At 44.7% G+C, this 140,738-nt stretch overlaps 11 protein-coding genes, 1 long non-coding RNA gene and 2 other non-coding genes across 25 annotated transcripts; 9 read left to right on the top strand and 5 right to left on the bottom strand.

Annotated features, from left to right (window-relative positions):
- Positions 1-1,040: 1,040 nt before the first annotated feature.
- On the top strand, positions 1,041-5,383 carry LOC120815005 (beta-1,3-galactosyltransferase 1). Its single transcript, XM_040170101.2, has 3 exons — positions 1,041-1,198; positions 1,350-1,426; positions 2,689-5,383. The coding sequence occupies exons 2-3, from the start codon at positions 1,392-1,394 to the stop codon at positions 3,878-3,880; spliced, it is 1,227 nt and encodes a 408-aa protein (XP_040026035.2). The 5' UTR covers positions 1,041-1,198; positions 1,350-1,391; the 3' UTR covers positions 3,881-5,383.
- Positions 5,384-9,118: 3,735 nt separating this feature from the next.
- Positions 9,119-12,356, bottom strand: LOC120815006 (interleukin-17C-like). 2 transcript variants are annotated; one of them, XM_040170103.2, is made up of 3 exons: positions 12,186-12,356; positions 11,848-12,098; positions 9,119-10,019 (listed from the first exon to the last, which is right to left on the bottom strand). In XM_040170103.2, the coding sequence occupies exons 1-3, from the start codon at positions 12,210-12,212 to the stop codon at positions 9,773-9,775; spliced, it is 525 nt and encodes a 174-aa protein (XP_040026037.2). In that variant the 5' UTR covers positions 12,213-12,356; the 3' UTR covers positions 9,119-9,772. The 2 variants fall into 2 exon arrangements, with proteins under 2 accessions (XP_040026037.2, XP_040026036.2); XM_040170102.2 differs by having other exon boundaries at positions 11,848-12,356.
- A 31,746-nt stretch (positions 12,357-44,102) lies between these two features.
- nqo1 (NAD(P)H dehydrogenase, quinone 1) lies at positions 44,103-50,640 on the top strand. Of its 3 annotated transcripts, none has more exons than XM_078086009.1 (6): positions 44,103-44,292; positions 47,810-47,977; positions 48,309-48,439; positions 48,903-49,016; positions 49,554-49,655; positions 50,247-50,640. In XM_078086009.1, the coding sequence occupies exons 1-6, from the start codon at positions 44,289-44,291 to the stop codon at positions 50,586-50,588; spliced, it is 861 nt and encodes a 286-aa protein (XP_077942135.1). In that variant the 5' UTR covers positions 44,103-44,288; the 3' UTR covers positions 50,589-50,640. The 3 variants fall into 3 exon arrangements, with proteins under 3 accessions (XP_077942135.1, XP_077942134.1, XP_077942136.1); XM_078086008.1 differs by having other exon boundaries at positions 44,152-44,292; positions 47,810-47,982; positions 48,314-48,439; XM_078086010.1 differs by having other exon boundaries at positions 44,287-44,389.
- A 113-nt stretch (positions 50,641-50,753) lies between these two features.
- On the top strand, positions 50,754-54,267 carry LOC120809404 (gamma-aminobutyric acid receptor-associated protein-like 2). The gene is made up of 4 exons (XM_040163186.2): positions 50,754-51,328; positions 52,308-52,363; positions 52,558-52,730; positions 53,713-54,267. Exons 1-4 carry the CDS (start codon positions 51,295-51,297, stop codon positions 53,801-53,803), a joined length of 354 nt encoding a protein of 117 aa, XP_040019120.1. The 5' UTR covers positions 50,754-51,294; the 3' UTR covers positions 53,804-54,267.
- A 6,555-nt stretch (positions 54,268-60,822) lies between these two features.
- Positions 60,823-71,531, bottom strand: kcng4b (potassium voltage-gated channel, subfamily G, member 4b). Of its 3 annotated transcripts, XR_013451633.1 has the most exons (4): positions 68,630-68,893; positions 66,046-66,879; positions 61,447-62,633; positions 60,823-61,400 (listed from the first exon to the last, which is right to left on the bottom strand). XR_013451633.1 is itself a non-coding variant. In XM_040162805.2 (3 exons), the coding sequence occupies exons 2-3, from the start codon at positions 66,802-66,804 to the stop codon at positions 61,800-61,802; spliced, it is 1,593 nt and encodes a 530-aa protein (XP_040018739.1). In that variant the 5' UTR covers positions 66,805-66,879; positions 71,349-71,531; the 3' UTR covers positions 60,823-61,799. The 3 variants fall into 3 exon arrangements, 2 of the variants coding, with proteins under 2 accessions (XP_040018739.1, XP_040018730.1); XM_040162805.2 differs by lacking the exon at positions 68,630-68,893 and adding an exon at positions 71,349-71,531 and having other exon boundaries at positions 60,823-62,633; XM_040162796.2 differs by having other exon boundaries at positions 60,823-62,633; positions 68,630-68,950.
- Positions 71,532-75,525: 3,994 nt separating this feature from the next.
- On the top strand, positions 75,526-77,907 carry rpl12 (ribosomal protein L12). 2 transcript variants are annotated; one of them, XM_040163106.2, is made up of 6 exons: positions 75,526-75,792; positions 76,624-76,697; positions 77,045-77,143; positions 77,228-77,309; positions 77,400-77,486; positions 77,755-77,907. In XM_040163106.2, exons 1-6 carry the CDS (start codon positions 75,756-75,758, stop codon positions 77,871-77,873), a joined length of 498 nt encoding a protein of 165 aa, XP_040019040.1. In that variant the 5' UTR covers positions 75,526-75,755; the 3' UTR covers positions 77,874-77,907. The 2 variants fall into 2 exon arrangements, with proteins under 2 accessions (XP_040019040.1, XP_040019049.1); XM_040163115.2 differs by having other exon boundaries at positions 75,632-75,897.
- Positions 76,751-76,877, top strand: LOC120813896 (small nucleolar RNA SNORA65). Its single transcript, XR_005711103.1, has one exon. It is a non-coding gene; the product is annotated as a small nucleolar RNA SNORA65 (small nucleolar RNA).
- Positions 77,529-77,657, top strand: LOC120813886 (small nucleolar RNA SNORA65). The gene has a single exon (XR_005711092.1). It is a non-coding gene; the product is annotated as a small nucleolar RNA SNORA65 (small nucleolar RNA).
- Positions 77,908-78,277: 370 nt separating the features above from the next.
- pole3 (polymerase (DNA directed), epsilon 3 (p17 subunit)) lies at positions 78,278-81,235 on the bottom strand. The gene is made up of 4 exons (XM_040163142.2): positions 80,672-81,235; positions 79,814-79,899; positions 79,505-79,623; positions 78,278-79,185 (listed from the first exon to the last, which is right to left on the bottom strand). Exons 1-4 carry the CDS (start codon positions 80,735-80,737, stop codon positions 78,986-78,988), a joined length of 471 nt encoding a protein of 156 aa, XP_040019076.1. The 5' UTR covers positions 80,738-81,235; the 3' UTR covers positions 78,278-78,985.
- A 4,166-nt stretch (positions 81,236-85,401) lies between these two features.
- On the top strand, positions 85,402-97,752 carry kmt5b (lysine methyltransferase 5B). The gene is made up of 15 exons (XM_078086001.1): positions 85,402-87,457; positions 87,542-87,689; positions 87,823-87,988; positions 88,070-88,179; positions 88,681-88,847; positions 89,627-89,646; positions 89,968-90,104; positions 90,191-90,390; positions 90,566-92,011; positions 95,760-95,870; positions 96,102-96,368; positions 96,450-96,925; positions 97,046-97,186; positions 97,272-97,382; positions 97,526-97,752. Exons 1-15 carry the CDS (start codon positions 87,184-87,186, stop codon positions 97,634-97,636), a joined length of 3,885 nt encoding a protein of 1,294 aa, XP_077942127.1. The 5' UTR covers positions 85,402-87,183; the 3' UTR covers positions 97,637-97,752.
- Positions 97,753-98,642: 890 nt separating this feature from the next.
- On the top strand, positions 98,643-112,570 carry LOC120809312 (CD82 antigen). Its single transcript, XM_040163023.2, has 9 exons — positions 98,643-98,828; positions 105,827-105,899; positions 106,147-106,219; positions 109,856-109,977; positions 110,277-110,351; positions 111,022-111,120; positions 111,322-111,486; positions 111,576-111,659; positions 111,743-112,570. Exons 2-9 carry the CDS (start codon positions 105,837-105,839, stop codon positions 111,815-111,817), a joined length of 756 nt encoding a protein of 251 aa, XP_040018957.2. The 5' UTR covers positions 98,643-98,828; positions 105,827-105,836; the 3' UTR covers positions 111,818-112,570.
- LOC144385372 (uncharacterized) lies at positions 106,230-107,906 on the top strand. The gene is made up of 2 exons (XR_013451632.1): positions 106,230-106,581; positions 106,628-107,906. It is a non-coding gene; the product is annotated as an uncharacterized LOC144385372 (long non-coding RNA).
- A 1,265-nt stretch (positions 112,571-113,835) lies between the features above and the next one.
- cpeb1b (cytoplasmic polyadenylation element binding protein 1b) lies at positions 113,836-122,295 on the bottom strand. 6 transcript variants are annotated; one of them, XM_078085997.1, is made up of 12 exons: positions 122,100-122,295; positions 121,799-121,919; positions 120,133-120,360; positions 119,003-119,232; positions 118,635-118,887; positions 117,288-117,401; positions 117,079-117,183; positions 116,617-116,753; positions 115,991-116,189; positions 115,822-115,916; positions 115,652-115,732; positions 113,836-115,295 (listed from the first exon to the last, which is right to left on the bottom strand). In XM_078085997.1, exons 1-12 carry the CDS (start codon positions 122,112-122,114, stop codon positions 115,185-115,187), a joined length of 1,689 nt encoding a protein of 562 aa, XP_077942123.1. In that variant the 5' UTR covers positions 122,115-122,295; the 3' UTR covers positions 113,836-115,184. The 6 variants fall into 6 exon arrangements, with proteins under 6 accessions (XP_077942123.1, XP_077942124.1, XP_077942120.1 ...); XM_078085998.1 differs by having other exon boundaries at positions 117,094-117,183; XM_078085994.1 differs by having other exon boundaries at positions 121,715-121,919; positions 122,100-122,258.
- Positions 122,296-126,122: 3,827 nt separating this feature from the next.
- On the bottom strand, positions 126,123-134,958 carry LOC120809294 (RNA-binding protein, mRNA-processing factor 2a). Its single transcript, XM_040162999.2, has 8 exons — positions 134,162-134,958; positions 132,742-132,819; positions 131,193-131,231; positions 130,970-131,032; positions 129,598-129,748; positions 128,570-128,718; positions 127,316-127,390; positions 126,123-127,100 (listed from the first exon to the last, which is right to left on the bottom strand). Exons 1-7 carry the CDS (start codon positions 134,414-134,416, stop codon positions 127,325-127,327), a joined length of 801 nt encoding a protein of 266 aa, XP_040018933.2. The 5' UTR covers positions 134,417-134,958; the 3' UTR covers positions 126,123-127,100; positions 127,316-127,324.
- Positions 134,959-140,738: the final 5,780 nt, after the last annotated feature.

The following is a 140,738-nucleotide window of genomic DNA, read 5'->3' as shown; positions in this document are numbered from 1 at the left end:
ATGACGGCCTGTGTCATAACAGGGAATGCATAGATATAAAATAAGAAAATGTCAGTGTGTTGTCAAATATATATATATATTTGTATGGCACACAGAAAGAAAAGTACCCGCAAACATGAAGCAAGGAGCCGGCAACATCTCATCCGGCAGAGAAATGAGATGTAGTTGTGTCTGATCTCAGCCGCTCTTCAGCCAAATTCTGAATTGCGCCTCTTGATGGAATTGTCAGCCAATGGAATGGAGGCAGACCAGCAGAACCAGTAGGTTCAAACCGCAGTAGGGAGGTAACCCCGGGGTTCGTAACAGGAGACGATTCGAACCAATCTCAATGTGGAGAACTGGTTTCTGTCTTTCTCCAGGGCGGCAACAAAAAGTGTCCGATTTTCAACCAATCACCAAGCACGGCAGCGTTTTCCTCGGCGGCCGAGCTTCACGTCTCGCGTTTCATCACATCTAGATACATCTGGATTTTCCAGTTATTGAAAGTAAGGTGTTAGAAGAGAGGCAGGCTAGCCGTTCCCCTCCACTCTTGATGCTAAGCTAGGCTAAGAGGAAATACGGTGAAAAGTACAATATATACTGGTTTACCCCCGAGATGTTGTACAATATTTACCTCCGACGTGAAGTGGATGAGAAGATGCAGAAAGTGGAGATACTTAACTGAGCACAAGTATCTCTTTTTTGTACTTGAATGCAGTACTTGAAGAGATGTACTCTTACTTATTTAATAATTCCTCATCACCAATGAGGGTGTGTCCAAAACCTACACGGCAACACACCAACCAAATATAGGGTTCATTAATAAATAATAGTAATAGATCCTGGAATACACCTGAATCAGTACAGACACACACACAGACACACAGACGCACACACAGACACACAGACACACAACCAGGTGTCAGAGGAGCTGTTCCTTAAACCCTCTGGAGCTTTCCCGCCTGCGCGTCCGCCTTAAAGGTAAAACAACACAGGCAAAACCGAGGGGGGGGGGGGAGGGGCCGGAGGTGTGGCTGGCTTGAGAAAACAAAGGCGTGGTCACAGGTGGAGGGGAAAAGGTTCACAGCGTCACAGTGCCTCGGTTACTCCAACCGCCCGGGAGCCTGGTTGACAGCGGCAGGGAGCACAGCCGCCATAAAGATGGCCGGATCGGGGGGAAATAACCGGAGGGTGTGCGCTTTGAAGTTTGTCCCGACAGGTAACCTGCGCGTGTGTGTGTGTGTCCGTGTGTGTCCGTGTGTGTGTGTGTGTGTCACTTCAGTGGCGACGCAACGCCTCAAAGTGCTGTCATGCATTTTTCAGTGAAACTTTGGCCTCTGCTTTAGTTCCTTTTTTTTATGTTTAACAAGCTTAAGAAAAAGGACGCGGATCGGCTGCCGGGGAGTTTCAACATGCTGGAGAGCGGCTCCGCTCCGCTGGGACGCAGGTACGTCATTTTATCAGTGGATAACGCTTGTGTGAGGGATCCAGAGTATGATTAAGTATTTATTACTAACTAGAATTTAGGAAAACCATGAATAAATAAATCATCAACCCAATCACCTCAGAGGAGCAGGTAGCTCTGAGAAATGCACCTCAGAGATCTCTGAGGTGGGACGTTGGCAGGAACGGACCCGTAAACCAATGTGACCGTACGCATCACGTTGTCACAGGCGGGAGGAAAGACAACAAATGGATCGATGAAAGAAGACGTGTAAACACGCATTGCCGCCGTGGAACAGTTGAAGTCACAGGTTTAACTAAGAGAGGTGTGGTGGAAGACTTTGCACAGACAATCGTTAAGTAAGAAACCAAAGCTCTGAGTCAAGTATGTCTTTTCTCCGTTTATTTCCTTGCAAGGGAAAGAGGGTCACAACAGCTACGTGGTCAGTAGACTGTCAAGAACCTCCTTTTCTTCCCAACACATCGAGGCAGTTCTAAGTTTAGATATCGGTGGCGTCAACAGAAACCGTTGACCATCTTGTTGAGTCTCTACAGCCAGGGTACTGGGAACATCTTATCCATGTGAGACACGTCAGTTCTTTGGCCGTGTCCTCGCTCTCCCAACATGCTTAAACAAAGGTGGTCATAGACATAACAAACACTTAGTTCAATCTCTACAGCTATGACGCCGGTATAATAATGTATTTTTTATATAGGTTCATATTTTTATTATAGATCTTTTTGCTATCCTTCTATTTTAACTTTAATGAAACACAAGAATTTTTTCTACAAAGTAGCATCTTCACACTGTAGAGGTGAAGGAAGTACTCAGAGCTTTCATCTAAGTAGTAATACTGCAGTAGTAGAAGTACTCCAACCTTTTACTGAAGGAGAAGTAACAATTCTGCAGAAGTGGAAGAAGACTGTTGGGTCCACATCTTCTGGATCCACCGTGGTCCTGGATCCAGCTTCTGGGCATCAGGACAGGTCTGATTGGACCAGAGGAGGAGTCCCTCATGTTCCATCCTTAATTGACGGATGTCTCCCGTCCCATCTGCCTGGGGAACGGCTGTTGTTGCTGTTGTTTACCAAGTTAAACGCACTGCTGGAATGTCCCGCTGTGTTAGTTTAGCTCACTTCTGCGTTGTTTGGTTTCTAATAAACTGCAAATCAAAGGATAAAGAATTATCCCTCGATCAACTGTTGTGGCACAAAAAGTACAATAGCGTGTGTGTGTTTGTGTCACCGTCTCCTCTCTGCTCGCAGCCAGAAGGCCGTGGATGCTGGGAAACTGCAGGAAGGCAGAATGTGGTATCGCTTCTCACGCCGCCAGTTCCTCTTCCTCATCCTGGTGTTGACTGTGGTTTACTTCCTCTACAACACCAACATTAAGGAATCGGCGGGGTGGTTCTCATCTAATAGTCAGAGACAAAGCGCCGTCTCCACCAACACCAGTGGTTCCGGCGCCGGAGGGCCTGGATCTGAACACGGCGGGTTTGCGACAGCGTTTAGCCTGGCCGCCAGTCCTCCAAATAGGACGTCGCCAGTGGCGACGGACGCGGCGACTCAGCGGACGACTCCAAGTGAAGCCGAGAAGGCGACGGCACCTCCGTACAGGTCTCCGAGCCCCTACCTGGTGGAATACCCCTCCGAGTATCACTTCGTCGTCAATGAGCCGGAGGCGTGTGAGCGGCAAAAGGCTTTCCTGGTTCTGGTGGTTCCCGTGGCGCCCGGGAATCGGGCCCACCGCGACATCATCCGCAACACCTGGGGCGGCGAGGGCGCGGCGTCTGGCCGGGCCGTGGCGCTGTTGTTCCTGACGGGGCTTCCCGGCGGGGAAGGGGCGGCGCAGGTCCAGGAGCAGCTCCTGCTGGAGAGCCGCCAGTACCACGACCTGATCCAAAGCGACTTCCTGGACTGCTACAAGAACCTCACCATCAAGACCATGGTGATGATGGAGTGGCTGGATTCGCACTGCTCCGGCGCCTCGTACGCCATGAAGATCGACTCTGACATGTTTCTGAACGTGCCAAAGCTCGTGGAGATGTTGCTGGACGCCCCGAAGACGAACTACATGACGGGCCTCGTGGAGCGGGGAGCCGCGGTCCTGAGGGACCGGACCTCTAAGTGGTTCCTCCCCGAGGAGATTTACCCTTGGAATTATTACCCTAGTTACGCTTTGGGCCTGGGCTACGTTTTGTCCCTTGACCTCCCCAAGAAGCTGGTGGAGGCCTCCAGACACGTTGATGCCGTGTACATCGAGGACGTTTTTTTGGGGTTGTGCATGAAGCACTTGGGGATCCAAGTCACCGACCCCCCGAGCCAGAACTACTTCCACGTGTTTCCTCGGGACTACAGTCGCTGTGCTTATTCGCAGCTGATCGCCACCACGACGAATTCGGACGTTGACCGTGTGAGCATTTGGAAAGACTTCAAAAGACCGGGTCCGTACTGCTGACCGCGGAAATAACGTAGAGAAGCACAACACGTATTACTGATCTACATATAAATCTACTTCTATTGAATAGTTCATTCGATTTCTTTGCTGTTTCTGTCAATAATAACTATTTTAACGGAGACGTGTTTCTCTAAATATAGCTTGCATATGAACGATGACAGACCTCTACGCTTTAACAAGGTATCCTAAAATGTGACACAATGTCTCAAAATAATGAGTAAAAATACTTAGATGCTTTCTCGATACCTTTGGCACACAGCTTGTATTGAACGGCGTGGCGGAGTCCTCTCACACCTGAAACACCACCTCCCCAGCATACTATTAAATGACCCAACAGAACAGAGTGCAGCTAACAAAGGATGAGGAACCCGTTATCGCTTTGTCTAATATGGTGTTCAATCCCCGGGTGTCACGGTCATAATGCTTTTGGCGCCGCTCGTCAGCCAGTCATTCTCTATTGAACAGTGCGGACTTTGAATCAAGGAATCATTTCATCAACACTGTGGGGACGAAGGCGAAATCTGAGCAGACGTCTGTAGCTGAAGCTGAAGGTCAATCTGTGGAGGAAAGAAACGTTTCCTTCTACAAGAGTGCAGAGCAGAAGAACTCAAATCGAACAAACAAGCCCTTGAATAAAGATAAGCTCCGTGTTCACTGCAGATAAAAGGGTTGAGAAGCGTGAGCGACGCCCCCCCTCTCGCCCTGCAGGGTTAATCAGCGCAAAGCCAAGTGGAAATCTCAAAGAGAAAAGGCCTTGAAAGGTTGTGAGGAATAATCCCACCTGATAAATGGCCGGGGTGGGTGGGGAAAACCTCCATCTTCTCATGCGTGGATGGCGCCCACTGACGCCCCCGTGTTTGCACCTTCTACAAACGCTGGACTCACAACAGGAGAGCGCATCCATGCGGGCAGGCGTTCCTTTTCCTTTATATCATGGGTCGTGCCCCCCCCCCCATATACAGCATGAACCGTTTGTTAAGGGAAACGCGCCGGGACCCTTGAGTGCCCGCTCGCTCCGTAATGTCCGGCCCCCCGTCGGCCCGTAGCGTCCAGCGGACCCCACGCAATGTCTAAACCGTGGTCACACCCTCGGGCGGAGGCGTGTTGAGACGCGCCCCGACGCCGGAGGAAGGAGTTCTTCAGTCTGCTGCCGGTGTGCAGCAACAACACATTTACACGTCTGAATGTGAGCGGACGCATTAGTCTCAGATACTAGTTTTTTTTTAGTGCAATGATCCGTTTCAAGCTATTTTTCTCCCATGAAACGTTTCAGACTGCAGTGAAAGGGAAGCATCAAAATACATGTTCAGGGGTTTGTTGATTGCATCTGTGGACTTCTCCTCAATTCACTGGAAATAACCATGAAATAAGGACTTATTTGCATGTTCAAACATACATATCACATGTTCATGTCTACTCTTTAATGCAATAAATGCTGCTCTTAATGTAGTGGTGAAGTTTCATGTTGTTACTCTTTAATTCAATAAATACTTATCAACCGTCTTTGCCTCTTTGTGGCCTTTGACACTATTTTCTCATTTAGTATTTGTATGAAAGGTTTTGACTCCTTTATCAATAAATGAATCTGATTGTAGCAGTATGGAAACAGGATCGTCCTGCTACAGTTACCTGCTTGCCGACCACTAGGGCGGCGCTACTATATAAAGGCTGCCCCCCTTCTCGCGCCCCACTGATGCATCATTTCCCGGTCAGGTGTCCGTGCCCCTTTTTGCTCTTGGTTCCTCTCAACCGGTGGTAAGTGTTCTCCCTCTCCGTGTTCGACCCAACGATATTCTGTAGCTAATGTTATTGTGGTCACCGGTAGACGTCTTCCTGCCGTGTGGCTCTTTCTCTCCCTGTGCACGTTTGACCTGGGAAACAGGTACATGACTTTAAAACTAGCTTCCAAAAACCTTTGACATGTAGCTTGGCAATGCTAACCCTATGTCCACTGACAGGGATCATCATCAGCTGGCCGAAAGCCACAGGAGGTGATCGATGTGACAGCACTCCGTTGATTGGGGCCTCTGGTGCTTAGTCTGCTGCTCCATGTAACCTCGTCTGTAACTGTCTGTAACTGTCTGTAACTGTCTGCCCTGTTAAAAGCTGTTAAGTGCAGTTCGGTCTCCGCCGCGACGTACCTAGCAGGTCTATTGCCGGCACCAGACTTGGACCCGTGTAGTTAATCCTTTAGTTTGTATTTCTTTTGGTTTGTTTCACTTATTTTCTTTTTGTTTGGATTACGTGAATTGTTTGATTAGGATGATTTTTATGTGAATTATTTTCTTTTTCTGTTTTGTGTTGTAAATATTTGGTTTAATCCTCTTGTAACCTTCTTTTTTTTGTCATCCTTCCTAGCGGCTGCAGGCTGGTGGGGGCGCCGGTGGTGTGGGTGGTGGTGGTGGTCTTCCTCGTGTGTCGTGTCCCATTGGATGTTTGTGCGATCACTGGGTGAACTCTGGTTTGGTTTTCTCGAAGTTTGTTCTATTCATTTTCCTTCCCCTTCACCGGCGCTTCTCACCATTCGGCCTTCGCGATTAGTTCCTTTTCTTATTTTGTGATGAATGTTAGATTTTACGGTAATGTATATTTATTGAATAAAAATGTTTTGTAAACTGGGAACCACGAGCCGTTGCCTATAGAGTGGAACGAACCTGTGTGCTTTAAAAGGTCTTGGGCCTGTCCCAAGTGGCGTTGCCGGTAGAATAGGAAACCATTGCGCCACATGATAAATCTCATTTCTGTCGTGTGGATGGATGCACATGACCACATATGCAAATATGCTCACTGGGAGCAAAACACTCGACTAGGTCTCGACTCTTTGCTGTCCTGCTCCTAAATGGTGGAACGAGCTCTTTGAAGACATCAGGACCACAGAGAGCCTTCACATCTTCCACCGCAAACTAAAGACACACCTCTTCAGACTCTACCTCGACTAAAGACTAACAAATTGTAGCACTTAAATTGTACTTGTAACGTCACTCATCTATAGCAAATTGTAAATTGGCTTATTTGAGGAAATTGCACTTTCTTGTTTCTTGTTCTCCTGAGTTTGTACCCTATGGTTGAACGCACTTATTGTACGTCGCTTTGGATAAAAGCGTCAGATAAATGACATGTGATGTAAAAATATGAATGTTGTTCTGTGGACTCATCAGCTCACACGAACATAGTGCACAAAGAGGCAGCACTGTCTGGGTGAAATGCAGTTCAACGGGAACAACTTGTTCCCCATGTTATGGAGAAGTGTCCATGCATAGAACCACGCACTCGTATGCAAATCACCTTGCAAAAACATCCTGATATGAAGAACTTGCGAACAAGAGGAGGCGATTGGTTATCTTAATAACCAATCAAAAAGGCTCTTAAAGACTAAATAATACACTATAATACACGCACTTTGTATTAAGCGCCTTTTTTCATGTTGTTAAACTGCTTGAAAATAGCTCCGTGCACGTTACACTGCAGGACAGAACACGCTTGTTGCAGATAAACTTTGTCATGTTGCTTTGAGTAAAGTCTCCAGTCTCGTCCTTGTTTTGCTCGTACGACAATAGCGTTTGTTGGATTTTAGAAATAAACTGACGACTCGGTTCAGAAATTAGTAAAATGCATTTATTACATTACAGGTCATTTAGCCGACGCTTTTATCCAAAGCGACTTACACCAACTTTCACACCTTTACGGATCGATATAAATACCTGCAGGAAGCGTTCGCTGGCGGAGGCAGCAGACGGGCGCTCTGGGGGTCAAAGGGCACTGGGGGCCTGTTGGTTGCAAAAACCAGCGGCTCCTCGGCTGTTCTTTTTACCACAACACCCTTTATTTTATTAAATACATTTGATTGTAACCTTTAGATCCACGATGTCGTTTGTCCGTCCGGCGTTTCTTCATGTTGAACAGTTTGGGGAGTTTGGGGAGAGAAGGATGCGTGATGAGGTGGAGCCAGGTAGGAAGGGGAGGATTCTCCTAATAAATCTAACTGTTTCAGACACATTAGGTTTGCTTATTGTTGTGTGAAGAAACGCCGGACGGACAGAGGTCATCGCTGATCAAACGGTTAAATCAAATGTATTTAATAAAGGAGACGGTGTTGTGGTAGAAAGAACATCTCAGCTGAGGAGCCGCTGGTCTCAGCAGCCAACAGGCCCCAGGTCAGTCCTTTGACCGTCCCTAGTGCCCGTCTGTCGCCTCCACCAGCGAACTCCAGAACAATGGTTCCTACAGGTATTTATAACAATGCTTAAAGGTGTGAAAGTCAGTGTCCACACCTCTGGGAGTCTTCTGGTGAGTTCAATGTAACTCAGATTTCAAACGGCCCTTAGTCAATATCAGTGGTTGTGCAAGTATTACATGCATGAGTCACTACAATATGACGAATGGCCTCCCTGACGGAGGAATGGGGAATTGCTAATAAGGTGACATGTACGGTCACTGATGTGGTTTCCTGTGTGAGGGAGGAGCCGAAGCTTCCGCACCATATCTGCGTTGCGCACACACACACACACACACTGAATGTGATAGTGAAGAAGCACTTGACCTGCAGCATCCGGGCACCTGCAGCGGCGTTGGAAATGGGAGAGCAGACCTCATCGGGCCACTCCGGGAGATGCTGTACATTATACGGTGAAAACAATGCGCAGAGGACATCCACCAGGCTTCCACCTCTCATGATGTCACGGGAGGAGATCTATTATTTCACATTTCAGATCGATTATTCCTATGAGAACACTTAGTAGCGTGATCTGTGGTTTCCAAACCGTGGCATCACTTGGACACCAGCGTCACGGAGGACTCAAAATGCAACGGCAGATGCCACTGTGGAGGTCCAGCGCTGCCTTACAGAGCCAAATATGAGCGGGCTGGAAAACCCTCTGGAGTACTGGGAGAGGCAAAAAGGACCGTATGTAGTCTTCCTTTTAGCATTCTTGTGCACGCCAGCGTCTTCCGTACCCTGTGAAACTGTTTTCAAAGGAGGTCGTGTCAAAAAAAAAGGAATCGTTTGAAACCAAAAACTGTTGAGACTGTTATTTCTAAATAAACATGAGTAAAATGTCCCCTGTCCTGTACACCATTGTCCAAGTTTACACTTACTCTGTCCCGTCTGTCCTAGTTCCACAAGCACTGTCCTCGGCCTGCTTAGGCTCATGCCCTTTTCCCAAAGTGACAGCGTAACATTACTACACAACCATATCATGATCATAATATCATATCATAATAACGTTTACACACACAGAATACAATCCAAAAATATTTTATTATGCACGCATGTGATCATTTATGTACAGAAATGATTTGGTTATACATTTCTGTAACTCAGTCAGTCCCCACGGCCATAACAGACACACAAAGTCACTGTGATGACACGCGTGGCCAGTAGGGGGTTTCGTGAGCACACAAAGCTTCCTCGCACCAATTGGCTACTAACTACTAACTAGCAAACTACCGTTTGCTAACGCTAACTAGCTTAGCAAAAAGGACAGTGTTTCCAAAATTAAAAAATACAGTTATCTACAAATAAAAGACAAAAGGATGAATAGTCAAACACCAAATGTATTAGTCACGTGTTTATGTGACTCTCAGTATTGCTGAAATCACCTGCGTGACATATTATTTTACCTAAAATGTTATTTTACATTACATGTCATTTTTTTTTTTTTCTTATTTGGATGCAAATGAGTACAAAAAGACGGTTGGTGCCACCGACCAAGCGGCAGCATTTGCCGTTTGTTGTGAGAGTGAGTTGTACACTTATTAAAGCAGTGTTTTACTGAGTACATGTACTTTAGATCCTAAGAAACAAACAAACATAGAACTGTAATAAATAAATAACTAATGCCACCTTCATCACATAGAAACTACACAGCGCCTTCTTCCGCCTGGCGTCTTCAGCTACGTCGATCTCTTGGCGTACTTGGGCGCGGCGCAGGTGCAGCCCACGGGGACCTTGATCCAATCCCTGCTGACCATGAACCTGGCGTGGTCCCGCGGGCACGGCGTCTTCCTCATGACCATCAGCGGGGCGAACACGGGCACAGAGTTGTAGCGCATGTCCTCCCGCTGGTTGATGATGCAGCCGTCGCAGAGGCACTCGGCGACGGCGATCTTGTGAGGAATCCGGTCGTCCTCTGTGTTGATGCTGATGGGAGACGGGAGTCAGCTGGAAACGCACTTTAAAATGTGTCTATCGCTCTTTTTTAAAGACTTTATTCACGGTTCCTGGCTGCGTTGCGTGATTACTTTGAGGCATTTTATGTGATGTTTCAAGTCTTGTCAGCTGTGTTTTCTAGAAGCTGTAGATAACGAATCCCGCGTATCAATCCGTTGTGGTTCCTTAATTCATTGTCTTCGGTCTCATTACATTACAGGTCATTTAGCTGACGCTTCTCTCCAGAGCAACTTACATTACATTTTTAATCCATGGCTTTTATGCATTTCGCCCGGGGAGCAATTAGCGGTTAGGTGTCGTGCTCAGGGACACTTCGACGTGGGGCAGCCGGGTCACGTGGTGGTTCACTTATGTTCTGAAGCTTCTATCTCCTTCTGTGTGCGTCGTGTTTGTAGGGAGTACAGTAGTTCTGATAGCTGGGGGGGCGGGGCTTAGACAAGGGTCAATCATCTGCACGTGTCTGACTGAGATGGTGAGAGAATGAATGTTTTCTTTCTCCAATTCAACCAAATCAAGGTTTACAATTATATTAGGGCTGCAACTAACGATTATTTTGATAATCGATTAATCGGTCGTTTATTTCTTCGATTAATCGATAAATCGGATTTTTTTTAAACAGCATTAAAAAGCTTTAATTTCCAAACCTTTATTCTAAAACAGAACCTCAAATACGTCAGAACTAGTTCTCTATACTACACTCACAAACACACCCTCATGTTCACTTGAAGCATGTTCATTAAATTATTACCATCATTGTAGTGCAAGTTAAGTAAATGCATACAGCTACAAAACAACCAAGTGCTATGAGATGAATTTAATGGCATTTGTAAATAAATGCATTAGAGGCTTCTTAGTGGATTTAATGGATCACCGTGTGTCTCCCTTTACAGGCATAACATCAACTACCGTATAACCCACAGTATCTGCGCAAGCGCACTGGACTACCGTATATGACAGCGTTAAAAAGTACAACACACACAAATATATTTGTCAACAATAACCGATATGGGACAAAGCACAAAATATCAGACAACACATTGAAAAGTGAAAGGTCCAAAAGAGGCGAGTAAATAAAAACGTGTCTTAGTCCTGCTAACTGCTTTACTGAGTGAACAACATGACGCAACATGTCGGATTCTTGAGTGAACGTCTCTCCGCCATGTTGGGTCTTTTGAGGGGGTCGGGTTAGTATTCTATTCTTACAAGTTAACATTCATTTCTCGTTTAAAATGCATCATAACACGTTTATTCTACATGGTTTGACTTCACGAAGTGTGTTTACGGGGCGCAGGTCCCGTTCACTCTGTATCCGTAATTATGAACCAATCATATATAATATTTATTCTTACTGGTTCTACTTTTAGTTTATTTCAAAAACAACAAATATATGATATTTCAGTACTTTTACTTGAGTGTGATGCCACTTTTACCAAAATAACAGATAAGAGAACCTGCACTGCTAGTTCTACTGTTACTCCAATACAAATTTGAACAGAAAACTTTTACTTGAAACCGAAAAATACTTGTTTTACTTTCATTTCCCACTGGAGTACATGTTCTTGTAACAGTGCTGTTGACTTAAATTCATAAAACGGGGGTAGATTGAAATATGAGGCCTGCTGCATTCACGTTAATCGCATTGAGTTAAAAACCGCTCGGCTGGTAACGGTGAGCGCGTTTGGGCCCGTAGGTGCTGTCGGGTGCTGTCGGGTGGTGTCGGGTGCTCTCGGGTGGTGTCGGGTGCTGTCGGGTGCTGTCGGGTGGTGTCGGGTGCTGTCGGGTCCTCTCGGGTGCTCACCTGTACCGCCACGGGGCGAGGGAGCGGTCTCTCAGCTCTCCGCTCATTCCCGCGGCCGCCTGCGCGCACGTCTGCCGCGCGTCCTGCCGCGCGTCCTGCCGGTTACGCGTCATCGTCGGGCTGCCGTGCGTCCTCTGGAACCGGTCCACGGTGCGGTTCAGCCGCTCCAGGCTGATGCACCCGCGGGACCTCGTGGCGGCGGCAGCGGAGGAAGAAGCCGGCACGAAGCCGTTGAAGAGCAGCAGCGGGATCTGTGGAGAGAAGATAAAACACGCGTGAAGGTTCTCAGCTCGGCGTGACTTTAAAGCGCGCTCCCGCCGGCTCACGGGCACATTTACCATCTGCAGACCCACGAGGCGTGACATCTTGAGCCGTATGACAGAGCCGATCCATTGCTTGCGGTATATATGTGAAGATGTTCGTTTGGGGAAACCCGGATTTCAGTTGTTTTTGTTGAATCGTTGCTTCACAGAACGAGAAAAATAAATAAATCCGCCCTATGCGCGCAGGGCCAAACTTCAGTAAATGACATGTCACTCATTAACCTTACCAGTGATTGGCTGCACTGATTCTTAGACCCGCCTCTTTGGGACCGAGCGCCCCTGAGACACGCGGAGATGAGCAGGTGATTTACAAATATTACAGAGTGTATTCCATGATTCCAAAAACACAAACGCACAAATATGTATAAAATGTATTTTTAAGGAAAAGCTACTTCCACCTGGGCGTCACACGGCGCGGCACACAGCCTGCAGAGGACCACCACTGTGTCCCCAGAAGGCCGTGGTGTGAAAAACGTCCTGCTGAATGTGGGGAGATTGTTGGCACTTCAAGCCGTTAAATTAGTTGAGAGTCGCTAGTTCAACATAATTCTGCCTCCAAGACCATCGAATGTGTGTCATTTTTTGTTCAAAATAACATTAACAATTAGACAACAATGTACAAGTACAGACTCTCTAAAGTAATTATTCATTACTACTTATCGGCACGTACATTTCTAGCTGTATCATCCAAATGCATTTCACCAAAAGCTCCAAACAGCAAATGAAGTAAACAATATGAATCCCACATTATTCATAAAGCATCGTCTTTAACAATGATTATAATGATTCAAAAGTAATTAACATTCCTTTCCAGTTACAGACTGTAGTTAAACATGCTGACTCAAACAACTTGGATGTAAGGAATGCAAAATCCCCCAATTTGGCATCCTGTGGTTACACAGCTCAGTGCTCCTTTGGGCGCAGAACCGGGTGCAAACAATGCGCTCAGTGGACTTTTGACTCGGAGGCCGAGGCGGTAAAACACGCGTGACGTCACCCATCGTCTGTGCAGAGCGGACTCAAACGTGTCCTCCCCCTCGGAGCCGGGCGAATATGAAGACTCCGTAAGCTGTATTTAGACCAAGGTCGCGGGATTGCGGCTTGGCGGATGGTGGATTTCTTTGGGCAGAGCCAGTCAATCAGTTTCAGTAAACATCCCAGTATGACTCAATGCAAAAACAGGTATCAAACACGCTTTATTACTTTGCAGTTAAATATTTAACACTTAGCACAAGTCGCAGGCCAACTGGCCACACGGTGCGAACCTGCTAACCTAAGATGCCCCTACAATGAAAGCTGTTGGTGGTTTTCGTACCTTATGGATCCGCCAAATTATTCTGTCCGAGCCCGATGGAGTCAATGGCTCAACTGTTCATGCTAATTACACATTTTACGTGTTTGTGAATATCTGCCTGAGACCCGTCGGGTATCAATCCTCTAATGTGGAGCATTTCACTTTTACTTCGTTAGCAGCAGCTGCCTTGTTGGAGCTGACGTGACGGCACCGTGCTAGTTTAGCCCAGTACCAGCGGACCAGCGGCTCAAAGCTCCAAAGTGATACTAACTGGTGATAAGTGAATAGTAAATAGGTGGTCTCTGTTCCCTTTAATCTCAACCAATGTCAGCAGTCAACTACACGTGGTTCGTGTCAGGAAAACCATTTGGGTTCAGGTGAGACGCTGAGCTGTTCATTTGAGTTCTAAGGGACGTTAAGACGCTGTTACCCATGAGTGTTATTGTTCACACGGGGTACTTTCAGAATAAATCTTATACTTGCAGGTCGTAAAAGGGGGCTATAAATTGGGATGCCCAAGTTTATGCATTATATAATTAATGAATTATTACATTATTTTACATTATATTACCTACATATTAAACATTAATTTCAGAATAAACAAATGCATTTCATGTGCTTCTCATTAGGTTATTTTGTTAATCAAATGCATTTGGGAATCCAGTGCAGGTGTAGTGCAGGTTGAGGGAAGCGGGACCGTCGTCTTTCTCTTGGCATGTTGTTAACCAGCGTTGGCAATGACATTGAAGGGCGTTCGGGGAAGTTGTTAGACTGCACGGATTTGGTTCAACCAACCAGATTTGTAGAAGCTCAGTCGATGCCTTTGAGTCACAGGATTCTGATTCCGCTCCGATCACAGTGTCCAGTCGGCACCACCAGGAAGCTGCAGAGACATAAGGGGTCTCTTTGGCCAAGTGGAGGAGCTGATCTCGATGTCTGAGCGGGGTTCCAGTGCGTTGCACAGGTTGAGGTCCACCAGGTCGAAGCCCGTCCAGCACCTTTTTGGGTGAAAAGACGTCTATGGCCGACGTTGAAAAATACATTGCAAATTGGTTTAAAAGTGAGATTTTTTTCAAGAAGACATCTGTGTTTGGAGTTTTTTGTATCTGGGTTGGGGGGCGGCTACGCCCTGGATTTAGACACTTTCACACCGAGCGGCTCGGGTTCGTTAAGGCGCTTTCATGCCTCACGTTTGTATCACACCTCAGGCCGAAGGAGTTTACCGAGGGAAACAAACAACAACAAACAAACAGCTATAATGACATCGCACCACTTGTGTTTTTGTCTACATGTTCTTCCTGTTGAGTTTATGGTTTTATCTGATAATTATTTCATACACCACTTACTTATTTATTGTACTTTCTTTATCTGTACTGTTTATGTCGTACAAAAACCCTTATTTCACAACCACACCAGCAGTCAAAGTCTACCACCAAAAGGGTTCATCCTCTGGAGAACTCAAGTGGTGGTTCAACATTTCCAATAGTTATTGAAATGTTGCTGTCTGGACGACCAACAAACTGAACTATTGTGCTGCAATCCGCGATGTGACTTTGCTAATTTAAGTATCTCTTATTTCCCATCAGGAGGCCTTTCAGAGAAACACTGCACACCTGTACACTGTAACTGGGAAATGCCCAGTGACCTGCAGTCAGGGAAGGCAGGGCCACAATTTAAAAAAAGGTTTATTAAATCATTTCATTTAATTAACTTCGTTTTGTATTTTTACAGTTCAGTCTTATAATTATATATGTACAATATATGTGTTATTCCAATTGTTTAGACGTTACGATGACAACTTTAGACGCATAATCAAATACAAAATAAATGGCAGAATAAGCAGAGCTTTTACCGTCCGTTCATTGCAGACCAGCGAAAAAACCCAAACCCGTGTTTGGCACTTCGACCCTGTATCTGGTTCATGCATCCAACGCCCCAACGCCCCACACCTGAAGAGTCTATTTATAGCTGCATTAAAATTGGATCAATGACAGAACGGTTTGGCGTGTCGGTTTACAGTTTTATGTCCGCTGTGAGAAAAGTGTGAACACAGACCGAACAAAGGGGCAACAAACATAGAACACATAGTAGTAGAACACATAGTAGAAGAACACATAGTAGTGGACGACATAGTAGAAGAACACATAGTAGAAGAACACATAGTAGAGGAACACGTAGTAGAAGAACACATAGTAGTGGAACACATAGTAGAAGAACACATAGTAGTAGAACACATAGTAGTAGAACACATAGTAGAAGAACACATAGTAGTGGAACACATAGTAGAAGAACACATAGTAGTGGAACACATAGTAGAAGAACACATAGTAGTGGAACACATAGTAGAAGAACACATAGTAGAAGAACACATAGTAGTGGAACACATAGTAGTGGAAGACATAGTAGAAGAACACATAGTAGTGGAACACCTAGTAGAAGAACACATAGTAGTGGAACACATAGTAGAAGAACACATAGTAGTGGAACACATAGTAGAAGAACACATAGTAGTGGAACACATAGTAGAAGAACACATAGTAGAAGAACACATAGTAGAAGAACACATAGTAGTGGAACACATAGTAGTGGAACACATAGTAGAAGAACACATAGTAGAAGAGCACATAGTAGAAGAACACAGAGTAGAAGAACACATAGTAGAGGAACACCTAGTAGAAGAACACATAGTAGTGGAACACATAGTAGAAGAACACATAGTAGAGGAACACCTAGTAGAAGAACACATAGTAGTGGAACACATAGTAGAAGAACACATAGTAGAAGAACACAGAGTAGTGGAACACATAGTAGTGGAACACATAGTAGAAGAACACATAGTAGAAGAACACAGAGTAGAAGAACACATAGTAGAGGAACACCTAGTAGAAGAACACATAGTAGTGGAACACATAGTAGAAGAACACATAGTAGTGGAACACATAGTAGAAGAACACAGAGTAGAAGAACACATAGTAGAAGAACACATAGTAGTGGAACACATAGTAGTGGAACACATAGTAGAAGAACACATAGTAGAAGAACACAGAGTAGAAGAACACAGAATAGTGGAACACATAGTAGAAGAACACATAGTAGAAGAACACATAGTAGAGGAACACCTAGTAGAAGAACACATAGTAGTGGAACACATAGTAGAAGAACACATAGTAGTGGAACACATAGTAGAAGAACACATAGTAGAAGAACACAGAGTAGTGGAACACATAGTAGTGGAACACATAGTAGAAGAACACATAGTAGAAGAACACAGAGTAGAAGAACACATAGTAGAGGAACACCTAGTAGAAGAACACATAGTAGTGGAACACATAGTAGAAGAACACATAGTAGTGGAACACATAGTAGAAGAACACAGAGTAGAAGAACACAGAGTAGTGGAACACATAGTAGAAGAACACATAGTAGAAGAACACAGAGTAGAAGAACACATAGTAGAGGAACACCTAGTAGAAGAACACAGAATAGTGGAACACATAGTAGAAGAACACATCGTAGTAGAACACATAGTAGAAGAACACATAGTAGAAGAACACATAGTAGAAGAACACATAGTAGAAGAACACATAGTAGAAGAACACATAGTAGTAGAACACATAGTAGAAGAACACATAGTAGAGGAACACATAGTAGTGGAACACATAGTAGAAGAACACATAGTAGAAGAACACATAGTAGAAGAACACATAGTAGAGGAACACCTAGTAGAAGAACACATAGTAGAAGAACACATAGTAGTGGAACACATAGTAGAAGAACACATAGTAGAAGAACACATAGTAGTGGAACACATAGTAGAAGAACACATAGTAGTGGAACACATAGTAGAAGAACACATAGTAGAAGAACACATAGTAGAAGAACACATAGTAGAGGAACACCTAGTAGAAGAACACATAGTAGTGGAACACATAGTAGAAGAACACATAGTAGTAGAACACATAGTAGAAGAACACATAGTAGTGGAACACATAGTAGAAGAACACATAGTAGTGGAACACATAGTAGAAGAACACATAGTAGTGGAACACATAGTAGAAGAACACATAGTAGAGGAACACATAGTAGTGGAACACATAGTAGTGGAACACATAGTAGAAGAACACATAGTAGTGGAACACCTAGTAGAAGAACACATAGTAGTGGAACACATAGTAGAAGAACACATAGTAGTGGAACACATAGTAGAAGAACACAGAGTAGAAGAACACATAGTAGAGGAACACCTAGTAGAAGAACACATAGTAGTGGAACACATAGTAGAAGAACACATAGTAGTGGAACACATAGTAGAAGAACACAGAGTAGAAGAACACAGAGTAGTGGAACACATAGTAGAAGAACACATAGTAGAAGAACACAGAGTAGAAGAACACATAGTAGAGGAACACCTAGTAGAAGAACACAGAATAGTGGAACACATAGTAGAAGAACACATCGTAGTAGAACACATAGTAGAAGAACACATAGTAGAAGAACACATAGTAGAAGAACACATAGTAGAAGAACACATAGTAGAAGAACACATAGTAGAAGAACACATAGTAGTAGAACACATAGTAGAAGAACACATAGTAGAGGAACACATAGTAGTGGAACACATAGTAGAAGAACACATAGTAGAAGAACACATAGTAGAAGAACACATAGTAGAGGAACACCTAGTAGAAGAACACATAGTAGAAGAACACATAGTAGTGGAACACATAGTAGAAGAACACATAGTAGAAGAACACATAGTAGTGGAACACATAGTAGAAGAACACATAGTAGTGGAACACATAGTAGAAGAACACATAGTAGAGGAACACCTAGTAGAAGAACACATAGTAGTGGAACACATAGTAGAAGAACACATAGTAGTAGAACACATAGTAGAAGAACACATAGTAGTGGAACACATAGTAGAAGAACACATAGTAGTGGAACACATAGTAGAAGAACACATAGTAGTGGAACACATAGTAGAAGAACACATAGTAGAGGAACACATAGTAGTGGAACACATAGTAGAAGAACACATAGTAGTGGAACACATAGTAGAAGAACACATAGTAGAGGAACACATAGTAGTGGAACACATAGTAGTGGAACACATAGTAGAAGAACACATAGTAGTGGAACACCTAGTAGAAGAACACATAGTAGTGGAACACATAGTAGAAGAACACATAGTAGTGGAACACATAGTAGAAGAACACATAGTAGAAGAACACATAGTAGAAGAACACATAGTAGAAGAACACATAGTAGTGGAACACATAGTAGTGGAACACATAGTAGAAGAACACATAGTAGAAGAGCACATAGTAGAAGAACACAGAGTAGAAGAACACATAGTAGAGGAACACCTAGTAGAAGAACACATAGTAGTGGAACACATAGTAGAAGAACACATAGTAGAGGAACACCTAGTAGAAGAACACATAGTAGTGGAACACATAGTAGAAGAACACATAGTAGAAGAACACAGAGTAGTGGAACACATAGTAGTGGAACACATAGTAGAAGAACACATAGTAGAAGAACACAGAGTAGAAGAACACATAGTAGAGGAACACCTAGTAGAAGAACACATAGTAGTGGAACACATAGTAGAAGAACACATAGTAGTGGAACACATAGTAGAAGAACACAGAGTAGAAGAACACATAGTAGAAGAACACATAGTAGTGGAACACATAGTAGTGGAACACATAGTAGAAGAACACATAGTAGAAGAACACAGAGTAGAAGAACACAGAATAGTGGAACACATAGTAGAAGAACACATAGTAGAAGAACACATAGTAGAGGAACACCTAGTAGAAGAACACATAGTAGTGGAACACATAGTAGAAGAACACATAGTAGTGGAACACATAGTAGAAGAACACAGAGTAGAAGAACACAGAGTAGTGGAACACATAGTAGAAGAACACATAGTAGAAGAACACAGAGTAGAAGAACACATAGTAGAGGAACACCTAGTAGAAGAACACAGAATAGTGGAACACATAGTAGAAGAACACATCGTAGTAGAACACATAGTAGAAGAACACATAGTAGAAGAACACATAGTAGAAGAACACATAGTAGAGGAACACCTAGTAGAAGAACACATAGTAGAAGAACACATAGTAGTGGAACACATAGTAGAAGAACACATAGTAGAAGAACACATAGTAGTGGAACACATAGTAGAAGAACACATAGTAGTGGAACACATAGTAGAAGAACACATAGTAGAAGAACACATAGTAGAGGAACACCTAGTAGAAGAACACATAGTAGAAGAACACATAGTAGTGGAACACATAGTAGAAGAACACATAGTAGAAGAACACATAGTAGTGGAACACATAGTAGAAGAACACATAGTAGTGGAACACATAGTAGAAGAACACATAGTAGAAGAACACATAGTAGAAGAACACATAGTAGAGGAACACCTAGTAGAAGAACACATAGTAGTGGAACACATAGTAGAAGAACACATAGTAGTAGAACACATAGTAGAAGAACACATAGTAGTGGAACACATAGTAGAAGAACACATAGTAGTGGAACACATAGTAGAAGAACACATAGTAGTGGAACACATAGTAGAAGAACACATAGTAGAGGAACACATAGTAGTGGAACACATAGTAGTGGAACACATAGTAGAAGAACACATAGTAGTGGAACACCTAGTAGAAGAACACATAGTAGTGGAACACATAGTAGAAGAACACATAGTAGTGGAACACATAGTAGAAGAACACAGAGTAGAAGAACACATAGTAGAGGAACACCTAGTAGAAGAACACATAGTAGTGGAACACATAGTAGAAGAACACATAGTAGTGGAACACATAGTAGAAGAACACAGAGTAGAAGAACACAGAGTAGTGGAACACATAGTAGTAGAACACATAGTAGTAGAACACATAGTAGAAGAACACATAGTAGTGGACGACATAGTAGAAGAACACATAGTAGAAGAACACATAGTAGAGGAACACCTAGTAGAAGAACACATAGTAGTGGAACACATAGTAGAAGAACACATAGTAGTAGAACACATAGTAGTAGAACACATAGTAGAAGAACACATAGTAGTGGAACACATAGTAGAAGAACACATAGTAGTGGAACACATAGTAGAAGAACACATAGTAGTGGAACACATAGTAGAAGAACACATAGTAGAAGAACACATAGTAGTGGAACACATAGTAGTGGAACACATAGTAGAAGAACACATAGTAGTGGAACACCTAGTAGAAGAACACATAGTAGTGGAACACATAGTAGAAGAACACATAGTAGTGGAACACATAGTAGAAGAACACATAGTAGTGGAACACATAGTAGAAGAACACATAGTAGAAGAACACATAGTAGAAGAACACATAGTAGTGGAACACATAGTAGTGGAACACATAGTAGAAGAACACATAGTAGAAGAACACAGAGTAGAAGAACACAGAATAGTGGAACACATAGTAGAAGAACACATAGTAGAAGAACACATAGTAGAGGAACACCTAGTAGAAGAACACATAGTAGTGGAACACATAGTAGAAGAACACATAGTAGTGGAACACATAGTAGAAGAACACATAGTAGAAGAACACAGAGTAGTGGAACACATAGTAGTGGAACACATAGTAGAAGAACACATAGTAGAAGAACACAGAGTAGAAGAACACATAGTAGAGGAACACCTAGTAGAAGAACACATAGTAGTGGAACACATAGTAGAAGAACACATAGTAGTGGAACACATAGTAGAAGAACACAGAGTAGAAGAACACAGAGTAGTGGAACACATAGTAGAAGAACACATAGTAGAAGAACACAGAGTAGAAGAACACATAGTAGAGGAACACCTAGTAGAAGAACACAGAATAGTGGAACACATAGTAGAAGAACACATCGTAGTAGAACACATAGTAGAAGAACACATAGTAGAAGAACACATAGTAGTAGAACACATAGTAGAAGAACACATAGTAGAAGAACACATAGTAGAAGAACACATAGTAGTAGAACACATAGTAGAAGAACACATAGTAGAGGAACACATAGTAGTGGAACACATAGTAGAAGAACACATAGTAGAAGAACACATAGTAGAAGAACACATAGTAGAGGAACACCTAGTAGAAGAACACATAGTAGAAGAACACATAGTAGTGGAACACATAGTAGAAGAACACATAGTAGAAGAACACATAGTAGTGGAACACATAGTAGAAGAACACATAGTAGTGGAACACATAGTAGAAGAACACATAGTAGAAGAACACATAGTAGAAGAACACATAGTAGAGGAACACCTAGTAGAAGAACACATAGTAGAAGAACACATAGTAGAAGAACACATAGTAGTGGAACACATAGTAGTGGAACACATAGTAGAAGAACACATAGTAGAAGAGCACATAGTAGAAGAACACAGAGTAGAAGAACACATAGTAGAGGAACACCTAGTAGAAGAACACATAGTAGTGGAACACATAGTAGAAGAACACATAGTAGAGGAACACCTAGTAGAAGAACACATAGTAGTGGAACACATAGTAGAAGAACACATAGTAGAAGAACACAGAGTAGTGGAACACATAGTAGTGGAACACATAGTAGAAGAACACATAGTAGAAGAACACAGAGTAGAAGAACACATAGTAGAGGAACACCTAGTAGAAGAACACATAGTAGTGGAACACATAGTAGAAGAACACATAGTAGTGGAACACATAGTAGAAGAACACAGAGTAGAAGAACACATAGTAGAAGAACACATAGTAGTGGAACACATAGTAGTGGAACACATAGTAGAAGAACACATAGTAGAAGAACACAGAGTAGAAGAACACAGAATAGTGGAACACATAGTAGAAGAACACATAGTAGAAGAACACATAGTAGAGGAACACCTAGTAGAAGAACACATAGTAGTGGAACACATAGTAGAAGAACACATAGTAGTGGAACACATAGTAGAAGAACACAGAGTAGAAGAACACAGAGTAGTGGAACACATAGTAGAAGAACACATAGTAGAAGAACACAGAGTAGAAGAACACATAGTAGAGGAACACCTAGTAGAAGAACACAGAATAGTGGAACACATAGTAGAAGAACACATCGTAGTAGAACACATAGTAGAAGAACACATAGTAGAAGAACACATAGTAGTAGAACACATAGTAGAAGAACACATAGTAGAAGAACACATAGTAGAAGAACACATAGTAGAAGAACACATAGTAGTAGAACACATAGTAGAAGAACACATAGTAGAGGAACACATAGTAGTGGAACACATAGTAGAAGAACACATAGTAGAAGAACACATAGTAGAAGAACACATAGTAGAGGAACACCTAGTAGAAGAACACATAGTAGAAGAACACATAGTAGTGGAACACATAGTAGAAGAACACATAGTAGAAGAACACATAGTAGTGGAACACATAGTAGAAGAACACATAGTAGTGGAACACATAGTAGAAGAACACATAGTAGAAGAACACATAGTAGAAGAACACATAGTAGAGGAACACCTAGTAGAAGAACACATAGTAGTGGAACACATAGTAGAAGAACACATAGTAGTAGAACACATAGTAGAAGAACACATAGTAGTGGAACACATAGTAGAAGAACACATAGTAGTGGAACACATAGTAGAAGAACACATAGTAGTGGAACACATAGTAGAAGAACACATAGTAGAGGAACACATAGTAGTGGAACACATAGTAGTGGAACACATAGTAGAAGAACACATAGTAGTGGAACACCTAGTAGAAGAACACATAGTAGTGGAACACATAGTAGAAGAACACATAGTAGTGGAACACATAGTAGAAGAACACAGAGTAGAAGAACACATAGTAGAGGAACACCTAGTAGAAGAACACATAGTAGTGGAACACATAGTAGAAGAACACATAGTAGTGGAACACATAGTAGAAGAACACAGAGTAGAAGAACACAGAGTAGTGGAACACATAGTAGAAGAACACATAGTAGAAGAACACAGAGTAGAAGAACACATAGTAGAGGAACACCTAGTAGAAGAACACAGAATAGTGGAACACATAGTAGAAGAACACATCGTAGTAGAACACATAGTAGAAGAACACATAGTAGAAGAACACATAGTAGTAGAACACATAGTAGAAGAACACATAGTAGAAGAACACATAGTAGAAGAACACATAGTAGAAGAACACATAGTAGTAGAACACATAGTAGAAGAACACATAGTAGAGGAACACATAGTAGTGGAACACATAGTAGAAGAACACATAGTAGAAGAACACATAGTAGAAGAACACATAGTAGAGGAACACCTAGTAGAAGAACACATAGTAGAAGAACACATAGTAGTGGAACACATAGTAGAAGAACACATAGTAGAAGAACACATAGTAGTGGAACACATAGTAGAAGAACACATAGTAGTGGAACACATAGTAGAAGAACACATAGTAGAAGAACACATAGTAGAGGAACACCTAGTAGAAGAACACATAGTAGTGGAACACATAGTAGAAGAACACATAGTAGTAGAACACATAGTAGAAGAACACATAGTAGTGGAACACATAGTAGAAGAACACATAGTAGTGGAACACATAGTAGAAGAACACATAGTAGTGGAACACATAGTAGAAGAACACATAGTAGAGGAACACATAGTAGTGGAACACATAGTAGTGGAACACATAGTAGAAGAACACATAGTAGTGGAACACCTAGTAGAAGAACACATAGTAGTGGAACACATAGTAGAAGAACACATAGTAGTGGAACACATAGTAGAAGAACACATAGTAGAAGAACACATAGTAGAAGAACACATAGTAGAAGAACACATAGTAGTGGAACACATAGTAGTGGAACACATAGTAGAAGAACACATAGTAGAAGAGCACATAGTAGAAGAACACAGAGTAGAAGAACACATAGTAGAGGAACACCTAGTAGAAGAACACATAGTATTGGAACACATAGTAGAAGAACACATAGTAGAGGAACACCTAGTAGAAGAACACATAGTAGTGGAACACATAGTAGAAGAACACATAGTAGAAGAACACAGAGTAGTGGAACACATAGTAGTGGAACACATAGTAGAAGAACACATAGTAGAAGAACACAGAGTAGAAGAACACATAGTAGAGGAACACCTAGTAGAAGAACACATAGTAGTGGAACACATAGTAGAAGAACACATAGTAGTGGAACACATAGTAGAAGAACACAGAGTAGAAGAACACATAGTAGAAGAACACATAGTAGTGGAACACATAGTAGTGGAACACATAGTAGAAGAACACATAGTAGAAGAACACAGAGTAGAAGAACACAGAATAGTGGAACACATAGTAGAAGAACACATAGTAGAAGAACACATAGTAGAGGAACACCTAGTAGAAGAACACATAGTAGTGGAACACATAGTAGAAGAACACATAGTAGTGGAACACATAGTAGAAGAACACATAGTAGAAGAACACAGAGTAGTGGAACACATAGTAGTGGAACACATAGTAGAAGAACACATAGTAGAAGAACACAGAGTAGAAGAACACATAGTAGAGGAACACCTAGTAGAAGAACACATAGTAGTGGAACACATAGTAGAAGAACACATAGTAGTGGAACACATAGTAGAAGAACACAGAGTAGAAGAACACAGAGTAGTGGAACACATAGTAGAAGAACACATAGTAGAAGAACACAGAGTAGAAGAACACATAGTAGAGGAACACCTAGTAGAAGAACACAGAATAGTGGAACACATAGTAGAAGAACACATCGTAGTAGAACACATAGTAGAAGAACACATAGTAGAAGAACACATAGTAGTAGAACACATAGTAGAAGAACACATAGTAGAAGAACACATAGTAGAAGAACACATAGTAGAAGAACACATAGTAGTAGAACACATAGTAGAAGAACACATAGTAGAGGAACACATAGTAGTGGAACACATAGTAGAAGAACACATAGTAGAAGAACACATAGTAGAAGAACACATAGTAGAGGAACACCTAGTAGAAGAACACATAGTAGAAGAACACATAGTAGTGGAACACATAGTAGAAGAACACATAGTAGAAGAACACATAGTAGTGGAACACATAGTAGAAGAACACATAGTAGTGGAACACATAGTAGAAGAACACATAGTAGAAGAACACATAGTAGAAGAACACATAGTAGAGGAACACCTAGTAGAAGAACACATAGTAGTGGAACACATAGTAGAAGAACACATAGTAGTAGAACACATAGTAGAAGAACACATAGTAGTAGAACACATAGTAGAAGAACACATAGTAGAGGAACACATAGTAGTGGAACACATAGTAGAAGAACACATAGTAGAAGAACACATAGTAGAAGAACACATAGTAGAGGAACACCTAGTAGAAGAACACATAGTAGAAGAACACATAGTAGTGGAACACATAGTAGAAGAACACATAGTAGAAGAACACATAGTAGTGGAACACATAGTAGAAGAACACATAGTAGTGGAACACATAGTAGAAGAACACATAGTAGAAGAACACATAGTAGAAGAACACATAGTAGAGGAACACCTAGTAGAAGAACACATAGTAGTGGAACACATAGTAGAAGAACACATAGTAGTAGAACACATAGTAGAAGAACACATAGTAGTGGAACACATAGTAGAAGAACACATAGTAGTGGAACACATAGTAGAAGAACACATAGTAGTGGAACACATAGTAGAAGAACACATAGTAGAGGAACACATAGTAGTGGAACACATAGTAGTGGAACACATAGTAGAAGAACACATAGTAGTGGAACACCTAGTAGAAGAACACATAGTAGTGGAACACATAGTAGAAGAACACATAGTAGTGGAACACATAGTAGAAGAACACAGAGTAGAAGAACACATAGTAGAGGAACACCTAGTAGAAGAACACATAGTAGTGGAACACATAGTAGAAGAACACATAGTAGTGGAACACATAGTAGAAGAACACAGAGTAGAAGAACACAGAGTAGTGGAACACATAGTAGAAGAACACATAGTAGAAGAACACAGAGTAGAAGAACACATAGTAGAGGAACACCTAGTAGAAGAACACAGAATAGTGGAACACATAGTAGAAGAACACATCGTAGTAGAACACATAGTAGAAGAACACATAGTAGAAGAACACATAGTAGTAGAACACATAGTAGTAGAACACATAGTAGAAGAACACATAGTAGAAGAACACATAGTAGAAGAACACATAGTAGAAGAACACATAGTAGTAGAACACATAGTAGAAGAACACATAGTAGAGGAACACATAGTAGTGGAACACATAGTAGAAGAACACATAGTAGAAGAACACATAGTAGAAGAACACATAGTAGAGGAACACCTAGTAGAGGAACACATAGTAGAAGAACACATAGTAGTGGAACACATAGTAGAAGAACACATAGTAGAAGAACACATAGTAGTGGAACACATAGTAGAAGAACACATAGTAGTGGAACACATAGTAGAAGAACACATAGTAGAAGAACACATAGTAGAAGAACACATAGTAGAGGAACACCTAGTAGAAGAACACATAGTAGTGGAACACATAGTAGAAGAACACATAGTAGTAGAACACATAGTAGAAGAACACATAGTAGTGGAACACATAGTAGAAGAACACATAGTAGTGGAACACATAGTAGAAGAACACATAGTAGTGGAACACATAGTAGAAGAACACATAGTAGAGGAACACATAGTAGTGGAACACATAGTAGTGGAACACATAGTAGAAGAACACATAGTAGTGGAACACCTAGTAGAAGAACACATAGTAGTGGAACACATAGTAGAAGAACACATAGTAGTGGAACACATAGTAGAAGAACACATAGTAGTGGAACACATAGTAGAAGAACACATAGTAGAAGAACACATAGTAGTGGAACACATAGTAGTGGAACACATAGTAGAAGAACACATAGTAGAAGAACACATAGTAGAAGAACACATAGTAGAGGAACACCTAGTAGAAGAACACATAGTAGTGGAACACATAGTAGAAGAACACATAGTAGTGGAACACATAGTAGAAGAACACATAGTAGAAGAACACAGAGTAGTGGAACACATAGTAGTGGAACACATAGTAGAAGAACACATAGTAGAAGAACACAGAGTAGAAGAACACATAGTAGAGGAACACCTAGTAGAAGAACACATAGTAGTGGAACACATAGTAGAAGAACACATAGTAGTGGAACACATAGTAGAAGAACACAGAGTAGAAGAACACATAGTAGAAGAACACATAGTAGTGGAACACATAGTAGTGGAACACATAGTAGAAGAACACATAGTAGTGGAACACATAGTAGAAGAACACATAGTAGAAGAACACATAGTAGTGGAACACATAGTAGTGGAACACATAGTAGAAGAACACATAGTAGAAGAACACATAGTAGAGGAACACCTAGTAGAAGAACACATAGTAGTGGAACACATAGTAGAAGAACACATAGTAGTGGAACACATAGTAGAAGAACACATAGTAGAAGAACACAGAGTAGTGGAACACATAGTAGTGGAACACATAGTAGAAGAACACATAGTAGAGGAACACCTAGTAGAAGAACACATAGTAGTGGAACACATAGTAGAAGAACACATAGTAGTGGAACACATAGTAGTGGAACACATAGTAGAAGAACACATAGTAGAAGAACACATAGTAGTGGAACACATAGTAGTGGAACACATAGTAGAAGAACACATAGTAGAAGAACACATAGTAGAGGAACACCTAGTAGAAGAACACATAGTAGTGGAACACATAGTAGAAGAACACATAGTAGTGGAACACATAGTAGAAGAACACATAGTAGAAGAACACAGAGTAGTGGAACACATAGTAGTGGAACACATAGTAGAAGAACACATAGTAGAGGAACACCTAGTAGAAGAACACATAGTAGTGGAACACATAGTAGAAGAACACATAGTAGTGGAACACATAGTAGTGGAACACATAGTAGAAGAACACATAGTAGAAGAACACAGAGTAGAAGAACACAGAATAGTGGAACACATAGTAGAAGAACACATAGTAGAAGAACACATAGTAGAGGAACACCTAGTAGAAGAACACATAGTAGTGGAACACATAGTAGAAGAACACATAGTAGTGGAACACATAGTAGAAGAACACATAGTAGAAGAACACAGAGTAGTGGAACACATAGTAGTGGAACACATAGTAGAAGAACACATAGTAGAAGAACACAGAGTAGAAGAACACATAGTAGAGGAACACCTAGTAGAAGAACACATAGTAGTGGAACACATAGTAGAAGAACACATAGTAGTGGAACACATAGTAGAAGAACACATAGTAGAAGAACACAGAGTAGTGGAACACATAGTAGAAGAACACATAGTAGAAGAACACAGAGTAGAAGAACACATAGTAGAGGAACACCTAGTAGAAGAACACAGAATAGTGGAACACATAGTAGAAGAACACATCGTAGTAGAACACATAGTAGAAGAACACATAGTAGAAGAACACATAGTAGTAGAACACATAGTAGAAGAACACATAGTAGAAGAACACATAGTAGAAGAACACATAGTAGTAGAACACATAGTAGAAGAACACATAGTAGAAGAACACATAGTAGAAGAACACATAGTAGTAGAACACATAGTAGAAGAACACATAGTAGAGGAACACATAGTAGTGGAACACATAGTAGAAGAACACATAGTAGAAGAACACATAGTAGAAGAACACATAGTAGAGGAACACCTAGTAGAAGAACACATAGTAGAAGAACACATAGTAGTGGAACACATAGTAGAAGAACACATAGTAGAAGAACACATAGTAGTGGAACACATAGTAGAAGAACACATAGTAGTGGAACACATAGTAGAAGAACACATAGTAGAAGAACACATAGTAGAAGAACACATAGTAGAGGAACACCTAGTAGAAGAACACATAGTAGTGGAACACATAGTAGAAGAACACATAGTAGTAGAACACATAGTAGAAGAACACATAGTAGTGGAACACATAGTAGAAGAACACATAGTAGTGGAACACATAGTAGAAGAACACATAGTAGTGGAACACATAGTAGAAGAACACATAGTAGAGGAACACATAGTAGTGGAACACATAGTAGTGGAACACATAGTAGAAGAACACATAGTAGTGGAACACCTAGTAGAAGAACACATAGTAGTGGAACACATAGTAGAAGAACACATAGTAGTGGAACACATAGTAGAAGAACACATAGTAGTGGAACACATAGTAGAAGAACACATAGTAGAGGAACACATAGTAGTGGAACACATAGTAGTGGAACACATAGTAGAAGAACACATAGTAGAAGAACACATAGTAGAAGAACACATAGTAGAGGAACACCTAGTAGAAGAACACATAGTAGTGGAACACATAGTAGAAGAACACATAGTAGTGGAACACATAGTAGAAGAACACATAGTAGAAGAACACAGAGTAGTGGAACACATAGTAGTGGAACACATAGTAGAAGAACACATAGTAGAAGAACACAGAGTAGAAGAACACATAGTAGAGGAACACCTAGTAGAAGAACACATAGTAGTGGAACACATAGTAGAAGAACACATAGTAGTGGAACACATAGTAGAAGAACACAGAGTAGAAGAACACATAGTAGAAGAACACATAGTAGTGGAACACATAGTAGTGGAACACATAGTAGAAGAACACATAGTAGTGGAACACATAGTAGAAGAACACATAGTAGAAGAACACATAGTAGTGGAACACATAGTAGTGGAACACATAGTAGAAGAACACATAGTAGAAGAACACATAGTAGAGGAACACATAGTAGAAGAACACATAGTAGTGGAACACATAGTAGAAGAACACATAGTAGTGGAACACATAGTAGAAGAACACATAGTAGAAGAACACAGAGTAGTGGAACACATAGTAGTGGAACACATAGTAGAAGAACACATAGTAGAAGAACACAGAGTAGAAGAACACATAGTAGAGGAACACCTAGTAGAAGAACACATAGTAGTGGAACACATAGTAGAAGAACACATAGTAGTGGAACACATAGTAGAAGAACACAGAGTAGAAGAACACATAGTAGAAGAACACATAGTAGTGGAACACATAGTAGTGGAACACATAGTAGAAGAACACAGAGTAGAAGAACACATAGTAGAGGAACACCTAGTAGAAGAACACATAGTAGTGGAACACATAGTAGAAGAACACATAGTAGTGGAACACATAGTAGAAGAACACATAGTAGAAGAACACAGAGTAGAAGAACACATAGTAGAAGAACACATAGTAGTGGAACACATAGTAGTGGAACACATAGTAGAAGAACACATAGTAGAAGAACACAGAGTAGAAGAACACAGAATAGTGGAACACATAGTAGAAGAACACATCGTAGTAGAACACATAGTAGAAGAACACATAGTAGAAGAACACATAGTAGTCGAACACATAGTAGAAGAACACATAGTAGAAGAACACATAGTAGAAGAACACATAGTAGTAGAACACATAGTAGAAGAACACATAGTAGAAGAACACATAGTAGAAGAACACATAGTAGTAGAACACATAGTAGAAGAACACATAGTAGAGGATTACATAGTAGTGGAACACATAGTAGAAGAACACATAGTAGAAGAACACATAGTAGAGGAACACCTAGTAGAAGAACACATAGTAGAAGAACACATAGTAGTGGAACACATAGTAGAAGAACACATAGTAGAAGAACACATAGTAGTGGAACACATAGTAGAAGAACACATAGTAGTGGAACACATAGTAGAAGAACACATAGTAGAAGAACACATAGTAGTGGAACACATAGTAGAAGAACACATAGTAGTGGAACACATAGTAGAAGAACACATAGTAGAAGAACACATAGTAGAAGAACACATAGTAGAAGAACACATAGTAGTGGAACACATAGTAGAAGAACACATAGTAGAAGAACACAGAGTAGAAGAACACAGAATAGTGGAACACATAGTAGAAGAACACATCGTAGTAGAACACATAGTAGAAGAACACATAGTAGAAGAACACATAGTAGTCGAACACATAGTAGAAGAACACATAGTAGAAGAACACATAGTAGAAGAACACATAGTAGTAGAACACATAGTAGAAGAACACATAGTAGAAGAACACATAGTAGAAGAACACATAGTAGTAGAACACATAGTAGAAGAACACATAGTAGAGGAACACATAGTAGTGGAACACATAGTAGAAGAACACATAGTAGAAGAACACATAGTAGAAGAACACATAGTAGAGGAACACCTAGTAGAAGAACACATAGTAGTGGAACACATAGTAGTGGAACACATAGTAGAAGAACACATAGTAGAAGAACACATAGTAGAAGAACACATAGTAGAGGAACACCTAGTAGAAGAACACATAGTAGTGGAACACATAGTAGAAGAACACATAGTAGTGGAACACATAGTAGAAGAACACATAGTAGAAGAACACAGAGTAGTGGAACACATAGTAGTGGAACACATAGTAGAAGAACACATAGTAGAAGAACACAGAGTAGAAGAACACATAGTAGAGGAACACCTAGTAGAAGAACACATAGTAGTGGAACACATAGTAGAAGAACACATAGTAGTGGAACACATAGTAGAAGAACACAGAGTAGAAGAACACATAGTAGAAGAACACATAGTAGTGGAACACATAGTAGTGGAACACATAGTAGAAGAACACATAGTAGAAGAACACAGAGTAGAAGAACACAGAATAGTGGAACACATAGTAGAAGAACACATAGTAGAAGAACACATAGTAGAGGAACACATAGTAGAAGAACACATAGTAGTGGAACACATAGTAGAAGAACACATAGTAGTGGAACACATAGTAGAAGAACACATAGTAGAAGAACACAGAGTAGTGGAACACATAGTAGTGGAACACATAGTAGAAGAACACATAGTAGAAGAACACAGAGTAGAAGAACACATAGTAGAGGAACACCTAGTAGAAGAACACATAGTAGTGGAACACATAGTAGAAGAACACATAGTAGTGGAACACATAGTAGAAGAACACATAGTAGAAGAACACAGAGTAGTGGAACACATAGTAGAAGAACACATAGTAGAAGAACACAGAGTAGAAGACCACATAGTAGAGGAACACCTAGTAGAAGAACACATAGTAGTGGAACACATAGTAGAAGAACACATAGTAGTGAAACACATAGTAGAAGAACACATAGTAGAAGAACACAGAGTAGAAGAACACATAGTAGAAGAACACATAGTAGAAGAACACATAGTAGTGGAACACATAGTAGTGGAACACATAGTAGAAGAACACATAGTAGAAGAACACAGAGTAGAAGAACACATAGTAGAATAACACATAGTAGAAGAACACATAGTAGAAGAACACATAGTAGTAGAACACATAGTAGAAGAACACATAGTAGAAGAACACATAGTAGTAGAACACATAGTAGAAGAACACATAGTAGAGGAACACATAGTAGTGGAACACATAGTAGAAGAACACATAGTAGAAGAACACATAGTAGAAGAACACATAGTAGAGGAACACCTAGTAGAAGAACACATAGTAGAAGAACACATAGTAGTGGAACACATAGTAGAAGAACACATAGTAGAAGAACACATAGTAGTGGAACACATAGTAGAAGAACACATAGTAGTGGAACACATAGTAGAAGAACACATAGTAGAAGAACACATAGTAGTGGAACACATAGTAGAAGAACACATAGTAGTGGAACACATAGTAGAAGAACACATAGTAGAAGAACACATAGTAGAAGAACACATAGTAGAAGAACACATAGTAGTGGGACACATAGTAGAAGAACACATAGTAGAAGAACACATAGTAGAAGAACACAGAGTAGAAGAACACAGATAAGTGGAACACATAGTAGAAGAACACATCGTAGTAGAACACATAGTAGAAGAACACATAGTAGAAGAACACATAGTAGTCGAACACATAGTAGAAGAACACATAGTAGAAGAACACATAGTAGAAGAACACATAGTAGTAGAACACATAGTAGAAGAACACATAGTAGAAGAACACATAGTAGAAGAACACATAGTAGTAGAACACATAGTAGAAGAACACATAGTAGAGGAACACATAGTAGTGGAACACATAGTAGAAGAACACATAGTAGAAGAACACATAGTAGAGGAACACCTAGTAGAAGAACACAGAGTAGAAGAACACAGAATAGTGGAACACATAGTAGAAGAACACATCGTAGTAGAACACATAGTAGAAGAACACATAGTAGAAGAACACATAGTAGTGGAACACATAGTAGAAGAACACATAGTAGAAGAACACATAGTAGAAGAACACATAGTAGTAGAACACATAGTAGAAGAACACATAGTAGAAGAACACATAGTAGTAGAACACATAGTAGAAGAACACATAGTAGAGGAACACATAGTAGTGGAACACATAGTAGAAGAACACATAGTAGAAGAACACATAGTAGAGGAACACCTAGTAGAAGAACACATAGTAGAAGAACACATAGTAGTGGAACACATAGTAGAAGAACACATAGTAGAAGAACACATAGTAGTGGAACACATAGTGGAAGAACACATAGTAGTGGAACACATAGTAGAAGAACACATAGTAGAAGAACACATAGTAGTGGAACACATAGTAGAAGAACACATAGTAGTGGAACACATAGTAGAAGAACACATAGTAGAAGAACACATAGTAGAAGAACACATAGTAGTGGAACACATAGTAGTGGAACACATAGTAGTCGAACACATAGTAGAAGAACACATAGTAGAAGAACACATAGTAGAAGAACACATAGTAGTAGAACACATAGTAGAAGAACACATAGTAGAAGAACACATAGTAGAAGAACACATAGTAGTAGAACACATAGTAGAAGAACACATAGTAGAGGAACACATAGTAGTGGAACACATAGTAGAAGAACACATAGTAGAAGAACACATAGTAGAGGAACACCTAGTAGAAGAACACATAGTAGAAGAACACATAGTAGTGGAACACATAGTAGAAGAACACATAGTAGAAGAACACATAGTAGTGGAACACATAGTAGAAGAACACATAGTAGTGGAACACATAGTAGAAGAACACATAGTAGAAGAACACATAGTAGTGGAACACATAGTAGAAGAACACATAGTAGAAGAACACATAGTAGAAGAACACAGAGTAGTGGAACACATAGTAGAAGAACACATAGTAGAAGAACACATAGTAGAAGAACACATAGTAGAGGAACACATAGTAGTGGAACACATAGTAGAAGAACACATAGTAGAAGAACACATAGTAGAAGAACACATAGTAGAGGAACACCTAGTAGAAGAACACATAGTAGAAGAACACATAGTAGAAGAACACATAGTAGAAGAACACATAGTAGTAGAACACATAGTAGAAGAACACATAGTAGAAGAACACATAGTAGAAGAACACATAGTAGTAGAACACATAGTAGAAGAACACATAGTAGAGGAACACATAGTAGTGGAACACATAGTAGAAGAACACATAGTAGAAGAACACATAGTAGAGGAACACCTAGTAGAAGAACACATAGTAGAAGAACACATAGTAGTGGAACACATAGTAGAAGAACACATAGTAGAAGAACACATAGTAGTGGAACACATAGTAGAAGAACACATAGTAGTGGAACACATAGTAGAAGAACACATAGTAGAAGAACACATAGTAGTGGAACACATAGTAGAAGAACACATAGTAGAAGAACACATAGTAGAAGAACACAGAGTAGTGGAACACATAGTAGAAGAACACATAGTAGAAGAACACATAGTAGAAGAACACATAGTAGAGGAACACATAGTAGTGGAACACATAGTAGAAGAACACATAGTAGAAGAACACATAGTAGAAGAACACATAGTAGAGGAACACCTAGTAGAAGAACACCTAGTAGAAGAACACATAGTAGTGGAACACATAGTAGAAGAACACATAGTAGAAGAACACATAGTAGTGGAACACATAGTAGAAGAACACATAGTAGTGGAACACATAGTAGAAGAACACATAGTAGAAGAACACATAGTAGTGGAACACATAGTAGAAGAACACATAGTAGTGGAACACATAGTAGAAGAACACATAGTAGAAGAACACAGAGTAGTGGAACACATAGTAGTGGAACACATAGTAGAAGAACACATAGTAGAAGAACACAGAGTAGAAGAACACATAGTAGAGGAACACCTAGTAGAAGAACACATAGTAGTGGAACACATAGTAGAAGAACACATAGTAGTGGAACACATAGTAGAAGAACACATAGTAGAAGAACACAGAGTAGTGGAACACATAGTAGAAGAACACATAGTAGAAGAACACAGAGTAGAAGAACACATAGTAGAGGAACACCTAGTAGAAGAACACATAGTAGTGGAATACATAGTAGAAGAACACATAGTAGTGGAACACATAGTAGAAGAACACATAGTAGAAGAACACATAGTAGAAGAACACATAGTAGAAGAACACATAGTAGAAGAACACATAGTAGTGGAACACATAGTAGTGGAACACATAGTAGAAGAACACATAGTAGAAGAACACAGAGTAGAAGAACACATAGTAGAGGAACACCTAGTAGAAGAACACATAGTAGTGGAACACATAGTAGAAGAACACATAGTAGTGGAACACATAGTAGAAGAACACATAGTAGAAGAACACAGAGTAGTGGAACACCTAGTAGAAGAACACCTAGTAGAAGAACACATAGTAGTGGAACACATAGTAGAAGAACACATAGTAGAAGAACACATAGTAGTGGAACACATAGTAGAAGAACACATAGTAGTGGAACACATAGTAGAAGAACACATAGTAGAAGAACACATAGTAGTGGAACACATAGTAGAAGAACACATAGTAGTGGAACACATAGTAGAAGAACACATAGTAGAAGAACACAGAGTAGTGGAACACATAGTAGTGGAACACATAGTAGAAGAACACATAGTAGAAGAACACAGAGTAGAAGAACACATAGTAGAGGAACACCTAGTAGAAGAACACATAGTAGTGGAACACATAGTAGAAGAACACATAGTAGTGGAACACATAGTAGAAGAACACATAGTAGAAGAACACAGAGTAGTGGAACACATAGTAGAAGAACACATAGTAGAAGAACACAGAGTAGAAGAACACATAGTAGAGGAACACCTAGTAGAAGAACACATAGTAGTGGAATACATAGTAGAAGAACACATAGTAGTGGAACACATAGTAGAAGAACACATAGTAGAAGAACACAGAGTAGAAGAACACATAGTAGAAGAACACATAGTAGAAGAACACATAGTAGTGGAACACATAGTAGTGGAACACATAGTAGAAGAACACATAGTAGAAGAACACAGAGTAGAAGAACACAGAATAGTGGAACACATAGTAGAAGAACACATCGTAGTAGAACACATAGTAGAAGAACACATAGTAGAAGAACACATAGTAGTAGAACACATAGTAGAAGAACACATAGTAGAAGAACACATAGTAGAAGAACACATAGTAGTAGAACACATAGTAGAAGAACACATAGTAGAAGAACACATAGTAGTAGAACACATAGTAGAAGAACACATAGTAGAGGAACACATAGTAGTGGAACACATAGTAGAAGAACACATAGTAGAAGAACACATAGTAGAAGAACACATAGTAGAGGAACACCTAGTAGAAGAACACATAGTAGAAGAACACATAGTAGTGGAACACATAGTAGAAGAACACAGTATAGTGGAACACATAGTAGTGGAACACATAGTAGAAGAACACATAGTAGAAGAACACAGAGTAGAAGAACACATAGTAGAGGAACACCTAGTAGAAGAACACATAGTAGTGGAACACATAGTAGAAGAACACATAGTAGTGGAACACATAGTAGAAGAACACATAGTAGAAGAACACAGAGTAGTGGAACACATAGTAGAAGAACACATAGTAGAAGAACACAGAGTAGAAGAACACATAGTAGAGGAACACCTAGTAGAAGAACACATAGTAGTGGAACACATAGTAGAAGAACACATAGTAGTGGAACACATAGTAGAAGAACACATAGTAGAAGAACACAGAGTAGAAGAACACATAGTAGAAGAACACATAGTAGAAGAACACATAGTAGTGGAACACATAGTAGTGGAACACATAGTAGAAGAACACATAGTAGAAGAACACAGAGTAGAAGAACACAGAATAGTGGAACACATAGTAGAAGAACACATCGTAGTAGAACACATAGTAGAAGAACACATAGTAGAAGAACACATAGTAGTAGAACACATAGTAGAAGAACACATAGTAGAAGAACACATAGTAGAAGAACACATAGTAGAAGAACACATAGTAGAAGAACACCTAGTAGAAGAACACATAGTAGAAGAACACATAGTAGAAGAACACATAGTAGAAGAACACATAGTAGTGGAACACATAGTAGAAGAACACATAGTAGTGGAACACATAGTAGAAGAACACATAGTAGAAGAACACATAGTAGTGGAACACATAGTAGAAGAACACATAGTAGTGGAACACATAGTAGAAGAACACATAGTAGTGGAACACATAGTAGAAGAACACATAGTAGAAGAACACATAGTAGAAGAACACATAGTAGAAGAACACAGAGTAGTGGAACACATAGTAGAGGAACACATAGTAGAAGAACACATAGTAGAAGAACACATAGTAGAAGAACACATAGTAGAAGAACACATAGTAGTGGAACACATAGTAGAAGAACACATAGTAGAAGAACACATAGTGGCACGTCCACGGACTCAGGAATAGATGTGAATAGAAAGGGAGGATTCCATCGGAGGATAAGTAAGAGGTACCGTTAGCGAGCATCAACTCTCTGTCTCCATCGCCTCGGATTCCTCCGTCTCTCTCTGTCCGGCTCCTCTCTCGCGGCTCTCAGATGTCCACCTCACAGTTTCCCGATGTCAGCCATGTTTTATAAATGTTAGCTGTTAGCTGACGTTAGCGGCTGTGTACGTAAAAAGAGGAGCTGAAGTGTATTCATTTATTGAATTGTACATTTTTAATTTTAATCTTGCAAAGGGTGGTTTTATAAATCATGTCTCTATTTTGTGTAAAAACCCTATTGATTTTTTACAAATTATATTTAATATGAATTATTACTCCATTAGACCACCATTGCATGTTGCACCCCCAAGAGGCCGCTCGCGGACCCCACTTCAGGAATCCCAGCTGTATTCTACAACACGTATGTCAAAAACTAAAGAGGTCATGCCAGAATATGAATATGACTTTTATAACTCACCACATGTCACTGGAAATGCCCACAGTTACATCATCATCATGTCAGAGCTCTCGACTTTTCAACCCCCCCCGCCCCGCCGTCGGCCGTAGCGTCGACCCCTGATAAAATGTCACTCCAAGGTTTCTTGAAAAGTTGACATCGTAAATTTTATGATTAACAATGAACCTTTAAGCTTGACAAACAATTATTAACGTCTTACGAACGAGTTAAAGGAGGATTTGAGGGCCAGAGGACAAAGTCTAGTTGGCTTTTCGTTGGACAAATCGAGGTGAAACAATATAAAAGTGTTGATTCAGGGATCCTCTGTACCTGTGTGGCCAAACAGCTGATAACTGACATTCCTCAGCGGTGCACAGCGCTGACATCAAGTGTGATGAGGCAACTTCCCTGCAACCTCCTCCTCCTCCTTCCAGCTACTAACGGTGACGTCAACTGTATTTGGAGCCTCGGGGGGGTTCAAAGGGCTCTTCTGTGAGCGATGACCTCAGAACAAGCAGCCGCGTCACACCTGCAGAAAGAGGCGGCCCGAGAGGAGGAGCGCGCTCACCTCAGACGTTCCGCCTCCCGCCTCCTTTCAGATGCACTCCAAGCTCAGCTTCAAATGATAATCCACCCGTGATCCCCTCCACCGCGTTTGGCCTGAACGCTCTGTATCGTCCGCCGTGCTTCTTCTCGATTGTTCTCCTCTGAGAAGTACAAAGGTTTGGCGTGCTGCTCCTCCGCAGAGCGGCTCGCACAAGCCTCATGATTCATCCACGTGTAGGGACCCATCGGGAACAGTGTGCAATTACTTTCTGAGAGAAATGAATGACAGTTTGCCCCAAAAATCACCAAAAGCAGAACTGCTATGAATAAAGTTTCAAAAAACAACAAAAAGAAACACTGAACTTTGCAGCCATACGGACTCGCTATACTACTATAAAAAGTCTTGACTTTGTTCCGCCAAAGGGGCAAACGCATTCCTCCGATGGATTTCTTGTCATAGTTCACGTTTTAGGAAACATGTGCACTGGGTGTGTACGTGGACATTTAGAGGGCCAATTGGCACGTTGAAAATCTGGTTCCAAAATGATTCCTACTTCGCCCTCGTTTTCACAATTTGAACTCTTCCTGTTTCGTTCTTGGATAAAATGATAGATCTTGTGCTGCTCGTGGCCATTTGGCTAAACAGGCCTTTACTTTGGGCCACGGAACACCGGGGGGCGAGACAAAGCCTCATTTCTTTGGATTAGTCCTAATCATGCAGGTACTAGTTTGCCGTGTGGAATCTAGGTGAAATCTCCGTGTGCTCTTCATGACAACGTGCAGTCACGCAAAGTGACTTGGTCCTCTGGGTGAACTACTCCTTCACCCTTTCTCCCCCCTGCAGCGCTAAAGCGGGTGTTTCTGGGCTTCTGAGAAACCCGGCTGTGACGCCGCCACAGTGTTCATGTTGGAGGGAAATAACGAGATCCACGCCTGCGACGGCGTCGGACTCCATGCTGGGCCCTCTCAGCGGGTCTCTCTGCCTTTGGGTCGCCAATGGAAAACAGAACTGTCACAACCGAGGTGCATGAGCCGGAGACCGGCAGGAAGGACGCGCCGGAGATCCGTCGGCGACCTTAAAAACATATTTTCCCCGCCAATAATTAGTTGAGGGTGCACCTGTCCTTTTGGCAAGAGTTTACAGCCACGCCAGCAGCTCTGTGAGGAAAACGTCACGAGTCAAACGTTAACGTTGACATGCTAACGTGTGACGACACTAACCAATCGTACCACTTACATTGTACTTCTAAAAGCTGTAAATCGGCTTATTTAATGAAATTGCACTTGTTTCTTGTTCTTTGAGTTTTTATCGTCATGCTTGAAATGCACTTATTGTAAGTCGCTTTTGGCTAAATGAAGTGTGATGTGATAAGATGAGCCGTTAATCATCACCAGAAGGTGCAGGTTTCCTCCAGCAGGTTCCGCTGCAGCACAGCAGGTTGGACAGAGAATGACTGTCAGTGTTTGTGGACGTATTACTGAGCAGGTCTACCAGGGCCCAAAGTGTACGGGGACACACCAAGACTACCGAGAGACGCTAGAAGACCACAGAGAAACACTAACAGACCACAGAGAGACACTAACAGACCACAGAGAGACACCAGAAGACCACAGAGAGACACCAGAAGACCACAGAGAGACACTAAGAGACCACAGAGAGACACTAGAAGACCACAGAGAGACACCAACAGACCACAGAGAGACACTAACATACCATAGAGAGACACTAGAAGACCACAGAGAGACACCAACAGACCACAGAGAGACACTAACAGACCACAGAGAGACACTAAAATACCACAGAGAGACACCAGAAGACCACAGAGAGACACTAACAGACCACAGAGAGACACTAACATACCATAGAGAGACACTAGAAGACCACAGAGAGAGAGACACTACCAGAATCCGCATTAATTCAAACTCATTGTGGTTTGGGCCTAACTTTTCAATCCAACTCATGGCGATCGTGGCGCCCCTCATAATAATATAATAATCACGAGTAAACAAACAGAACAGCGGCGCTGCACGAGGGAGCGCGAAAACGAATCCATATTAAAACGAACACAACGAGCCTCTCGTCTGTCAGAAGCGATCGCGCATGCGTGGGAACCTGACAGGATTTGTTTTTCAATGGCAGGTGATCGACCTGGTTCCCCTGGTCTCACGCATGCGCTCACTCACGGAGGCCGTTTTAGGAATAGCAGCTACTTTTATAGAAGTACAACGTGTGTCTTTTTGCAATTCTCACAATAGCAAAGTCATCCGCCGGGCCGCACTGGACCCCCCGGTGGGCCGGATTCCGACTGGAGACGGGTTCATATAGAGGATCAAGACTAACTTCTTCAGGACTGCTTAAAAGTTATTTTTTTTCAAGGGATTCTGAATTGAGTATTTTTTTGACATCATTACAATTTCTTTTTAAAGTATCTAAATACTTTGTTCCCCAATGTTTGTGTAAATAGCCTTTTCCCTTCTGTGGGGATGCATGTTTCCCCTCAGGTAACCTTAGCCGGCCTCACACGCAGCCAGGTGATCATCAGGTGACAGAACGTGTTCAGGTAACATTCCTGTCGCATTTCAGCCCCCGTCTAGTCTGAACAACCCGCAGCTGCAGTCTGATCCACCGCAGGATAACTGACAGCCAGACCTGCCGTCATAGTCACCCATGGTCACTATATATAAGAGATCTTATGTCATGTTTCATAATAAAATAAGATAGGATGAGATAAGGTGGGAATGTGCAGCTACCCAGTCCGAGTGGCCTCAGCGTTAGAGATTAGAGATCGATCTTCACAAAGGTGCACCGTGTTTATCCCTCAAAGAGGGAGGCTCTCAACGAGACCGGCGCCTAAACAGATCGCCTCCGATAGATGCTGAATGCACGTTTATTCATGTAAGACGGTGAGAGGAAAAGAATGTTTTTCTTTCTACATTGAAGCAGGTAAACATGTTCTAGTGTTAATGTTCAGAAGCCTCAGATGTTCCTCAGACTCCGGTGAGGCTGCTGATTCTCTTGAAGGTCTTCCAGATGTCCTCTTTGCATGATGCTCGCCTTTCTCCTGCCGGCTTTGCATTGTGCTGAGCTGTTGATGTTTTGTCGCTTATGCTGTCATGGGAGGTTTTATTTGCTTTTATGCTGGCGGAACGTAATTTACAGTGATGTTGGCAAATGTGCTTTTTCACCTGAGGATAATTCCCAACAATTTAAAGAACCAGAAACCCAGATGCACTTCAGATGCTCTCCTCTTGTGTCAGAACGCCTGAAACATGATTAAGAGATTAAAACACTGAGAGTGGAAAGAGAAGAACCAGCCAGTTTCACAAAGAGAGACTTTGACTGCAGCTTAGATCGAATTAAATCAGACCTCCAAATTCATCTGGTGCCAAGTCGTTGTGCTCCTGACTCTCTCACGTTGGACTGAGGTGCTCTGGATTCCAGGAAAACTAAGACTGTTTCTTGGCAGATTGATCCGCTCAGCTCAGTTCACTCGAGCGGAAAACGGACCGATTCCAAACGATGAAACACCGGTCGGATGAAACTAATTCAGCACCAAACAACTTTCCACCACCAAGTCCAGTTAGCTGGTGATCCGGAGCGTTCGATCGTTGCTTTTCCTCTGCTCAGTTGTCTTGGAATTGCAGATGTTGAGATTTTCTGGTTGTTTTTCAGAAAAGTCCTTTAAAAAGAGATAAAGTGATGACAACTGATGTGATGTTTCAAACGGCCGTTGCTAAATTCCTGTGATTAGATATTACATTTTAATTGATGTTGCTTTTATTTAGTGTATGCATATATTTAATCTTTGTTAAACATTTTATTTGTTAATTACTTCTTTTATTTCGAAAAGTTGCTTTGTTTTCATTAACATATTTGTATTCTTCATTTGCTTGTTTTTAATCCCAATACACTTCTAATTAGTTATTTTACAATTATGAATACGTGAATGTTAGAACACTTAGACAACAATATTTGGTGCACATAATTGGCTTTGGCTTAGTAAAAATAATAAAAATAACTTAAAACCAAAATTTGAAATAATCTGTTGACATGGTCAAGAATTAACTCCTTAATAAATGAGATTAAAAAAAAGAAAGCTAACTATGATTTAGAAAAACATAACAAAATAATGAACACAATATATGCAAAAAAAAACAGAATAATACTAAGGATGAAACTGCATGTATACATAAATGTGCATGTGTATTCAAAGGGTTTCCTGTGTGGCCCGTCAGACCCCCGCGAGCACCTGGTGGCAGGTGACGTTGAGCACGCGGACAGAACGCTTCGCTTCTAACGAGGTGAAATTAAGTCGGATTAACGAGTTTGTCAAACCACATGACCGCGCCGGATAATCCCTTGAAAGTGCCCCAAACATTCTTTTCCAGGCCAAATGAAACCAATCTTATCACCAACGAGTCCTCGCACGCACGCACACACACACACACACACACACACACACACACACACACACACACACACACACACACACACACACACACACACACACACACACACACACACACACACACACACACACACACACACACACACACACACACACACACACACACACACACACACACACACACTCCTCCCTTTCAAAGCGGTCAACCAAACCGGTCCTACGACGTGACAGCGGACATTTTTTCCCTCTGCTTCCTGTCTGGCGCAGCGGTGCGTCTGAGTATCTCCGCTGTGCGCGCTTCTCACGCAGAGAAGGAGCCGCGCGCGCGCCCGCTATAAGAGGCGCCGCGGCGCGCGTCCCCGCCGCAGACGGGTCCAGCGGACGCGCACCATGGGTAAGACTCCTCTCCGTCTCCGGCTTCACGTCGTGCTCTCGCGCTGCGGGTAACGCTGTTTCTTGAGGGGTGACGGGACGTTACGTGAACGTAGTTGGTAATAAAATAGCAGCAATCAGACCAGTTCATGAATTCATCAGTATGTCGCTCGGTTTCTCTTAATAAATAGCTCACATTTTTTAGATTGTTTCTATTGTCTCTGCACAAACTGCACGTTGGTTCTAAGTTGTTTTTACAAAGTAGTATGTTATCAGTATAGTTAGTATACATATTTATGTGAAAAGTTGTCATTTTAAGTGTATAATAAATGTAGTACAGTTGAAAACAATTGCTTCTGTAACAAAACATGTAGATTAAAGTGCGTTACTCGTGTAACTATACTTTTACTTATACTACTACTAATAATAATGTAATATAACATCAGGAATCAGGAATCAGGAAACATTTATTAGCCAAAATATGTCAAACATACAAGGACATGTCTCCAAGGACAAATGTCTTGGCGGTTGGTGCGCGACAGTAGACAGACAAGACAACAGTGCACAAGTAATAAAATAAAGTGGAATGAAATGCTAATGCAATGGGTTAGTAGAATAAGGCTGTGGGTTAGTATAAAACAAGGTAATAAAGTTAAAAAAATTAAAAAGTTAAAAAGAAAAATATTAAGCATAAAGTGCACTAACGAACAGTAACAGACAAGAGACAAAGTGACGAGTGACGACAAAGTGATGAATTGCAGTTAAAGTGACGTGTGCAGTGTGAGGGGGAGTGACCGGTGGAGTGTTATAGTCAGTCAGTGGGGGACCGGCTCTGTTGATGAGCCCGACTGCCGACGGGAAGAAACTGTTCGTGTGGCGGGAGGTCTTAGTCCTGATGGACCTCAGCCTCCTGCCAGATGGAAGGGGCACTAACAGGTTTTCTCCGGGCTGAGAGGGGTCGGCCGCGATCTTTTTAGCTGCTTCAGAGACCTGGAAGCGAACAAGTCCTGCAGGGACGGCAGGTTGCAGCCGATCAGCCTCTCTGCAGAGCGGAGGACACGCTGCAGCCTGCCCTTGTCCTTGGTTGTGGCTACAGCGTACCAGACGCTGATGGAGGAGCAGAGGATGGACTCCATGATGGCCGTGTAGAAGTGGACCATCATCGTCTTTGGCAGCTTGAGTTTCTTCAGCTGCCTCAGGAAGAACAACCTCTGCTGAGCCTTCTTGGTGATGGAGCTGATGTTCAGCTCCCACTTGAGGTCCTGGGTGATGATGGAGACCATGAAACGGAAGGAGTCCACAATAGTGACGGGGGAGTCACACAGGGTGATGGGGGAGGGTGGGGCTCTGTTCTTCCTGAAATCCACAACCATCTCCACTGTCTTTAGAGCGTTGAGCTCCAGGTTGTTCTGGCTGCACCACGACACCAGATGGTCAGACTCCCACCTGTAGGCGGACTCGTCCCCACCAGAGATTAGTCCAATGAGGGTGGTGTCAGACGGACTGGTGACTGGAGGTGCAGCTGTTGGTGTACAGGGAGAAGAGCAGAGGGGAAAGAACGCAGCCTTGGGGGGAACCGGTGCTGATGGTCCGAGAGGCTGAGACATGTTTCCACAGCTTCACGTGCTGCTTCCTGTCAGACAGGAAGTCTGTGATCCACTTGCAGGTGGAGTCGGGCACGTGCAGCTGGGAGAGTTTGTCCTGCAGCAGAGACGGGATGATGGTGTTGAAGGCAGAGCTGAAGTCCACAAACAGGATCCTGGCGTAGGTTCCTGGGGAGTCCAGATGCTGGAGGATGTAGTGGAGGGCCATGTTGACAGCATCGTCCACAGACCTGTTGGCTCTGTAGGCGAACTGCAGGGGGTCCAGGAGGGGGTCGGTGAGGGACTCCAGGTGGGTCACGACTAGCCGTTCAAAAGACTTCATGACTACAGAGGTCAGGGCGACGGGCCTGTAGTCATTGAGTCCTGTGATCCTGGGCTTCTTGGGGACAGGGATGATGGTGGAGGCCTTGAAGCAGGCTGGTACGTGGCAGGTCTCCAGGGAGGTGTTGAAGATGTCAGTGAACACCGGAGACAGCTGGTCAGCACAATGCTTCAGGGTGTGAGGGGAGACGGAGTCCGGGCCGGCTGCCTTACGGGGATTTTGTCTTTTAAAGAGCCGGTTAACGTCTCTCTCCAGAATAGAGAGGGTCGTTGCTGGTGGGGGAGGGGAAGGTGATATAGATGAAGAGGCGTGAGCACCTGATTGGCTGGGGGAGGGAGGGGAGGGGGACTGCAGCAGGTTGGTGGAGCTGTGGGGGATGGGATTAGGACATTTTCTTTCAAATCTGCAGTAGAACTCATTGAGCTCGTCTGCCAGGCGGAGGTCATTCATGGAGTGGGGGGGTTTTGGCTTGTAGTTGGTGAGGTGTTTGAGGCCTCTCCAAACCGAAGCAGAGTCACTTGCTGAGAACTGTTGTTGGAGTTTCTCAGAGTACAGTCGTTTAGCATCATGCTATATGTGTTTAATTTAAGGTCAAATGTATGAGTGACCTATGACGTATAGTACAGCTAAAGAACAAATAATACAAAACATAATTATTATGAAAAAAATCAGCTCACAGAATAATAGCACCTTTAGTTTGCATCATCAATAGATTATTCTGATCTGTTATTATTCTTATTTGATATTCAGCTCAAGTGAAGAATCAACATTTTAATTATTTACAGACTGACACATGAGAGCTTTTTTCCTTCCTTATGAGATCATAAACTGTTCACAGAGGAACTGCTCATAGACGTCTATGGGAGCAGAGGAGTCGCCCCCTGCTGGTCACTACAGAGAAGTAGAGTCATTTCCTCATAGACGTCTATGAGAGCAGAGGAGTCGCCCCCTGCTGGTCACTACAGAGAAGTAGAGTCATTTCCTCATAGACGTCTATGGGAGCAGAGGAGTCGCCCCCTGCTGGTCACTACAGAGAAGTAGAGTCATTTCCTCATAGACGTCTATGGGAGCAGAGGAGTCGCCCCCTGCTGGTCACTACAGAGAAGTAGAGTCATTTCCTCATAGACGTCTATGGGAGCAGAGGAGTCGCCCCCTGCTGGTCACTACAGAGAAGTAGAGTCATTTCCTCATAGACGTCTATGAGAGCAGAGGAGTCGCCCCCTGCTGGTCACTACAGAGAAGTAGAGTCATTTCCTCATAGACGTCTATGGGAGCAGAGGAGTCGCCCCCTGCTGGTCACTACACAGAATGCAGCTTTAACACACGGAGCTCTGGCTTCACTTAACAGACCGGAGGTGGCTGCTTGGTTTCAAGTCTCCACCACAGCGTGATTTTCATCTGGCAAACTATTATCCACTCAGAGTTAATTTGGCCATGAAGCACATAATGATTTAGGGCGGGGCTACCTTGTAATTGACAGGTTATTTCTCATTTTACAACTTTAACCACTTCTTAAATATATATATATATATATATATATATATATATATATATATATATATATATATATATATATATATATTACCGTGTGTGTGTGTGTGTGTGTGACACAGCTCAGAAGACGGCGCTGATCGTGTACGCCCACCAGAGTCCGGGTTCCTTCAACGCCGCCGTGCGTGACCTGGTGACGCTGGAGCTGGCGGCGCAGGGCTTCAGGGTCCTAGTGTCCGACCTGTACGCCATGAACTTCAGAGCCAACTCCACGCAGGACGACATCATCGGTGACCTCGCTGTTTCTTTATTCGAATGAGCTCCGGAGAGGTCATTTATGATCCCTTCTGGCTGTGAGGGGTCACGCTGTTGTCTCTTTAACCATATGAAAGAATAAAGCTGGTGTTATTATGGGGTTTCCTTAAAATAAAAGCTCTAAATTTGCTGGACTACTTTCAACGGCGGATGAATCCACATTTGGTGCTCTAGTGAGAATGAAGTGCAAAGGAAAAAGGAAACATAAGTCTCTCACGCAGACACACAAGTGTGGGCAGATTCATTCGCCGTTTTGGTATTTTCGTGGGTTTGGCTGCCGTGCTGACGGAGTTGTGATGTGTTCAGGTGACCTCAGGAATCCAACGCTGTTCCAGTACGGAGAGGAGACCATGTGCGCCTGGATGGAAGGCCGCCTCAGCGACGACATCCAAGCCGAGCAGCGCAAAGTAGAGGAGGCGGAGCTCATCATCTTCCAGGTCGGAGGTCGCTCACATTGCAACTGTTGCTACCAGGCGGCAACTTCATATTTTGAATGGTGAAGTTGATGCTGAAGTAGCTGCATTCTCTGTAGTGACCACCAGGAGGCGCCTCCTCTGGTCCCACAGGAAAATTACTTCTCTCTTGATTTATTCCCTAAACATAGTAAACGTGAGTTTGTGGTCTCTGTCTCTAGTTCCAAGTTACTTCAATACAGCATGATCTTCATTTAGTAGATTATGGTCCATTTACAGTCAAACAGACCCTAAAGCAGGGGATGCTTTAGGGCGGGGCCCAACAGTGATTGACAGGTCTCTACCAGACTGGTGTCTGTGTTTTTGTTTAGAAATGTAAACTTTACACCGATTTCATTTATAAAATAAGTGAAGATAGGATAAAATTAGGAGGAGATAAGACAATACATTTGAAAAGTAAAACGTCACTTTGTGTTTCTCCTCGTAGTTTCCATTGTACTGGTTCAGTGTGCCGGCCATCATGAAGGGCTGGATGGACCGAGTTCTCACTCAAGGCTTCGCCTTCTCCCTGGAAAAGATGTACAATAATGGAATATTCAAGGTCAGTCTCTTTCATCTGGATAGAACGTCACTTTAATCGATACAGAGCTGACGTTTTTACCATCACTAATAAACGCTCAAATATTTTTAAATGATACTTTAGTTCACAGAATTGATTAAAGAGTTACACATTTGGTATCATTAATGTTATCAATCAATTGACACTTTCTTTATTATGATTACTATAAAGTGTCACAGAGGATAAGAATTTGAATAAGTTAGCATGATATTTGTCCTGATTTCGACATACTCCATAAAATGAATAATGTATTTATAATGTTTCAGACATGAAAAAAATGATGAAAAACATGACGATCAAGATGTACAAAATATAATTATTTGGTTACACTTCACTTCAATTCCCCCTTTTGGCCAAATACAGTAAACAAGCTTAGTTAGGAATTCCATTGCGATGTTTATTAATGTGCAGTATTTGTCAGAAATTAAAACTTCCCTTAAGAATACATATAATAAATCATTAAAACAGTTTATCCTGCAGCCTCTATGCTGAATAAAAAGTGTATTTTTTCCGGTAAAGGATAAGAAAGCGATGTTGTCTTTCACTACCGGAGCCACACAGACAATGTTCCAGCCGGATGGAATCAACGGCGACATCAACATCGCGCTCTGGCCTCTGCAGGTGAGCGACGCGTTTACTCGCTCGTGGACCCATGACGTCATTGCTACGTCACGCTGTTAGGTGGAAGCAGAGACAGACGGAGGACCAGCGGAAACACGAATTGGAGTAGTGGACCAAAGTTCGACAGGAGCGATACAGCATTTATTTGAGAATCTTCATCTGAGTCTTTAACGAGCAACAAAATCAGCGACAAAATGTTGCCAATGCTAATTATTTTGCCCGGTTACCTGCTAGCCTCCTCCGCCTTCATGGCTGCTGCACTGATAATACGCCAAACTGCTAGAGAGACTAGGAGGACGCCCGCCGTTGTTTTTTCTTTAACAAGTGCAGCACGAAGGAACCGAATTGCAACCTTTAGAACTCGGGAGTTTCAGCTGGTTGCAATCTGCAACCTCACCAATAGATGGCGCCAAAGCCCCACACTGCACCTTTCGTATAACGAGGGACGTGAAGTTGTGTTGAACTTACTCCAGTAATTGAGAGTACATGCGAACTTGTGGTAAATACCACGTTCTGTGCTCAACTGTAAACTAATGTCGTTGGCGAAATACAATGATCCATCTCACTCATTGGTCCGTTGTTTTTTTTCAGAACGGCACTTTGCACTTCTGCGGATTTCAGGTCCTCGCTCCTCAGATATTCTGGGGTCCGGCCCACTGTCCGGCCGCCGTGCGAACCATGATGCTCGACGGGTGGCGAGCCCGGCTCAAAGGACTGCTGGCGGAAAAGCCTTTGACCTTTGCCCCCTGTGAGCTGTTTGACCTCAGCTTTCAGGGCGGGTTTCTGCTACGGCCCGAAGTGAGGGAGGAGCGGGAGTCGCAGCCCTACGGCATCACCACGGGGCACCATCTGGGGAAACCACTGCCGCCTGACAACCAGATCAGAGCCCCGCCTGCTTCTGAAGAAAGGGAGGAACCGGGCCGCAGCAGCTAGAACTGCTCTCATGTTTGGAAACTGAAGCTAAAATAAAAAACATTTGAATACACGTCTTTCATTTTATAACATACTGAAGACAGAAGGCTAAATGTGATTCATATATGGTATATATACATATTATACTGTAGTAGATTATTATATATACTAACATAACATATATATAGAATCAGAAAAATTGTGATGAAACTAATTGTTATAGCAGCATTCGGCTGTTTAATATGGTACGATATGGTATGTTTATGTTCTCCACAGCGGGAAAAACCAAATGGAACTAGCAGGTTAACTAGGTCAAAGTCACCATCAGAAGTCACAAAAACGACGTGAAGTTTGTACATCAAACGGTAGATGTGGCATTTGTTAGCTAGAATCAATATTTGTATCTGATTTCAATGATTTAATTGTATCAAAGGGGACAGCGTCTCCCGCACTGTCCTTCCTGACACCCCTCTCTCCCTCGGCGGAATGAAACCGTCCCAGTGTGACGTCACGGCGCCGGGGCAGCAGTCAGCAGTCGCGGAGAGGAGCTCGTTGTTTTGTTGTTGGTGTTGTTGTTGTTGTTGTGGAGTAGACAGCTGTGCTGTGACCGTCTCTCGCCTCCACGTTAACGGTCATTTTTAAATTCACGCATTCGGGTCAAAGCGTCGTTCGTCGGGTTCTCTGCCACCTCCGTCTGCGTCGAGCGAAGGAACGAGCCCCCGGAACCATGAAATGGATGTTCAAAGAGGATCACTCCGTGGGTGAGCGAGGCGCCGCCGGGAGACGCGTCCAGGTTAAACCCGCGTTTTGTGCGTGTTTAAGGGGCAGAGAGCGGAAGGGGAGGGGGTCCAACGTTCGGCGGACCCGTCCGTGCACGGGGCGGCCTGCCCTCTGTGAGCTAAACGTTAGCCGACAGCGAGGACGCGGTTTCTCTGCCCGGACGCCGCGTCCCGTCCCCCCCGCGGCCGCTGGAGCCTCCATCGGGCCGCTGGAGCCTCCATCGGGCCGCAGGCTTTTTTTCATCTGCGTGGACGTTTCTGTCTTCCTGTCTCTACCAGAGACACGCGCGTCCGTCCCGGGAGGACAGTGCGCGGGCCCGCGGGCGGCTTTCAGCGCACATCCTTTGTGTCAAAGTATCGATTACTGTTTCACTCTGAAGTGAAGACGAATCATTTTAAGTGCTTTGAAACAACATTACGTCACGAATGTTATTTGAGATGAAACATTTGAGTTGTTGTGAAATCGTCTCTGTTATTGTAACGACGTCTACTCGCACTTCCTGTTGACATGTTAGCTGGTGTTTATCAGACTTTAAATACACAGTTTACATGTTTATTAACGAGCTCAGTTTACATCTGTGTGATTGTTTAACGTTAGTTGAGGATTAAAATGTCGCTTTAAATTGCAGCCTTGACGTTAAGTCTTAAAACGTTAAACCGTTGGCATCTCTCCAGTGTTATTATTATAGTGTAGAGTGTTGAGACTACATTACCCATAATGCCCCTCTGCTTCCGGTGAGAAGGAGGCCGTGCTTTATTCAGGTCAAGTTGGAACCTGGTGGGAAAGTTAGTCTCAACATAAGTTTCTGTCTAAAACATTTAAATAAAGAATGAGATATAACATCAATACATTTGATACTATTCTTTGACATATTCCTTTAAAAAAATAACTTTTATTATACGAGACGTATTTCTGTCGCTGTGTGAAATCATCAATTAACGCCACATTTTGTCCTTCCAGAACATCGATGCATAGAATCAGCCAAAATCCGCAACAAGTACCCTGACCGGGTCCCAGTGAGTGAACGACCTGCAGATTCAGTCTATTCCGACCTGCCGCTCTGTAACCAAACCTGTGTGTGTGTGTGTGTGTGTGTGTGTGTGTGTGTGTGTGCGTGTGCGTGTGCGTGTGCGTGTGCGTGTGCGTGTGCGCGTGCGCGTGTGTGTGTGTGTGTGTGTGTGTGTGTGTGCGTGCGTGTGCGCTCCTCCAGGTGATTGTGGAAAAAGTGTCGGGCTCACAGATCGTGGACATCGACAAGAGGAAGTACCTGGTCCCCTCCGACATCACAGTGGCTCAGTTCATGTGGATCATCAGGAAACGCATCCAGCTGCCCTCTGAGAAGGCCATCTTCCTGTTTGTGGACAAGACGGTGCCTCAGTCCAGGTCAGGGACGCTTCTCGTTATCGGTCAATAAAAAGCGTTCCAGCTGAGCGCATTGGAAAGATTCACGTCATTTAACGTAAAGTCCTATTCGGCTGCGACTTACTTCTTTATTATATGAACTGTCACACGGTAGTAAAATCACAATATGCGTCATATTTCTAAACCCACATGTGTTTTGTTTGAGGTCGTAAATGACAAAGAACCCCGTAAGAAGCTTTGAGCAGCGAATATTTGGTATTTCTGGCCGGACAGTCATTGAGTATCACGACATCACGAGTCTACGTGGTCCGAACAGGAAGTGGAGATAAAACAGAAGTCAAATCACGTTTATGGCTTTTATCAACAGGAACTCTGTCCAAATCCAGTCTCTCTCTTTTAATTTCCTGTGGGACTTTTAATCTCACTTGTCTAACCGCTCCTCTTGTATGATGGCAGCTAAAGAAAAGTTAATGTTTGTTGTAATAAATGGATGAAAGGTGAGCGATCGTCTACTGTGGTTCTGACCGAATGGAACCATAGAGAACGCTGTGAAAACAGACGTGTTGGAGAAGTCGCCCCTCCTCCCTCACAAGTCATGACTCGGCGTTTTCAGTCTTTATCTTCCCGCCCCGTCGCTCGCTGAGGCCGACAGCGTTTAAACCTTTAGACTTGTTCCTCGGTGCGGAGAAGCAGGCGGCGTCCGGCGGAGGAACCGCGGCGTGAAGCCTCGTGTGCGCAGGTGGGAAGTGACGAGCCGACAATCTCTGCGATCAAACCCGCTGATTCACGAGGAAGTGTCGGTTTCCCGACGTGCCACGTTTCCATATTCCAAAGTAAAAAACGACGTCGTAGTGGCCACATACATGCCATGAATATATATATATATATATATATATATATATATATATATATATATACACACACAGTCACAGGGCCACTGATGCTTTGTGGGTCGATCGGTCACGGCGATCAATAACGCGGCGGCCTCCTCTCTGCGTCGCAGCATCACGATGGGGCAGCTGTACGAGAAGGAGAAGGACGAGGACGGCTTTTTATACGTGGCCTACAGCGGGGAGAACACCTTCGGCCTTTAAGACCAGACGCCGCCAACCCCGAGCCGGCGCCCCGCCCGTCCCCCCTCGTCCAATCACAGCCCTCACCCGGAGCCCCTGGAGGAGCCGCGGGGAAACCCCATAGAGATTGAGAGACATGGAGGTACCGGAGACACGGGCGGAGCGCTCACCTGAGCGGACGGAGCGCTCCGCCCCGTCGGCTCCGGGCCGAGCTGCACCGCTTCCCAAAGTATCCATAGATTCAGCTGTGTGTAGTGTGTTACAATTCAGTTATCATTATTATTATTATTATTATTATTATTGTTTGTTGTGATTTAATCGTTTTTTGAAGGAGCTTTAAATATTTTTATTTTTTGACTTTTTAATTGAATAAGTGCTTTTTAGTTATGCTTTCCTCTTTGAAGACAATATTTAAAAAGAATATTAAATTTAAGTATTTGAAATGAAATTAGGATGTCCTAACCAATAAAAAGCCTAAAATTCAATATGGCTGTGTTTTTGTTGTTGTTATTTTTTCAAAACAGTGATTGGTGTTACAGAGATACGTGTGCAGCATAAATTGTACATTTGTGAGGTATAAATATATATTTGAGACATTTCTTCATAAACATATTATCAAAAAATCAATTTTCAAATAATTTCCTGTTATCCTTTTTTATGATATTTCTAATTCTACTGACTGAATAATAATTTAATCCAAAACTAGCTCTTATCTTCCTCTTTAAGAAAAGGACATTTGGTCTGATGAAAAGGTCATTTTGAATAAAAAAGGTGAAACGTGGGAGATTTTTACAGAGGTCTAACCATCTAAATGTATACACATGTACATATATACATATAACATATATGTTACTGGAGAAGAGTAAATGACAATTGCCATTTGTGTACATTTTAAATTTCTCAGGAGGCTGTGAAGCTCATTGGATTTAAACACTGCGTGAGAAGTATTCCTCGTTCTGTAAGTACGAGCCTCTACATGCTCACCAGGGGGCAGCAGTGAGTCACCCATTAAACCACAGTGTTACATTACAGGTCGTTCAGCTGACGCTTTTATCCAAAACAACTTACATTGCATTTTAAGCCAAAGGCTTTTTTACGTTTCAGCCAGGGGAGCAATTAGGGGTCAAGTGTCTTGCTCACGGACATGGGGCAGCTGGGACTCAAACTTCCAACCTTGCTGTTCCCAGCACTTCCCCTGGACCACGACAGCCCTGCTGATCTGCATGAGATACAACTAAACTCATTCTAGTTTGTTCAACTCCTACTGAAATGAATGAGTCAATGTTTAAGAAGTCAGAATGAGGAACTGATCCAAAATGACATTTATTACTACTGAGGCAACAATACATCTCCTGCTGCTTTAAACTTCTGCCACACGGTAACCTAACGATAAGTTACGGTGTAGATTCATGTTCTCAATACAGAATATGAATCAACTAACAAGCTATAAATAGTATTTTAAATGAGTTACACTTTGAACACGTTAATCCTTCTCCACTAATATAATGTTTATTAGTCTGAAATTGAGTACTTTTATTTTGAGTACATTTTGATGCAAATACTTTTGTACTAACTGTTATTTGCGACAGCGCTTCTTTGCACTTGCTGTTACTTTAATGTCTTAACACTGATTATAATTACTAAATATATCATCCTTTGCTCGTCCTTTATTCTCAACTCTCAATATACCATAAACGTATTTATAGAATAGAGTTTGCACAGCAGGATGAAACCGGTCCCGTGTTCTTTATGCTCAATACGAGATACCACTGTTGGTAAAACGGGTATTTTCAGGCCGCTCAAGGTGTTAATTACCAAAGTTATTTATTACCAATGACGAGACTGTAAAATCGTTTTTAAAAGAAAGTAGTTTTCTTTTCCTCTTTTAACTTCCTCGTCTTTCCGCAGCAGCTTTTCTTCGAACAAGCTGCGCTCGGTATTAAACAAGCAGAACTCGCGTGCTGTGAAAACCCCAGGATGAAAACAGGAAGGTCTTCTAACTGGAATCAGATTTCTTGGACATCATTCTTCCCCAAACGCCTTAGAGAAGTCAAACCATTGAGGAAATATGTTGAATTTTAGTACTATTTGCCAGATCAGCAACGTCTTGATAAATATCAGTCGTTTTGACCTTTTTTGAGATGTTCTCTTCACGTTTCTCAAGTGAAACTAGGTGCATTCAGAATGCTCGTACAAGTATTCTGATCTGAATGTACTTTGTGTATCTGAAGTATACTAATGATACACTATATTCTAGCAGTGTGGCTCTTGTGGTGGAAGAATTTGCACAGACAATCTGAATAGGAATAAAGGCTCTGAATCAAATACGTCTTTCTCCGTTTATTTCCTTGCAGGGAATAAAGGTCTCCAGAGCTCCGGGCTCAGTAGACTGCAAAGAACCGTCCTCCTTCACAACCGGGCGCTTCTCACACCTGCAGGAGGCCTCCAACCAGCGTGTTGTGTCTGCAGCCGGGACACTGGCGTCGTATCTCTTGTTTTTCGTGGCAAACGCTTCGTTCGTTCGTTCAGCGAAACATTTTGAAGGGTCACGCACATTTTATCCATCTCACATTACGGTGATGTCGCTGCGGCCGGATGAGACGATTAATCCTGACATCCATTCCTGTACAATCGTAGAGTTATTTTGACCTACTCGTTCATTTGAATGTGTCCAGTTTAACACTAACTACCCTTTAACGCGTCGCCATCGGCCTCAGGTGTACTCAGCTGAGCGTGTTAACACACCGACATCAGCATCGTGTGCTAGCATGCTGGTTTTAGCGTTCAGCTGCAGCCTCACGCGGACGCTGCCGACTCCGTCTTTGTCTCCGTCAGCCGGCACATCACATCAAGCCCAAATTCAATAGGACTCATCTGACAAAATTGGCATGTGTGTAGTGTGAAAGGACTAAAGCTGTGCAATCCTGTGCTGTAAAATGTCCTTTTTACTGAGAATACCTGTCTGTGCGTGTGCGTTTGTGTGCGTTTGTGTCAATAAAGTAAATATTTAAATCAAATGCTGAATTAAATTGGAAATACTCAAGTAACTTTAAGTGAAATGAAATTGTGCGTTGGGTTTCCTCAGTGAATCAAACTGCTGCTCTTCTTCACCTCTTTTCTTCTTCTTCACCCTTTTTTATGTCAAAGTGTATTCTTTATACCAAACAGACAGATGAATCTTCCTCTTTTCTTTTGTTAAACAGAGCGGCGATTAACATAAATCTAATAATGTTACTTCTGCAAATTACAGGAAAGAGAAAATGGCACGAGATTTATTTCCTGATCATCATTTTCACCATATGACCAGAACCATGAAGTACTATGAACTATAATTACTGTGAATGAATTTATCTTTGTGAAAATGATCTCAGTTTGTTCTCAGAAACGCTGACGAGACGTTTAAAGAGGAAGATACGTACAGTTCAGTACAGTTCAGACTAAATATTTAATTACCCAAAACAGTTCTGTAATTGCCGATTTTATTCGGTAAAGAACAAAACGCCACTGAAAGTATGACGACATATTGACTCACGTTGTAGCGTTTTGTGTGCAGCTCAGAGACATTTCTAACTCCTTTGTGATCTAACGAAGCACCGTTCAAATGAAACCTTACATTCTGAATTGTTCCACATGTTTAGTAGTTTCTTCCCATTTTCTCCATACAGAGCACAAAAGAACGGGAGGAAGCTGAGGAGGACGACTGGAGGTCTATGGAGACCTGGGCTGCATGTAACGGCTCCACAGAGCAGCTCTCTCTTCATTCTTTCTTTAGCGCTGAAATATGCTTCCATAGTTCTGGGAATGTGTAACAAACAGAGATGAAATACAGTTCAAAGACTTTTGGTTTGTAACCAATTTGATTTCCGGGCCGATAGCAGGTGGGCTGCTGGTAAAACGATGCACTGTCACGGTGTTTGATTTTGGTTTGGTTTTATTTCCTGTCTTATTTTGTAGTTTTCTGCTTCTTGTCTCCCCGGGTAACTTCACTTCCTGCCTGGTCCTGTCATCCCCTGTGATTGTCTGATCGTTTCCACCTGTGTCCAATCACCTGCACCTCCCTAGTGTATTTAAGCCGTGTGTCTCCTGTGTCACTTGTCGCGTCATTGTTAACTGTTTGGAAGTCCATGTCCATGTTCCCGTTCCCGATCCTGGCTCCTGCCTTCATTTTTGCCTTTTTGGCCTTTTGATTTTGAAAACCTTTTTGGACTATTAAAATCCCTTTTGTTTCTCAAGAAACTCTGCGTTTGAGTTCTGCCTTTTTTTTCCCAACGCGACTCCCATGACATGTACAGCTCATCTCCGTACAGACGCTACAGAACCCACAACTTGAACAACGGGAAAGACTCTCTTTGTTCAGTTCCAGACCGACCAGACCCTGACCTCTAACAAGACCCTGATATCTGAAGAGACCCTGACCTGTAACGAGACCCTGACCTCTAACAAGACCCTGATATCTGAAGAGACCCTGACCTGTAACGAGACCCTGACCTCTAACAAGACCCTGATATCTGAAGAGATCCTGACCTGTAACGAGACCCTGACCTCTAACAAGACCCTGATCTCTGAAGAGATCCTGACCTGTAACGAGACCCTGACCTCTAACAAGACCCTTATTTCTGAAGAGACCCTGACCTGTAACGAGACCGTGACCTCTAAAAAGACCCTTATTTCTGAAGAGACCCTGACCTGTAACGAGACCCTGACCTTTACCAAGACCCTGATCTCTGAAGAGATCCTGACCTGTAACGAGACCCTGACCTCTAACAAGACCCTTATTTCTGAAGAGACCCTGACCTGTAACGAGACCCTGACCTCTAACAAGACCTTGATCTCTGAAGAGAGCCTGACCTGTAACGAGACCCTGACCTCTAACAAGACCCTGATCTCTGAAGAGAGCCTGACCTCTAACAAGACCCTGATATCTGAAGAGATCCTGACCTGTAACGAGACCCTGACCTCTAACAAGACCCTGACCTGTAACGAGACCCTGACCTCTAACAAGACCCTGATCTCTGAAGAGTTCCTGACCTGTGACATGTTTATGGTTGGCTGCAATTCTGAGTGAATGTTATTAAGGTAAAGAACAAAATGTCCCCAAATGCATGAAGACATATTGACTCATATTGTAACAACTTTTCTATTCTTTCTTTTCTATATCTCGTCCGCTTTGACCTGAAAAGTAAAATCACACTTTGCATTCTGTGAATGGATTTTTGCAGAATTGATCCACGTGTCAGAATTTCCTTCATACTTTCTCCGTACAGAAAAGAAGAAGAGAAAGCAGACGAGGAAGTCCAGCTTGTTTCTGAGAAAGCAGCAGGGGATGAATGGAGGTCAATGAGACCTGTGCTGCACATAAAGGCTCCACAGAGCAGCTCTCCACCACAGAACATCGAAGGCTCTGAACATGAAGACTCTGCTGCCTCTCGCTCTCCTCCTCTGCGTCCTGGGAAGCCTCTCAGCCGGTCAGTACCTCCTTTCCTCTGCAAAGCTTCGGAACCTTCTGAAGCGTTTTTAATGCTTAATTTGTGTCTTTTCTTTAGCGCCGGTCGGTCCGTCGATGCTGAACAACGGATGCTGTGTGAGTACCAGTCAGGTGCACGTTCCCAGAGGCAAGGTGATCCACATCGGGATGAGCTCGAGGGAATGCCCAGTCACAGCCATCATGTAAGTGTGCACACACCTCAACTCTGTTCAATTTACATTTTAGAAATGTGTAAAATTTTAGATAAGAGCAATATTACAAAATAAAAGCGAGAGAAGCTGCAGCTGATTATTTTTTTATAAAGTCAGGTTAAAAAGAAAATATTCACTTTGTTCATAAAATAGTAACTAAATGTTGTAAAATCCTTTTGGCATCTCATGAATCAGAAAATAGTCAAACTTAAAAACTTACTCAAAAAATGGAGAAAAATTCAACTGGAATGTTTAATAGATATAAGTTATACAATATTTCCTTTTAGCGAAACATTAGCAGAAAACATAAATTATTAACTGACTTTCAGGTACAAATACAAGTACACTACACAAGGTACACTATGTGTGGGTTACTAACAATGTACACTATGTGTGTGTTTCTTGCAGAATCACAACTGAGAAGAGGCAGTTTTGCATCGATCCTGACTTAAAATGGGCAAAGACACAATTGGCTCATTTTAAGGCTAGCACTACTAGTATTTCACATCCCAAACACCAACCGACGATCCGCTCCTTTGTGCATCGTGATGACAAGCAAAACACAACCGAATCACCAAAGTGATGATGACACAGAAAACGCACTTTGTTTGAGGGGAGCCGCATTTTAAGAGCTAATGTGAAATAGCTTCTTCTTTTATTACATGTCAATCACGGAGGACGTGAGTCAAATATTCATCACTCTGCAAACAGCTGCTGTGTTTTGATTTATCACTTACAGAGACAACAGGAAGATGTATTATTGCCACTGTACAAGCCCTTTCATAATAAAAGCTTTATTTTTCCATTAAATGTTCTGCTCTCCTTATTTTGAAGGAATAAAGTCGAAGGCCGAGGAAACGACTCTGTGACTGTTTAAAGTTTATACTGAATAACATATCATTTAAAAAGGGAAATGGTAACTGCGACAGGTTGAAGTTGCTCGAGTACAATAACGAAGTACTTTCCTTCAGTATTTCCATTCTTTGCCATGTTAGACTCAGAAAGGAGGAGGCGTCGGATAACAGGGGCCTGTTGGTGAATTCATAATGTCTCCATTGTTTGTGGTCTGAGTGGAAGTGATGGTGCCAGCAGTGAAGAGGCTCTTTAAGAACTGTCCATCTGTCAGCATCACGAGACAAACCGGCCACGGCCTTCATTCAAATAATAATTCTGTCACATGGAAAAACAGGAACCGCAAACAGGTGGCAGAGAGGACGGAATGTAAGTAAGTACATTTACTCAAGTACTTGAGTACGGCTTTAAAGCTGCTTGTCGGATGTTTTAGTTGAACTTGTGCTTTATGGTCGGGAGCTCCAGTGAGAGAACTATTACTTTGTGAATAAGCCATTCTCACACTACGGCAGTTAGAAATAGAAGCAATAGTTTATTGTCAGTTTGCCTGTTTGGGAAAAAGAGCGAGACAAGCAAAACGAATGACATTGAACTGCTCATTAAAGCTCCATCAAATACACGGCTTCTCCTCAGCATATCGAAGGTGTTTGAATCACTCTCCTTCCTTCCAGACAGGGAACGCAAATCCACTTAAAATGAAACATCGACCGAGACGGGACACATGTGCTGTGAAACGTCTCTCTATGATTCTGTCATCATCACTTGTGCAGCATGGCGATGCGTTTAAGGACACTCTCAACATCCATAAGAGCAACGCATTCTTCAGACGTGTAATTGAAATACGAACACTAAGCAAACGGTTACATTTTGGGTAAAGTGACGTTGTTTGTGCTTGTATTTGTTCCTCTGTATTTTTGTCTCACTCCCACATTTTCATCCACCTTTAACCTTTTCACTAATTCCTCATTAAATCTGCAAACAATATCAAAATATTAAAAAATAAATCCAGCCCAATGTGAAAAAGATGGCTGATGCAAGCTGGAACCGCTTGTGAAATAACCAGAAATCTGACATCTCGTGTGAATCGGTGCTAACGTGTTAGCAAGGCAGGCTAACACACTTCTTTGCCTTAAAGCCTAATCAATGCCCCTATTATAGACATTGTGTCTCCTACCAATACTAGTAGTTGTTATATCATATATATCCAATACATGTGTCATTACTAGTAGAAATGTGCACATAGCTGTGTGATGGAATATATATATTCTTACACAAAAAGATGAATTCAGTAAGTAAAGGTTTTATTTGCGGATTTGAAAAGAAAGCTTAGTTTAACCTGACGGCCGTCACACAGTTTGATGTATTAAAGCGTGAATCCAGGACACAAACAGACAATAACACTGTAACAGTCTATAGCTCTAAATGTGCTTCTACAGGGCCGAGTACGTCCTCACCCTTTCTAACACGTCACCGGGGAATGAAAGCGCCGCTAGAACGCCGTCGGTGGAACCGGCGTTTGGAGTCTCTTGCTTGAGATCAGCCCGCCGTCGTTTCCCTTGAACCTGTTTGGGGAGAAATCGACCTTGGACCGACTCTCCTCCCACTCGGCGGCGATCTCCTCGCCCCGCTCCTCCTTCCACAGCTGCTCGTACTCCTGCTTCAGCTCCTGGTAGGAGCGGGAGAAGGTGTGGAAGATGGAGGTGGCGGGGAACGCCATGATGAGGATGCCGCTCAGGATGCTGGTCAGCGCCACCATCTGACCGGGGATGCTGCGCGGCACCATGTCGCCGTACCCCACCGTGGTCATGGAGATGATGGCCCACCAGTAGGAGGCCGGGATGCTGCTGAAGCTGTGCTGGGGGTGCGTGGCAGCGAACGGCGCCAGCTCGCTCTCCGCCAGGTGCACCAGGGGCGAGAAGAGGGTCACGGCCACGCAGACGAACAGCAGCAGCAGGCCGAACTCCCTGATGCTGCGCTGCATGGTCATCCCCAGCGTCTGCAGGCCCAGCGAGTGGCGGGCCAGGCGCATCACGTAGAGGATGCGCAGGGCGCGCAGCAGGCGCAGGATCAGGCTCAGCTTGTCCAGGTAGCCTCTGCCGGCGGCCACGACGACCACGTCGTCCCGCGACCCGTCCCTGACGTCCACGACCAGGGACACGTAGTAGGGCAGGATGGCGATGGCGTCGATGATGTTGAGGGGGCCGCGGGCGAAGGCCAGCTTACTCCGGGCGTTGACGAAGCGCAGCAGGAACTCCAGAGTGAACCACGCCACGCAGATGGACTCCACCACGAACATGCTCTGGCACTTCTGGGAGCACTCGCCCTGCGGACACGCACACGGGGACACGCGGCGACGAGAAGAAGAGGGGTCAAGGGTCACGCCGCCATGTTCAAAAGGCGGCCTCGGGGGAAATCGCTGTGGTTAAGCCATTTTTAACGTCTTCTGTGGGTCTGGAGGACTCAGAGAAAATAACTTACCCCGGTTAAGAGGCCTAAATGGTAATAGGTCTGCATAGTTCTCTGTTGCCATGGTAACATGGTACCCAAACAGAGGGCATTGTGGGAAATGTTGGGAAATACAAAGCCTTGTAAAATGAATACGAGAGAATGCATTTTAAGCCTTTGACCCTCCAAGAAGAATGAAGGATGAAGTATAATCAGTCGGATGTTTAATAAGCAGTGAGTAGAAGGTTGTGGACTTAAAGGGACAGTTCCCCCAAATAAACAAAATGTTGTTAAATTTGTCCGTCTGCTATATAATTTGAATTTAAATATAAATACTACCCTTTTATGTGGTATGAATACGCCCTTGAGAAGAGATTTTGGTTGCTGACGATAATTAAAGGGACCTCAGACGATAAATTACTTTCAGCTTTAAGTGCCTTGAATTTAAATAACTGAAAGTCAAAATAGGAACAACACTGTCGCTCATTACAATTTGCGCTCCGCATAGTAATTGTCACGATGCCAACTTTAATTCAAACTTCATGTGTCTCCTCCGGGTGAAACGCCTCAATCACAGAGCACCACGTACATTGAGTTGCAACGTTTATCCGCCGCCGCAGAACGTCAACAAAGGAAAGTGCATGTTGTTTTGTGGATGGTCGGTCAATAAAGTAAGAAAGAAAATCCATTTCCATTTATTTTTGAAAAGCCGGATGAATGACAGCAGAAAACAAGCAACAAGAAATGCGCGCAACAATTATGACGGTGAAGTTATGACACTTTTCTGCGGCGTAATCTTTAGTTTTCTGAAAGCCTGAAGGAGCTGGTGTCATTGAGTGTCTGAATCAATGATTTTATTCTAAAGATCGGTGCGCTGTGTTTCCAAAGGGAACATGACTCCAAGAAGCAAGATAATTACTTACTTACTACTAATATCGAGGAAATGAGGCTGTACATCCTGCTCACCAACATGATGATAGCTTCTATCTATATCTGGCTTTTAGCTTCTAAGCTAACGTATCAACATCCACACAGCTAAAGAAAGATATGTATTATAAGTACATTTACTTAACCCAACAGTATAATAATACACTTGACCTCCTGATGCTTCCCATTTTAAAGAATATCAAACTTTCACTTATATATTGACGGTTTATTAATTGTGGAATCTTGCTAACCGATATTAACCTTAGCGTAGCATTAGCAACTGTTGCAATGTACTTCTGTATACTGTATGTAAATAAGGACTTTATCAACATGAATAAAAGCTGTAAGAAAGTGTAATACATTAATGTAGAATCATTGATGCTTTATCTGACTGAGGTTTTTTACCAGTTAGCATCTATAGCCGATACAGAAGGCTCTTAAAAATCTCCTGACCAGCAGGGGACGACTCCTCTGCTCCCATAGACGTCTATGAGGAAATGACTCTACTTCTCTGTAGTGACCAGCAGGGGGCGACTCCTCTGCTCCCATAGACGTCTATGAGGAAATGACTCTACTTCTGTGTAGTGACCAGCAGGGGGCGACTCCTCTGCTCCCATAGACGTCTATGAGGAAATGACTCTACTTCTCTCTGGATTTATTCCCTCAGTAAACATTGTAAACATGAGTTTATGGTCTTCTTCAATATAACGTGATGTTCATTTAGTGAATTATGGTCCATTTAGAGTCAAACAGACCATAAAGCAGGGGATGCTTTAGGGCGGGGCTTAATGTGATTGACAGGTTGGTTGGCTTTTAACTTCAGCCGGCGGCTTTCTCTCTTGAACAATCATGAGTGAAGTTTGGAATAAAATATCATCTTGCTGAATGGTGAAAGATTCTTTTCTGCAATAACCCAAAAAGCAGCGGGAAAAATGAACATCTGACATAAAGGAATGGTTAGTTTTTGAATCTACTTCTGTCTGAAGCCAAGGAGCCATTGATTTAATAAATACCACAATTTCTTGCTGATTATCCTTCTTTGACAGATGATGAGTGAAGACAAACCAGCCGGCCAACATTCAACCGAAGATGTCTGCCAGGCCGCAGACTAAAAACGGCACCTGTTGCCAGAAATGAAAAATAAGACTTGTCTTCCCTTCACAAACAGGAGTGTGTGTTTTGCTCCTCAGCTTCTGAACCGAACACGTTCGTGCTTCGACTACTTGTCGTGTCTTGGTTAGTACGATTGACTGCACATGCATCGAAGGAAACCAATCCAGCGACTCCACGCTGAGGAGCGTGATCACCGACAGCTATTTTAACCGCCTGCAGCCCGACTGCTTCTGTCGACACGGACAACAGCGGACATCCGCGATTTCACAGAAGCATTTTATTCTCTCCACCCTCCACTAGCACACCGTGGTCACATCGCGTTCTCGAGATCATAAACTCATTCCAAGTCGTCCTTGACTACACCAGACGTGCACCTGAGGCCGGTTGCTGGACCACCTGCCGCCTCTCGTACTGCCGGAGGAGCCAAAGCCGGATTCTCTCGCCGCAATCGGCTTAGTCCACTTGGCCTTTCGCTTTGCTCTACTTGCATTTTTTTAAGTGATTAGTCCACAATTTTGTGTAGCTTCCTCGTGGATGCCCTCGTGGAGGTATTCATTTTTTAGGTGCATTTTACCGTTTAAGCAAATAAGGTGGCTGTTATTTTGAGATCCTACCTTTCTTTATACTGACATAATGTTTTCATCTATTATTATTCAATTGACTCTTATAATGGTTTATTTATTCATTGCAGGAAAGATTGTATTTTGTTCTTATCTGCGATTTATTACTTTTGACTCTAAAAAGCTGTAAAAAACTAATATATGATGTTATTAAGGAAAGGTAAATTGTGTCGTTGAAGGATTACAATTGTTAAATGCGTCACGGAACATTAATTTGTAGCTTTACATTCCCTCTCTTTTCAGCTTTAAACCTGCAGTAATTCTAGAGAAATATATCTGCTTCTTCAGCTGTCATCACCAAGCTGCTGCTAGCGGTGTCTGTCGTTTGGTGCCCATCACTGATGTCTGGCTGAAAATGACACTGACGAGAGTGAAGTGGCAAAAAAAACCTGTGGAGTGAACATCGAGCGGAAAGACAACCTGCAGAACTCATCTATATATATACATATACATATATATGTATGTATATATATATATGTTGATTAGTGCAGCTTCATGATTTGATCCGTTTAGGATTTGGTGCATTTACTTTACTGTATTTATTATCTTCTTACTGTAATACGTATTATCCTGCTAGAGTTAATGTGCTGATTAATGTGCGTGAAACAGGATGCAGGCTTTCATACGCACCCTGGTCTCTTCATCTCTGAGGTCTGGCATGGTGCTGATGCACAGGCTGATGACGGTGACCAGCACCATGACCACCGAGAGGCAGGCGAACATCTTGGCGGCGAACCCCGACTGAGGGTTTTCCACCACCTCTCGAAGCATCCAGGTCAGTTTGTGGTAGCCCTGTTTGATCTCCGTGGTGCTTTTCTTCAGCATCACCCTTTTCTGCCTCCACTGCTGCTCCTTGCGCTCCCGCTCGGCCACCTCCTCCACGCGAGCGTTCATGCGGCGCCGGCAGCAGCGCTCCATGTGGCCCGGGTCCACGCCCCAGTAGTCGAGCTCGTCGTGCAGCGACACGGCGCACAGCTCCCGGAGCAGACGCAGTTTCCCCGCCGCCAAGAAGTTGAGGATGACCCTGAACGCCGTCGGGTTTCGGTCGAAGAAGTACTCCTGGCAGGTCTCGTCGTAGTCGTCGCAGAGTCGCGCGATCTCCTCGGGGGTGGTGCAGAAACGCAGGCGTCCCAGGCGACTCTGGGGGAACTGCTCCAAGGTGCTCCAGGGGAAGGTGTAGCGGTTGCCCCCGACATTGATGAGAACCTGCAGGGCGTGGTCGACGGCGTACGAGGCCTTGGGGTCACGGAGCAGCTGGGCGCGCTGGAAGTAGACGCCCTTGATGGTCTCGGTCTCCGGGATCTCGGTGAAGAATCGGTCGAGGCTGCTGTCGTCGCTGCTGATTGAGTAGGTGCTGAAGTCGTGGTTGGCGTTGCTGATGATGGGCATGCTGGCTTCAGGGTGGGCAGCGGGATGGAAGAGGTATTCGTAGATCCAGTTGAGGGAGGATGATCCTCAGAGGAGCTGTAACGACACATCAAAATAAAAGGTCAATCTAGTCCAAAACTAAGAGTACCTTTTAATTGTCTCAGTACGTCAATACCTCATCCAAGACACCATTGCATGCGGAGTGCCTCAAGGCTCCTTACTGGGTCCCCTACTCTCAAGTATGAATCCAGAACTGACTTAAACCACTGTGCAGATTTCCAGCTCCCAAACACCCATTGAATAATGAAATATCTAAAGACTAAGACGATGACAATGTAAAATGAATCACAAATTTAAAAACAGATTTTTCCTTCCCACACAATTTTCCTCCTGACACCCTCCTTAGTGGACTTCACGCCAATTCACGCCTTGATTCTTGTGACATTGTCGACCTTAAAACCTCTCACCGACTCCGGTGTGACGCCGGGTGTGAATGAGCCGGAGAGGAAACGGCGTCTGAGGAGGCTCCTGAAACTAAAACTTCTGTTCCAAGATGACATCCTTAAAAAGCTGTATCATGGAGAAAAAAAATATCTAACGTGCAAAATCCTTGTGAGCTGGGAGGCCAGGTGCATTTTTATAAAAACACATTTTTCAGTCGGAGGCCAAAGAAATATCTGTCCGAAGTATTTGGTGATCAATTGACATCAAACCAGCTTGTGAACACAGAACAAAGGAGAGATTCTCAACAGTAAAAACTCTTCCAAGGTTTCCTTTTCTTCTGCATTGTGGCCAGAAACTGGGGCCCAGAAATAGACGATGCTTTGAATTCTGAAATGTCCCTTTCAACCAAAGAATTAACCCTTTTCATACGTGTTAATTCATCTTTCATCCATCAATTTTTCGTGTTTCGTTTTAGACGAGAATTCCCTTTGATATTTGATCTGCAGCATTCATCAAAGTGCATATCATTGCACATCTTGTGTGCTGTTTGTATGTTCAAGAACCATTTGGAATTATAAACCGATGAAAGTGCATAAGGAACGTTTTACATTCTTTCCTTGCTATTGTGTTTTCGTTTCACCGCGATGCCACCATGTGGTGTTCGCCGTCATCCCCCGTGTGTCGGTACCACTGCTCTGCTTCAACCGTGACCTTCCCAAAAACATTGTTCTTCCACATTTCCGTCATTTCTCAGGTGGATCCTTGAAAGCTTCCTGGTGAGATGCTGAAGGTCACTGGCGGAAATAAACCAGGTGCACTCACTCAAGTCGAGTCCCGTACTTGAGATTGATTGGGACATATTTTTGCAGCTACGTGGCAAAGACGGCCCTCCACTCCCCTGAACGTGGCCGAAGGGACGGATGGCGTCGCAGATAAAAAGTCTAAACACTAAACGTGTCATCAGTCCATTGAATAAACTAGTACCAAACAGTAAATCCAGAATGAGCCACATGCTGATTACACATTAATACCAGTAATAACACCAGAAACATGCAGGACTTCTAACATTGAGTATATGAATACGCAGAATTATACTTTCCAAATGTATTTACCCAATTATACCAGCTGAACTGCAGTTTTAAACGGACAAAACTATCAGGCCCAATGCGTCTTTGGTTATCATCACTCGTTAATGTAACAGCGCTGATGAGGTCGAGCTCATTAACGCTTTCATTTTGGATTAATCCGCTGATTCCAGTGTACATGAATCCATTGAGTGACAGCCGGTGATTTTCTCCCCAAACCTCAAACATTAAATATCAACGTTGTTGAAAAGGCGGCAGAGAAGCGGAACGAGCCGCTGAGCCGCTGTGACTTGTGACTTCGGGCGGCAGACACAGACCTGGTCGCGCTCCGCGGCTCCTCTGAAGACGCTCCTCCGGCTCGCGGGTTCCGCCGCTGCTGTTTGCATCGTTGTGACTGTCGCGCAGTTTGTGGAGCCGCTGTGAACTTTGCGGGCTGGTTCCGCGGCTCCGCACACGTCGCCTCTCCGGCGGATTAAATTACAACACAATTATTTCTTCTCCGCTGCGCTTCCATTGGTCCGCCGCTCCCCGAGGACCAGAAACCAGATGATCCGACCGGCGCTGCGTTCTCATCTGTGTCTGACAGCAGGACCGTCCTCCTCCCCCTCCTCCTCCTCCTCCTCCTCCTCCTCCTCCTCCTCCTCCTCCTCCTCCTCCTCCTCCTCCTCCCCCTCCCGCAACTCCTCCTCCTCCTCCTCCTCCTCCTCCTCCTCCTCCCCCTCCCGCAACTCCTCCTCCTCCTCCTCCTCCCCCTCCCGCAACTCCTCCTCCCCCAACTCCTCCCACTCCTCCTCCTCCCCCTCCTCCCCCTCCTCCCGCAACTCCTCCTCCTCCTCCTCCTCCTCCTCCTCCCCCTCCTCCCCCTCCTCCCGCAACTCCTCCTCCTCCTCCTCCTCCCCCTCCTCCTCCTCCCGCAACTCGTCCTCCTCCTCCTCCCGCAACTCCTCCCGCAACTCCTCCCACTCCTCCTCCTCCCCCTCCTCCTCCTCCTCCCCCTCCTCCCGCAACTCCTCCTCCTCCTCCCCCAACTCCTCCCACTCCTCCTCCTCCTCCTCCTCCCACCCCTCCTGCTCCCCCTCCTCCTCCTCCTCCCGCAACTCCTCCTCCCCCTCCCCCTCCTCCCACCCCTCCTGCTCCCCCTCCTCCTCCTCCCGCAACTCCTCCTCCCCCTCCTCCCACTCCTCCCACCCCTCCTCCTCCTCCCCCTCCTCCCCCTGTTCCTCCTCCCCCACCTCCTCCCACCCCTCCTCCTCCTCCTGTTCCTCCTCCCCCTCCTCCTCCTCCTCCCGCAACTCCTCCTCCCCCTCCCCCTCCTCCCACCCCTCCTGCTCCCCCTCCTCCTCCTCCCGCAACTCCTCCTCCCCCTCCTCCCACTCCTCCCACCCCTCCTCCTCCTCCCCCTCCTCCCCCTGTTCCTCCTCCCCCACCTCCTCCCACCCCTCCTCCTCCTCCTGTTCCTCCTCCCCCACCTCCTCCTCCTCCCGCAACTCCTCCTCCCCCTCCTCCCACTCCTCCCACCCCTCCTCCTCCTCCCCCTCCTCCTCCTCCCCCTCCTCCCCCACCTCCTCCTCCTCCTGGTCCTCCTCCTCCTCCTCCACCTCCTGATTCAGGACTTGATTTGGGACTCTTCCTCCTCCCCCTCCTCCTGTTCCTCCCCCTTCTCCCCCTCTTCCTCCTCCTGTTGCTCCTCCTCCTATTCCCCCCCCCCCTCCTCCTCCTATTCCTCCTCCTCCTACTCCTCCTCCTCCCCCTCCTCCTCCTCCCACTCCTCCCCCACCTCCACCTCCTCCCCCTCCTCCTCTTCCTGCTCCTCCTCCTCTTCCTGCTCCTCCTCCTCTCAGTCGCCGCTCTTCTTCTACACTGTAAAAAACGCCGTTGCATCACAGACTCACAGAGGAAGTCGTTACTTTTACATGTAAATGAATTAAGAAGTACTTTTTTACTTTGCCCAAGTAGTAGGACAGAAGTAGTACTCATGTATTTTAATGAGCTTAGGTTTAAGTACAGGAAGTATCATCTTGCAGTTCAATTTGAAGGACTTAATCAAGTTATTGATTATTATTGATCAAGTTATTGATTAACGTCACAAGGAAGTCTAAAGTAAGTCTCAGGTCTTGAGTCTCAAGTCCCAAATCAAGTCCTGAATCAGGTCCCAAATCCAAACCCAAACCAGGTCTGGATTCTGGTCTCATGGTCCACGTTGTTACGCTGTGACCTGTTCGACTTAATTAGATTTATTTAATAAAAGGGACAAAACGAACAGACGCCCCGCGGCGTGTGTCACAGCCATGGACCCGCTAGGGGGACAACAACTGGACCGAGCAGAGACTTGTTGTGGTTGTTGTTGTTGTTTACAGTGCAGTCTGCACTCGATCCGGACGCGGTGAAGCTTTCGCTTGAATGCAGCTGAACCCGGTGTGCAAATATCCAACGGCAGAGAGGATTAATAACAAGGAACAGAGGATGCAACATGTGTGAGAGCCTCACCCACACACACACGCACACGCACGCACACACACACACACACACACGCACACGCACACACACACGCACACACACACACGCACACGCAGTATTATGTCATGCATGATTTGTATCACTGTTTAGAAGAAGCAGGTGGCTTCTTCGGGTCCGATAACCGGCGTCCTCGCTCCGCCGGCGTTGACCTCTGTTAAATAAATGTCTGGGGTCTCGTGTTTCGTGGACTTTGTTGGCGGCGTGTTTGTTTCCTGGCGTCTGGCTGTGTTGACTGTTTGAATAATCGCTACGGCGTTTCCGTGGTAACTGATTGGGCCTTGACACGAGTGCCTCAGATTCGGATGAATCAGAGCGCAAGACACTTTACTACATCTCGTTCCAACGGACACAAAGGCTGCTTACATCTTTACACATGTAAAATGTTCTTCCGTCCGGAATTCAAAAGCCTTCTTAAGTAAAAGTACAAAGTATGAGAAGTGTCGCACGCCACGGGGCGTTTAAACAGCGATGACTGAGGAGCCCACCGGAGCGCGTTTGAGCGGTGATGCGTTCACTTACCGCGGTGCGTTTGATGTAAAAGGAGGACGATTATCAAAGATTCCTTCGTGTTGCATTCGTGCTCCTCCTTGACCCCCACAAACAAGAACAACGCATTTAATCCAGCGGTGCTCTCATAGAATGACCTCTGACCTCCGGAGTTGATGAGTACCAGGGATTACGTGATAATCCACGAGTGGGAGGGATGCGGAGGAAAACCAGAGAGCATGCTGGGACGCACAAGGAGCTCTCACTGATTTCGGTGTGTGATCTGTGTGCAAAGTGAACACAGCCTCTGGTGCTTTGGCTTCAATCAATTACTTCTGGGGTGTTTTATTGCGTATTGATCACCCGATTGCTCCGTCAGGTGCTTCACACACCCAACGCTACACACCAACGCCGTCACGCCTGTGTGAGTTTATTTTTTGTGTCTTTTTATTAATATCGTTTCCACTTTAAATGTTACAGTGTTACGTGAATATGAGGTGTTTACACAAAGCAGAAAACAACCTGTAGCTGTGGGTTAATAATTAATAACCTCAGTTATTGTAAGATGGCACAGAAAGCTCAGGGAGAAAATCCACGGCCCACCACTATATATATATATATGTATATATATATATATATATGTATATATTCATATTTTACCTCAACCTTCACTCTTCACAGTGATAAACTGCCTCAAGCTGCGTCTCGTCCACTAAAACCCAAACCCTTTGCTTCGGTCCTTGTGCCTCATTTAATCCGTGGCTCCGTCTCCTCGCGGAGCCACGGATGAAGAACACTTCAGCCGGCCTTTCGTTTCATCTTTTTTTATAAACCGTAAGCCTCTTTCTTTGCAGCTTAATTTCCTGATAGCGCAGTGGGGTCAGCGTGCATCACTGCTCCCACGCGAGAAATTAAACCAAACTCCCACGGGGAATTATTCTGCTCTCAATATGTGCTGAATCACCGGGGACCGGCGCAGCTGATAACTCAGCAAAATCACCCCGACCTCAAACCAAGTCTCCACCAGACCTTCAAACTGTGTTTGATTAAAAGTGGCGTGTGGACCTGAGCCCCGGTAGGGCTGCAGGTTCTGTCTGAGCCCGTCTCCGTGCAGCCAGGGAGGGAACCTGCCGAGAGAAATCGGATTAATCCTCTTACAGATATCGACGAGCCGACTTGAACGGAGTGCATCCTGCTGAAAACAACGGTTGCCCCTTAAACGTTGCTAAAAGTTCACGACAACAACAAACAAATCTTTTCCCGTGACCAGTGTGGCATCACCGCGCGGTGGAATTAGCTAGCAAGCCGGCTGGCTAGCTAGCGATCTTGCTAATTGCTCCATGATTAAATGCTACAGAAAATGAAAATGACATCGTCACACTTCAGCTGATAGCAAAGTGCTTTGAGAAGAGTTTGCAGATGAGGCCTTGAGATGTTCTTTATTTACGTGGACTGTCTACGCTCTAATGAGGCGGCAACTTTTGGCCGATGCGTCCTTGGTTCCTATAGGAGTCCATGAGAAAATGACTTTTCTCTCAGTAAACATTGTAAACATCAGTTTATGGTCTCAATCTCTAGTTTTAAGTCCTCTTATCTAAAGGATGACGTTCATTTGGTAATAAATGAAGGTGCATTTAGAGTCAAACAGACGGATTAAAAGCTATGCTTTAGGGCGGGACTACACACTGATTGACAGTTTGCTAAAAATACTCATATATGGTTACGTATGTTCATTGATTGAAGAAAAGGACTTTTTCGTAAGTATTGTTACCGCTGCACTGGGCGACACTGGGATCTCTGCAGGGGAGATGCATGATGGGATAAAGGTCATCTTCTGGCTGCGCTGGGATTTGAAACTTCCCCGAGCTGTCAGAGATGAACCGAGCCGGGTCAATGGTGATTCCTGAGAACAAGGGGCTGCTCCTGAAAACACACCCGAGTGTCAGTTTGAAACGTTTCCACTCAGATGCTTTTCTATCGCTCATCTGTAAGAGTTGTTTGTTTATCTTCATTAGAATTATTGTCATTCATCCCTTGGTGAAAGTCACAAACGACTCTTCGGCGTGTAAAGTAATTACATTTTCTCCTCCGTTAACGTGATGAACATGCATCAATAATTACAAGCCAATGACATCACTCTGAAATGACCCATTATGCATCATGAGCACTTTTACATCTTGTGCTTTAAGTGTGTTTTGCTGCTGGTACTTTAGTACTTTTACACAAGCCAAGTGTTTAAAAGCAGCAACGCTGTACTTTAACTGTGATTTATCCCCAGTTTACCTCTAAGTTAATGATCTGATTCCTTCTTCCATCACCCCTGGAGTCTGCCTCAAACGAAGAGACGATTAAAGTACTTCTTTCAAACCCAATCATGAGTCCGAACCAGCTTCCTCCCACGTACTTATTCATCAATAATAACAAAACCCGAGGGACAGGAATCCAAAGACAATCCCCTCCCCAGTCACAAGGTATTCAGCCTCCGTTCCCCTGGGACTCTAAAAATCAATAAAGGAAATTGTACAGCGGAGAAGAAGGAGAAGAAGGAGAAGAAGGAGAAGGAGAAGAAGGAGAAGGAGAAGAGCTGCTAATTGGAAAATGCAAGGAAAAGGTCAAGTATCAAGAAGAGATGGAGAGAGAGCAACTCTGCTGAAATCAAATCATTCCCCCTGAGTTTAACAAATGAGCTGTCGGACGTTGTGCGTGTGAATGCGTGTGCGTCCGTGTGAATGCGTGTGCGTGTGCGTGCACGATTGTCAACAATGGCTTCCATGGTTCTCGCTTCAGGACTCACAGTTTGTTTATGCAGGAATACCAGCTGGCACCTAAACGTCCACATTGTGTTGTAGCCTGAACACACATCCTCACATGCACACGCAGAACGGTGGATATGGACCAGCATCAGTAACTGCAAGCAGGAGACTGGAGTCCTTCTTGTCTCGTGTTGGTGTTTAACGTCACATTGACTGAACTGAAGATGTTTCGAAGCGGCCGTTCACACGTTAGAAATCCCTAAATAATTAGCATTAGAGGGGTTATTCGTGATGGGAATGTCCGTGATCCATTGCTGCTGCCACTGGCATAATGTATCACCGCTGTTAGAAATAGAAATAGTCAGCGACCACACAATAAATCACTATTATTCATTATGCTCCTCTGGCAGACAGAGACAAAACTTTTTGTCTTTCCTTTTTCCTCATTTTCTCCATCGCTGTCATTACTCATAGAGAACCCTGAAACTAAAACACTGAGAAATGACGGGAGGTAACAGATCCTAATTGAATTAAAATAAATAACAACAGTCAAAGGCAAAATTAAACACGTTTTGTTGATTTCCAACATAAAAAGAGCTGTTGCAGATGTGACATTGCCACTGAATGTTGAGGATTTTCTGAAGCTACAGATGAAGGTTTCCTTTCATAATGTGAGCTGTGAATTTCTGACAGATTTTCGTGATGCATATTAAACAGCACAACAGTGATGATCTCTGCTTCTCACCCACTTACTCCCTCTTGTGTTCTGCTGCTATTCCTGTAGAGCGGCTCTGAGTCAAATAAAAATAAATAAATAAATTTACAGTCCTCCAGGACTCAAACAGGAAAACACTGGTTGTACATGCAACTGAACAACAGGCCGGGAGATGATTCAGCTGAAAGCGGCCTTGACACATGACCAGCACCTGCAGCGATTCCAGTGGTGGAGTTATTCACAACCCTGGAGCCAAAGTACTGGTGCCACGCTTTAGATGTACTCGCCCTGCAATGAAACCAAAAATCACATTTGGGAAGTTGGAAGAATGTAGTGTTTTTACATGGATAATTGAGTGAAACATTATAAATAGTTTCAAAACGAGCAAATTAAGGTGACTAATATAATACTTATTTGAGCTGTGCTTGAATAAACTGTTGGGTAGTTTCATTTTTTTTATTTTATTTTATTACTTGTGCACTGCTGTCTTGTTGTCTATTGTTACACTGTCTACTGTCACGCACCAACCGCCAAGTCGAACTACTTACTGTATGACATATTTTGGCAATAAATGTTTCCTGATTCCTGATTTATGAAAGAAAAACTCATATTTGATAAAAAATGTGTTTTTAGGGCAAAAAGTAAAGCCGTCAGATGAAAGTAGTGGAGTAAAAGTATACAAACACTCTAGTACAAGAAGCACCTCAAAGGATCAAAGACTTCCTCCATGACAATACATGTCATGTCTGAAGAAGTAAAACCGCCCGTTGGTTGGACCAATGTCATGTGACCGGGACTTCAGAATCTCGCGATATTTGAGGCACCTATAAATGCCCCCCACGGCCACAGCTCGATCTTTCTTTCTCCCTCTTAGCGGTGAAGGTGCAACAGTAAATCGGTCGTCCCGAACCCGGGTTCATCCGACACCCTCACCAACCAAGCTGAACTGAGCTCAACCTCCACAGCGGCAACATGCCTCCCAAATTCGACCCCAACGAGGTTAAGATTGGTATGTTTTCTCTGTCAACTGGGTAATATAGGCAGGAGCTGTTTCACAGCCAAGATGGAGTCGCTCTGTGCCGGCTGGCGGCCCGCTAACGGCGTAGAGAAAACGGTAAAGAAATGCGTCCGATAGAGACGACGGAGAAAAGAAGGAAAGATGTTTGTTCGTTTTCTGCATGTCTACATGTTTTCAGCTGGTGGGATTTTTGTGAATTTGTGGCGGGTTTGATTAAGAAGTCGGTGTCTTTGGACGAACACGTGGGACGAGTGCTAGCTCAGTTGGCTAGTTTAGCTAGCATCGTGGATGGGACGAAGCACCTCAGTCATGCAGACATCTAGTTTTATTCTTCTTTATAGACCGGTTATAATCCCCCGCTATCAATGGATGTTTAAAAGCATTGACATACTTTACTTATCAATTGGATTATCTTCATAAACACAATCCTCTTGCTCATTAAACTACAATTGCTTTCAGTTGAAATATGAGTAAACTAGACAAAGGAAGCCCACGTGATATTGTGCACTGTTTTGATTTTCATTGTTAAAACCTGACATTCTTGAATTAAATCATTGTCTTGGAATTGGATTAGATTCAACTTTATTGTCATTGCACAGGGTAAAAGTACTGAGTCAACGAAATGCAGTTTAACATCCAACCAGTGCAAAATAGCAAAAAGTGCAGAGTATGTGCATATGTAAAGTGTAATAAGTACTAATCCAACCCCAGTCAGTAAACTTCATAGCGGTGCTCCACGTGGAGCTGTCAATGAAACTGGTTCATAATCTGTGGAACCATCTGTTACGTCGTTACGTGCTCAGGTGACTCTTCTTCTTGCAGTGTACATGAGATGCACAGGAGGAGAAGTTGGTGCCACCTCTGCCCTGGCCCCCAAAATCGGACCTCTGGGTTTGGTGAGTGAAACTAAAATATTTGCTTGATCCTAATCTAAAACTCCCACCAGCCTCCCGCCACTATGCCTGTCTGTAGTGACTGAGTATAATCCAGTGGAGGCTCAGATTGACCCAACTTTAGGAAACAGGTCTGCCCGAAAAACCAATGGACAACTCTGTGCCGTAAAGTCTGGAACAAATCTCAGTCTCCCATTCGTTATTATCCTTTGCCAGTTGAAACTATGATACAACAACTTGCCTTAACCCCAACTTGTTCTTTTATATTTTATAGAAAATGTCTGACTTCACCTGTCTTTAGATCCTAGTTCTGTTTACGTCTGCTGATCTACGGTTCTTTTCCTCATCAGTCTCCCAAGAAAGTTGGTGACGACATTGCCAAGGCCACCGGAGACTGGAAGGGCCTGAGGATCACCGTGAGGTTGACCATCCAGAACAGACAGGCAGTGGTACGACCTGGCCCCCGTTTCCCTGTTAATGCCTCGTCTCTGCAGACTGACTCGCCGTGGTAATGAGTTCCTGTTCTTTTGAAGGTCGACGTCGTTCCCTCTGCGTCCGCTCTGATCATCAAGGCGCTGAAGGAGCCGCCTCGCGACAGGAAGAAGGTCAAGAACAGTAAGTTCGCTGCGGCCTTCCGTGAAAATGATTTAATGGAGGCTGAACTGGGTCGCCTAGTTTCTAACGAGTCTTAATTTGTTTTTCCAGTCAAGCACAGCGGAAGCGTGACCTTCGACGAAATCGTGACAGTCGCTCGCACAATGAGGGCTCGCTCCATCGCCAGGGAGCTCTCCGGTAATAACAAAGGCTTCATCAATCAGAATTTCTGTCCAGGATCCCGCCACTATGCCTGTCTGTCTAGTGACTGAGTATAATCCAGTGGAGGCTCAGATTGACCCGGCTTTAGGAAACAGGTCTGCCCGAAAAACCAGTGGACAACTCTGTGCCGTAAAGTCTGGAACAAATCCCCTTAAAGTGTTAAACGTTTCTACGGGCTCATTAGTTTGACTTTTCTGTCCAAAAACGATCTGCAGCCTCTAATTGTTGCATCTTCCTCCCTCAGGAACCATCAAGGAGATTCTCGGCACCGCTCAGTCCGTTGGCTGCACCGTCGATGGGCGTCCTCCCCATGATGTCATCGATGACATCAACAGTGGAAAAGTAGAATGTCCATCTGAGTAATTGAACAATAAAAATCAAATGTTCACAAACTGAACCATGAACTTTTGAATCCTTGTTATGGAAACCATACAAACTGATACTGTTGGATTATGTTGAGGAATTTGTAGTGTTCTAGTTCAGACAGAAGTCTGCAATATAATGTAAAACGACAATGTTAAATGCGGCTCCCAGTAGAAAATCTGGAGACTTAAGAATTTGAATACTATGTTTTCCTGTACTTGACCTCTACATTCACTTCATTGTCCGGGGGCGTTTTGACTAAAGGCAGAAAGTGAGTTAAACTTCCCCACCATGGCTCTAATCTTCAGGCTTTCAAATGATTTACCCAATGCAGACCTTGAATTTTAATAAAGCACAAGTTCCCTTAAAATCTCATTCCGTAAACCTGAACCAGGAAAAGTGGGTTTAGTTTTGGTATAAAATATTTATTGGAAATCTGCCATGTGCAATTCTACAAAAGTAACTGATTCCAAAACCTACAAACTTTACTTAAGTTTGGCTTTTTTACTGGTTTTGAAATGGGTTCTCCAAATTAAAAGACCACATAAATGTGTCCAATGAGGACAAGACAAAATTACACATTTTCTTGCATCCCGTCGTTCATAAAGCCACATTGAGATTCTACCAGCGTTTATTTCTGGCAGACTAAACACCTCCACGTCGAAGCGACACGTCTGGCCTTTGCAGAGTCGGGCGACGTTTGGCTCGATTTGCATTGAGAGCGGAGACGCGCGATCCGACCTGGCGGCGCCGTTGGAGACTCATTTTAATGTCTGCTGTGAGCCCACTTGTGGTTGGACCAAAGACGCTTTGTGTTTCTAACTGGTACCGTTTGAAGGTCATCTCAACTGGACGCGGTGAAACAGTCTCAGCGACGTTCCTCCTTCCAGAGAAACTCTGCCAACTAATATTTGTCAACAGTTTTTATCAAAAGATATGTACAAAAGATCAAAGACAAGTGTAGTTGGACTTGAGGTTTGATTGACAGCAGCTGCACATAGAAGTTATTTATGTCCCCCCCCCCCCCCCCCTCCCCCAGCTCATTCTGATGACCGAGCATCCCTTGAGGGGGAAGGGGTGCATTTCATCATGCGTGGGCGTCCTCTCTTCCATCAGTTCTCCACCTCTTCCTCTTCCTCCTCCTCGTCCTCCTCCGCCTCGTTCTCGGCTTCAGGCTCCTCCTCCATGCGCTCCTCCTCGTCCTCCTCTTCCTCCTCCCTGCTCTTGTCGTTCTCAGAGTCGGCCTTCTTCTCTTTATCCTTGCGTTTCTGCTCCGACACTTCCTTCTTTCCCTTCTGGCCCTTCTTGTAGACTGAGGAGGAACACAAACCAACATTAACATCTGGATCGTCAGCATTGTGGTTTGTCTGGAAATGCAGATTTGTTTTACAGCTTACGGACACAAGTCCTGTGGTCACACCTGAGGGGAAAACACTACTAATTAGATTTAAAAAAAATGAAAGTAACAACTGAAATCTCATATTGTCGGACCTGAAACATTTAGAAGGAAGATATCAAACTACTAAAAAAGTACCCCTATAAAAATGTGTCTTATGGTACATAGGAGGTTAAAATCAATCAAAGTGTAACACTTATTTTGTAAGAGACGTCTTGAAAACGGCTGCACTGACCTTCCAGAGCTTCTCGGAGCGGCTCCAAGAATCTCTCAAACTCCATTTCCTCCATCGCAGCCAACACGTCGCCCGCGTTGAGAGTTTTCCGTTTGGCTTTCATAGCAAAGTTGTTGGAACTGAAAAATAAAAAGAAACAGAAAACAAAGACGTTAGTGAATTAGTGGCATGATGAAAACATTCCACAAATGATACGCGGGTCTTAAAGCTGACAACACGGCCCCTCCGGAAGGTTCTAAAGTCCACGTTAACACCCGTTTCAACTACTTTTGTGAATCAAGAATCAAACGTTAGACCTTTTATTCTTACCAGGACGTCGCGTACAACACAAACACGCTGGCAGCTTGGGAAATGGCTCTCCTGGCTTCTTTCGACACGTTCACCCCATCTGGGAGCTGTTAGGAAAACAGTGCGGAGGAGTTGAGCTGCAGCAATAATTATATATATATATATATATATATATATTATATATATATACACACACACACACACACACACACACACTTTATTCACTATACCAGAAAACACAGACCGAGGGGAAGAAGAAAGATATATTCATTCAGGGACGATAACAACATTCTCTTGCATAACAGGGTTAAGAAAATAAAATAGGAACTCTTAAAAAAACAAAGCTACTTTCCACCATTAACATGAACATTTAAGTAGATCACAGAATATATGATACTAATTAAATACACGCAGTTTTTCTTGACTTTATGCGTTAAATTATTAATAACGCATAAATCAAGCAATAAATGATGATGTATTATAGATTAAGCCACCCGGCAGTTAATAATTAATCAGTTAAATTATCTCGACCTGCTGAAACATTAAAATCATGATTCTATTTTAGCATCAATCATTTTAATCCAATAATATAATGTGGAAATGGATCTGAATAATGAGTAGTGTACTTGAATGTAGTATCCAGTACTTTCACAACAAAAGATGAACGTTACTTAATTACATTTTTAACCAACGTTAGTAATTTTGGTACATTTCGTTTTCATACTTACTTACTGTACACTCATATTGTGTATTTTAACACTGTATAATTAACGTGATGGTTTTGCTTAACGTTAAGTAAGAGCGGTGAATAAATAAATACTTTAACTTGTACACCGCAGTATTGATACTTTTACTTCTTCTCCGTCGCTTCCCACTCACCGCCTCCTTGATGATGCGGGTGATCACCGCGTTGGGAAGGTTCAGGTCTTCGGGTCTTTCCGCCATTTCTGTCCCGGTAACCGAGTCCTTCAAGCCGCTAACTGTAGCCTCGCGTCAGGGACAACCGTTGCCTCTCACGGCTAACAGATTAGCCCTGTTGTGTTAGCTTGAGGCTACCTCAAGTAGCTTAGCTAGTAAATGTCAGTCGCCCTCTCAGTTTGGTAGTGCCGTTAGTATTTGGCTGCTCTAGTTCCGCGTCCGAAACAGACGCTCCTATCGATCTGATCGATTAGCTTGACGCATTGATTGGTTTTAAGTGTGTGAGATATGGGTCGCGCCGTTTTGTTTTGGGACGTTTCCCGCGAACAGTCCAAGCACGAGCCCTCCTCCTTCTCGGTTTCAACTCTGACCCTGACGTGTACGTCACTACGTTACGTTTCCACGTGACGCACGCGTCAGGTCACGCTGCTGCGTGAGTAAACAGCGACAAAAACCACTGAACAGAACGGGGCGAAAAAAGAACAAACCGCGTTGAATGTTAGTAAAATGAGGCCTGCATAGAGTGGTGGAGGACGAATTCAGACATACTACAAAGTAAAAGTACAACTACCATACTCAAATACTTGAATAAGCCCTTAATCGAAAAGGTGAATAACTATGACGCAAATCTACATATAACTACGTCCCTTTATACACAGTAAATTATCATTAGTTATGCATGTAATGTGCATTAATTGAGGCTACTGTATATGCAGTAGGTATAACAGTGTAATTCATACTGTTATAGATACTGCATATACGGTATACTGAACTAATATTTGACGGATTCATAATATATATTTCTATTGGACACAAGTTTGCTGATTTCTTTCTCAATTAAAATAGCGGGAAAAAACATTTTATGAATAAAAGTATCAGAATAGTTGCCAATTCTCTAATCATTTATTAGACGTATCATTCAAGCTGTACTTGTATAATTGAAACTCATTGACGTTTAACTGTTAGCTGTGAGTGAGTTCATTGATAACAATATGTTTTGAAACACAATAGACAGTTATCAGTTTTGCCATATTGAGACATCGCCCTTTCCAAAACCAACTGGAACAGTTCCATTCCTCCCAGAATACACAACAGAGACCCACTTTGAAAAAATCACAAACCTTTGCGTCATAATTCACAACAAGCTTCATCTATTAAGTGTGACAAGAGGACATTTATGCATAACCTTATTATATTAATCTTAAATTGATGTGATGTGTAATTGAAAATATATTGAACATTTTATAAATAACAGCAATAAATGCGGTTGAATCACCTAAATGATAAATAATCAGAAAAATATCAACATTCAGGCTCCCTCGTGTGGCTCAAACTGAATAAATACATGTCAAATGAAAGAAGAAGTTCTGCTAATCTGATTCTCATAAGTCTGTTATGAATCCACTTCTAGCAGAGGCTCAGTGGTTGGCAATGATAAGAGCAACATTATGATTCATATTCTGCATAATACCAAATTACATGGTGCCTTTAATCCTTAATAGAAAAACCAAACCAAACCAAAAAGGTAATAGTTATTAGTAAATAAATATCTAATTGCAATTTTGTGTTTGTCTATGGTTTGGTGTTGAGTGTATCGTTTTTGAACTCGCCTTTAAGGGATTGGAGCATAATAAGACATAATTCAGTTTTTGTTTACAACATATGATTTCATGAAAAAAAAAATTGAATCACCAATATAGTTTCTGTTCAAAACAAAGACAAATTGTCTCGTTTTAGTCAGTACGGAATGAGCTGCTACAGGACAACGCGTTCAGCTGATAAGTACGATAGTGTAGCATCACAAGGCCGGTCCTCCTTAGCACGGTGCAAAACAAATTTGGGTCTTTGGGTTACTTTGACAAAGTGCAACATGATTACCCCATACAATGAATTTTTAAATGTTTCAATGGGGCTACAATCTTTTACTCTAATTAGAAGCTAACAAATGAAAAAGGCGCAGCACAGGGTTTATAAAGGATGATTTCCCCAATGAAATGTCGCAGAATATTTTCAGAAAATACTAAAAAGTGAATCTTCAGGTCCACTTGTTTTGTCTCATCAACAGGCTAGAATCTGAACATATTTGCTACACTGTTGTTGCTCATTGTCTATAAATATTTGATTAAAGTGACCAGCTGTCGAAAGTTAAAAGCAAGTTAAATAATTACACATTTGTAACTAAAGATGAAGTCAGCTGAAGGGATAATACTCCCACTGGTCTCGTCACACATTATTTGCAGTGCACGGATGAGTATTAAAAACCAAACCCAGGCTTCACTCGGCTCACACCTTCACCACAAACCCAGTGGAGGAGGTCAGGGGTATTTAGGTGGTTCCCATGGTTACTGTCTTCCCAACACATTACATTTACATTACATTACAGGTCATTTAGCAGACGCTTTTATCCAAAGCGACTTACATTACACTTTAAACCCGTGGCTTTTTTTTTCACATTTTTGCCCGGGGAGCAATTAGGGGTTAGGTGTCTTGCTCAGGGACACTTCGACATGGAACATGGGGCAGCCTGGAATCGAACCACCGACCTTATGCTTCCCAGCACACCTTCTCTAACCCCTGCGCCACGACAACACGACAACACGCGCCGAGAGGGGCCTCCCACGCGTAGTGAAGCTCTCCGTGGAGCGATGCTATGCGAAGAAAAGACGAATTTCACAACGCCCACCAAGAGCAAGCGTTTTTCCTTTTATTCGTATGTGCTGTTTTTATCCGTCAGACAAGTTCAGAAGTTAAAGTCGCAAATGTCAAATTCAGCCCTCCACAAAAAAGCAACAATACCTCAATAAACAGCAGCTATAATATTTTACTGGAAATCTGAGGTTTCGCTTCGATTTTTGGGGTTAACCTTGACTGTTTTGCTGTTGTCGCTTTGTTGATCTTTATAACAAACATTTCTGCTAATAAAGATGTTAAAAAAAAACTTGTTACTGGGACTTAAAGTCTGCACTTACATGATAAAAACATGTTGATCAGTGTTCAAAGTTCAATATTTTTCCACTCAACTGAAAAAAGAAAACATAGTATCAAAGCAGGACATTCAAACTGTGATAAGTTTTTTTTTTAAATGGAAAATGTATCAATTATTTATGCAAAACTTGATTAGCGATGGGGCAGCACGTGGTGGTTAACGCTGTCACAGCAAGAAGGTCCTGCATGTTCTCAACGTGTCTGTGTGGGTTCTCTCCGGGTTCTCCGGGTTCCTCCCACAGTCCAGAGACCTGCTCTGGGGATCAGGTTGATTGGTGACTCTGAATTGCCTGTAGGTGTGCGAATGTGAGTGTGAATGGTTGTTGACCCCCCCCCCGTGACCCTGTGTGCAGGAATAGCGGTTTGAAGATGGATGGATGGATAAATGTGATTGAATGTAACATTTAGTTATATGTTTGACATACTTTACAACAGTATTACTAAATACTTGTACTGCACTGCATTAAGGCCAATATTGTATTTTCCCTTTGTTGCATATATTCTAAAACTTTAAGAACTGATTTAATTCATTCAATTAAATAATATATATTTTTTATAATTATTGTATAGTTATTTTTTCTCCTTTGAATGAAACTCAAAGTATATTGATACTGCTGTTAGAGAGCTGCAGGGATATCTATCTATATCTATGATATATTTTTAAAACAAGTGTGATGTCACATGTTTATGTGTTTACGGTACTATACTCCCAGGTTTATACGTGGTTCTAAGGTGACTTGTTTTAGTGAGGTTCTGCTTGGACCGGGAAGAACCAATCCCAGGTTTATATGTGGTTCTAAGGTGACTTGTTTTAGTGAGGTTCTGCTTGGACCGGGGAAGAACCAATCCCAGGTTTATATGTGGTTCTATGGCCATTTGTTCCGGTGGGTTCTGGTGAGGTTCTGCGTGGACCGGGGGAGAACCTCACTTGTCTTCTCACGGCCGCCGGATTCTTTAGGAAGCGCAAAGAGGTTTGTTTATGCAGCACTACTTTTGTGTACCTCCGACAAATACTGGCTAAAACTAACAAAACCCTTTTTTCTCCTTATTCTTTTTTGAAGAAACCTACGAAAAGTCGACAACGGCGTTGACTTCTATAGTTTAAGACTAAAATCTTCGACTACTGTTTCTCATTTCTGTCCCAACGGGCGACAATATATTTCTTGCCGGGTCTATTTTCTCTCGGGGACGGCTGTGCTGCGTCTTTCTCTCTCCCTTTCTCCGCCATCTTGAATTTTAATGTTAGTTTCTTTTTAAAAAAAAAATTGTTTCCTGTCATATTCTTTCGTTTAGGAGTGTCGTGCCAAATTGGGATTAGTTTGAAATACTTTTATCTCGCGATTGTTTTTTACAAAAATCACCTTTGTGAGTATCGTGTGTGTGTGTTCTGCTTCCGTTGGCGACTCCAGACATTTAAACGCTCCCAACGCGTGTAAACGCTTTCAGCTTTTTAACTGCCAGATATCGAGATAAAATGTCGCCCGCGGTTGGTAGTTGGTCGTCCTCCTGGATTTGATGACCACCGAGGACCGTATCCGCGGTCTATACGGAACCGGCACAAGAACTAACTTTTAATTCGCCCCACAAATGACACATATAGCATGCTAAGCTAACTAGCCAATGGCTTCCACATCAGAACACCCAAGCTGTCGCTGTTAGCCCGCTGTGGTCCGCCGGTTTACAGGTAACGTACCGGGGCGTGTGTGGGGCCGGATGTCAAATATTATATACACATTATTATTGTCCATTAGAGAAACGGGGACGGCAGATTTGTTATACTCGGAAGTCTGTTGTTGACTGCTAGCCGATGGAAGCTAAGTTAGCCTACCGAAGTTAAGTTTGATGCCTGCTGACGCAAACTAAGAAGTAAAGACACGGTATTAATGTGATTAACAAATGTGTGTGCGCTTAATAGAGGTGGACGCGTTTAAATAGGCTCATGGTTTTCTTAGGTGGATGCTAGCTTGCTTCATGGAGCAGCTCGGTGTAGTTTTTGAGGAGTGGAACGTATCATGGTGTAACATCGTTAAATACCAGCAGGCTTGTGCCGTTCTGTTGCGGTCTTTGTGTCGGATTACAGGTTAACTGGTGGTTTGGCCGTTTGTGTTGTGTGTGTTCTAACGTTAACACAACCGGGCGATTCGCCGGCATTTGCTGCAAAGCGAACGCGCAGCCGGCCACCGCGGCCGAGCGGATCTCCTCCGGCGTCGCCTTGTCGGTGATTAGCTCCAATGCTAACGCGGTGTACATGGGCGGAGATCGGACAGTTAGCAAACAATGCGAAGCTTGATTGATAACTGTGATACACGCTCGGCCTCGGCCGTCGTGCGGGTGTGTGTGCGTGCGTGTGTGGCCTTCCGGGTTTCCACTGCCTCTCCTCATCCCCGTGGCGTGTTGTGGTTTTGTTGTTGGCTAACGTTAGCTTCTGAGCTAATATTGCGAATCTTTTTTTTTTTTTTCCCCTAATGCATCGATTATAAATGAGATGATGCTCATTGCGACGGAATGGCGCATTTATATACTACATTAATCGTGTGACCGAGGCGTCCATATCCAATGTTGTGTTGAGGTTATGCACCTGATCGTGATTTTTTGAATATACATATGTGGTTCAAGATCAACAAAGCAATACTTTATGCGTGGTGGCACCAACGACGTTTGACAGCAGCCCGGTGCAGTACCTGAGGTAGACTCGGGGGGGCGCTGCAGCCCCGTTTAAAACTCTTCAGCACTGCTTTCTGCAGGCAGAACTCACAACTTACTCACAGTGAAAGGACCAAAACACATACTCAGGTGTACTCCTGTAATAATCTTTTTTGATACTTTATTTTTTATAATTGTATTTTATGTAATAATCTTGTATATTTTGGCTAAATCACACTGTATTAGCTGGGTCCATATTTTTAATCAATAATCGATTTTAATAATCAAAACCAGCAAAGGAATTTAAGCTTTGAAATAATTTCAGCTGAGTAAAATAAAATACAATATTTCCCTCTGAGATGTGTTGAGAAGCAAATGCGTATAAAATAGGAACAAGTTAAGTAGAAACGCCTCAAATCTGTGCTTGAGCAAAGGAACTTGGTCACATTCCACCCCTGCTTCAACCACCATATAAACAATAGTACTCACCACTGGGTGAATTGACTGATTATTTACTGGTTTTACTGGTGGATCCTGTGACTGACAGGGAGCTCACCTCAGGCACACTTCAACATTCATCCAAGTGGTTTGTCAGAGTCCGGTTTATTCTCAAGTGGCCTAACAATAAACCAATTAAGATAAATGGAAAGACAAAAGAAAATACAGCATCAGTGAACAAAGTGTTTAGTAAGGGGGAACGTGGAAATACATTAAGTAAGATGCATTCATTTTATTAGTTTTTTTCTTGGCAGTTTTTTAGCTCGTAACACATCCAGCTGCTCGTTAGCGTCCCATATTGTATTTCTTCAGTCTGTGTAACAAATTCAATTTCTTGGTTTCCACTAATGTGCGTTTTCTTTTTTTTCACCTTTGCCTTCAAGTTTCAAACCCCAGTCTTCCCCACTCAAGAGTGTTTGTTCATCTCGGAGACTAAATGCAACTGGATCAGGGGGCTTGTGGGCATGAAGTGGCTGGGCGAATCCAAGAACATGGTATTAAATGGCAGACGACACGGAAACAAGTTGACCAGCGAGCAACATGTGAGCCAGACCCGCTCCCAGCACTCCCAGAGGGCCTCCCTGCGCCACATTAAAAACAGAAGTCGAAGATGTAGCCGCAGTGAGTCAAATACTTTCATGTTCTAACGCGTCGCTTGGTCCTCAGACGCTCCCACTAACACCCGTCTGTGTCTGGCGTTTCCAGGGTTTAATACAACCAGTCTGGAGGCGGGGACGCGCTATGTGCCCTCGTCGGGAATGACCGCCAAGGAGTTGTGTGAAAATGACGACCTGACGACGAGCCTCATCCTGGATCCTTATCTGGGCTTTCAAACTCACAAGATGAACACCAGGTCAGCAGATGGACCTCATGGGAGCTGCTGGTTGTCATGAATAAAAGTCCTATGGATTGTGGACATATGTCAAAAAGTTGTTATTTCTTTCTGATTTTCACATCTGTATCACATCACTAATGCGTCCCCACAGGTTTCGACCGATTAAGGGACGACAGGAAGAGCTGAAAGAGATCATCGAGCGCTTCAAGAAGCACGACAACTTGGAGAAAGCTTTCAGAGCTTTGACGACCGGAGACTGGTCGCGAAATCAATTTCTCCACAAGACGAAAGCTCAAGAAAAACTCTTCAAGCAACATGTAAAAACCTGATCTAAGATCTTGCCATCATTTTTTCCAGCAGCAAAATCAACCGGATGACTAACTCTATGTTCTGCACAGGTATTTGTGTACCTGCGGATGTTTGCCACAGACAGCGGGTTTGAGATTCTGCCTTGTAATCGATACTCATCCGAGCAAAACGGGGCGAAAATTGTGGCTACAAAGGAATGGTGAGGACATGCTGTCAGCTGTGATTGCTGATTTTAACCCCTGATTTGGTGAACTCTACTCTCACCAGCTCTCACCCTCCTAATGCATTTAACTGTCCCAATCGATCTCTGTTTGAACGACTGTCCGCCAGTGATTGATGGTCAATATTAATGGCATTAGCCTGCACACTGGATAATAAACTTATTATCCAATAATACACTAATAAACTCTTTATTGCCGTTGTAATGACAGAGGGGTACCCCCCCCCCCTCTCCGACACACACACTGATGGCTGACTCCCGCGAGTCAGCATGTTGTGCTAACATGAGCTAATGGTGTTTAGCCTCATGACATGCATCCATCTGCATGCTGCACAAACGTATCCTGCACACTCACACACACACACAGGTGGATCTATGGGAAGTAGTTGCAACACAGCAGCTTTTGCATTTGGCGTGAGATAAGGCAGCTTGCTTGCCCCGTGTAAAAAAAAAAATCTTTCTACCCGTGTTGTTCTGCAGGAAAAGGAATGACAAGATCGAGTACCTGGTGGGATGCATCGCGGAGCTTTCAGAGAGCGAGGAGAACATGCTGCTGCGGCACGGGGAGAATGACTTCAGCGTCATGTACTCGACACGCAAGAACTGTGCGCAGCTCTGGCTGGGACCCGCTGCGTTCATCAATCACGGTATTGGTCCTCCCTGTCTCTGGTGATCTGGCACAGTGGGCGCTGTCAATGGATGCATCAGGGCCTCAAAATGTATCAAGAAAGCAAAAGGGGGATACGGAGACACATCTCTAGACGGGTGCAGCTGAATGACATGTTACCTACGTTGTACCGTACCTGACGTTGTGCAGCAACTATAAGGAGGATGATTCGTCAAATTAAATGAACTTTGGTAGTAAGATGTGGAGCCGCAACTTCAGCCGACTATTCCAGCGTCCGTTAGCTAACGTGTCATCGCCGTGACGCTAGCGCTGCTTGTGTTTTCACAGCAATCGTACCATAAATGACATGAAAAAAAACAAAAGATGAATTTCTTTAATTTATTTTACATAAATTCTAAAACAATGGAATCCATCCGTCCAAGAATGTGTTACAAATGTTGGGTAAATGGAGTCTCTACGTGCTATGAAGCATTCACATCAGACTTTAGTTCTTTCTACAGCTGCTGGTGGTGATCAACGGTGTAGTTTCTGCGATTGAAAGAAGGAAGGTGCTTTTCAATCCCTCAGCAGGTTGTGGGGTTCAGGAGGTTAATGAGGTCAAAGGCCGTTTATTTCCTCCTCTTGTCTGCCAAAAATGCCACATCGGATTATTTTCATTCATCCCAGTCGAGCCTCACTAATCATCGGGTGCTATAAGAGCTGTGGGGGGGTTTATGTGAGAATTATGAATCCATATAGTCCACATTTGTTCATATAAATGAGAATACTGATTTTGTCTGTCTTGTCTTTTTTTTGCAGATTGTCGACCAAACTGCAAGGTATGTTCTTTGAAGTTTGGGTGCTTAGACGTTCTGTGAGCCACTTGTAGTCAGTAGAGGGAGCTGGTCAGCTGGTCAGGTACCACATTGGTACGTTTGTGTTATTGCGTGACTCACAATAACACCAACAATGGAGACTGTAGACCAGGAACAAGGTTAACGTACCCTTTGTTTACCAAAGGAGTTTGATGGCTTTGAAAAGAGCATAAATAACAATTTAAGTTGGTCTACTGTAAATGAATTGTGTCCTGTGCTATGAATAAATGCCTCACACACCCGCCCCGTCTGTAAACTTAACGACAGTTTTACTGTTTTGTGTAGTTTGTGTCGACGGGACGAGACACGGCCTGTGTGAAGGTTTTGAGGGACACTGAACCCGGAGAGGAAATCTCATGTTATTACGGAGATGGTTTTTTTGGGGAAAACAATGAGTTCTGTGAATGCTACACATGTGAACGGTGAGTGCAACACAGTACGCGTTACATGTGCCCTTGATTGATACCATGGGGGCTCAAGGGTAACTATCCATTGTTTGTTTGCGCAGACGGGGCATGGGGGCTTTTAAGTCCAAAGCAGGGCTGCCTGTGGAGGTGCCGGTGATCAACAGCAAGTACGGGCTGCGGGAGACGGACAAGCGTCTCAACAGGCTGAAGAAGCTGGGGGAAGGAAACCGGAGCTCAGATAGTCACTCTGTGGGCTCCCACACCGACGGAGACTCTCAGGAAATGCCAAAAACACATCAATGTAAGAGTCGGCTCAGGATGAAGTGCTCTGTTGCCTTCTCTGTTTACGTACGCGACTAATGTTGAGGCGCTGACTCAATTTGACTTAGACAATGATCACCCGGGCAAGACGTGTAGGTGGGTTTCTGCAAATGTTATCGATACGTAATGTGCAACATTTGATCTTCTCCCACCAGCTGCCAGAAAAAGAACATCATCCTCTGGCCTGAAGTATAAGAACAGGACTCAATCCAGACAGACTTTGTCCAGAGCCCTTACTACCTCATGTTCAAAGCAAGGTCGTGTAAACAATGACAGGGTACCAAAGATACTAAAATCCCAATCCAAGCCTTCACTAAGTAAAGTCCAGCTGCGGAGTCGCAGGAGGGGGGCGGAGCCCAAGGCGTCTGCTAAAGGGGAGACTTGCCAGCTGGGCCTCAGGGACTCGAAGGTGTCGCTGTGTAAAGGCCTCACCATGAAGAAGGGGAAGGACGGACAGGAGCTGATGCAGCAGACGTTGGGCCAGCGGGGCTGCCTCACCCGGCACGCCGCCAAGGAAAACGGCAATGCGCCGCACAGGCGAGGCAGCGAGGGCAGCCAGTGCTCCGCGTACAGGACTCGCAGGTCCACGCGGACCCTCGTAAAGGCCCAGGAGACGCTGAGCTCGGCGGCCGGCGTTAAGCTGGAGCCCAGCGCCATGGACGGCTTGAGCCCGGTGCCCGGGGGAGTGGTCATCAAAACGGAGCCGGCCGACATGGAGGAGTACCTCCGCCACGGGGTCGGCCTGGAGCAGCCGGCGTTGGACGGCGGCTACGCCAGGCGAGGCTCGTCCTCCAGGCGGAAACGGCCGACGCGGCTCCGGACAGAGCGGACAATCAAATGCGAGGACTCGTACGGCGAGCCGTTCACGCCGGTGCCCGCCGGCCGCGCCGCCGGCTTCTCCGACTGCGGCAACGTGCTGCTGAGCTTCGCCGACCGGCACCGGGACTACAACGGGGTTTCCGGCGGCGCCAAATCGCTGCGCAGGGACAAGGGCAAGAGCGGTTGCCGCTCGCAGGACAAGGGGAAGAAGAAGCGTCAGATCACGCGATACGACGCCCAGCTGATCCTGGAGAACAACACGGGCATCCCCAAGCTGACGCTCCGCCGGCGGAGGGACAGCAGCAGCAGCAAGACCAACGACGCCAGCGAGCCCGTCGGCTCCTCCGGCCTCTCGGCCTCCGCCGTCAACTCGGCGTCCTCCAGCAAGATCAGCATCAAGTTCAGCAAGGACCACGACAAGGACAAAGGCGGCTCGTACATCGCCAAGCTGAACAACGGCTTCGCCCCCGTTGTCCACGGCAACTCCGCCAAGCTGAAGATCCAGCTGAAGAGGGAGGACGATGCGCGCAGGATCTCGCAGTCCTCCCAGATGTCCTACAACGGGGACATGGGCCAGAGTCTGGAGGCCAGGACCGGGGGACATAGGACCCAAAAGGCCCTGGCAGAGCAGTCGTCGTCGTCGTCGTCGTCGTCGTCATCGTCGTCTGAGGATGAAGAGGAGGATGACGACGACGACGACGATGAAGATGACTACTTTGACAATGAGTTTGATGACGATTTCATTCCACTTCCTCCAGCAAAGCGCCTCCGACTGATCGTAGGTAAAGACTCCATAGACATCGATATCTCCTCCAGGAGGAGAGAGGATCAGTCGCTGAGGCTCAATGCATAAGCTGTGGGGCTCATCGCCCCCCCGCCCCCCACCCACCGCCCACCGCCCCTGTAAATAAAAGACAACTAGCGAATCAACTGTTGTGTTGATGTAAAAGAAGTACAGTAATTTAAAAAGGAAAATAATTCTGAATGAAGGTGCTGTTGATTTAAAATGAAACGCTGTTATTCACTTATGTTCATCACAAGTTGTTATAAAAACAAATTCCATTATTTAAGCAAACACTTACCCGTTTAATCTGAACACTATTTTAAATCTGAACTGCGACTTGTCAACTGGTGCTTGTTATGGTTTCTGATCTGATCCTAAGTGTAAAACAAGCGTTTGTTTTAAGCTCAACTCTTCCTTTAAGTGAATGCACTTGTTCTATTCATCGTTGACATGGATATTGTAGAAAGTGTACAGTATGGTGACTTTCCCCTCTGTCTCATAGGCAGGTTTTATGACCTTTTTGATTTCCGATCTCCTCCTTTGTAACTTTTGTTTTGGTGCCATTGGTCCGGACGCATTACGAGGTCAGTCATTTGGATCCGGGTGCCATGTCGTCACTTTGCCAGCAGTTCCCCTGGTAAAGAACCACTCTGAATTTCAGTAATTCACCAATTATCAACATTATTTACTGTGTAAGTTGATCACCCTGTTGAGTCCAATCATGCAACGATCATCTTCATCCCTCACAGAAAGCTGCTGAGACAGACGGCCTCATATGTGGACGTATTTATATTTATAGATATATAAAGACACACACACACAATGTTCTGTGTTTAGCGTGCTGCAGACTTCTGCATCGGCAACACGCGTGTGGAGCTGCGGCGCGTTGGGGTTTTTCCTGCGGTCGCCACACATTCGTGTCATGAACCATATAATGGAGTTGCACGATTAGTTTTTGTCTGTCTGCCCCCGTGAGCGCTGTAAATAATTATGTTAATTAAGCCGCAGAGGTCCTAGCAGCGCAGGAGGTGTACTGCAGCGTGGTGGGGACATGGCACGCCGTGCTCAATCGAACCGCAACGTCGAGAGAAGTAATGTACAGAACGGCCTGAAGTCTCACTCCTCCCTCCCCTCGTCCTGGCTTTACCCAATCAGATGTGGACACTGGGGGGAGGAGGAGTCACGTCTGAAACGTCCTCCCGTGTAGTTTGGTGTACTTCTTTCCTCTATGGTGCTACTTTTATTTCCTCACCCTCTTGTTTTGAGTTCTGGTCGACGTCTGCAACATAAAACGCCGACCGGCTCCCAAACTCTGCGTCCTCTGTGCTCGCGGCCTATTTAAGTTGTCTTTTTTTTCCTTGAGTTGTCTTTTTATTTAGAGGTGCACTTTGATTTTGATTTTTACTCGCAATGTTAGAAAATGGTCCAACAGCATTAGGTGCCTTTAACAAAGCGCGTTTAGACACATTCAGACCAAATCCCCCCCCGACGCACCGACCGCTCCACGAGTCCCCGTCTGTCCTTCTGTATATTATTTCGTCTTTGGTTGTGCGGATTATAAGTGAACTGTCCAATAAATCAAGGGATCAACTGAGATTGAATGTTTACCCACTTCTCTTTGTGTTAATATGTACTGTTCGTATCACCAGCAGCTAATCACCTTCTGACCCCCCCATCCCGCCATCCCCCCCCGACGGCCTCATCCTGCACTGTAAACCGGCTGTCCGTCTCTGTGGTCTTTGTCCAATAGACAGCTGTCAACATCTCCAATGGATCCAAAAAGTTAAAAAGAGAAATGAAAAAAAAAAGACAAGAAAAACAAATGTGAATAGTTTGCGGACATCTTAGCGTGTTGCGTTGGTAGCGGGGAACGCAAAGCGAATTAAAAGTGGGCAGTTGTGTATATTGTCCGATATGTAAATCATGTGAACACATCTTGTACTTATTTAACAGTTTTGAATACTTGAAAACTATATAAAGTTTCTTTGTGACTCTTGTTTCTCCGGCCTGTTCTGAGGTCCACTGGATGTTTTGATTCTATATTTGCTGTTGAAGTTCCTGTCACAGATATTAGTTCAAATCAAAATGTTTCACTGTCCCAGTGAATCGTCTGTTAAAACGTCACTTCCCGTTTGTGGCTGTGAGCCCATTGGCTGAACATGTCAATGCTTTAAAATCATACATTATATATAAAATGATTGTTATTAATATATATAATCGTCATATATATATATATATATATATATATATATATATATAATTATTCATGTCCATATCAAAAATATGGACAAATGTTTTAATATGTAGTTATTTCCTAAATCAGTTGGTCACTAATTTCTTACCAATATAAAGGTGACTGACAGCAGCTCACAGCGTGTTGATTATGAGCTATTGAGCTCCGGCTGATGATGATGATGATGATGAAGGAGCCATTGGGCTTATTTTATCCTGCCTGTTTTCCAGCAGCGCTTTGGATCACAAATGTAACCCACTGAATCTAACTAAATGAAAGTCTTCATCACTGCACAGCAGGGAGTAAATGTACTTTATATACTGCTGAGTAGCTTAATGTAAAATAGTACATCAACATTTGTTTATTTTCACATTCAAATTTAGTCGCGACTTACAATAAGTGCATTTTAACCATAAGGAAACAAACCCAGAAGAACAAGAAACAAGAAAGTGCAATTTCATTAAATAAGCCGATGTACAACTTGCTGTAGATAAGAACCATTATAAGTCCAATTTAAGTGCTCCAGTTAGTGTGTTAGTGGAGGTAGAGTGTGAAGAGGTGTGTCTTCAGTCTGAAGATGTGAAGGCTCTCTGTGGTCCTGATGTCTTCAGAGAGCTCCTTCCACCATTTAGGAGCAGGACAGCAAAGAGTGGAGATCTAGTCGAGTGTTTTGCTCTCAGTGAGGAGGAACAAGCCGTTTATCACATGCAGAGCGGAAAGTGCAGGTCGGGATGTCGGGTTGGACCAGGTCCTGGATGTAAGCTGGACCCCATCCATTCACAGCGTGGTACGTGAGCACCACTGGTTAGAGAACTTGGAGCTGCTGCATTCTGGATGAGCTGCAGAGGCCAAATGGCCTGCAGGAGGGAGTTACAATATAATATAATAAATATGAACATAAAACAATACTTTTACAGAATAACATTTCGAGTTCATTTGCATTTTCCTTACATAATTAAATGATCTAAGTTGTACTTAACTACCGAACTACATTATATTTAAAATTATTATTTCTCAAAATTTAAACATCATCAGAACTGTACCTTGGAGCTCGTTGATTTGTCAGCCAATCAGGACCCTCCTGCTGAGAGCAGCGTCCAATCAGAACCCCTCCTGCTGAGAGCAACGTCCAATCAGATTTGACGGAGCGCTATTTGAATGCGGCCCGTGCTCGTAGTGTTTACCTGCTGAATTCACCGTTCACGGAGCTTGTTGGAAATCTCGCTGCTTACAAAGAAAGAAAGAAAGAAAGAAACAAACCCTCGTTTCTGCCGACCATGTCTTCCTACGATGTTCGTCCCGTGGTGAGTAGAGTCGAGGTCTCTCGCTTTTTAACCGTTTTTATTCGTGGTTTTTAGCTCCGCTAGCCGTTAGCTTGTGATGCTAGCTAAGCTAATGTTATCAGGAGCTTTAGCTTTGTTGCACTTGTATTACGCTGTCGAAGTGACCCTTTACGCGGACTCGTTTCCTGCCCTCGTGGTGTATCTGAGTCTTGTGTTTATTCGCCTCTTAGCAGCTTGCGGCCGGAGAGAACCCCGTGAGGATGAGCAAAGCCGCGGCTGGTGCGAGGCGAGCTGCTCTCGGAGAGCTCACCAACTTCACCGCAGCAGCGGCCCACACCAAGGTGACCGTTTAGTTCAATGAGCCACCTGCAGTCTGTTTGACGCGATGACCTCCAAAGCACACCTGGTCACGCGGCCTACACCTGCACTCCATGCACGCTTTAAACCACGTGGGGTTCAACCCCGAAAAATGGCTTAAAACTACCACTACTCTAAGTGGCTCCACTAAAAGGGACGTGTTAACTTTGTACACATTATTTATTAAATCGTAACAATCTGCATTGTTTGTTCAGAGGACCGGACCGTCCAAAGCATCAGCCAAACCCGCCCAGAAGGACAAGGTGCTCCAGGTGGTGCTTCCAGTAGTCCGGAGCGCAGGCGCTGCCCCCCCGGCCTCGGAGGAGTCGGCCGACGTGTCCATGAAGGAGGCGCAGGAGCTGTGCCAAGCTTTCTCCGAGGTGCTGCTCACCGTGCAGGACGTCGACGAGCAGGATTCAGAACTGCCGCAGCTCTGCTCAGACTACGTCAAGGATATCTACAAGTATCTACACGTCCTGGAGGTGGGGGGTTTTCATTCATTCCCCCCCTCCCTCATCGAACCGCCGCCCTGCTTTTGTGTAACAATGTCCGTCTGCGCACAGGTGCAGCAGGCCGTTCGCGCCGACTACATGCAGGGCTACGAGATCTCTGGACGCATGCGGGCTCTTCTGGTGGACTGGCTGGTCCAGGTCCACTCCAGGTTCCAGCTGCTGCAGGAGACTCTGTACCTCACAGTCGCTGTCCTGGATCGTTTTCTCCAAGTAAGATCTGTCACGGCGCTCTGTCCTCTTTGTCCGAGCACTGTAACACCCCCCCCCCCCCCCACCCCGCGGTGCCGCAGGTCCAGCCGGTCTCCCGCAGAAAGCTGCAGCTGGTCGGCGTCACCGCCATGCTGGTGGCCTGCAAGTACGAGGAGATGTACGCCCCGGAGGTCGGGGACTTCGCCTACATCACAGACAACGCCTTCACCAAGGCCCAGGTCCTGGAGATGGAGCAGCTGGTCCTGAGGACGCTCAACTTTGAGCTGGGCCGTCCCCTGCCGCTGCACTTCCTGCGTCGGGCCTCCAAGGTGGCCGGTGTGAGTCTTCCCTTTACTTCCCCCACAGTCATAAGCTGAGTGATGCTGACGCGCCGCTGGCCGCGCACGCACGCTCGCCTCGCTCCAACTCGTTCTCAGTGGTTTGGATGTTTGTCTCAGTCTGACGTAGAGAGGCACACGCTGGCCAAGTATCTGATGGAGTTGACTCTCCTGGACTACGACATGGTCCACTACCGGCCCTCTGAGATCGCCGCCGCCTCGCTGTGTCTTTCCCAGCTGCTGCTGGAGGAGCTGCCGTGGGTGAGTCCGCCGGCGCCAAAACACGCCGTCTCTCTAAGGTGTCGTTTTTTTTGTTGTTTTTTTTAATATTGATCCCGCTTGTCAGTCTCCCACGCAGCAGCACTACTCCACATATGACGCGGCCCACCTGAAGCCAATCATGCAGCACATCGCCCAAAATATTGTGATGGTGAACGAGGGAAAAACCAAATTCCAGGCAAGTGTAGGCGGAACGCACGATGACTTGTTTCACGAAAAATCAATTTCCTCGTTTGTGCCCCTTCATCCGGAACGGACTCTCGATCTGCTCCCACCTGCTTATGTTGTGTGTCTTTGTTCCAACGACGCGTCGTCCCGTAGGCCGTGAAGAACAAGTACTCGAGCAGCAAGCTGATGAAGATCGCTCTCATCCCGCAGCTGACGTCGTCCCTCGTGAAGACGATGGCGGCCGCTCTGACCAAAGACTCATGAGACCAACTTTTCCCTGTTTTTTGTTTTTAATTCACCTGCACTTTATTTTTTAGATTGACTACAATCTGTGGAGATTCTATTAGACTAGTTTTTTAAATAAAAATTTTAAATTTTAATCCATGCTTTGGTCAGTTTCTCTAGTAGCCCGTTTGTCACTCCTTGATTTCCTGTGATCAATGAGGCAACAACTAGATCTTAAATATTATTCTACATTAACACATCTTTACTCTAGTAAAGGTAATATTGGTGCCGTATAATGACTACATCTATCTGATGCGCTGGAGTCTTTTCAGTGTCTGAATACTTCGTCCTCTAGTTTGTCTAAGTAATCACGGATCTGAGTGCTGAACTGTGACGTCTTTCGGTGGGAGAGGAGACATAAATGGGGTCCTCTGTGGGCCGCCGTGGCGCCCCCCCCCTCCCAGTGAGGGAATTAGTCTGAGGTCACGGTGTCCTTAATCCCCGACGTCACTCGTCTTTCTGAAAGACGACAGAAACTCTTCTGTCCTGCTGAGCCCGTGTCTGCGCGCTGCGATCACAGCTCGTTGTCGCAGAATAACGCCGTTTACAGGCGTGTGTCTGTTTCTACTGACTTCATCACCCTGCTGCTCCTCGGCGCGGTTATCTACAGATTACAGTATGTGTAAACTATATAGACAACTTGGTTTATTTCCAAATTGTATGGCTATGACAAAGTTTATTTTTAATTAAATTGTTCATAGCCATTTGACCAAGGATAATTTAAATATTTGACATGTGAGGAATCTAGTCCAATAGTTTTCACCCAAATTGCGGATATAATACAATAAAATAAATCATTTAGCTGTCATTAATCATTAAGCTGTGGGTGGATTAACGGACACAAACAATGCTGATTTATTCCCAATTTTCACACTGAACTTGTCAAGTTGTCCAGCATCAAGCACACACGTGACCCGCTGAAGTGCGTGTTGTGATGTAGAATCGCCTCGTTATGATCCGCGCGGGGGGCGGGGCCGGGCAGAGGGGGGCGGGGTTAGAGTCGTTGTGACGCGCCGCCGCACGGGGAGGACGAGAGGAGCCTCCTGCCTCCTCCCTCCTGCCTCCTCACTCCTCCCTCCTCACTCGGCTTCGTCGCGCTGAGCCGCAGGTCTCTCAGTCGGACACGCACGGGACGCGCACTCCTCTCCGCAGCGCCACGCAGAGAAACCACGTGAGTTGACCGACCTGTGCGACCTGTTACGCGGCGGTTCCTCGTGTGTGTGTGTGTGTGTGTGTGTGTGTGTGTGTGTGAGAGCACGAGGCTGCGGGCTCGTGCGATCTGCTGTCGGATCGATCCTCGGTTCCGCGGCTCGTTGGAGGCGCGCTGGTGATGTGGCAGAATGATTGACAGATGTGACTCCCACTGGTCGCTTTAAATCCTGTCAGTTTATCGGTGTCGCTCTTATCGTTTAAAGTCTTCCGGCTGTTCCACGTTGAAGCTTCTCTGAAGTTCAACGGAGGCGTTTCTGCGTCCGGAGATCATTAACTGAGGCTGGATGTTGGTAGGAATCAAGATGTTAGTTGACCAAAGGTTTAACGGGTTTATTGTGTTCTTTCTTATCGACGTGTCCACACGCAGCGGGGTTCCTTCTGCTCGCGCTGCTCCACCTCCACCACAGGACATTCTTGGGCTTTTTTTAAATTTCAGAGTTCATAAAACAATCCAACGTTTGAGTCGAAGGAAAGAGGCGTGATTGTGGTTTAGTTCCCTGTTCAGGGGAACTGAACCGTGTTAAACATCTGCGGGCAGCAGAGAAACGGATCCACGTTTCAGCAAATGAAACAGAACAACGTGTGCACAACATAATTACACGCCGGGTTTTTATGAAGGTATAATTGTCTAAAAAACTGTTTTGAGAGAATTTCTTGTATTGCAAACAAATCAGGTTTGTAAGAAAATGTATAAACTGAGAATAAATTGCTAGTTTTGCTTACAAAACTAGAATTTTTGGCTGCAAAACATTTGCTCTAAAACCATTTGTTGCATAATAAAGACCCAAATATACCTAAACAGGCCTTCAGCCGCTTTGGGTTCCACTGAGATTTTTTTATTTCATTTTTATATTTTTCTCCGTCCCACATTGTTCAAAAACCCCAAAAGGTTCATTAAAAGTAGTAATTCTTAATCTCCTGCTTGTGTTTGCTGTTTCTTATTCTCTCATCTAAACCATTCGCTTTGGCAGCGATGCAAATTTTGAAAAGTCGCAACGTTTCTGCTGAGGTTGTGATAGATTAACGCAGGCAGAGGACCGGGATCCGATCGATCCGATCAATTCGTTCCGATCATCGTCTGAATTTAGTGGATTTGTTTCCCAGTTAATGTTAATTTCCTTGTGAAGCTTTTAGACACCATGTCATCATTCACCCGTTCACAGCCCATCGGTGGATCCCATTCACATGAATGACGCCCACCGAGACACAATGTCCGACATCGTGAAAGCTAGCGTGGAAGTGGGAGGAGCCGAGTATCAGTTTGACACAATGCGATTGGTCCATTCCTTCGTTTGCTACAAATGCACAAAAATACAAACGTATAAATATCTAAACATACCAACAAAACGCAACATGCAAACATTCGTTTCTTACATCTTTCGTTGTGGGCGTGACCTCGGTTCCTCAATGGTTCTTCCTCTGAACTCTGACCTCCGTATGAAGAGCAAACGCTTTATGGATAAATAACAGCCGGGACAAAATGATGGAACCTTTTCAGACCAGAGTGAAACGCTTCAATGGACACACGCAGTTTCATGTTTCTGAGTGACCAACATTTTAAATGAGAATGTGGGTTTTTACGTGGTGGTGAAATCAGTCCATAAGCCCCGCCCCCCCCCCCCCCCAACCCGACCGCCCTCCCTGCTGGCGATGACGACAATGTTTTCAATCGCATTCAAAGACCGGTTTGTCTTCATTCTGAGTCACAGCAGACGCCTCGAAGTCACAGCGAGCTCGTCACCCATCCACCCGGGTGGGGAGAGTCGCCCCGAGGGCGATAACAAGGTTTAGTAAGGTCTGAGACGCACACACACACACACACACTGGGTTCAATTTAATGTTCATGATCATAGTCACATCCCAGAGAGCCACATACGTTTATATACATTATGTATTCCATAGACACAATTCATTAAAAATCAATATTAAAAAAGTGAAACAAGCTCAGCCGCCACATCGGGACGCGGACGTTTCTCTGACGGATGTTTCCATGATCCCAGCGATGAGTTTCAGGGGTGAAAACAAGCGGTTTCTGTTCACACGCTTCACGCTCTGCGTTGTTAAATATCTGCCTGTTGGAAACGCAAATTCAGAGGTCAGTTTTAGAGGTCAAATAGATCCGCGGTGGTGAGAGTTCTCCGAGGTTCTCCGAGGTGATGATAAGGTGTTTCTGAGGCGTCGTCACGGTGACGGGGTCTCTGGAGAACAAAGGGTCTCGCTGAGGGGAAAGTTTTGCTTTTATTGTGGGAAGCAAGTCGCCTCCCAGCGGGTCCAGTTTCTCCTCTTTGTTACCAGAGAGAAAATTGAAGGGTTTTGTTGTGGCGTCTGGGGGGGGGGGGGGGGGGGGGGTTATACCTTTATGACATTTCCTGTGAAATACTGTGAATATTTTTCAGGGTTTGGACAAAACGACATGCTCACCACTGAGCGCCGTTTTCTCGTTTATAGACATTGAACATCTAGAACGTCCACATTGCACCTTGCTTTATGCTAAGCTAATTCCCAGATACGTTGCAAATAAATGGAGATGTTAAAAGCGAGGAACAAGTTATTTTTTATTTTTTATATTTGAACACCTTTGTTCGTCGTCTCATAATGTTTAAGTAGATTCTGCTGAAATGAACAGCAAGGGAAGACCACAAAATAAAAGTCCGGCACATTTCCCTTCAAATATTGCATTTCCTACTGAGCTAAATGTGTTTTTTGACATTAGTCACAAAGGAGTCAAGTATTCACATTCATTACTCAAGTAGAAGTACAGATATCAGGGTTTAAAGAGACTTCTGTATCGACTCAGTATAAAAGTACTGGTTTTAAAACTACTTAAAGTAATGTAAGGGGGGTTATAATGATGGAAGCACTGAACCGGCAGCGGTCGGTGACCAAAACATTGGCCAAATGACCCGTTTCAGACTTTTCTAATACGAGTCGATGAAATCCAGAACAAGCTGTTCACGTTGACCCGAGGATCCGGATCACTGCGCGCGCACTCACAGCTGGCCCACGGCGAGTTAGCGCGTTAGCTTCTTAGCGTGTTAGCTCGTTGTGGCTGCTGGTGTTGTCACCAGAGGCTCGACAGACGACAGTAAATCGTTTTCCGATCTAACGTAATTTACGGCTGATTTTTCCAAAACCAAAACCAGACTCTGCTCGTCTGTTGGGCACAAGTTGCGTTTGTGCGTCTCTGGTCTCTCGCTGTTTCCCGTGTTTTCATGTAGCAACACGTGAGCTCTACCCAGCATGCAGTGCAGGCGGGGTGTTTTTTGTAATAAATGTACAATTTTTAGTGTTACAAATTGTTTATGTGTCACAAGCTGTTGTGTCGTGTGTGTTTTACCCCGTTAAAGAGTGTTTGTTGTGTGTTATTCATTGTCGTTATAAAACTTAGAACCGTGACTCAATATCAACACACACAAGACAAGTAGCTCCAACCGCGGACCGCAGCTCGATGGCGAATTCAGCTAAAATCTGCCGCTTGCTGAAAAGAAGCTTCAGTGATCAGATCATTTCACCGACTCGGTTCTTTGAATCTCGTTCAGTAAAATGAGCAAATCTTTATATTGAGACATTCGTTGGGGGGGGGGGGGGGGGTAAGATATATTCCTGCATTAAAATAATAACTACTCCCGACCCGACCGTGTCTTCGGGTCAATGATTCGTTCATTGAGCCTCTGCAGGTCCCGATGAAGGCCACGAGAAAACGAACGAGTCGTTTGTTTGAGGGGACTCGTTACTCTCGAGTCCTTGTAACGACACATCACTAGTGGCGAGAAACCGGTGTGGTCGGTACCGGAACCACACCAGCCTCAGTTTGGGACAATGTGATGGTTCCCAACCGGACAGTTCAGGTGGGAGTCATGGGCGATGTGATTGGATGAGATCTGCAGTGCTGTTTCTCTCTACACCACTGAAATGTGATACACAACGGTTGGTGACTAATACCATTTTGTGCCTAAAGGCAGCTATTTACTTACTATTCATACCTTCGCTGGTAACCGTATTAAAAAGGCAACGAGGTAAGTGTTTGTACTTTGTTACTTGACACCTTCTGCGTGTGACGTCATCGTGAAACTGAAAGAGAAAGTGTCTCTTATGTGAGTGCTTCAGTTTGGCCTCGTTGGCATCAGGAGGCGGTGAGCTGTTGGTGCCCGGCACAACCAGAGCCTCCGGGGGGGGACGAGGCCCAGGAGGGGGAGGGTTTGTGTTTCACCAGGGTAGAAGTGATACGGGAAAAATGAGTGCGTATTTTTTAATATTTAAAGTTCAAGGGAGTTACTGGAAGGAGGAGGAGTTCGTCTTTTGTGGGTTTTCCTTCTTTTCCAAAAATTTGTAAATAAATGGTATTGGGGCGTTTAGTATTCGTAAAAGAGCTGCTTGTGTTGCCCTCTCGCCTCCACAGACGACCAGTGGACGAAGTGATCACACACAGCAGGTTGTGTTTGGTTCTCCAGGTGTGAAAAGTGTCTTTCACCTGTATTCTCTACTGTCAATCACATCAAGGCCCGCCCTAAAGCATCCCCTGCTTTATGGTCTGTGTGACTCTACATGGACCATAAGTCACTCCCTCACATCACAGCGATCTATGGGAGCAGAGGAGTCGCCCCCCGCTGGTCACTACAGAGAAGTAGAGTCATTTCCTCATAGACGTCTATGGGAGCAGAGGAGTCGCCCCCTGCTGGTCACTACAGAGAAGTAGAGTCATTTCCTCATAGACGTCTATGGGAGCAGAGGAGTCGCCCCCTGCTGGTCACTACAGAGAAGTAGAGTCATTTCCTCATAGACGTCTATGGGAGCAGAGGAGTCGCCCCCTGCTGGTCACTACAGAGAAGTAGAGTCATTTCCTCATAGACGTCTATGGGAGCAGAGGAGTCGCCCCCTGCTGGTCACTACAGAGAAGTAGAGTCATTTCCTCATAGACGTCTATGGGAGCAGAGGAGTCGCCCCCTGCTGGTCACTACAGAGAAGTAGAGTCATTTCCTCATAGACGTCTATGGGAGCAGAGGAGTCGCCCCCTGCTGGTCACTACAGAGAAGTAGAGTCATTTCCTCATAGACGTCTATGGGAGCAGAGGAGTCGCCCCCTGCTGGTCACTACAGAGAAGTAGAGTCATTTCCTCATAGACGTCTATGGGAGCAGAGGAGTCGCCCCCTGCTGGTCACTACAGAGAAGTAGAGTCATTTCCTCATAGACGTCTATGGGAGCAGAGGAGTCGCCCCCTGCTGGTCACTACAGAGAAGTAGAGTCATTTCCTCATAGACGTCTATGGGAGCAGAGGAGTCGCCCCCTGCTGGTCACTACACAGAATGCAGCGTTAACATTTCCACATTAGCTTCACTTGGCAGATTTGCCACCTGGGACGAATACCTTTACACCTTTTGTCAACATCTGTCTGGAATGTGCTGAGGAGGAGGTCTTGGGCTTTGAGGGAACCTCTCACGGTGAAGAAGTCCTCTGTGTCTCATTGTGTTGAACTGTTTCGGGAGTGTCGGCGAGGTCGTGTGCGTCCCTTCCGACCCTCAGCGGTCAATGGAAACCTCTGTGTCGTAACCGTGTTCCCTCTGAGCTGCGGGTCGAAGCATCTGAGGGCACTCGAGGTGCTGCTGTTTGTGTCCGAGGATCATTTTAATCACTTTTCACCACATCGTCGCCGTCCACGCCTCCAAAAAGAGCTCCAGACTGTCTTTAAAGGGCATGTCAATCGGGATGTTTTCTATTTGACTCGAGTGTGAAATGCAGTGACTCGCACCTTCCCCACGGTTTTATTTGAAAAACTTGCTCCAGACAAACATTTTAGGCCGGTACTTTAATCGGAATCATGTGAGCGTTCGTGAAGGAGGCATGTTTCTGTTCGTTCTGCAGCTGCGCCACGACGTGGCTCCGTTTAAGCTTTTGTTTAAGGAACTGTATTATTATTATTATTATTATTTTTGCAACCACAAGTGCATAAATCTGTTCACAGCCTCTGGGATTCAGACCTCTGGGGAGGCCTTAAAGCTTCGGCGACTCAAAGCATAAGTTAATACATCCTATTTAAACACCCAAAACAACATGACAATCGTTGGACTACTGCAGCTAGCCAGGAACACGCTAACCACGTCAACTGCTATCGCTCTACTTTTCATCATTAAATGCACTTTTATTGAAGGTGTGAAACGTTCATGTCTCAGATGCTCTTTACGTCTGCGATGGCGCTTTTCCAACTGGAGAATTGGCTCCGCCCACTACTCACCTTGACGAAGACTGACACCTTGCTTATTTACCAACATAGTGGCTGAAAAGTAGTATTTAATTCACGTTTATTCTGTAGTTTTACAAATCATATTCGTATAATTTGGACTTTGCTTTTTTGTGGCTCCTTTTCTTTTTCTTTCATGTGATTTATCGGCTTTTGAATCATTTATTCAAAACGTATTTGTTACGTTTACATTAAAAAAATTCTACATTTTGCTGCTACATTTGTTATATTTCTAAAATCTGTCCCTTAAATAAATTATTTAGAGTAAAATATAAACTACGAAAGTAGTCATTTAACTATGGTTTGTCTAGAACATAACATGATAACTACTGTGGAGCCGAGACGTGGGGATGTAAAGGATGAATTGGTCTCCTGTGAAGCTGTGACGATGGAGCACAGCACAGAGGGTCCGGCCTCCCCTCTCCGCCCCCCGATTGAGGTTGTGATTAATCCTGGAGGATTTGCCCCCTACTTGATCAGCCGGGGCAGCTTAGCCCCCGAGGTCTGTGCTTCTGTAAGCGTCTGTCACCACTTGTTCACATCAACCCCCCCCCCCAAAAAAACACATCCAGATACACAATCCCCCCCATGCTGCCATACGGGAGGACTTGGCCTGCACTCTGCTTGTGTTAATTGTATAACATAAAGTGTATATGTGTATTATATATATGTGTATTATTTTATTTATATATATATATATACTTAATAGTGACTGTTTACAGATCCGCCATCATGGGGAAAGGCTGCATGACAGCGACCAAGTACTTCCTGTTCCTCTTCAATCTCATCTTCTTTGTGAGTATTTCCAGTTTAATAAAAATGACGAGACACTAAAGTAGAGAAATGCACCTTTTTTTTGTTTTGTAAAGATTTCTCCACTATTTCTTTATAACTTTAAACTATAGGTTGAGACTATAAAGTCATGTTTACAATGTTTACTGAGGGAATAAATCATACAGGCTGTGGGTGAAATGTCAGGAGCATCGTTTATGGCTAACATTGAGCTTGTGTGTGTGTGTGTGTGTGTGTGTGTGTCCTCCAGCTGTGCGGTGGCGTCATCATGGGCTTTGGACTGTGGCTCCTTCTGGACAATCAGAGCTTCATCGTCGTCCTGCGTGAGTTCCAGAGTCAGATTTTACCCAATTCTTTGGAGAGAAAAGACTGAATTCCCAGTGAAGGTCATTGACTGGTTTACATGAAGGTCATTGACTTGTTCACACGAAGGTCGTTGGTTAGTTTACATGAAGGTCGTTGGTTAGTTTACATGAAGGTCATTGACTGGTTTACATGAAGGTCATTGACTAGTTTACATAAAGGTCGTTGGTTAGTTTACATGAAGGTCATTGACTGGTTCACATGAAGGTCATTGACTGGTTTACATGAAGGTCATTGACTGGTTTACATGAAGGTCATTGACTAGTTTACATAAAGGTCGTTGGTTAGTTTACATGAAGGTCATTGACTTGTTCACACGAAGGTCATTGACTTGTTCACACAAAGGTCATTGACTGGTTCACATGAAGGTCATTGACTGGTTTACATGAAGGTCATTGACTTGTTCACACAAAGGTTGTAGGTTAGTTTACATGAAGGTCATTGACTGGTTTACATGAAGGTCATTGACTAGTTTACATAAAGGTCGTTGGTTAGTTTACATGAAGGTCATTGACTAGTTTACATAAAGGTCGTTGGTTAGTTTACATGAAGGTCATTGACTTGTTCACACGAAGATCATTGACTGGTTCACATGAAGGTCATTGACTGGTTCACATGAAGGTCATTGACTGGTTTACATGAAGGTCATTGACTTGTTCACACAAAGGTTGTAGGTTAGTTTACATGAAGGTCATTGACTGGTTTACATGAAGGTCATTGACTGGTTTACATGAAGATCATTGACTGGTTTACATGAAGGTCATTGACTTGTTCACACAAAGGTTGTAGGTTAGTTTACATGAAGGTCATTGACTGGGACTGCTACTAAAGTTCAGGGCCTAGAGGTCAACATTTCGAGCAACCAATAAATCTGGGTTATAAGTAAATAGACTGAGTTGTGAGAACTTGTCGAGCAGCTCTTGTAGCTCCTGTTCTTTCTTTTTGGAAACGAGACGTGATTCCATGAGCTGGTTTGGAGCAGGTCGAGTCCTCGGCTATGTAGGCGGCGCTTAGTGGTTAAGCCTCCTTGGCGGTGAGAGATCTTCAGGTATTTGCTTCAATTGGGCAAATTGTTGTCTCATGTCAGCGTGTGTTGACCATGAGGATGTAAACATGAGGACGGACTCAGTGGAAACAGCTGATCCTGGTGTCCTCTAACGATAACATGAGCGACCGGGCGGGGGTTGAATTCCGATCGATGGAACCAGTTACATCAGTAGAAGCTTTGATCACATGGGCGTTGAAGATGTTGCTATGCTAATGCTAATGCTAATGCGGTTTCCTGCTCTAAACAGTCCCCGTTGTCATTAAAAAGGCTGCTGTTCTCTTTAACGGCGTGATTTTTATCAGCCTTGTGGTGGATCCGAGCCGCTCTGATAGCCGACGTTCCCGCGTCTTGTTTACGAGCGAGGCGACCCGGTGAAGGCCGGCGCGTGACGGCGCGTGACGGCGCGTGACGGCGTCGCCTTGAAGGAGGCCGTGTGTTTTCACTGGCGTGTTGAGGCGGCTCGATTAGAACAGAAGCAGCCAGACGATTTCTGTTTGCTTAAAGAAAACAATTCCTTTTAGGCTGCAAACGCTTCTTTCTCCTCCTCCTCGTCCTCCACGTCGTCCGTCTTTGTTTGCTAACGTTACTGAAACGGTGTTGGAGAGAATAAGAAGTAAGATTAAACCAATCGACACACAGGCAGTAAGACTTTTATTGCTCAATCAAAACCAAACTGAGAAAATACCACTTTCACTTTCATTTCTCTCATTCTTTCCAGTCTTTATGCTAAGCTACGCTAACTCACAAAGCCTCCAGCTCTGCTCTGAACGGCAATTTTGCTTCATTTTTTTTGAACTTTTCCTTTTGAGTAAAGTAACAGTGAGAGTTTATGAGCGAGAGAGACGAAGAATAAAGAGATGACGAGTGAGAGCGAGACGGAGACGACGTGAGACGACGTGAGACGCGTCGATGCAGAAATATAGAGACGGACATTGAGCTGCTGTAATGCAGGCGTCCTCCCCTCAGACACTGGACCCTTTCTGCTCCGTCCGGCCCCGTGACACACACACACACGCACACGCACACGCACACATCACCACTGTGTCCCAGCAGGAGGACGGGTAGCGTGAGTCCAGGACGTCATGGGTGACCGGGGGGGGGGGGGACAGTTTAGCTTTGTGTCACCGTCGAGGCGCTGACGGTGCTGCCGTGACCCGGTGGTACCGGAGGACGCCGCTGAGTCAGAGTCGATCTAACGCGTCACTCTGTGTGACATCAGGCGTAAGCGAGCCGTCCCATAATCCTTCACTTCAGTCAAGTCAATCACTTCAGTGTTTTATGCCTCGAAGGGATTTATCGACTTTGCACTCCAGCACATTTATTTCATATTGAGATTTATATTGTTGATGCAAAATACAAATTGCCTGATGAATCATGGTGTATTAATATTATTATAGATTATGTCCAGCAGGATACAAAGTAGAGAAATAACATTCATCTATTCATGGAGAAAAGCAACTAGCAGATTAATCAAAAACACTTTAGTAAACATTAAAATACATGAACGCACAAATAATCGGTGTGCTGGTTGTGATGCAGATGTTAATGAAATAAAACTTCACATCTTGATTATTATCTTAGTAAACACATAATTAATAATATACATGTAAATATGATATTTATGGTTTAAAGACCAAATATATACAGCAACATGTTTTAGTCCTCATCTCAATTTGAGATACTTTGTATCATATCACTTTGCACATAAACACGTGCACACAGTTCGCCCCCCCGGCCCCCCGTAGCCTAATATAAAGTCCCTTCGTTTCTCTTGTCGTGCCCTGGTTCACTGATCCCTCAGGAGGTTTCCCGTCGGGGGGGGGTGAGGGGGGGGCTGCGAGTCGGGACTCAATCTTTAAAACGTTGACGTTACCCCGCCGCTTGTTCGCGGTCTTTACGTGTGACTAAACGAGCACCACAGACGTATCGTCTTCGTCCGCCAGGACGTCTCCCAGAATCCCGTCCGGGGCCTCAAGCGGTGACCGAGGTCTTATTTTAGCGCTCTGCGTTGGGCCCTGATCGCTTGCCGCTCGCTTCGCCCTCCTTTTGGCTCCGACGTGGACGAGCTCCTCCAGGTTTCATTCTTCAGAGGTGAAGAAGAGTTTAAACACCCGGTGGAGACATTCGAAACGTTCACGCTAACCAAAAGAAAAACTGTATAAATATCTGAACACCTTCTTGCTGTACTTGTTGGTTGTCTGTTCTATTTGCGGCGAGCGGAGGATTCTCCTCTGGGGGGAGTGATGCGGCACCCAGAAGTCAGCATCGCGGCTACAACTCCTTTCTGTTTGTGATTAATCTGCTGGTTGCTTCTCTCCAGGAATAGAAAGCGTCCTTCTCTGTACTTACTGACCAGTGATGGAAGGAAGAACCAGAACCAGCACCGAGCGTAGCGGAACATTTGGCAGCAAAAGGCCTTTTCTTTTAGGAAACGATTCCGCCTGCGACCACAGGGGGGCGACAGAACCTCACAGAATAAACGGCGTCGACACCCAGGACCTTCATGCAGAAGAGCCGTCGTGATGTCGAGCTGTCTGTGTCCCTGCAGATGACTCGGCGGCGGTGAAGGCGGCGTGCTACATCCTGATCGCGGTCGGGTCTTTCTCCATGCTCATGGGCTTCCTCGGCTGCCTGGGGGCCATTTATGAGCTCCGCTGTCTGCTGGGCCTGGTGAGAGACGCACATCTGTGGCGTGGTTCTGAATAATGCAGCTGTGGTGTGTGTGTGTGTGTGTGTGTGTGTGTGTGTGTGTGTGTGTGTGTGTGTGTGTGTGTGTGTGTGTGTGTGTGTGTGTGTGTGTGTGTGTGTGTGTGTGTGTGTGTGTGTGTGTGTGTGTGTGTGTGTGTGTCCCCCCCGCTGGTCACAGTGGACAGGCGGAGGGAGGCCATTTGTTAGGGACTCTTTTCTGCTGGTCTGCTGGCGTCTCCAGCTGTGGGAGGACGTCTAACATGCGTCTCCTCTCTCCGCAGTACTTCGCCTGCCTCCTGCTGATCCTCATCGCGCAGGTCGTGGCCGGCACGCTCATCTACTTCCAGAAAGATGCGGTGAGTGATGTCACTTCCTGTTAATTATGGCGCGTTTCCACCGAGCGGTATGGTACGGTTCGGGTCGGGTCTAAAAACCATGATTTGGCGAGCACTTCCACCGGCAACAGTACCCTTACTTGATAGGCGTGGTGTATTCCAGAAAGTAGTGATGACGTCACTTGATAGGCGTGGTACATGACGGAAAGTAGAAAACTGAAAGCTAACCGCAAACAACGATGGAGGACGTGCAGCCGATCCTGTTCCTGCTTCTCCACATGTGGCTGTTTGTCACAAGGAGACGACACTCTTTGTTTGAGCAAAGGCTGCAAGGAAAAACACAAATGACGACACTCTTTCAACCAATCAACGCTCTGCAGTGAGTCTAGCTCCGCCCTTTAGTACCAAACCACTGTGCCAGGTGCCCCAACGGAAGGGAACCCAAAAGGTGGTACGGTTCGGTTTTTTGGTACCATTCTCAACTTTTGGCAGTGGAGACACAAATAAAAGGGTATCGACCCGACCGACCCGCACCGCTCGGTGGTCTCACCTGCACGGTGATGGTTGGTTCTAATCATACATTTGGGCTCCGCAGTTTATTGCCCTTTAGAGGTGCACGTGTTTGCGCCTTCAGCCTGAGCTACGTGTTTCCAGTACACACGTATACATACATGACCTGTTTTCCTCCCAGTTGAATGAAGAGATGTCCAAGGTGGTCACCAAGGTGCTGGAGGACTACCCCGGCAGCAGCTCCCCCACGCAGCAGGCCTGGGACTTCATCCAGAGGAACGTGAGTCGGAACAACTGATCTGGGGCCAAATTCGTGCTTTTAAAATCTTTATTTCATTGCTGAAACGTACAAACTCGTCCTCCGGTTGAATCATTTAAGCATGAACACAAGACGTCTTTAGCACATTCCGGCACACCAGCTCGGTACCGTTTTTTCCATTTTTTTGTTTTTATTGACCCCCCCCCCCCCCCCGCTCCTCAGATGGCGTGCTGCGGCTGGACCGGGCACCAGGACTGGAGCAGGAACCCGGTGGTGGTCAACAGCTCCCAGCTGCTCTTCCCCTGCTCCTGCCACAACGCCTCCGCGAACTCCTCCGACAGCGGCTTCTGCAAGGCCCAAACGTCCGACTGGCCCGTCTACGAGGCGGTGAGCGCGGCGCCCTTCTTCTTCTGTGGCGCATGCACGTTTCCACGAACCTTCTGACGTGTCCTCCTGGTCCTCTCCTCCTCCTCCAGGGTTGTTCCTCCAGCGTGGAGAGCTGGCTCCTCACCAACATCGGGGTGGTCCTGGGCATCTGCGTCGGTGTGGCTGTGATCGAGGTAAGTGACCCCCCCCCCCCCCCCCCCCATATTAAAGGCATGGAGGACCTGATTATTGACCCGTCTGTCCTCTCCTTCCTCAGCTGCTGGGGATGATCTTGTCCATCTGCTTGTGCAGGAACGTCAAAGATTACACCAAAGTGCCGCTGTATCAATAGAAATGTGACCTTTTCCTTCCCGCAGCATTTAGTTTGGTTCTTTTGAGACGCTTTCCTCTTTATTTGGCTGTCAGTCCATTTTTTTTCGTCGGAGCACTTTAGAACCTTTTTGGATCGGAGCCGTGCTGAATGTTTATTTTTCATTAAGCTTATTTTGTTTTAAGGAACGCCGGATCGGGCTCCCAAAAGAAAAAAAAATCCACATTGTGTGTTTTTCAAATCTGACTTTTTCTTTAGTTATTGCAAAAAGAATTTAGTACATTGTATATAATTTTAGTAATTTGTTTGAATTTCAAAACAATTCTGCCAGGGTTTAGTTTTTTTTCATGTTTGCTAGATTTTCTTCTGGAAATAGAAATAATGATGCTAAAGAGGAAGATTTACAATGCTGAAAGTGTCACTATTTTACAGGCTTTTTCCTTTATCTAAAGGTACCTTTTAGTTTATTATACTCACTTTAAGACAAAAACCTAAGTGAAATATTTTTTAACCAACTTTAAAATAAAAGGGAACTTTTCTGCAGAATAAATATTTTCGGGGAAATCATCTCGTACAGAACAATGTATGATTTTTAGATGTTTGTATAATGTTCAAATCTGCCTTCCCGTTTTCTTTCGATGTACAGTTTGTATGAAAAACACCGATAACTTTCTAAAACAAGTTCTGTATGTTTGTAACTAGATGGACTTCTGGTAGCTGGATTAGTAAGTTTGTACTCATAACTTTCATTTTGCCAATAAACTGATTACAGTAGTTTGTTTTAAGCCTTAATCCACTTCCTCTACAAGGTGTCATGTTGAGAGAACTTCAATGAATCCAGCGACTGCATTCTGGTGTCAATCAATCATCGGGTACAATACGTAGTTTTTGCGGTCAACACACAACTCTCACCCCCTTGTTCCATTTCCAGAACTAAACACAACTTTGTCCCCATCGGTACCAAACAAGTGACAGCGTAAAAGAAAGGGGCGGAGCAGGTGCACCACCGCCTTTCATGAGGATTGTTATCAAATGTTGAGTTTAAGAAACTCCGTAAGATGTCAAAGTCAAATACGGATATTTTCTCAGGATATGAGAAGCAGCACGGTGCGTCGCTGTTGATGGAATTAAGGTGCACTAGAGGGGCAACAATGAGACGGCCCCCAAAACAGGGCGTGTCTTGCAGTTTCTGGAGTCCATCACCGAGCAGGAGCACATCTGTTAAGCCTGCAGAACAGCTTGTCCAACCTCTCCAGCATAGAACTCCTACACGCGTGTCTCCAGCGCACTGAGGACACAGGCAGTTACTCTGAGAGCTGGAGAGGCCGTGGAAGGTCCTCGAAACATCAGGACTCTACTTCTGCCTGGTGCAAAGAGGAACGGGTTGAGCACGGGCCTACAGAGTGAAGACGTCCTCTGCTGGAGGTCAATCAGAAGTACACTGTGCGTGGGGGCATTTTGCTGCCTGCGACGGTGGGTCAGATGGTCTCGGGAGGCGTGCAGAAGGTCCTGGGTTCCAAGTATGCAGGCAGCACCTGAAGGAATTGATACCATTGAGTGTCCCTCAGGATCACACGACCTAAACCCGATGGAACACCTCTGGGACATTGTTTGGGTCCAACAGACAGATGTGGGAGAAAATCCGACAAGACACAGCCGTTGTCTCATCGGGAGCAGAGACGTTGTCGAGCATGAAGAGCACGCGGGGCCACAGGATGTTTTAGCATTTGAGGTCCAGAAGTTTTAGTTGGACCAAATGTTCGTTGCTCTTCAGGGTGTCGATGAAATGAAGCCGTCTGTAGTCTGGAACCGTCATTTGCATCAAAATGTCCCCTTTCCTTCCCAAGACTAGATGGTCCACATCAGCGTAGATAAACAGGTCATTGACATCTGAAGCGTTCGGTTCATTTAATCTGTCTAGAATCTAGTCACATATTGACTCTTCAGCGACTAAATGAAAGTGCACCAAGTTGCGTTCCGATCGGAGGACGAGTGAACATATTAAACCAGAACGAGATGAAGAGTCCAGACACGTCGGGTAATGCTTAAACACCTTTATTGTGCCCAATCTGAACAAACTCCACAGCTGTAAGTAGCAGCAAACCTGGCAGACCACAATGAGGTAGACTTTCAAAACTCTAAAAAAGCAGCCGGGCCAAAAGACAACAAGCTCAGCGGGACAAACTGGGGACACTCGCGGCTCGTTATGCGTCAGCGTCCCGACTGGAACAGGAAGGCAGAAATGGGACCAGAAAGCGCCGACTGGTCTACTCAAGCGCCGGATCGATCAAGTTTATCAGCTCAATGGAAGTTCTTACATTCAACAGGAAACTAGCAGCTGTTCTAACAAAATAAAGGCGCGTCCCCCTGCTGATGTACAAAAGTGATTAAAAACCACTGCCACCGCTCCACACGTGCAAATTAAAAAGTGCTCTAAAGTAACCCCAAACCATGTACAGTCAAATGCGCATTCGCTCGCGTCTCAACGGGTCCATCAGGTGCTTGAAGTGACGGACAGCCCAGGTTGAGGCGTGTCCAGTACTTTGGTTACTTACATTTAATACAACTGGACCAACAAAGTTAAAGTAGTTCTTATAACATTTTGTGCCCGTTCGGTTGAAATTTGGGAGGGCAAATTAAAAAAGGAAAAAAAAAAAAAAAAAAAAAAAAAAGCTACAGGAAAAGTTGTATGAGAAAATAAAAAAGGGGTTTTCCCCAAAAAAACAGCCGCCTGGTAGAATTGTTCAAAAATGTTCATGTCATGACTTAAAACCGTTTGTGTACAAATTAGTAAAAAACTGCGTAAAAATGTCTGAAATGCGACTGGTTAAATGAAGCCCAACATTCACGTCCCAAAAAGTAAGAAACACCAGTTGGCTTGAACAGGAAAAAAATAAAGATGCCAACTGGCGGTTAGGAGGGGGGGGGGGGGGGCACGGTGACGGGGGCGAAAAATAAAAAGTCAAAGGCACTGAATGGCGTTTGCCAACGAGACTCATGGCGGCGCTTCACTATGCAACGGAAAAATAAACTTCACTTTGGCCGACGCCCACCGGTCCATCCGCCAGGAATGGGCAAAAAAAAAAAAAAAAAATGCATAAGTGTGAAGGGCACCCTTGTCTTGTCACCCTTCCCCCGCTGCCCCCCCGCCCCCCCCCCCCCCACAAGGTCACTGTGCAAAGCCCCTGTGAACAGCAAAAATGCAAAGTGCAAAAGAGTGAACGTCTCTAGTGATTCCCGGTGGAGTGCCGCGGTGCCCCCCGTGCCGAGGGCCATCGGACACACGTGCTCCCTCTCCATGGCGGGCAGCCTTGCCCCCCCGCCCTGTCAAGGGGTGGGTGGGGGGTCTTCTACGCTCTGGCCCTTCAGAGTGCTGCGGGCCGGGGCTCTAGCTGGAGTCGCGGTTCTTCTGGTTGCGCATGAGAGGCCGGTGGTTGCTCAGGATGTCCATGGAGTGCTGCCAGTGCCAGCAGGAGCGGCAGTAGTACTTGAAGCAGGCCTGGGGGGGGGGGGGGGGGGGGGGGGCATTTCTATTAAGGATTATTCCATCATTTGTTTAGTTATAACTCAGATTATACAGCAGGCCTACATGAATAGCACATTTATGGACACTAAACACCAACAAGTTCTTTAGTGCTCCTCTACTTTTTATACGTGGATTTCAATGAGACTGGAGCAAATTCACTGCACTTTAATGAAACTAAATCTTTCATCTTCCCTCGAGTGTATAAATTGGCATTGTGAGGAGAAGATGGACTCCTGTAGGAGGCAGAAGACACTTCCTGTCCAATCGGGGGCCCAAACACCATCACGTCCCACTGTCGCCAAGGCAACAGAGGCCCCGCCCCCACTGACCTGGTCTCTGCAGAAGAAAGGCCCGGGTTGGCGAAGGCAAACTTGACACATGGAGTCCTCCAGGTACGGGTCGATCTGGACCTGGGGGGGGGGGGGGGCAGAATCACTCTGCTCACAACTACTGACGTGTCAGAATCCGTTTTTATTCACTGAATAAATCTGCTTCCTACCTTCTTTGTAAACTTTGGGGTTTTGATCTCCACAAACGCGGCGCACACGGCCTTCAGGTAGCTGCGCTGATTGTTAAAAGTCACGCGTCCAGAGCCTGAAAAAAGGTTTAACATGCTTAGCTCAGGTTTCCGTGGCGACGAACATGCCCCCGAGCCCCTCCCTCCCCACCTATGGGGTACTTGTGCTTGTCCGTGTCGATGCCGGCGTACATGACCCCCCCGAAGAGGTCGTTCATGATGCTGGCGAGCGCCTCGGCGTTCAGCATGCCGTGCAGAGCGCCCACGAACACCGTCTTGCTGGGGTCCAGACGCTGGGCCGGGCAGCGCACGTAGTTGCTGTCGGAGATCACCCAGGGGATCACCTGCACCTGTAGGGGGCGGAGTCACAGGCCGCTCAGGAACGTAGACGAACAACGGCCGCCGCGCACAAAGTTACGCAGGCGACGCGTTTGTTACGAGTCAACGACACTGTAAAAGGTCAGATTCTTAGTCAATAGTCAGCTCTTTACTGTACATTTTATTGGGTTTATTTATATTTTCATTCTATTATTTTGATTAATTTGTAGGAATGACCGAATTTAAATAATTTAAATCCAGAGGAATGTCGATAACCTTTAATGATCAAAATAGTTGCTACTTGGTCAACGACCAATCAATTAAGCTGAAGTTTTAGACTTGAGTGTTTGAGCAGATCTAAAGACATTTACCTCAGAATAAAGTGCTATAGATAAAAGGACCACGTAGACGCCGCCGGTAGTTTAGAGCTAAAACGAGTAACAGAAGAGTGGAGCTCACGTCTTTGCAGCGCATCCTGCGGCTGGACATCTTGAAGTAGTACTCGCGGTTGTCCTCGGGGTGGAACGGGTCCTGAGAGCAGGCGTGGAGCAAAGCTCGCACCGACTTCTCGTTCTCAAACACCAGGTAAACGTAGCCTACAGGAAGCACCGGTTTTATCAAGGCTGCTTAGATATTCAACCCAAACGGTTGGAAAACTGTTTCAAATTATTCACATTTAATGAACATGCAATATGTGACAAATACAACCCGCGACATTCAGACCGCGGCGACTTAAAATAATGGCTGACCAGAAAAAAGGGAATAAGATTCCATGCAGCGAGAAATAACCACAGAAACCTGGAGATGTTTGAAGATCACCGTGCGGTTCCCCGTCGGTCGCCCACCTCTACAGACTCCCCGCGGTGCCCAAACACCAGTGAATAAAGGAAATGGGGGGGTAGCCTACCAGCTCGTCGTTACCTTTAGCCACATTACCTTTGGGAGGACAGCGCGGGTGCTTCCCGTCCTTACCGGGCCACTCCACCGTCAGAGGGCCGTAGCCGCTGAAGGTGTTGATCAGGCCGGCTGCGAAGGAGCAGAAGCAGGTTAGGGGGTCCGGGGGGGGGGGGGGGACGTTGAGTAGAAAGCATTTTACTGGTCCACGAGGGGCGTTTGTTCCATCGCGTTACCTTCCGTGATGTCCCAGGGAACGCCGCCGAGGAAGACCTTGCAGGAGTAGAGGGGGTCCTTGTTGTTCCTGGGGGGCAGCTGACCGCTCCAGGTGAACGTGGCCTCGTTCACAGCTGACGAGGCCAGAGAAGAAGGTGTGAGGAGACTAACAGCTTACATCCAGGACATGGTCAAACCCGACATCCCAGCCCGCACTCTCCGCTCTGCATCTGCAAAACTACTCGTTCCTCCCTCACTGAGAGCAAAACACTCGACTAGGTCTCGACTCTTTGCTGTCCTGCTCCTAAATGAAGACATCAGGACCGCAGAGAGCCTTCACATCTTCCGCCGCAAACTAAAGACACACCTCTTCAGACTCTACCTCGACTAAAGACTAACAAATTGCAGCACTTAAATTGTACTTGTAACGTCACTCATCTATAGCAAATTGTAAACTGGCTTATTTGAGGAAATTGCACTTTCTTGTTTTCCTGAGTTTGTGTCCTATGGTTGAATGCACATCGCTTTGGATAAAAGCGTCAGCTAAATGACATGTAATGTAAAAGAACTACAGAAAGGTGAACAAAGGTTTCTTCTCTCTTCACTTTGCAATTGTCAGAGTTGTTTTCTTCATCGAAACAATAAAAAACAGCAGTTAAGTGTTTGTTCTAAGCCGCTTTAAACCTGAGGGACGGCTAGCGACGCACGCTGGCGCACGTTTCTGCTTCAGCATCGACGCACTCGTTTCACTTGATGGATCTAAAGTCCTGCGTGTGTTGCAGAGCGATTCACCTCCAACAGGTGGAGTAACGTGTTTGGTTGAAGACGACCTAGAGAGTCACGTCTATTTATTTATATATTTATTTATCATAGACTTTATTGCCCCGTGCATCCACACTGCTGCTTTTCATCGCGGACACATTTGTCCCGTATTTTCCTCCACAACTTTGTTCCTCTCGACCGGCAAACCGGCGTTTGCGGCGATCTCCCTCCGTGAATCCAACCCGCTTCTACAACCCGCCAATGACGGCTTGTAGAAGCGCTGATATTTACGCATTTCTTCCCACTAAAGTTCTTAAATCTGATCCGTTCTCTCGCAAAAACATTCTTCGTTTTAATAATGGCGGCATCGGGCTGTGAAAGCGGAAATGTGAGACTTCGTAAAGGACGTAGTTAGCGGACCGATCGCAGCCTGATGCGCTGCGGGAGGCTTGCGTTGCCTTCGACGCACGCAAGGAGGTGTGAAAAGCTCTGAAAACGCAGATGCATAAACTAGGCTTTAGCCGCTGCGCTAACAGCGAACGTACCATCAAAGCAAATAGAAATCTGCCACCACACAGGTGAGGGAGGGGGGGGAGGAGATCTACCTGCAGCCTGTCGGTGCAGACGAGCCTCCCTCTCGATGCTGAACGTGTCGTCCGACTGGTCCAGCAGCTCCGCCCCCGGCCAGGGGCTGGCGCTGCGCCAGCGGCGCGAAATGGCGGAGGTCGGACTGGCGCTGGGAGGGGGGGTCATGGGGGAGCTGGAGTCCTGCGGGTCCAGGCGGGAGCTGAGACGCAGCAGATCCTTCTGCATGCTGGAGGCCAGGTAAGGCAGCGGGGGGGAAATGCGCAGCGTCGACTGGAGGGAGGAAACGGACAGCCGCACTTATCCAATGAAAGGTTGAATTATCACGACCGACAAAGACACGAGTCTGCTTCTAAAACCACTATGACCCCCCCCCCCCCCACGCTACCAGCATGTCACACAGGTGGTCCGACCCGGAGCTGAAGCCGCTGGTCTCAGAGTCCTCCGGGCTGCTGGAGCGGGAGTCCAGCAGCGAGCTGGAGTCCAGGCGGCTGGCCATGCGCGCCATGCTGGGGAACTTCTCCAGGAAGTCGGCCGTCATGCTCATGGACTCGGGGGGCAAGTAGCCGTGGGGCTTCCCCAGGATGCTGCTGAAGGGGCTGTTGAGGATCCCCAGCACTGCGGGGTGAGGACGGGACGTTCAGTTCACAGATAATATTCAGGCGGAATAAAACAGCCGTCCATTTAATGGTTTGTTAATTAATAATAAACTAACAGGAGTCGTGAATCTTACAGCTTTAAAAAGTATTTCAAAAGAATCTTAATCTTTGCTGCACAATTTGTCTCCAAGAGCTTTGTTTGCTCCCTTCCTGAGGCGACAGATTCCCCCGCAATGGCGCACACGAGGCCTTGCCGGGGAGGGGGGGGGCGCGCTCATTAAATAGCCCCGTCCCATGTGGATCCGTCCCCAGACCCGGTTCAGGAAAGCGCCGAATGAGTCACGTCGCTTCCAACGAGCAGCGTTAAAACTACAGAATGGGTCACGACAAGTGGGGCCTTGTCTGTGTATAGACACACATGCATTTACACAGAAACACACACACACACATCATCGTGCCCGCCCCCCCACTGCCCCCCATCATAGTGCCTGCCCCCCCACATTGCTCATCTCAGCGTTACGCAAGCTAACTGGGGCCGGTCCTCTGCACTGCTGTCATTTTTAATGCTGGTCTGAATCAACAGGTATTTCAAATATTCAGAGGAACTTCAGTGGGGGTTTGTGGGGGGCTGGTGAGGGGCTTTATGGGGGGGGGGGCATAGAAGTTCCTCCAGTAGGTTGTTTTTGTGGCTGCCAGAGATGCAGCGAGGCAAAAAAAAAAAAAAAAAAAGTGCCACATCATCCCTCGCCGATGACGCTGCAGCGCGTTCAGAGCGCGACCGCTGTTAGCTACTCATCTCAATGGAGGTTATGACATCATTACAGTGGGGGGGGGGGGGGGGGGGTTATGACATCACCTCACGAGGCCGCGGAGCGACGGTCCCCGGGACACGAGACGACACGCGGCGGCCGGTACTTACTGGAGGGCGAGCTGGAGTGGACCTGCGAGGGGGAGTGGAGGGCCTCCGTGTCCTGGCTGCTCCACGGTCGGTCCCAGCCAGACAGCCGCAGGGACTGGAGGCCGAGGCCCAGGTCGGCGACGCCGGGGGGGCCCCTGGGCGGCGCCGCGTCCCGGGAGCCGGGCACGCCGCCGCTGTTGTTGTTGGGGAAGAGCATCCTCCTGCTGCCCACCGCAGCCAGCTCCGACTCTTCAAGGCCGAGACCCGGTTCAGAGGAGAGAGAGAGAGAAAAGAGTTAGAAGAGTCGCTTCAGTCTGCGACACGCGAAGGTCAGCGAGGGAAACGCCGACGGCAAACCAACCTCCATGACGCCCCCCTCCCCCTCCAGCCCCCCCACGCTAACCTGCTGCCTCTGTGCCCGGTGAAACTGCCATGCATCTCCGTCCGCATCACTGACCCACCTAGCAGCATGTGACATAGCAGGGGTGTGCGAGTGCATCAGCAGCTAATGACATCACCCCCCCCGCCTCCCCCCTCCCTCACCCCCCCCCCCTCCCTGCCCAACAACTGTAATGAAAAATTCCAGTCGGAGCAATCTGCTTGTTGATAGAAGTCCTCCCCGCTCGGAGTCCGTGGACAGACTGCAGCTGCTGATACTCGTCTCTCCTGGTTTTTCCTCTGCAAGCCGACGGCGAGGGAGGGAGGGAGGGAGGGAGAGAGGGGAGGGGGGGGCAGAACCACAGCGGCATGGTGGGAGGCAGCGTGGGAGCAAATGACTCAGCAGACTAAGAAAAAAAAAAAAGAAACTCCGGATTTGAGCAAAAAGACCAGCTGCTAAATCAGACTCATCGATCCTGGGCTTTTTTTTTGCACACGGTGAACAAATGGCCGGGTGGGGGGGTGACAGGGGGGGGGGGGGGGTCACGCCTCGCTGCTGTAGCAGGAGATGTGGAGCACGGCCAGCTCCTCCCTTAACCTTCTCCACAGCCTGGAACGCCTCCAGCTGCAGCCCTGATTCAGCACAGCCAGCGGAAATCGAATCATCCACAGACGTCGGCGAGAAGATGAACAGAGCTCCGATCTACAAACGCCACTTTTTAAAAGAGACGTCAAAGTTCTGCACAATGACTCCGCAGGAGAGACGTTCAACCAGTTCATTTAGAACTTAAGGTTCAAGTTGCAGTCGGGTTCTTTGGTCTGAACTGTGCTGCAAACAGCAGCGGAATGAATCAGGAGCTCCGCTGGGGGTCACGACCTCTGCAGGAACATAAAAAACTCCAAATACAACTTTGGTTGAAAAAAAGGGTTTTAAAAAGCTTGTTGGTTTTATTCTTGCAGCACATTAAATTAGTTTTTTGGACTTTAACTTCGAAGCCGTCACATAATTTACATGAATATAGTTCAGGTGACAGAAGGTCACCACCACCCGTTTACACCACCTTACGTAAAACATTTATTCCACTTTCAAACTGCTTAGTTTTTGTGCCGTTCGGTGATGGAGATCAGTGACTAGAGGGGCTCAACGGAGGGGGGGGGGGGGCATCTAAAAAGGCAACACCACCCTCGACCTGCTGCAGGGTGGAGAACACTAAGCAGACTTTACCACACAGCAGGTCTGGCTTCCCCTTGGGGTGGGGGTGGTGGTGCTGGTGGTGGTGGTTGTGGCTGGTGGGGGTGGTGCACACACCGCTGAAATCCAGAGCGTTGCCCAGCATGGTGTTCATCCGGCGGAAGATGTCCGCGTTGCTGCAGGTGGACAGGGCGGGGGTCTCCGGGTCCGGGCTGTCCGGCCTGCGGGCTTCGTTTCTCTGCGGGGGGGGGAGACAAAGCTAAGCGGGAGCTAGCGCGCTCACACACACACAAACATGGAGTCTAACCGACGGCGGCTTCACGTCGCGGAAAAGGTCAAAAGTGCACGACGCGACTCGCTTAAAAGTGTGTTTTTCTTTGTTTGTTTGTTTGTTTGTTTGTTGGGGGACGGGACTCACCAGAGAGAACGCCATGACGTGGACTGACTGCTTAGGAGGAACGTCCCGGTAATACCCGCCGGCACCGCGCAGCGGACATACTTAAGACGCGCCGCTCGCCGCACAATTAGGCTCAATTCGGAAAACGTGCGCTCGGCGAATGACACGCGCCCGGAGGGGCGGTCACGTGACGCGCATCAAACAGCGCGCCACGTGACTGTTTGGTTCAAATAAATGTTAAAAGCTTTATTTAACTACCCAGAGTGTTTGAGCTCTAGTGGTTTTAAAGCATTTTTTGTTGTTTTTTATGTATTATATATATTTTGTTAATATTCTGAGTGGATAATATTTATACTTGTATTCATGTGTCAGGTTTTTCCATTATGAGAGCAAATGATATAATTTGCTTGTGCAAGAAGAGGAAAATTCCAACCCTATACGAGAGCATCCATACCTGCAGTAATAGATGGTGGGGATAATAAGAAAGTATTCACAAGTATCTTAATACGAAAATGGACCATATTGTTATTAAGATATATAAGTACTTTTACTTGTCACATATTTAGGATTTCATTTGAAACATATACACACGTTTATACACATTTCATTTCTGTGGCTCCTCTCAGTTCTTTCCTGTATTGAATAATTATGTTTACCTGCAGACGGATCTTAACTTAACTCAACTGGATTTTTTTTTGCATTTGGTGCTTTCCTAAATATTTGACAGATACTTTGCCGGGTTAGATAATTCATGGGAAATAATGAAGTGGTAAATCTCATTGTATTTCTATTGAGTAACACCTGTGGCAGAATATGTCCCCAAGAAGAGGAGAGACTGCTACTGGCCATACTCAGACCTCAGGTACGACACGCATTGGACCCACTACAGTTCGCATACCCGGAGGAGGTAGGAGTGGACGATGCGATCACGTACCTGCTGCGTGGGACGCACACTCACCTGGACTACGGGGGAAAGTGCCGTGAGAATCATGTTCTTTGATTTCTCCAGAGCTTTGAACACCATCCAACCCCTCAGACTGGCAGACCGGCTCATGCAGACGGGGCGTGGACGATCGCCTCGTATCGTGGATCACCAACTACCTGACAGGGCGGCCGCAGCGCGTCACACTGAAGACACTGGGGTCTGCAGCACCGGAGCACCACGGGGAACCGTGCACACCTCTGACCTCTGTTAGGATACAGAGTCTGGCCACATGCAGACGTTTTCAGACCACACTGTTAACAGTGGGGTGTGTCAGGGATGGTCAGGGAGGGGAGTACGTGAGCCTGGTGGAGGACTTTGTGCAACGGTGCAAGCACAACCACTTACAACTGAACACTGCTAAGACCAAGGAAATGGTGGTGGATGTCCGCAGGTCTCAGCCCACCGTGCTACCGGTTTCCATTGAGGGGGTCAAAGTGGAGGTGGAGGAGGCACATACAAGTATCTTGGGGTGATGCTGGACAATAAACTGGATTGGTCTGCCAACACAAGACAAGACAAGGGCCGAGCCGGCTGTGCTTTCTGAGGAGGCTGCGGTCATTCAACGTCTGCAGCAAACTCCTCCAGATGTTCTACCAGTCTGTGGTGGAAGAGGAGGTGGGGAGGAAGCACGAAGAGGAAGGATGGCTCTGTGGTCGGTGCTGAACTTTATTCTTTCTTTGATAAACCCTTTTTAATAGTTTAACTGCATGTGTATATTATGTTTGTATATTGTCAGGAGCTACCTGGATCTTGAATTTCCCCGCGGGGATCAATAAAGTACTTCTATTCTATAAAGTATTTTTACCAGCTGTAACATGATTTTATTTGAATGCTGATACTTTCTTATTTTTACTTTCTTAGTTACTAATAGTTATACACTGTGGTATTAGTACTTTTACTTGAGTAAAACCCCAGAGTACCTCGTCCACCGTCATGAGTCTTTCTATTTGACACTCTGGAAAGTCCTTCAACTGCCGCTGCTGCATTAAACTAACTAACATTACTAATAATAACTATAATACTCATTTAAAATGTGTATCCAACACTTTTGGTTTTGTGCTATTTGTTGGAGAATAAAAGTGACGGTTTCACTTCAGACTCGCGGTGCTTATTTGATCACCTTTTCCTTTTCAAACAGTTGATTCACGGTGAGTTTTTAGCAAATGAATCCACGATCAGAATAATTAGTTGAAGTCTGATAAGTCTACATATCAAAACAGGGCTTTACTTCTACATTCTAAGTAGCCAGGATTTAATCAAGGCAAGGCAAGTTTATTTGTGTAGCACTTTTCATACACAAGGCAGACTCAAAGTGCTTCACATCATAACATTTCATACAATAAAGTGAAATAAAATATAGGAATAAAAATACAATTAAAAACAGCAAATAAAATGATAAATTAAAATCTTATTTAAATTGTATAATTAAAAGCAGAGGTTAAAGTGCAATGTAGGTCAAATTTAGCAGAAGGCGAAGCTGAACATAACAGTTTTCAGTCTTGTTTTAAACGTGGTCAGAGTTTAAGTCTTAAATCTTCAGGAAGTTTATTCCAGCTGTTTGTTGCGTAGTAACTAAATGATGTTTTCCCATGATTTGTATTTACTCTGGGAATCACGAACAGATGGTGTCAGAAGATCTCAGTGATCTTGAAGGCTTATGTAGTGGAAGCATATCAGTGATATACTTTGGCCCTAAACCATGTAGTGATTTATATGTGAGCAGTAGGATTTTGAGATTAATTCTCTGACATACTGGGAGCCAATGTAAGGATTTAAGAATTGGTGTAATGTGCTCACATTTTTTGGTCTTTGTTAGAACTCAAGCAGCAGCGTTCTGAACAAGCTGGAGCTGCCTGAAAGGTTTTAACTAAATGATTTATCTGAAGTTACATGTTCATACTTGCACCAGAGTATGTATACCTTGTGGTATTTGTACTTGTACTAAAGTACAAGGTGTGAATACTTCCTCCAGCAGAGTGGCGTGTGTACGTTTGTCCAGCAGAGGGCGACAAAGTCCTGCAGTAAAGTATAAATACGTCAGAACTCTTTACATACTTATTTTAACTTTAAACAAGTTGCCAAAGTTCAACAGCTTTGTTGTGCGACCGATACAAATCTTTTATATATTCAGTGACATGAAGCAAAAATGTGCGTATTCTATATTAGAAAATATTAAATAAAATAACTTGAATCAAATTGTATGTAAACGTATCGTGGGGTACATATGTACACAATATATCATATATACACATTTATAAAAGGTATAATGTACATTAGATCTGTAAGCAACGCGTATGTTGCTCCCTAAATTTATTCTGATTGGACTCCATGAAAAGAACAATTCTAACAAGGATTTCGGATTAAATATGCAAAGATGTTTTTGTGCCTCTCGTGAGCCAATATTACTGCAAAGAATTCCTGATGGTTTCTACCGGACAAACGGCTCGTGTCTGCAGAAGAAAACCGGAGAGAAAATGTTGCATCTTCACACCATTGATTTCATGTCAATCCAAATATTGTGTGAGCGTGAAGTCGACTGCACCGATCTGCTTAAAGGACAAACCGAATCCCCGCAGGCGGTTCGGGGTTTAGATCTCAAATGGTCTTCATCCTTTGAGGAACAAGAGTGGTTTTCAAAGGCTGCAGTTTATTTGTGATTCATCCACAGCGGATTGTTGCGATTTGGTAAAGAAAATGTACAATTAAGGTGAAAAGAGAAAGCTGAACATCTTTTGGTCAAGGAAGCAATTTAAAATATTATACGAGTAAAAGGATAAAATAATTTCATGTTGGTTAATTAGGTGGAAACTGCACTAGTTCTTACAAATAAACATTAGACTTCATATAGAGGCCAACCGGTCAGAGCCAGGATATGATGTACGATGCTCAGTATGTTTAACCAGCCCCCCTGCAGGGGGGCAGCTGGTGGCACTGGGAGTCCCGAGGGGGGGGGGGGCACTAATGCACCAGTGCAGAAATGAAGTCAGCATGAATTATTGAGGCCGACATCTGACGTCCAGAGTTGATTCTTTGAGCGATGAAGACGACAGACGACAGAATGCATTCACTTTTTTATTATTCATAAGATGGGAATAAGTTTAGTTTTTTTTACATCTTATGCACAGCAGATACAAAGACAAACATGTTCTAAACCACAAACTAAATTCCTCCATTGCTCTGATCCTGCTTCCCATCTCACCCCCCCCCCAGAAAATAAACAACCTTTAACATTTGAAGTCCAGTTTCACATTCTGACAGATCCGTTTTACAGCAATCTGACTTTAGCAGAATGACACGAGCATCGTTCAGAGACCCATTTCCCCTTTAAACAAATTGCACTTCTTTAAAACTACGTCAACAGGATTATAGGATCAAAAAGTCACACCGAAAAACACGACTAAACATCAACTTATACAGGCTCATCTTTTTTTTAATTTTTTTTTTAAGTTGCACAAAAAAAAAAAAAAAAAGCATAAATATACATCAAGCAAAAGAAAGTACAGGAGCACTTGTGCTTGGCTTTGCTGAAACAAGGACGCACACTGATCGAGGGACGTCTTCTAGAACGTGGGGACGCATTCACGAGGTCCATGCGAGATACGAGGTAAGACGAGGTTCTACAGGAAAACAAACAGCTTCGCCGTCTAGGCCCGAAAATAAAATCATAGAGAGGCAACAAACACAAAATTAGGGTACACCGACGTCTGCGTTCTAAATTCATGCCATAAAGACTAACATGCAATGACTCTAAACGCTTCTAAGGGGGGGGCGGACCCACACCCCCTCCGTCTGCACGAAGTTCCTTTAACAGGTTTTATTCTTTTAATTTGAAGTGATGGTACCGCAATAGTTGCCATGGATACGCTTAGATTGTCAACAGCAAGATGGTTTCAACTCAGATCCCCCCAGAGACAATCGGGAGGCGATATAAATACTGTTAGTTTATAATAATGCACATTTGTCCATTAAATAAACCTGATTAAATTAATTAATGAAGAGCTTGGTAAACCTCACTTCAGGCTGCGGTTTCCAGAGGCCTGCAGAAGGAAGACAAACGTTAGTCCACGTTTAGAAATAACTAACTAAATGGTGTTACTTTGGCTGTCAGCACAGGAACATTACGATCAGAATAAATGGCTACAAATGACACATTCAAATAGAAACATTTCCTGAAACAGCCAGCCGCTGTACTGAGTTATTCCCATTACGCAGGTTTACTTCAGCTCATCTTCGTTAAGGAAAGTTTACTTACTGAAATAATCTAACAAAACTGCCGGGACTTCCATCCAGGCTGGGAGGTGTCAGAGGGCGTCGGGTACCAGCGCATCTGAAGAGCGAAGATCACACAATCACGTAGAGCCGGAGAACGAAACAACCACACGCTTCTACATTCAGACATCCGACACTTCGTAGGCCTGAGAGTCAGCGGGGAGGGAACCTGCAGCCGTCTCTCACCAGATTGCAATCGCCCCCCTATCCCGACCCCCCCGACAGCAAGGCCGGACAGTTCCTGAGTGCATAGCTCTCATTCCTCCGGGGGAGTTGCCCCGTCGCAGCAGGAAGTGACATCACGACGGACTTTAAATGAGCCAAACACAGGAAGTATTTTCCATCGGCGCCACCGCTCAGCGTTTAGCTTGAACACGTAAACACCCGGAGGATAAAGGTCACCAGATATTTGCAGAGCAGCTGCAAAACAACGCGTGCAAACTGTTGTGTGAGATTAAACTAGATTATGTGAATCTCTCTGGTCGGTTTTATTAGGAGCACATTTCATTCTGCACAGACTGAATAGTGAGTTCTAAGAAGGAAACATCTACACATCTTCACAGACAGAAAGGAGCTAAAGACGCCCACAAAGGGATCCGAGCGCGCGGCGCCAGAAGGTGACACCACATGAACGCATGAAGACATTAAATCCTTTTATGCGACGTAACTCTGGGTTTTAGCTTCATTGTCTTCGAGGAGCCACTTGTTCCCGAGATGACCTCATGTTTCCAGGATGTGAATGTTAAAATGTTAAAGGACGTTAAAGTGAAGCGGTGCATCCATAAATTTAAATAAAACAAATTCCCACAATTCTTGTTAAGCCCCGCCCCCAGCAGAGACAGGTGACAGCCCATTGGTCCTCGGGTTACAAGTACCATGCCAAAATAAATGACTTTTATAGTAGCCAATGGCAGAAGACTTAATTATCCAAATTGTGTCAGATTACATCGTTAAATATTAAGTTAATTTAAAAAAAAAAAACTGGCCGGCTGCTAGCTAGCTTAGCCATGTTTTGCGGCCTGGCGGGAACATCTTTGCCCCAAAGACGTCACTCACTTTCCCAATATCGCATTTTTTATTACGGATGCAATAATTCTTTGAAAAAATTTGGGATTCGATTCTAAGAAAAGTTGCCGTGGCGCTCGACTGCGCGGCCTCGCGTCTCGTTCAAGTCATTTCGTTTGCGTTTAGCTGAAGTGGCGATAGACACACACACACACATCGGTCGGTCCCTCACCTGGGCGTGGAGGGCGGCGGCGGCAGCGGCGGCCGCCGGGTAGGTGAAGGCGGCGTGGGGGAGGCCCGGGGTCAGCTCCGTGGTGTACAGCGGGTACGGCGTCCAGGCGTCCGGAGACGCCGGGATCAGCGCCGCCCCCGTCAGGTCATCTGGGGGAAGCAGAGGACGCGAGGAAACAACACAGCCGACTGACCCGAGTTCATCGGCGCTTCAACAGCAAGACGGTGCGGCCTTGAGGCGCGCCGACGGGTTTGTGTTGCCGCGATGTGACATTTAGGTTTATTACTGACGAGTCGTAGTAAGAACTTTGAGTCACGGCAGATTTCACTCGTTCAGTTCTACTTTTAACTGGTTTCTCACGTTTATTAAAGCGCAGCTGGAGCCGGTTGTCAAATATTTGTATTCAGCCGTAAAAAAACTAAACTAAAACCGCTTTAGAGCCTGACGACGAGGAATCCGCCATGTTTGATGTCTTTGGTGATTTCAGCTTGGAAACCAGTGATATTTAAGTTGAGAACAAACCCACATTTGTTCAGTAGTCATAAGAATAAATCACAAGACACTGCAAATTTTGCATGAAAGATTTGAACTGGAGTGAAATTCCACGTTTCAGCCGATCGCATCAAGCCGGAAACTTCAAAATAAACAAATATTTGATGGGAAAACTCGATGCTACGGCGGCCAACTAGAGCTTTAGTTTTTAATCGTGATCAAGTTTATTTGAAACACGAGCAGCAAATGAAGCACCACGGAGGACACCAATGAAATAAACATTCTCCCCCCGTATCTACGGCCTCGAAGCAAAGAGCACGACCCCCCCGGTGAGCGAGTGGAGCCTCCACAGCGGCACAGAAGCAAAGCGGCTAGGAGGCGGGAGGACGCATGCACGTGGAGGTGAGTTAGTCCTTTGCGTCGGCTGGACGACGTTTCTTAAATGTAGTTAAACTAGTTGTGCCCCCGCCCCCCCGCCCCCCCACGGTGAGAAGTGGACGAGAAGAGCCTAAGAGTGGTGCAGCCGTACAACTTACATGGGTCCCGTGCAATGAAGTGAGCTCCTAGAGCAGGGTGGATATTTGTGGGGTTCGGTGTGGCCATCAGCTTACTCTTTGCCATCTTCGTGTTGGCTTTAGCAAACTCTAAGCGCAGGGTCTGGGGGCTTTCAGGGTCAAAACGGATTCCCTGGGGGGAGAGACGGGGGGGAGGGAGGGAGGACAATGCATCGTAAGGGAGGTGGGCTGAGTTTAGAAAGGGGCTGCAACTCAGCAGTCTCACCCCACCCGGCCCCCCCCCACACAGACACAAAGGCGTATTGTAATACCGGACACACTCCTGCAAGACCGCGTCTTTCTCTCCCCGAGGACCGAGTCCAGAGGGCAGGAGGACAAGAGACAGGTGGGGGGGGGCGGGGGGGGGAGGCCGATGGGGAGAGTAATTCCTTCCTGGTGGCTGAACCCTGCTGGTGTTCTTGTGCCCTAAGCGCTGTGCCCACATGCAGGTGAGTAGTACTGTGTGTGTGTGTGTGTGTGTGTGTGTGTGTGATGCTCATCAGAAGGCTTTGCTGCTGCTGTGTGAGCTGCTGGGTGGTCACATGGGCGGTCACACTACTGAGGTGTACAGATTACACTACACATGTGGCTCATAGGACAAAGTGCTGCGGTTCAGCGGTAAAGTGCGAACACGAGGAAAGTCGCCGATGGAGCTGAAGGCGCGTCGGGGGTCAAACTACCGCAAGGCTGCAGGATCGTGGCCCCTCTGCACAAAGGGCCCTGCCACCAAGTTACAGGAGACAAAGGGTGTGGATTTCCTGGGAAAGGGACGGTTTACTCCAAAAAGATGCATGTTTGACCTTTGACCTGCAGTGCCATTAATGACCCAGAGTCAGGTCCGATCTGCTGGAGACGATCCGCCGATCTCTGAGTCGGACGTTTCATTTTTAAAGAAGCTTTCCGGGAACCTCGTCGCTGCCAGGAAGCGCGCAGGCGTCAACTTCAGCGCTAGCTGGTTAGCACGCCGGGCGCACGCTTCCTGGAGGGCCGCGACACGTTGAGGAAAGACAATGGTTCCTACGCGCCGCTGCAGCAGTTTGTTTCCTTCAACCAGGAGTTCCGACGTGAAACTTCTCAAAAAAGGTTCGCGCTTCATCTGCAGCAGCCGCGTCATGACTTCTGCAGAGAGATTCTTTCTTTGAGCACCAGAGACAGAGTCCAGAGTCCCTTTGTGGTGGAGAAGATGGACATCCACCTAAACAATCTGGATTTAAAACGGCACTAAAGGTACGAGGAGGAAGATGAATTGGATTTGGGGGATTCACCCTCTTGGCAAATGTGGAACTGAAGCAGCACATTTAAAAACCAACGACTGGAAGATTCCTACGTAGAAGATAAAGGAGACAACGCTTACGTTTAGAGAGTTCTTGGCAGCCTCGGCTCCAGTGCGACTGTCAAAGGTCACAAACCCGACAGGCTGGAAGGAAAACGAAAAAACAAAATCCATAATCATCTCAACTCGTTGCATTTCTGAAACGTCACATGACTGAATTCACCACGCAGACTTTGTTAAAAGTGTGAGGCAGAACTTTTGAGGAGCATTAAAGCGTCTCCGTCCAACGACGAGGCCGACTCACCTGCTTTGACGTTAACTTAATCAGTGACCCTTCGTAACCCTGCGGGGAAGAAAGATAGCCAATTATCCCGGAGTCACATGCAGGAAGTCAGGCGTGAGCGAGGGGAACCTGCAGGGCCTCTGCAGCAGGACGCCGCCGTGTTTGTGGTGGTGAAACGCGAACAAAGCCGCCAGCAGAGAGCGAGAGCTCGCCGCCAGAACGTCTGAAACTTTGCACCAACGTTGTGTCTTTAATACGGTCGAGCATTTAGCCAACGCGGGGGGGGGATAGAGGAGATTTTAATTTAGAAGGCCGAACTTCTGGGCTTTTTGTATCTAAAATGGAAAAAACTGGCGTTGCATTTTCAACATGTGTTTATTTTATGATTACGTTTTTTTTATTAAAGCTATAAGTCTTTACCAGAAATGCAGAACTGGCAGTAAAAGTAATATTTCTTTATTTTTTGAGTCTCGTTAATAGATAAGGTCTTTTGTGAATTATGTGGCGATGGTTTGTCATTTTTTTAAACGTTATCTACTTTCTGAATGTGATTTAGAGAAAGTTGTTTTCTGGCCATCTGGTGTCGTTTTATGGCGGCGACCGCCGTGTCCCTCGGTTCCATCACCAGAGAGTCAGATGATTAAATATGGAAACGCCAACGTTTCTACCCTGAAGATCTATTCTGAGCGGTTTATTTGCTTTTTAATTACCAGACAAACATGATTAAACGACAGAAGTTACAACCACGTCGTCCCAAACAAACCTGAAGTGATTAGAGGACAAATAAACATCCTCAACCACGAGCGCGTTTGGATCCGAGCACACGTTATCAGATGTGAGCCTCACAAACACGCAGGAAGAACGCGGAGGAATGAAGGAGTCGTGACGGAGGAGATCCTGCTGATCCTGATTTACAGCCGTGGAAAATTTAAAACACTTTTCACCGTCATAAATCCTCCAACAATCCGAACCAGACTGAGCATCAGACATGAAAACAACGAGGTAGAATTAGTGTTGAACAGATAAACGGTTTAAACCATGTTCGGGCTCCGGAGGGGAAAGAGCGTTCCTTTCGGAGCGACCGGAGGAGCCGAGGGTGATAAATAAAATCGAGCCGGGCCGCGGAGAGGGGCCGGTGGCCAATGGCAAGGGTTACTCATTTACACATTCCACGAGGTCATCCATGTGCGAGGGACACCTCTCCCAATTTGACCAGTTAGGACACGGGTGGGAGGGGAGTCTATGGAACCAGAATACGGCCCGAGAGAAGCAAAGTAAAACAACGGGCCAGTGGACGAACAATGATGTGGCCTCATTTCCATATATGCAAATATCTGCACGTTCATTAGGCGGGGGGGGGGGTGGAGGGGGGGGGGGGCTAATGAACCTTCCTGTGTGAATTCTGAATCATGAGGAGTGGCTCGAAAAGGAAAACCTGCAGACTGGATTACAGCGGCTTCCTCGGTACCTCAACTCCTCTTCCTCCGAGTGCAGATGATTCTTTCCACAACTCTTCTGAAACCCGGCGTCACACAGTCTGCACACACCAAATCACCCAAAACACACTTACCTTAAAGGGTCTGAAGAGAAGATAAAGCTCCCGTGGTTTGATATCGACCGGGAGGCCGCTGACGAACAGCGTTCGTACCTGCAAACAAAAAGATGCCTTAATGTTGTGCTTCTATTCTGTGTTTATCTAAATCAACTGAGCGGAAAGAAGGTTCGTAAATTCTTTTAAATAAATTCTGACAGTAAATTCTGACGGAGGCCCCCAGGGTGCCGCTCGAGAGCCCCTGACGTTCCCTGCCGAGCAGCCGCAGCCGCGCGCAGTCCGCTGTGGTCGTGGAAACAAGCGCCACAGTGCGGAGGCCCATTAGTTCCCAGTCGGGGGGGGGGGCCTCACATACAATGGGACCAACAGTGCTCAGCGTGACACCGTTTCCTTCCTCAGACCCGCGGCCCTTCACCTACGCCGGCATTTTTCAAGTGTGCACGGGCAGCGGCGCAGAGCCGGCGAAGACAATCTGAAACGCAGCGGTCAAATTTAGGCGACTTATACTGGAGCGAACTACCAACAACACACACACAGACACACACACACACACACACACTTCCGGTTTGAACTTTGCTCGGGACTAAATATACAAATACACCCGAAAAAAAAAGGAAGCCAGGCAAAGAAAAGTCAAGAGGCCACACGCGTCTTTGAAAGATAATGGAACAAAGGAGGAGCAACAAAAGGGCCCAGCGCTCCTCAGAGTCGCTCAAGGAGTCATTAAAGGAAATATAGCAGGACACACACACACACACTTTAAAAGAAAATAAATCAACATATTTTAAATCTTATCGAGCATTGACAAGTTTCATTTTAAGTCCAACTTCTTAGTTTAAATCAGGGATTAAATGTTTCAAATCTAATAATAAAAAACGTATATTGAAATCAATTTAAAATACATAAATAACCAAAACACTATCTCATGTATCGGTTTTAAATTAAATCTATAAAGAGTTTGATCAAAAACAGAAGTCTCATCGTCGATGGAAAAAACAAGCTGACGCGTCTGTGACGCATCTTATTTAGTTTGGCAGCGGAATGACAACAATCCTGGTAGAACTTCAGCCAGTGGACGTTCCTCTAAATTAGACAATTTCAAACGCAAAGCTGCATTTCAGGTTTTTAAAGAGCATTTTTTCTTGCAGTACAATCTACATTTCTTCCAGAATCTCGTCTCCTCAATGAAACAATTTTATCCAAACAGCCTTACCAACTTAATTGGTTCATGTAAGCGCACTAATTACGTCACACCTGATCAAACACGTTTCAATGGGATTTGAAAAAAAAGAAAAATAAAATAAAAAAATACTTTTAGGAATAAAACACGTCGGGAGATTCCTGCGCTCAGCGGTTCCTCCAGAGGAGCGAAAAGCCCCTTTTAACCGGCGGAAACGCGTTCTTCTCCCCCCCCCCCCGGTCCTCCCCCCGCACTGACCTCCTCCTCGATGGAGACGTTGCTGCTCGGCTCCGCGTCGGCTTTCAGGCTCATGTCGGCGGCTCCAGCTGCGGCTGCGGCGGCGGCGGCGCACAGGATCAAGCTTCTCCTCGTGGACTGGTGCCTCCCCAAAGTGCGCCTCAGGCTGCCGGGGGGGTCCTGCTGGCGTCTGGAGCTGCCGAGGAGGCGAGGGCGCGCGGCCGAGGGCGCAGAGGGGTCCGAGGGTGTCTTGCAAGTGTTGCGAGAGAGAATCATTCATGAAAAGAAGAAAAGGGGGAGAGGAAAACGGCGGTGCGGAAGGAGGAAAAAAAGGGGGAGACAAAATAAAGAAAGGGGAACAGACAAGGACGGCTCGCTAAAACTAGAAAGGTGAGAGGGTGGATTTGTGCTCCGTGTGCGTGTGAGAGTGAGAGACGTGTGGGGAGGAAAGACGTGCGCGTAAAACAACAGAAAGCCTCTGCGCTCACATCGATGCGCCTCAGCTGCGCGCAGGAAGAACAAGTAAACTTTTCTCATTGGCAGCGTCTCTCTCTCTCTCTCTCTCTCTCTCTCTCTCTCTCTCTCTCTCTCTCTCTCTCCCTCTCTCTCTCTCCCCCTTCTCCTGTCCGCTGAGTGAGTGTCTCTCTCCCCCCTCCTGCTTTTCAATTAGGTCATCAATTATGTCGCAGTAATCACGCTGCAGATCCGCCTCAGCTGTTGCAGGACGCGTCCGTGTGGGGGCCGCAGCCCCCCAATATAATATGTTGAATAAATATAATATATTGAATACGTACATTTGTATGATGCTGGTATACCTGCCTTTCAAAAATTAAAAAAAAAGAAAATGAACTTGGAAAAATAATAATAATTTATCTGTTTATGATATTGGATATTCTGCTTGAAACTGACAATCTATTTTAATTCATTTTTAAAAAAATTAAAAATTGATTGAGTTAACCCCTTTATATATATAAACCCTATATTTTAATTATTAGGAAAATTATTAGAAAATTTGTAATTCTCATATTGCAGCTTCTTCTGTTTAATTATTCTTTCTCTATAAAACTGACAGTAAACTGAATGTATTGGAATGAGAAATACCAGATTTTTTATAGACCGAATAGGAAATCGATCAATTAAGAAAATAATTGACAGAGAAATTGACAAAAATCATTGTTGGTTTCAACAAATCATTCAGAAATGTAAAAGGAACTTTAGGTAATTTTATGAATGTTGCACTTTTTATTACAGGTACATGAATGACAATAATTATGATTTAACTTGATTATTATTATATTTTATTCACTTATTACACACACATGTGCACAGACTCTGCACTTTTTGCTATTTTGCACTTCTGGTTGGATGTTAAACTGCATTTCGTTGCCTCAGTACTTGTACCCTGTGCAATGACAATAAAGTTGAATCTAATCTAATCTATACTTATATGTATTATATCATACGTTATGCTTATTATTTATGTCTTCATCAGATAAAAAAATATATGCATTTTTTTAATTTGTGAAATAAGTGAATTGTGAGGACTATTAGTCATAAGAGCTTCACCTTCATCGTCGACTCCCTGTTGTGCGACGCACGCCTGCACGTGCACACACACACACACACACACACACACACACACACACACACACGTGATGAATGAATAAAGTGATAAATCTTTATCCGCTCCGTCCAAATCAACACACCCAGCAACAATAATTCTAATGACAATGTTCAGATGAGCAACAATGGCGATAAACACAACGAGAAGAAGTAATCGTGTGTGTTTTAGGGAAAGAGGCGCGTTCTGTACTGAGGCTCGGCCCTGGACGCAATCCCAGCATGCATTGCGTTTCCTCTCAACAGGGCAGCTCTCAAAGGCCGCACAGCTTCCTGACTTTGTATAGGAACACAATCAGACCTTTGGGAGGAATGGCGGGGGGGGGGTTGTCAGTGTACTTCTTCAGAGGTCTGATCTAAAAATAGACAAACCCGGCTGTGTTTTGGGTTTTCTGTGACAACTGACCGAGCCGGCTGGTGATTATATAAATATACTTGTAGAGAGAGAACGAGTTGTGCGATGAGAGGAGATACAAACAGACATTTTAGGCCGAGACAATAAGTTGTAATCATGTTGTGTTCCAAAGAATAGACGACAACGCAAAGCATCGGTCTTTGTTCTGCGTGAGTTTAAGGGAAAACAACCAGTTCATCCATGAAATGCAAAGTAATCGACAGATGTCGTTTTTAAGGCGTGCGTATTGTGTCTGTGCTGTTTGTGTCACGCATCGTGTGGAGCGTCCTGCTGCCTCTTGGCCAGGTCATCCTTAAATAAAGGTCAAATTAAATTAAAATAAAAGACCATTTGTAATTGGTTGCGTCTGTCCTCTGCTTCTTCAATGCAACTGTACAAACGAAACCAGTATCGATAAGAAATAAGGACGAGCGCCGCACACAAAGGGTCAAAAAGGAAAAGTGAGTCGCTGTCTCTTGTGTCTTATTGATTCCACGGCGGATTCAAAGGAATCCTCGACGTAGTTTGCAGCTAAATTCATGAACGTCGACACAGAGGCTTTACATACTGAAGGCCGGGACTTTCGGAGCTGAAATTATCAAGAGATGGTGTTTTTTTACGCTGCTCCTCATTAAAAGTCTTTTACATGTCGGCGGGTCCCAGATGTCGTGCACATTAAATTGGATGAGAATAAAACCGTCGCTAAAAATACCAATTAATCAAATGTGCAAAATGTTTTCCGTCTACGGTCAAAGGCGACACAAAAGGCCCAAAACACTCGGAGGCCATGAAAGGCTTCGTCGACGGCACCGCAGACACCACAGAAGAAGAACTAGAGCACGCTGAGTGGCGGACTAAAGTGAAGCGACAGCTCGTTATTTATTCATCTGTGGAGTCGCTGCTTAGCGCCGCGTTGAGGCGAGTGAGCCCTTGTTTCTCCTCAGGGAGCTGCACGAGATCAGGGCGATGACGTCATCGTTTCTGAACGCTCCATTTGAACTGACGTCATAGATGCAAAGTAACCGGAAGCTTTTTTTTTTAAACTAAAAATTTAGTAAAAACAATATCTGTTTTGGCTCCAAAATGAGGAAGATCTTCCCTCCACTGTAAGGGATCTTTTTCTATATTCAATTCAATATCAATATAAATGCTAAATGATCTTTGCACTGAGCGACACACAAATAAAATAGACAATTATCCCTGTAAGCATATATATATATATATATATATATATATATATATATATATATATATATATATATATATATATATGTATATATATATATGTATATATTCTACTGACTGTTTCACAAGCTTGAGACCATTAACACATCGTATATTACTTGTCACGTGTCGAGTCAGAATCAGATGCTTTTCACTTCTAAGAACGCTTCATTTGAATTATTATAGAGGAACCAATACGTAAACTTGTCTTTCAAAATAAAATAGAGCAAAAGACAAAGACAAAAGGAACGTTCTTTAAAAAATAAAAGACATCATTCTGTGAAGCTGAGTGTTTTTTTTCTGGTTTCCTTCCCTGAAAATCATCTCATAACCTTTTAAATTCATATTGTGACTGAAACCACCAGATATAATACAACATTTTTTTCTCTAAAATTCCTGATTATCACCAAAGGCGGTTCGCTATCCAGTGATCAATTGATTTGAACCCTCCTTCACTCAATCATGTTTAACTTTAATGTTGATTAAATATCTTTAAATACAGTTTAATTGTGATCCTCCTGTTGATAATCACTTTATTCTAAATTCAAGTGTGCAATTCAAGTTTCTGAGCACACCATTCTTTTATCAAAACTAGTTGTCTTGTGGTTGATTATTTAGCTTGGCGTAAAAATCAATCCGAATATAAATAAACACACAATACTGTGTTTTAACAAGTTTAAAGCTACTTAAGAGGAATCACAAGTGCCTGAGCGTTAACACAAAGCCGTACGTTCCACTGAGTTACCCGTCATTGTATCCGGCAGATAATCCAAACAGTTCAGGAGCATTAAATCACACACACACACACACACACACACACACACACACACACACACACACACACACACACACACACACACACACACACACACACGACCCACTAACACCTGACAGAAACCGAGAGCCGCGGCTCGGAGGCTCTGGATAAACCCTCATGTTTTATTTGCGAAAAGCGGCCCCATTGTCCCACAAGTCACCTCGCACAGCACTCTTCTGCTTCACGCCACACTGAGCCCGTCGCGCCGCGTTAGCATCACCCGCTGCTCCGGCACTTAGCTTGTGTTCTGCGTGTCCTCTGTGGTGCAGCCAAACATCCATTTGGAGGTCCTAGGAAAAACTTTGAAGCCGTTCCACCCACACAGTGAGCGAGGGGTGGGGGGTGGGGGGCATTTGTGACGTTTCGTGAATACTTTGTTCAATAAATAGCGTGCCTCTTTGCAAATACATCGGAGCTGTTGATAGAAACGTGCATGTGGCGGCAAACCCAGCGGCGGGTAATGAGGTTGAGTTCATCTGGAGGATTTCAGTCTCCAAACCAACAACATCCGTTGAGCCGTGATTCTCCATTCGGCCCCCACGTTTTCGCCCGTTGGCCTGTGTCTTCGTGCGCTTGTTGGACATTATCGCTGATAATAGAGCCGGCGAGGGCGGGAGGAACGGCTGGAGGAGCCTCCACGTCTGCTCCGAAATCAATGGGGCCCTCTGCACGCCGCGCCCGCTAAATGCATCAAACGCGCCCTGCGTCCGTCCGGTCCGTGCACGGTCATTTGAGGGTTTTAGCAACGCCGTCCGGTGGCAGCGGCGGTTCGGCAGCGAGTCACCGAGTGGAGACGGCCGACGATTTAATGCGTTAACGCTTTCGTTCAATGTCACAGCTGCGCTGCAAAGCGCCGCCGCAGCCGTTGTTCTGCGTCAGCTCGTTGTTGTCGGGGAACTTGTTAAGAGGAGATTTCACAGGAGGCGTATTTTTAATACACGATTGTTCACAAAATGTAGGAAGTCAAAGAAGAAGTTGTTTGTTGGATCATAATCTACAAAATGAACATCATGGTGTGTTGAAGAAGACTTAAACATGAGACTGAGACCATAAACTGATGTTTACAATGTTTACAGAGGGAATAAATCCAGAGAGAAGTGGAGTGATTTTCCTATAGACTTCTATGGGACCCTCTGGTGGTCACTAGAGAGAATGCAGCTTTAACACAGTTAACACATAAATTAGAGGTGCGATACCAAATTTTGCAGAAATGAATTGTGCTTTTTTGGATGCTCTTCACTACGGAAAGTACAAACTACGCTTTGAACATTTTGTACCATCACAAATGCAAAGTTACAGCGTCTTTAGCTTTGGTGCTAAAAGGCTGAAGCGTGAAAAATTAAAGTTTGTTTCGCTAAAAAACTGCGCAGGCATCAAATGTAGATACAGGTCTCTGAAGGGTTGTTGCCTCCATACAATTCCGTGTTGCTAAACATTTAAGATTTATTAATTAGGCGGATATAATTTTGGTTGGAATTGGATGGCGCAATTAGCAATCGCACACCTTATATTTGGTTTTACGGGAACAAAAGATGAGATGATTTCTTTGGATATCTTGTTAAAAGGTTCTCAAAATATGATCTAAAAGGGTTGAAAGCTTGCTTCATTTCATCTGGACTTTTTTAGGTTTAGTTTTGGCTTATTAGGGAACTTTATTATTGCAGAACAGTCGCAAAACCTTCATGAACTCATGCATTTGGACTTTGGATGCCAAAGAAACCACAATGATCCGATCCTTAACCGGCTGAATCGGGACTCAAAACCTCTGAACGGCAGCTGGAATACAAACCATTTTCTTTCTCCAACACCTCCTGGTCCAGATGTGCACCAGCGACCAGGAAAGAGAAGTAGCTCACAGCTCCACTGAGGAGGCGTTTGGACGAAGCGTTCTCGCTGACATCTATTACGTAAACCAACCCCGACGCACCGAAGGCAGCTTTGTCATTTTTTAAGAAGACAGAAACAAAAGGTTCCTCAGACCACGTCAGAAGAACACGTTTGTGCTACACAGTGACCCCAGATCATTGCCTCCACCTCTCCTGCACCTCGGCGCCGTGGTGTTTTCTACAAGGACAACAAAGCCGTGTTTATTGTTTCACGCGAGGCAGAAAACAAAACTGTGAGCTCAAAAATGTTCCTACTGATTTGCCAGAGAGACGACTGCGAGGTTGTGTGTAACACATGAGATAGAAAAATATATTATTTTAATTTTTAGTTTTTTTTTTCTCACACACATTTGTTTTTTTTTGGGGGGGGTGTTATTCTGGAGAAAGATGATCTTGTTCTTAACTTAATATCAAAGTGTTTCCTATTACGCGCCCACTCTGAGCAGCAGAAGGAAATGATGAGGAAACGTCCCACTGGGACCATTTAAATAGTTATTTTCTCATGAAACGAGCAGATAAAAAAGGAACTCCGCTGAGATTCCCTCATCATGGGAAAAACATGCCAATCATTCGGAATCACATTCCAAAGGAACTAGTCATGCAAATAAAAATATCCTGTAGTTTAAAGACATTTAAAGACCCAAACAATCACAAGCA

This window comes from Gasterosteus aculeatus, chromosome 12 (assembly GCF_964276395.1).
Source record: "Gasterosteus aculeatus chromosome 12, fGasAcu3.hap1.1, whole genome shotgun sequence".
Taxonomy (NCBI): Eukaryota; Metazoa; Chordata; class Actinopteri; order Perciformes; family Gasterosteidae; genus Gasterosteus; species Gasterosteus aculeatus.
Note: the sequence above shows the minus strand (reverse complement) of the source record. Positions and strands in the feature narration are given on the sequence as shown.

What these genes read in the sequence shown, in the direction of transcription:
- pole3 (XM_040163142.2), bottom strand. Translation starts at nt 80,737, where the DNA reads ATGGCGGAAAGACCCGAAGACCTGAACCTTCCCAACGCGGTGATCACC. An exon ending in CCCGCATCATCAAGGAGGCG is followed by an intron (nt 79,900 to 80,671) that starts GTGAGTGGGAAG and finishes TTTTCCTAACAG; the next exon opens with CTCCCAGATGGGGTGAACGT. An exon ending in GCTCCGAGAAGCTCTGGAAG is followed by an intron (nt 79,186 to 79,504) that starts GTCAGTGCAGCC and finishes GTTCCTCCTCAG; the next exon opens with TCTACAAGAAGGGCCAGAAG.
- cpeb1b (XM_078085994.1), bottom strand. An exon ending in ACCACCTGTGTGACATGCTG is followed by an intron (nt 118,888 to 119,002) that starts GTAGCGTGGGGG and finishes TCCTCCCTCCAG; the next exon opens with TCGACGCTGCGCATTTCCCC. An exon ending in CCCCAAAGTTTACAAAGAAG is followed by an intron (nt 115,733 to 115,821) that starts GTAGGAAGCAGA and finishes CCCCCCCCCCAG; the next exon opens with GTCCAGATCGACCCGTACCT.
- rpl12 (XM_040163106.2), top strand. Translation starts at nt 75,756, where the DNA reads ATGCCTCCCAAATTCGACCCCAACGAGGTTAAGATTG. An exon ending in CAGGAAGAAGGTCAAGAACA is followed by an intron (nt 77,310 to 77,399) that starts GTAAGTTCGCTG and finishes TTGTTTTTCCAG; the next exon opens with TCAAGCACAGCGGAAGCGTG. An exon ending in CATCGCCAGGGAGCTCTCCG is followed by an intron (nt 77,487 to 77,754) that starts GTAATAACAAAG and finishes TTCCTCCCTCAG; the next exon opens with GAACCATCAAGGAGATTCTC.
- LOC120809312 (XM_040163023.2), top strand. Translation starts at nt 105,837, where the DNA reads ATGGGGAAAGGCTGCATGACAGCGACCAAGTACTTCCTGTTCCTCTTC. An exon ending in TCTTCAATCTCATCTTCTTT is followed by an intron (nt 105,900 to 106,146) that starts GTGAGTATTTCC and finishes TGTGTCCTCCAG; the next exon opens with CTGTGCGGTGGCGTCATCAT. An exon ending in TCGGTGTGGCTGTGATCGAG is followed by an intron (nt 111,660 to 111,742) that starts GTAAGTGACCCC and finishes CTCCTTCCTCAG; the next exon opens with CTGCTGGGGATGATCTTGTC.
- LOC120815005 (XM_040170101.2), top strand. Translation starts at nt 1,392, where the DNA reads ATGCTGGAGAGCGGCTCCGCTCCGCTGGGACGCAG. An exon ending in TCCGCTCCGCTGGGACGCAG is followed by an intron (nt 1,427 to 2,688) that starts GTACGTCATTTT and finishes CTCTGCTCGCAG; the next exon opens with CCAGAAGGCCGTGGATGCTG.
- kcng4b (XM_040162805.2), bottom strand. Translation starts at nt 66,804, where the DNA reads ATGCCCATCATCAGCAACGCCAACCACGACTTCAGCACCTACTCAATC. An exon ending in TCAGAGATGAAGAGACCAGG is followed by an intron (nt 62,634 to 66,045) that starts GTGCGTATGAAA and finishes GCGTGTCCGCAG; the next exon opens with GGCGAGTGCTCCCAGAAGTG.
- LOC120809294 (XM_040162999.2), bottom strand. Translation starts at nt 134,416, where the DNA reads ATGATTCTCTCTCGCAACACTTGCAAGACACCCTCGGACCCCTCTGCG. An exon ending in TTAAGTTAACGTCAAAGCAG is followed by an intron (nt 131,033 to 131,192) that starts GTGAGTCGGCCT and finishes TTTTCCTTCCAG; the next exon opens with CCTGTCGGGTTTGTGACCTT. An exon ending in CCGCCGCCCTCCACGCCCAG is followed by an intron (nt 127,391 to 128,569) that starts GTGAGGGACCGA and finishes TTCGCTCTTCAG; the next exon opens with ATGCGCTGGTACCCGACGCC.
- nqo1 (XM_078086009.1), top strand. An exon ending in CGGAGCTCATCATCTTCCAG is followed by an intron (nt 48,440 to 48,902) that starts GTCGGAGGTCGC and finishes TTCTCCTCGTAG; the next exon opens with TTTCCATTGTACTGGTTCAG. An exon ending in ACAATAATGGAATATTCAAG is followed by an intron (nt 49,017 to 49,553) that starts GTCAGTCTCTTT and finishes TTTCCGGTAAAG; the next exon opens with GATAAGAAAGCGATGTTGTC.
- LOC120809404 (XM_040163186.2), top strand. Translation starts at nt 51,295, where the DNA reads ATGAAATGGATGTTCAAAGAGGATCACTCCGTGG. An exon ending in CAAAGAGGATCACTCCGTGG is followed by an intron (nt 51,329 to 52,307) that starts GTGAGCGAGGCG and finishes TTGTCCTTCCAG; the next exon opens with AACATCGATGCATAGAATCA. An exon ending in AGTACCCTGACCGGGTCCCA is followed by an intron (nt 52,364 to 52,557) that starts GTGAGTGAACGA and finishes GCGCTCCTCCAG; the next exon opens with GTGATTGTGGAAAAAGTGTC.
- kmt5b (XM_078086001.1), top strand. Translation starts at nt 87,184, where the DNA reads ATGTGCGTTTTCTTTTTTTTCACCTTTGCCTTCAAGTTTCAAACCCCA. An exon ending in CGCTGCGTTCATCAATCACG is followed by an intron (nt 88,848 to 89,626) that starts GTATTGGTCCTC and finishes TTTTTTTTGCAG; the next exon opens with ATTGTCGACCAAACTGCAAG. An exon ending in GGGCCTCCAAGGTGGCCGGT is followed by an intron (nt 96,926 to 97,045) that starts GTGAGTCTTCCC and finishes TGTTTGTCTCAG; the next exon opens with TCTGACGTAGAGAGGCACAC.
- LOC120815006 (XM_040170102.2), bottom strand. Translation starts at nt 12,212, where the DNA reads ATGTCACGCCTCGTGGGTCTGCAGATGGTAAATGTGCCCGTGAGCCGG. An exon ending in CTCGCCCCGTGGCGGTACAG is followed by an intron (nt 10,020 to 11,847) that starts GTGAGCACCCGA and finishes GTCTCCCATCAG; the next exon opens with CATCAACACAGAGGACGACC.